Source organism: Seriola aureovittata, chromosome 18, assembly GCF_021018895.1.
Source record: "Seriola aureovittata isolate HTS-2021-v1 ecotype China chromosome 18, ASM2101889v1, whole genome shotgun sequence".
In the NCBI taxonomy this organism is placed as follows: Eukaryota; Metazoa; Chordata; class Actinopteri; order Carangiformes; family Carangidae; genus Seriola; species Seriola aureovittata.
The window spans coordinates 16,795,692-16,939,870 of record NC_079381.1 but is presented as its reverse complement, the minus strand read 5'-3'; the positions used below and the strand labels follow the sequence as shown (position 1 = coordinate 16,939,870).

Here is a 144,179-nt window from a genome sequence, read left to right as displayed (position 1 = left end):
GTTTAAACATTAATCTAAACTACTTTCACTGTTCTATGTTCTCTCTGCAATTAGGTGTTTATAACTGCAATAACAAGCTTTCCAACTTTAGCTTCTTTTTTTTTTTGCAAAGAAAAGCTTCCCCCTTCTTCTCCTGTGTTCTAGTCATATTATGATCACGTTCATGCATCAAGACAGTAGATAATCACCATGTTGACAGTTACCCTTCTCCATTTCTTTAAATCTTTAAGCGCTTGCTTTGAAAAATAACCCCAGGCTAATAATTTCAGCTAGCTTCGATGAGCTTGCCAATATCTTGATATCTAACATGTCCAAATAAAATTACAATATCACCTAAGGAAGTGCAAAGTCACTCAAATAATATGTTTTCATCTCTCATTTTTTCCACCCTCAACCGTAAACACGCATGTTTGAAGGGAGTTAAAAGGTGACTATGAATGTCACTGAACTCAAAGGTTTAATAATTTAGCTTCAGTTTCATTGCAAACGATATTTTGCAAAAACACTTTAGATTTTTTTATTTTCTGTAAAAAAAAAAAAATTCACACCTGTGGAGAATGAAGCAGGTCTCTCCATCCTGAATTTTTAATGAGTTAAAAAGGAGGGTGTGACCTACATAGTCTCACTGAGGCAAAACAGGGAATGTGACTGGTCACCTGATCACCCCCCCCCCCCCCCCCCCCCCCCCACCCTTACCATCCCCCCACCCCCACCCCCTGCTCCCCTCCAAAATCAGAGAGGCTCATTTCATCTAGACAGTGACAATGGATGAGGGCTGCTGTGAAAACAAGGGCACTTGGGTGCGGGTCAGTGAATTGCTGAGGTAACGCGCTGATGTGATGTGTGCCTGGGCTGCTAAAGGCTTGTTTGAGTATCCTGGCTGGCACCTTCTCATCTCTTATTACAGGACACGCAGAGTGTGACCCATGTACCTTGGAGACATTTAAGACTCTGGTACGGTTTCAGTCAGTGATGTGATATGGACGTGCTTGCCTGCTTGCCAATTGACATTCAGGTTGTTGTGATATGTGCCAAATGGACGACAGGAAGAAGTTGAGGACTTGGTGAAAGGCTGTGGGTCTGAGTTACAGTTTGCTAAATGTGAGTCAAAATTTATAGTGTCAGGAACAGTTCCACATTTTGGGGAATGTATTATTAGCAGGCAGTTAGCTTAGCATAGGTTAGCACAAAGAGTAGAAGCAATGGGAAATAGTTAGCCTGGCTCTGGCCAAACTTTGGTAAGAGGTGAACAAGACTGAAGGTGTGAAGCAAATTTTCTCCTTGCATCATTCGTCTAAAATTGATTGATGGATTGCGGTTTGTTTTTTATCCGTCCCCAACAGCCAATCAAACAACTTTTCTGTTATTTCCCTCCAGTCTTGCCCCATCTTGCCCCTTCTTTCCCCAGTCTCTTTACACTTATGAAGCAGATTTATAAAGCCCTAGGATATGTTAAATTTTGAACTCGCACCAACACGTCTAAAATTCACTACGTGTTCTGTCTGAGCACATAGTGAGAGTCTCGCTAGTGGCTTTATATTGGTGGTTAGGGCTAAATGCTAACATCAGCATGCTAACATGACAATGACAATTTTAACATGCTGATGTTCAGCAGGTCAAATGTTCATCTTGTATTATCATGAGCTAGTAGGCAGATTTTGTTACCATTGGACAGAGTTAGGCAAGCTCTTTCCTCTTGCTTCCAATTTTTATGCTAAGCTAAGCTAAATGCCTGCTGGCTATGGCTTCATATTTAACTAACATACACAAGAGTGGTATCGATCTAAATTAAGAGAGTGAAGATCTTCAGGGCTAACTTGTTCAATATGCAGTTGCTGGTGAAGATTTTCTTTTTACATATTACTTATAAAGCACAAATACATCAAAGTTACATTATTGTCATTTAACTAATTACTTATTTATCTGCCTATTAGATCCTCAGATTGGGCCCTTTCTGGTAGTTTCAAGCAAACATGATGAAGAATAAAGATGACCCTGCTTTTTACACCAGACTATCAGCACCACCAGCATCTCAAGTCAATGTAAAGTTATTGACCATTTTCCAGCTGCAGTATTAGGCCTTCTTGCTTTTCACTTTTAGCTTATTGTTTTATTAAATCCTCTTTTTCCACTCATGTACTGTTGTTTTCTAATGTTTCATTAGTTTATCAAATTCTACTTTAGTAAACTCTTGAAAACTCTTTATACAGAAGTTCTGTATTTATAACTCTTATACCATTTTAGTATTTTAATAAGACTGAGCAGGTGTTGGTGTCATGATAGCAAGCTTTTACCAACTTGCTCTTTAGTTGTAGTTCCCCTTGAATGGCCTGTGGAGAGAAAAGCTCGGGTGTGTCATGGGACTTAAGGAGGATTTAAGTGGCACTAGGTGGGAACCTGGTGAGACTGCTCTGATTAATAATGCAGCAGTGTCTGAAGGGGCAACACAATCTCCTCATACTACTGGGCCTTTCTGGAATGAATCAAAAGAGGACTCTAAAACACGTGTATCAGGTGCACCTGTTTAATTTATTTGCTTAGGTTTTTAGGGTTTTAAATTGTTTACTATTTATAAGTTTGGCTATAGAGATGGCAATGTAGGTCTATCAGTTAGTCCACCACATTGATCTTGACTGATATCTCAACAATTATACGATGGATTACTATGAAATTCATATGACATGAAATATGGAATTCATGGTCTCTAGAGGATGTATTCTACTGACTTGTGATAGATTCATTTTTAATTTAGCACCACTGGTATGTCAAAGTTTTCACCTATTCAGTAAAATATCTCAACATCACAAAATTTTCTACAGACATTCATGGTTTCCAGATGATGTATCCTCTTGAGTTTGGTGATCCACTGACTACAGGTCTACCACCACAAACAGGTTAACATTTCTGTCATTTTTTAAGTTTGGTACAGACATTTATGTTCCCCATAGGATGAATTATAAAGATTTCCTCTGATCTTTCATTTTGCTGCATTACTGCGACAAATTTTTAATCTGACCAAATACCTGCAAACCTAATGACATTCCCATCAGACTCTGTACTTTGTGTTCAGTGATAATTAGCAAATGTTAGCATTACACTAAACTAAGATGGTGTTAAAGATAAACATTTTAGCATCATCAGTGAGCATGTCAGTTAGTATTTAGCTTAACGCAACACTTTGCCTGCATTAAGAAGAGTCTCACAGAGGCTCTGGTGTGGCTTTAGACTCTTAGTCGTGTTACTTAACGATCGCATGGTTTACCAACCAACCACAGCTCACTCCAGCAGCAAGTCTGAGAGACATTTACATTGTCTTTCTGAAAAAAATTCATTAACTCAAGCATTGTAGATGGAAATCTCAGGCAAAAGACAGATAACACTTCAGTTGGTGGGAGACTATTATAAGCACTTAACAGACAGCATTGCTACTGTCAGGTGAGCCCAGTAATTAGATTATTGTCATGCCCAGTGTTAAAACTGAGTCATTGTGGTGAAACATGGGCCCCATGTGTTTTTCCGGCGTCTCACCTACAGCGCAGTCAGCAAAAACTTTTGTGTAGTAGCTCATTACCACGTAATATTAGATGCAGAGGTCTTACACTCTTTTCCAGTATTTTCTCAAATCAACTTGAATGCAACATCTCTTATACTGTAACATCTACAGTGCAGTGTGTTTATATTTGTGTTTTCCCACACAATACCATTCCATCTGCTATAATTTAATTTCCCCATATGGGTCATCAGACAAATCTCATCTGAAGAGTGATGTTCCTCTACCCCACCACTTTGGCTCTTGTAACACAGAGGCAGTCGCAACAGCGGATGTCAAATCAGATTTAGAATTCAGCCTATTAACTTGATATACAAAATATCATTTTATCCACATTTGTTTTCCCGGGGTTAAAGAGGACAACAGCATGAGCCATTGGGGACACAGCGCTGGAAGGAGAAGGACACAAAAAAAGTGTCTAATGTCTAAGCCAGAGCTGTGGGCCGCATCTCCACCAGGTGCCTAAAAAAACTTGCTGCTCTCAATGTGATTGAGATGCAGTCTGACATCCTCACCCATGTCATTAAACTGAGCCGCCAATCAGCAAGATAGTCTTTCTCACCATTTTCTAACAAGTCAATGAAATCCTGCATGCAGCTCACACACACAAAATATCCACTGATACTCAGTGTATCCCATTTTTTTGTTGTTTTTTAAAAATCCCCGTTATGATACGTCATCTCTGCCGTGTATGGAGCCGGAACTATAGTTGTCTAACATCTCTGGCTTACAAACGTTTCACAGCAGAGTGTCCGTCCATCCTTTGGCCTGCAGACAGTTCATCATCAATGGCCGGGGCTTTACCTCCTGTGGTTGGCAATGGGCATCAGCTCAGCGTCATACAGCCGAAGCTGGCCGGCTGCTCCCAGAGGTTGGAAGCCAACACAATACAACATAGCTTTCATTTTCAATGAGCTATTATGCAACAACATCTGGGCAAGGGACCTTGCAAGACCAGCCCATCTCTTTTATAAATCAGCTGTGATTACATCAACACCAGCTATCCCCCTCCCTTTCTTCCCCTTCGGGATCAAAACACGAAGGGCATTCCTATTTGCGTCGCTGATTCGAAGCCAGAAACAGGATTTTTTTTTCAACCGCCTCTCCCTCTCTCTCTTTTTTATTTGCTAATGATGTTGAAATCGGGAATCATTTTGTATTCTCAGTAATCATGAACATCTGGTGTATGCCATCTGGCCATGTTGTTTTCTGATGGGCTTGACCATGATTATAAGTCAAAAAAAGAGACATATAAATGTACAAGCTGGTTTAAGCAGAGCTATTTTTGCAAGATTAGTGATGTACAAATATTTCCAAGCACAGGAGGTGAGGTGTAATATAAATTAATACCACTTGTACTTTTGTTTGTTTGTTTGAACCTAAAAAAAAAAAAAAAAAAAATCTTGTTTGTTTGGCAGCAGAAATGAACAAGGCAATGCTTTGATCTGTCTCAGAATATTATGTGGTTCTGGCTCAGAGACACCTCCGAAATACATTTTCTGGGATTACACGAGCTCATATATCGCCACCATAGACAACGCTATGTTTACACACTGTACGGTCGGGACAGAGAGTTGGTGACACAGGAGAAAGGGAAGGGCAGTATGTGTTGGTTAGGGACCTAGTTAAGCTCCCTGTGAGCTTAAAATACCAAACAAAGTAGGCCTGTATCATTCAGTATAAACCCAGCACCTGGGATAATGCACTTGTAGCACAGTCTCACACTAGTATGTATGCATTCACACACATGTCTGTGCAAGTTCTCATTCGTCCAGGTCATAGTTATCTCGTTTAACGACTGTCGTTAAACGACTGTCGTTCACACGGGATAACAACAGGGTCACCTGACCCTAACGACGGTCGTCCACATGAGACCACAACAATGGTCAGGTGAAACCAGTACTTTCACAGGTACCTTGGTGGACCCACCCACAAGAGGTTAAATACCTGGGTCCTACTCCACTTTCTTGGTCAGACTAGTGCGGACTAGAGAGACCAATACATAAGAACTGATGAAGCCGCTTGGATAAGAGGCGAAACGTCTTCCACAGACAAATACAAGTCCAGTTGCCTTCGATTTAATCTGAGAAAGAGATTCACACACATTTATACACTCAACTGTCAAGCAACCCACTCCAGCTGCCAAACTGTGTCTGCAGGGTAATCACAAAGACCAAAATAACTGTGGAGCAACCGTTCTTGAAATTTATATTCTTGTATCTACACCATTCACCTCCCCTTCAGGTTTATTACCTAAAAGACATCTTCTATCTTGTCACTGAGAGAGCACGATATGATGCATGGTTTTTACATGCTGAGACCCAAAATCATCATACAACATAGCAGAGAAAGAAAAAAAACAAAAACAGTGTATCATGCAGAGTAGAGCTTCTTCAAGGTGCCAATGACACTGAAAGTATATGTTGGGGCAAAAAGGGACAATCAAGAGGAACAAAAAGCAAAAAGGAGAATTACCGCAGAACAAAACATGACAAAAATATGAATGAATATTGGAGGCTCTGACAGGGAGGAGGCAGCAGAGTGCTGCAATGCAGTCTGCATACGTGCAGACATACAGTACCTGTGCAGTATATTTAACAAACTGACAGAACATACTGCTTTTACTTCACTGCATGTAAATAACAGCCTGTGCTGTGCAAACATATCAGCCGCTCAGAATGTGGACTTGCACTACATGCCACAATAAAAAAATTGCTAATTGCAGTTCTTTCCAAATATCTATTCAACTAGGGGGTTTCAATATAATCACATTATACTTCAGTGTTAGTAGCTAGTCGGTTGGCCTTAAAACAAACAATGCATAGTTTGTAAAATTTATTAGGCTAATGGTTTGATGAAAAGCTGAAAAAAAAGACTGGTCTCATGCACACAGAAACATCTCAGGCAGATGAATGGGTCTCCAGTGAATGCTGGTGCATAGCGCACAAGTGGCTGCAGCACGGGGGCATTAGTCTGAAGAGCAGGAAAGAGCAGTGATGGTCAAGGGGGCTTGAGATGGGCTGCAGATTCACTTGAGTGTTCTGTTAATACAATACCAACCAAACAGTAACGGCACTGCTGTATGTATGTGTGCATGTGTGCATGTGAGTATAGAGCATGCATGTGCTTGAAAACATGTATGAGAATGTGGCGGGATTGAAAATTTCTCCACTCTTCAGATCCTGTTCACTCTGGTTTTGGAGAAAATAGACTAAATGCAGGCTGCAGTGTGGGTGGTGTAAGGGCGGGAGTAGCGTATATCAGGCCAGACACAAACCTTATGTATTGGATTACATCACTTTGTGAGAGTTTCTGTTAGGGATGGGGGGTTCGACTGCTGATTGCATTTACAGTCTCAGCTAAATTATTCCATTTTATTACTCCAGATCTGATCTTACACTATATGTTAGATACCCACGAAAATACAATTTGTTAACCTGACCTACATAAAAGTCCTTGTGTACAGTTGTGCTGACATCAAAGCCGTGAAGATTATATTTTAAGCAGGGTCGGTGATTTATCTTCAGCCTCTTGGTTAACTGTAATATTAATCATGCAGTGAACTGTGCCTCGTGTGGAATCTCAAACCTGCAAATACAACAAACTCTCCCCATGCCTGTGACGCTCTTGTTTATGTTCAGCGAGATAAAGAAAAAATACAGTGAAGAATTCTCACATTGCATGAGTGGGGATTTTATTACAGTATTATAGTTTACAGTGTATGTTACTGGAATTGTTCTAGGTACAGTTTGCTGCATTTATTTGACCCATGTGGTCATATAACGCTGTCTGGTCGAGAAAGTAGGTACTTGCTAAGGTTAATAATCCCAGAGATTTAGTCAGGTGGACTGTCCTTTCTCTGCACTTGAGGTGTCTGTGATCAACTCTTACACTGCAGTGCCGGTGTGAGTGTTGTGGGTACTGTTCTAGTGTTACCCACACAGTGTCAGGTGCCCCTGGGTGCACTTGTAAACACATCCCAGCTCGCGGACAGACAGAAGTGGCACCGAGAAACTTGAGAGTTTCTGCCCACCTTTCCAGAAAAATTGTAAACGATTTTACAGTAGCTCAAACTCATAGAGCTAAGCTCGCACACAATGACATGTACACACAGTTATTGTGTTATTCTGTCAAATATGGATTTAAACAGTATCCTGTGAATGTGCAATTTTATACTTGCATTCATGCTGAAATGTCACATTATGAATAGTAGACAATGAGAGCAGCTACTGGATACACAGATACAATATGTGCAACTGCAAACACATTTTAGCAAGTGTGCACACTCTTTCACACAAAGGTCCAGCAGTGTGTGTGAATGCAGCGAGTCCTCATTAGGAAACACTCGTGCCCATTGGCAACAGTAAAGTCTCCCTCATTCATCATTCAGAAGTAGTTTACAGAGCTGAAAAATTTCACGTCTGGGTAATAAGGTACAGCAGAACATTATTAATGAAAATGGGCAAATGTTCAACACATGCGCACATGAAACATACACTATTTGTCCAATCATGGAAATTCAAAATAACTAATTTACTATTTAGTTCATTTTGATGCCTAGAAACATCTTTGTCCTGGCTAATGGCAAATTACCATATGAATCTTATAAAAGTTCAGGATTTCAAACCACAATTTAACTTATCGTGGGTTTGTATATGTACCTTAACTGTACACATCTTACCACATAATGCCCATGTGTTTGTTTGATGGGTTCACAGAGTTACAGTATGTTGGAATGACGGCTGCCCTAATAAACATAAATCTCTGATAAGGAACTGCCTGGAATTGTGCATATATATACACACATTAGCCTTAAGCTGACCTCCCAGAATGAAGCAATGGTGTGTGTGTGTGTGTGTGTGTCTGTGCGTGTGTGTGTGTGTGTGTGTGTGTGTTTGCCAGCAGGTACGGAATACAACCTAAATACAATACTTTATCATTATGATTATTATGAGATGGTTTTGCCAATGACATGGAGTCAGGTGAGTGTACTCTGTTTAGATAAAAGCATTTATCTTAATAAATTCACTGTATGAAGAATACATCATAATATCATAATAACTGAATCACCTCTTTCATTGACACTGCCTTTTAAGAGACATTATAGAATAGAGAAGATTGTGTTCAAAGTTAGTAGTGGTAACAGGAATTAAAAACAAGCATCAAATCTACATCTTTCTTGGAAAAACCCTGAATGACCATGAAGCATATTTTTAGCTAGAAATTTAAAAGCAAAAGAATTGCATAATGAGATGAAACAAGGGGAATGGTACACAGCTGACCTCGGGGTAAGGATGCTGGCAGAGAGAAGGGGGGGGGGACTGATAGCTGTACCAGCTGGTAGCCGTACCAGCTGTTCACCACGTGTTACACTGGCTACATTATTAGTATGATGATGAAGTCAGATAATATATAGAGACAGGCTTTTTGTCTCGTTACGAAAGGGATTTTGTTTAGCCGCGCAACGATGGAAAGATGGCAAAAATATGGCACATGAAAAGAAAGCAGTAAGTGAAGGCAGTAAGTGAAGTGAAGAATGTTGAAGCAAATGAACGGGAGTGCTTGTGTATGGTGTTCATCCATGCATAAAGTATGTACAAATGTGCACATGTTTGTATGTCTCAAGCTGATATGCCTGGCTGGCACACTGTCTTCAATTAAGGCAATGTCTGGGCTTATCAATCACAATATAGCTCGTTCCCTGTGTGGCGGACGCTCAGTCACATGTCCCAGAAAGCTGCTGTTTACTTTTGCTGCTGTTGCTAGTGCGCTCTGCAGAACATTATGCTGGGGAGTTTTGGAGGACAGCAATTGACCTGGGGATCCAAATGCATGATTGTAAATGCACAAATTCAGTGGCACAGAGAAAAATACCCATCACCACACACATGCAACTTGTATCAGTCTTGATTAGCGAAACTTCAGACTGACCTTCAACTGAACTATCTCATGCGCAGAGTAACAAGGGCGGGGAAGAGGAAGGAACCCTGTGCCCTGATGTCCATAAAGGTGAAAAGTTGAGAGCAATCCATCAGTGACTGTATGTTCTGGCTCTGAAACCTCATTTTCTTGAAAGCTTCCTCATGGTTATAACATCAGTCAATGGCTGGATGCTGCCAGCGACAGTTTGTAACCACTCAGCTGGAGCCTTTCTGTATTAATTGATAGCTTTCTGTCAGTGGGGTTATAGCTGCAGAGCCAAAGGTTTTTCACGTGATGCATGACTGTGTGATATAAGTAGGTGGACTGACTCTGAATCATCCAAAAGTCTGAGCCAGCGACGCAGATTTATTGCAAGCTTGTAACAGAGAGCTATGGATAATAGAAAAAGGAGCATTCACTATCCCAGATACTATCACTATCTTCAACAAAGATCATGAAGATGTCTGTGAATGTATTTACAATTTATTTTTCACTCTCTGTAACTACTTTATGGAAGAACAGAATGTTCCAGCCCCATTAAAAATCGACAAAATCTAAAAAGTAGTGGCCAAAGTAATGTAAATGTCAACACATTTAAATTGTAGGCCTGTTAATATCATGATTACTGAAGTTTCTTTTCCACAACCTACAGACTTGCTCCAGAAGAGAGGAACAGATACTCTACTATCAGGTGCTCATTAGTGACTTGGAGCCTCGACTTCCCCTGAAGCCGGGCAGATTAATTATCAAAATGGCCGTTACTTTATACCAGTGAAAAGATTAAAGCAATTTCCATAATCCATCAAATGCATTAAACATAGAATAACAGCTTTGTTGCCAAGCCAGAGAAAAGTTAGCATCCACTTACAGAGTCAGACACTTTCTAAGCGAAACCACATGCAATACATTTGATAAAAACATTAATTTAGAAATGTGTCCGTTAAGCGTTGAGGACAAAGGTGTTGAGGTTTCTTCAAGAGCAGGTAAATACTTGTAAGACTGAAGGAGTCTAGTACAAAGTTGGAGGAGTATTTATGATATTAAAAGGAGCTATAAGTTTTTTCTGCTGTCAAATATAGTTTCTTCTAGACTGGTTAGTAAACGGCTGTTAATGCTAACGCTGGCTATGTAGTGATAGCCAAACTTACAAATAGCTCCTTTAGGACTGGGAGCACTAGTTTTTAAAGTTTATTGGTCCTGTAGAGAGGATACATACAGTCTGATTCCTGGGTAGAGGAGGGAGAGGTTTTGCATGTTGAGGCAGTGGATAAACCCCCTAAACAACTCTAAAACATACAGCACAGACTGGGCATTGTGTTGGAATCCTCTGTCTCGCTATCTGTCAAATATGAACTAAATATTTTCTCCCATTTTAGCCCCGGTTTTATCTGCCAAGTCCTGAGAAACAATAATCTCTTGCCTTGCTAGATGTTCTGCTATCTTCACCAGCCACTTGTTTACTTTGGCTCTCTGCCATCTTGTCCTGTCCAGGTAGTGTATAATCAGCTTGTATAAGCTCGAGGGCTGAGTGTTTCTGCCCACAGTTTTATGATTACTGTTTTGGTTTGCCAGAAACCAATATTTATAGTGTGACCTCTCGGTTAGGGGCTGGCAGCAACATCTCTAGAAGCAGCTTGGATTGATATTTTTCACAGTGCTGTATTCATTTGATCAGATACAGTACTGTGTTTGTTGCAGTCAGATATTTTGCTGCACACTGCAGTGGTGGAGGGTGATGCTACTCTACATCAGAAATACAGGAAAAGATAATTACTGACAATACAGTCAAGTTTGATAAATAATAACCACTTCAGCACTTTGGGAACCACCAGATAATCTCAGTAGGCCTTCTGCTGGAAGTAATGTGGCTTGCCAGATAATTGCAGAAGACTTAATCAATTAATGCTGACGATATCATATTATTTAAAATACTGTCTTCGCCAACATGTTTAATAGACTGTTATTGTGTTTTCTCTCCCTCTCTTTTCTCCAGATCACTTAAAAAGAGACACAAAGTTATGGTTCTCTCTTTTTTTTAAATTAAGGAATCAGATATAATCTTACATTAATTCTACCTGTATTACTGGATTACTCTAACACCTTAACAAGTCTGAATGAATAGAATAGAGTGAAAGAATAAATTCACATACTGTACAGAAATGAATATAAAGTCAACATTAAGGTCACCACACAGACACTGCTAAGCTTTAGGCTAAATCTGTATCTCTCTATTCAACATAGAAATTAATCTGATATTGATCTTTTCATCTATGTAGGAACTTTTCTTTCTTTTTTTTGCGCTATTTTCTCAGCAAAGCAACATCAAGAATCTCGCCTCAATATGTCTGTTAGCTCTGCACCCCTGTTTCCAGCAGCTCTCATGTCCTGCTGCCTGCTCCCCCAGCTGCATGCTGTTTCTTTATGAATCTGCTCATGTATATATATGTATGTGTATATATATATATATATATGAACTGCGACAACAGTCTAAGGTGGTGATACGAAGACATTATTCAGATCTAAGGAAGAATGTGGAGACTTAAAAACTGTCACTCTGCTGCACAACATGACAGACCAAAAAAGCTCAAGGCAGTAGCAAATTACACTCGGCTAATAAAGAGACATGTAACGGACTAGATAAATCCGCCCAGGCATTAAAATGCAGTAAAAACAAGATTAGGTCATTGAATATAACCTCCAGCCTGTTAAACCCTCGATATTTTAGGAGAAGAAGACAAGGAGGATAATAAAACAGTCACATCCTCCGGGGAAATAGGAGTTGCTGCAGACGAGACATAAGAGGAGTTTTGACACTTCAAGCTAACAGAGTCATGCTGAAGTGTTGTTGGTTAAATGTTGGGTCTACTGATGTCAAGCCTGATGAGCTAAGTGAGCCATTAGTGATAGATTCATTAGCTCGGAATCGAACAAGGGCACCTTGCCATTGTGGGCTTCTTAATTATTCATAAGGGAGAGCTCAAAGGACTTAAACCTGGATTTAAAGCTTTGTCCTGGGCCTCTTTTGGTGCTAATGAATATTAAAAGGATAGAGTTGCTGTGTAAACCAGTCATAATATGTCACCGTTAAAAGAAAATATCTGCATATTCATGTAGGCAAGCTAGGGTTAATGAGCATGATTGTTTTTTTCTCTGCAGCCCACGTCTTACTCAGGACTAAGCGTCTTGCTCAAAGGCACTTTGGTACAGTGGGGAAAAAGGAGAGGCAGTGATTCATGATTTTCAGTGGATGAAAGCTGCAACCTCGTGGCCCTCTAACCTCCACTGGGCCTCATTACAGAAAACTGTCTCCACAGAATTTATCTTCTAATCATCTTAAGCAAGTTATTAACAAATCAGATAAATCACCCGCCAAGACATGACATGTTTAATCAGGGGTGGCTGTTAAAGTGGACACGGCACACTTAAAAAAAAAAAACTTGATTCCCATTGGTCAATTAAACATTAAGGGATCGTGACAGCATGGCTGTGACCAGTGGGTTCTTATCTCACTTTCAGATCCTGGTAGAAAGAGAATGCAATGAATATTGCATCGTTTTAGGCTGCTGGCAATATAAACCAATGCAGATTCTGTATCACGTTAAACAGCAAATTAAAGACGTTTTAGCTGGAATAATTTGTACTCCTGCTAAACGATATTATCTGGAAGTTAATACTATAAATTTAATCATTGCTTTACAGCTAGAAAAGTAAATTGTTATGCAAGCAGACGGAGCACTTTCTGTATTAAGCATCTCAATGCACGCTGGTTTTCTCTTCAGCACCTGTGCCAGAAACGAAATGAAACTAAATTAATTCAAGTCATATTTCAATATAGAAGGCGGGCTGTGTGCCAGGTACAACATCTTGTTTACTCTACTCCTGATGGAGTTCATCATAAATACAAGGCAAGAAAGGTCACTTTTGCCAAGTGTCAAACCAGACGCTTTCAAGTCTGTGATTTGGTTTCCAGCGAAAATAGACAGGTTTAATTTGTAAAAACACACACACTAATGCTACGCTAACGTTGCTACACAGAGATTCAGACAAAAAGTGAGGGAGTGAGGGGGTAAAAATGTCCAACCATCACCCATGTTTTCAGTCCTGTTAATAATGTTATAAGTTATATGGTATGTTGATGCCTTGTTAATACAAAATAGAAGTGAGCCTGGAGCAGCATGCAGATAAACATAGAGTATATAATAAAACCCACCTGGGACTCTCAAATCAACAGCTCCTTCTCAAAGTTCGACTTTTCTGAGGCGATTCTTAATTACCCATGTTATCGTGTCTCCATCATGTTTCTGTCAGGAGCTGGCACCTTTACACATGGTTAACAGGCCGGTCTCACTCTGGACATTTTGACATGTCAGAGCAGGAAAAGCACAGGTGTAACTAACTGATGTGTCGCAGTAAGCCCTGCCAATCAGCCAGCTTGCACAACAGCAGGACCCCGGGACTGGCTCACACACCGGAACTAATGTTATTAGTCACTTCAGTGTTAACAAGTCAAAATGGCCACTGTGAGGAAGGTCTATAACTTGATCTTTACAGCAAAAATAATATTGTTACAGAATTATTTAATTGCAGAAACCGTCAGTGTTTGGAGGAATTCAGCCTCATTTTTGAATAAATCCAATAAGCTTTCTAAAAAAACATACTTTACATACTGAGCTTTTCATTTCCATGCTTTGGATTAAATAGTGGGAAGAATAAATTCTGCACCATTAGCAATTTAAAGGATGATTCAGTTTTCTTTTCTTTAATTTTGTCTATCTTAGTGCTGGAATTTTGAACCATTAAATATGATATTGTTCCCAGTAAGTAAGTAACCGACTGTTTCCTAAACCCATTGCCCAAACCGTGACTGTCCAGTGCAGCTTATTGTAGCAGCTATAACTGGACATGACAGGCAATATTTCTCAACATGCTGAGGTGGTCTGCATGGAGCTACAGAAAGAGGGATTATGTGAGGGTTGGTTTTTTTCTAGCCTTTCCAAAATCAGAGCTCCAACATAATGCAATGTGTACTGTATAATGCAATTGTTTGGCTATAGTTTACCACCCACAGTATTAATAGAGGACACAGTGAATATCATTAATTACCTGGGTTACATTAGTTTGGAGTAATATTAGCTACTCTGTCTGGCTTTTTATTGGATTTTGAGAACTACACTCCAGCCAGTTACCTGAGATAGTGTTACTTCTGCCAAACACATCAGTTAGTTCGCCTCCTAAAAGTCTTTCCCCTTGTAAAATTAAAAGAGAAAAACAAACTTAGGAAAGAGCTGTTTCTTCATTTACACGTATTCTACAAGGGTCATCAACAAGTGAAGATGCTGACTTTTTCTCTGAAAATGCAGCTTTAGCCTCAGCCTTTTAGCAAAATATGAACGCCATTGAGTGCATATTTCAGAAGCCTTTTACAGAGCTCTCGTTTTAATATGAGTCTGACATGGAGATATGGGGACAGGGTGGCATCGCTACGACAAAGTCCCAAAGGGAATAAACAAAGTCTGACAACCAGACAGGTTGTAAATCCTATAACTTAGCCATGTAATGATTTCTGACTGCTCATGTTCAGATTTCTTGCCACCACATTCACAGCTCTCAGAAGTTTACTTGGTGAATACAACGATGGCTAAAGCTATGAAAGTATGAAAGTCCCAAATTGTAATAAACCAGAGTTATCCTTTAAAAACTATGCAACATATGACCATGTATTACTGTATTCTAAAGAATAAAGCTGACAGTATATCTCATTTTCTCCCATGAAAAAAAATTAAAGCTATCAATTAATTTATCAAGCTTCAAAACCTTCATCATGGGACTTTCTTGTCACAAGTTGAGTGTCCCAGACAACACTGCGCCTGCTTACAAATCCTGATGTCTTCATGAGGATTTGCAGACCCTAAACATAATCATCTGATTGGTGGAGCTTGTTGGGGGCATCTCTGGGATTAAGCGCTCCCCGAGGGGCCGAATTCAAGACAAGAAAGTTCAGAGATTAAGAGACTCGCTCAATGTCAAATGACCCTGACTTTTCCTTGACACCTCTGAGCTGGACACATTCACTTTCATCACCTTAACGGCATTAAACTGAGGTTTGTGGCCTCCAGAGACATTTTTTTCTCTCTCAGTCGGAACAAAAGTGTACTGCATTGATTGAATTTTGAAATTGTAATCACACAAGGATATTCACCACGGTGCATGTATTTTTCAACCCTCTGTTTACTATTTTTGTATGTGAAATGTATAATCAAGCCTGCATGAACACTGTCAGTCTTTCAAGGTGAGGCCACCGTATGTGGTAATGGGTAAAGCTGCAGGGAGCCTCTTTCATTTGGGAGAATTAACCTTGCTGTGCCGCTGAGGCAGCAGACTAAAAACACCAGGAAGCCTTACCGCCATGACAGAACGGGAAAAATATGGGCTGAGTGATGGGTTAGGGTTTAGGGAGGACAGATGAAGAGGTACGAGGTAACAGGGGGATAAAAAGGTTTGGGAAAAAGGGAGGGTTAGTGTCACTTCTAAAATATGGGTTGAGAGGAATAGTCGACAGGGAGGCTCAGTGTTTGGACAGGAAGAAAGAGGGATAAGGCAGAGGATGGATGAGAGAAGAGGTGACGTCACAGGTTGCGTAGGTTTGCGCCGAGTTCTGTAGAGTAACCCTTCACTTCAATTCCCCAGCCTTGGACCACGAACACATCGTATCCTCTTACCCTAAAACGTTCAGAATTCATCTAAAGTAATTCCCTCCTCTTGTTCCCTGCCCCAAATGCAGACAGACACACACATACAAGCATGCACACACATAGACGCACACACTCGTCTGTCTGCAGCTGGCTGTGGTCTGCGCTGTCTGGGAGTTAGAGTACTTCAGATCACCATGGATTACTATGGGATTTTCCCAACAGCCTCTAAAATCTCTGGCTTTCAACGTTTAGGCGATTTGACTTTTTGGAGATATAATTAACATTTAGATTCCTCTCACACTCAGCCAGCTGTGACGTGGCCATTGTTTTCCTCTGGGGTTTCATCTTGCTCATTGCATTGCAGACATCTATACACGACACTTCTGACATGATAAGGTTTAAAATGGAACCACAGATTCAAGATAAATAGAGAACCATCATGGAGTTTGTACAGCTCAGTGTCCTCAAAACAGAGACAGCAGCCTCATCCACCTTGAGGTAAAATCACTACATGCGACAAGTGCCTCAGAGAGAAAAGACAGACACTCACACTATCTAACGCCCACACTGACTAACCCACACTAACACAGCAGATATTGGAAGTAATGATGCAGACGGAGAGGCAGCACTTAGACGTGACAGTCCCCATAATCTTGGTCTTATATCAATATTGTTTAAAGTAAAAGAAGATACTCCTTTAGCCCTAAACTACAAAGCGCTAGGTTTGGTAATAGAGAGAACAGAAAAGCTTTTTTTTTTCTCTTCCCTAATTGCGAGACGAAATTGGTTCCAAAGACTCAGAGAGGTGTAAAACACTCTGTCCTCTGAGGCACAAACACGAAAGTGTGATGGTACGAACCCAAGCAATTACTGATGCATTAGCAGGCGCACTCCGAAGACAGATCTGGTTTGAAATACAGCAGGTGGGTCAGTGCAGGCAATGCTTTAAAACTGTTTTGGAACATTGTAAAGGTGGAACGATGCGGTCTTGCTGATATCTTTGATGTGTAAGTCTAAATGACAGTTTCTATTCTTTTCAAAAGGTTATTTCCTAAGCGTCTTATTTCAGCTCAGCAGGTATCAGGGCATCAACCTGGCAACTGTCAAACCCTGTTCTAAAATCAGTTCAGTTTCCTGTAGTGCTGTGAACATTTGGAGCAGAAACGATGATGGGATGTGAAGATGGTGAGAGCAAACTCAGAAGAGGGAAGGGCAGTCCAACAAATCACCATTGCTGAGCACACACAGAATCTTCATAAGATTCTACTTCGGCTTTCATTACGATGAGATTGAGATAAAATGGCAGTCAGAAAAAAAACATTGCAACTTTCTTTCAACCTTCTCTATCTAGGGTTTACTTCATTATTCAAGCACTGGGGTTGAACCCGCAGGTAGACGGCTAAGCCTACACATCCCTGTGTGCACACACACACACGTGCATACTGATAAATACTTTGCTCAGCAAGCCTGGGACGGCTCACTCCTCCATGACTGTTCTGAAAGACGCCACCCATCAAGGGATCAACGGACGTCAGTAAATCCATTACTAAAAATACTTGCCAATCCTTTGGGATTACTACGCTTAGCAAGTGGACACTGTGTATGCCACAAATCTGGAATTAGGCAGTGAAAGGCTGTCAATGGTGCATCAACACCTGATCCACTGTCTAGGCATATGTGTTCACAAGGCAAAGGTGGCTATAACTGTGTCACTTCAAATGACCTGCAACCATATGTTCCATCCTTTTGTCAACTTTCTTGCCAATTAAAACCAGTTGAATTTCATGATGTATATAAATGCATGAAAGCATTGCCCATTCTTGTGCTACTGAATAGAAGTGTTGTAAGAGCTCAGCAAAATGCACATGTGTGGAGAGAAAATCCATTATAAAAGTAATAACATACACACACTGTTTATTGAAAATTCAACATGTAATAAAAGGTTGCAGTGTTTGCATTTTTGCCAGAGGACTTCGGGGCACAAGCTCAGAGGAGAGAGGCTGATTCTGTGCTGATCTGTGAATGTGCATATTGTACTGTAAACAGAAAGAGCAGTTACTGTACTTGTTCTTTTGGGAACATGCTACAGTGTTTTTCATTGGATCACATGTTCTTCTGTCATTAACAACGGTCACTGTAGTGTGAGGTACTTTGTAGGTCGTTTCATGAACTAGAGCAATTAAGGGATAAAACATGTCCTTTAAGAAAACCTCTAAAATAATTCACATGTAACAGCCGACAATGATCCGACCTGACCTTCCAGCTCATCAGGATCAGGTGTTGGGTCACTCTGTTGTCTAATGGAGCTGGGTTGCATCCAGGTTAGGCAGGCTGCCCAGTGCAGTGCAAGATAATTGGGGCTGTTTCTCAGTTCTATACTACATGATACTAATAATACCAAAGTGCTGTGAACAAATTTTCATGGTAAATTGTTTTGGAACAAGAAAACAGAAGGTGAATTTGCACATTAATTAACCTGCAGCCTTATCATATCACTGCCAATCAAATCTCACAAAGAGAAAGAAAAGGATTTTTTTCCTATTTACCTAATTATTTTCATTGAATCTATGTTATTTTTTTGCATTTGTGAGCATCTACTTCATTTCCTCCATGCATTGACACTCTGGGACAACAGCTTCTTTCACCTCCCAATGTTTTTCAGAAGAATTTATTTAATTTTTTTTCCTGTGCTTAATGCACCACATAGCCTACCTCAAAACCAGGTAGAATTAGCCTGTAGTGTGGAATTGGGGGAACACCACACCTACCATCAATTCATTATAACCATATGAATTCACCAGAGCTCATGCTGTGTTCATATTACATCAGAGTCACTGTAAATTCTAGTTACCAGTTTCTGACTTTCACAGTAAACTGCACTTATGTCAATATGAAAGCCTCGATTATGACAGAGAGACTTCTTCTGAAGGCTGCGATACATCCAACTTAGAGCTTGATAATATGTGAATTGCTAAAAGAACAAGTAAACACAGATGCCTCACATGAGCCAAGGTCTCTTCTTCACTGTAGTTAAAGCCCAAATTAATGGATATACAGTGATGCAATATTGTCATTCATCTTAACCCAACTTTGCAATCATACATATGTAGCTGTCCTGAGACGTTCAGTGACATGAACACTTGTAATATGTAAACAAGGGAGTTTTCTCACCTCTGCCATCCTTCCCCATATAACATAAATGCTGCATTAAATCCTGCACTAAGTAAGAGTTCAACAACAGTGTTTAAATTCAAGTCAGACGCCGTGGATTCATTTCTAATCGATTAGTTGATCAACAGAAAATTTACTTAGCAGCAATTATGATAATATATAAATAATTTGAGAAACTTTCGAGGCAAAATCCGCTTGTTCCTGCATCTCACATCCGCATTTTTTCTGGTTGTCTATGACAGGAAACTGAATATCTTTGGGTTCTAGACTGTTGGTGGGAATAAACAATACATTTAAATATGTCAGTGAACAACATTCCCCATGCACAGCCAATATTAATGATCAGGTGCAGGTTGGTCGCAGGAACAACTTAAGTTAAAATCAAAATTAACCACCGCAAAATGTTGGAAAATGTTTGCCTTTTAAAACATGTTTACTCCATAGCCTCTGTGATGTCACCCACAGATTTCTGAAGAGCGGTTTTGAAGCTCAGAGAGAGCTGCTCTGCCGCCATATTGGCAGTGCCTGACTCCAGGCTAATCCAAAGATGGGCAAAGAGGTTGGGGTTGTGTGGAGCAGAGACTTCGGTGCATGCTGGTTTGTGGCAAGCATACGCTCACCCACCTGTCACTCAACGCGGCACACCCTCAATTATGCTAAACTTTAAGCCTTAATAAAATTTAAACAGGTGATTTATAAAAGAATTCACCTCCCCTGTACGGTTGTCATTAAGGGGGAAATTAGCTGATAAGACCAAAACCGTTTTTTGCATGAGGCTGTAAACCTGTTTATTTCTGCTGTAAAGTTGGGCATTTTAAAATGGGAGTCTATGGGGTTCGACTCACTGTTGGAGCCAGCCTCAGGTGGCCATTCAAAGAAGTGCAGTTTTTAGCACTTCAGTGTTGGCTTCATTTTGAGTTTTTTCATTTTGAACACTTGTCAAATGACAAAGAGAAGACCATGATAATTGGTCATGTGACACATGCATTTGAATTTGTGAATGATCTTGTAAATCAACGTAGGGAACCTGAAGAAGTCACAGGTGAAACACGGTGTTCGCTCTTAATAAAAGTGAAAAGTGAAGTAAAAGTGAAGTAAAAGTGAAGTCATCTCAGTGTGCGGAGGTTAATTTTGATTTTAATCTTAATGTTTTCTCTGTGAAATGTAATTATATTTGTTCTGTTTTTTGTTTTTCTTAATATTTTCAGACATTTTATAGACCAAAAGGATTATTCAATTAATTGAGTAAATAATTACCAGATAAATCAATAATGAGAATAACTACTAGCTGCAGCCCTGAATACACCTACTGAATACCTTTGTGTGTGGGTGAGGCACCGGTCACCCTTCAGCCATTTTCCTATGAAACTCCAGCCACTGACAGGATTGTGTTAGAAAAGGGGACACAAAATCTCTCTCTTCTGTGTCATTGATAAGCAGCAGAATTCATGGATATGAGCTTAAAGGTTAAGTGCAGCTGCAGCCGAGTAACTGATAATCTGTGGAGGTTAAACAAGAGCTCAGCTGTGTGGATCTAATTATGATATGGTAATGCCAACTGTCACATTAACCCCACTAACATGTAACTGGGTTACTTATTTGATTGAAGCATTAAGTCCCACCTCACCATCCCGTTACAACATAACAGTACACGATGTTTAGGAAATGAGATGCTGTTCTATTCTAATTTTCAATTTAATAAAATATTTCATTGTGTTTTTATGTCGTGACAATGAACTCGTAGGGATTCCTCTAGAAGTGCATAGCTCACTGCTAAAGAAGAACAACAATGGGACGACGAGTTTCTGTATGTTCCATTATTTGGGGGCTCGCTGTGATGTTTACAAACATATACATCATGATTTTATGATAATCATCTTCTCGACTGAGCTTCCTAATGCTCTCATTTGTTTTTACCAGTCAGTTTGCTGATTAAGTCAACCTTGGCCTCAGCTGGTCCCCATCCAATGCCTCAGCCTCATCCCTGAGGTCCATGATACCCTGATAGTCTCAGCTGGAGACGGACCAAAGCTCGCAATCCTATTACAACACTACCATCTTCCCAGCCCCAATCACGGTTTAATTAAAGTAGTCAGTCATGGGACGAGAGTCCAAAGAGGACAAGTGAATTAGTAGACATGTCTGGCCCAGGAGGTGGAAGATTTGTATTTTTAATTTGTGTCGGTTATTGAGCTTGGTCTCTCCGATGTTTCGTTGACACTAAAATAGGTGATTTACAAGAGAAGAAATGTTTACTTACAAAATTTACTCTGCGATGGGTACTGGTAACACTTCTGATGCAATGGATACAGTAACAGAACAGATGAGAAAAAATAATAAAAAATAACAAAAAGCCTTTTTTCCCATTTTGCTGTCACTTTAAGATTTATTCTAAATGCTGCCTCCATATGTTGTGACCAGAAACAAAGCCTCTCGGATGGATAAACTGGCTATACATTGAATGACTTGCAGAAAATGAAAAGGGGCCAAGGGGGGCATTGTAACACAATGCTGCCATCCTGTAGCAAGCTGATTCTATTTGTGGCATAAGCAATGGCTGGCAGTGCGGGGCTTTGTAATGTTTCATGTCCAGATGAGGTATTGACTGTAAGCAGAGATGACTGGATGTAATCTTAGAGACACAATGCAATATCAGCAGGGCCAATGAGACCATCAGGAGAATCAGGAACACAGTTTATCGTGCAGGAAGCAGGATATTTGGCCCAACATTTTCTGGATATTCTGTATTATACTATAAGGCAGGATTAAGTCCCGCTGGAATCAGCTTAAACATGATGCAACATACAGTATATTGAACTATTTAATCTAAATTTACAAAATGTATAAAAGGTCAGAGGTCTCAGTTCTGGCATCTCCATCATTTTCTGCAATTTTCACAATAAGTTTGATGAAAAAATGTGTATAGAAAATTAATATTATAATAGTTCAGCCGTCTTGTTTTTGACATTTTTCCCACTCACTCTTTCCTGAACCTGCTACTGCTACATTGGAGGAGTTATCAGATGCATGACAACCCTTGGGAGCAGTGATGAGAATTGGCCGAACCAAAATAAATGTTTACCCCACATGAATCTATCTCCTTCTGTGATGTCCGTTCTCTACCCAGTAAATTTATTCTTGTTGTTATTTATTCCCTGACATGTGAATGGGCCATCTGGGATTTGCACTTTGTTCAATATCAGTATTACTTTAAGCCATAAATCTTATGCAACATTTTTTTCCCCCTCTCTCTCTCTCTCTCAGTACCCCTCCCTGCCCCATTAACTGTGTAACTGAAGTTACACAAGCGTTGTGTAGGGGAAACAGTTGGCATGCCAACTAATCCAACCCCCAACACAAACCCAGCTATGAGAAAAACGTATAAAAAAAAATCAAGGGATGTCTGTTTCAATTATGGTAACATTTGGATCATTACATAATAATCCACTACCAAACATGCAAAATATCTAAGCTAATGTCCTCTCTAGTTATGTACACAGCCAGCTGCAGTTTTGTGTGGCCATGAAAAGACTGAGTGCATGGGTTCAGTGTAATGCCACATTGTGGAAAGTGTTGCAGCCTTACTGACTGGTGCTCTCTTACTCAAGCATTAGAAGTAGTTCTAGGAAGTATTTCTGATTTTTTTTTCAGAGACCTCATAAAAGCCTGCTCTAAAAGGCACAACAAAATATAAAAACAAATAAAAGTCTAAAAAAAAAAATAAAGTCTTACAAAAAGTATCTGTCTAACTACAGCAGTGGTGGCGGGTAAAACACCTCAATAGATACTTACTCAAGTACAATTCAAAGTCCTGCATTTAAAATCTTACTCAAGTAAAAGCATCATCAGAAAAATTGACTTTAAATGTTATAAATAAAATTACTTATTATGCAGAATGACTGTTGCATTATTATAATCTTTATCACTAGATCATTAAACCTGTGTGTAAGCAGCAGTTTGCTATTTCAGGTTATCATGGTGAAGCTAATTTTAACTAATTGGGTTCATCATATTTTATTAAGTGATTATAAAATCTTAATCCGATAACTAATCTTGTAACTATATTTAAATTAATGTAGTGATACTTAATAATTATTCATTATAATTATGTATGTATGTATGTATGTATGTATATATACATGCATACATGCCTGATGTGATGTCTGTGCTCCATGTCCAGAGCAGATGGGTTTGTGTTGCATGTGGCACTGCAGTGATGCCATCATGGAGCAAACATAAGCTGGGTTATTCCTGTAGACAAACAGGACTGTGAGCTTCTCTTCATCCACTGTTCTAAGCCATTTATTATGGACTGCAACTAATGATTATTTTCATTATTAAATGTTATTTTGATTCATCGATTCATTGTTTGGGGTTAGGGTTGTTGTTGTTTGTCTACAAAATGTTAGAAAAAAGGGAAAAATTCCCATCATCACAACCAACATCCAATGATATCAAATTACTAAGACAAAAGTAAATAAAACCCCAAAGATATTGACTTTACAATGATGCTATGTGAGACTCTGTGCACCACTGCTTCCTTCATGATCAACTGGACATGACTCTCCTCACTTTCACTCAGTTTGTGGACTGCACCATCAGAGGGGTCTGGACCTGCTGCTAATGTTAAAGAGGCCTGGAGATTCCACCTTGCACATTACTTTTTGTACATTTGCAATTGTACATTTTTCACTTACTGTGTATTTATTACTATAGTTTATAGTCGTTTTTATTTGTTTACTTCCTCTTTCCTAACTGTTTGCTGAGCAACTTTAACAAAGCAATGTCCCTGCAGGGATCATTAAGGTTTTACTGATTCTGATTCGCATTCTGAGAGAGCGAAAAACAGCCAATCCTCATGTTGGAGAAGCTGGAACTATCAGGAATGACAAAATGAGGACATTGCAGTACAGTTTTACAGCAATACTGCACTACCCTAAGTTCTTGGGAAAGGCTTAAAAGTCTCACTGATATTATTCATAGTGGTGTTAAGTTGTTGAAGTCATAATCGCCAAGCCACCACTCAACAGTTTGTTTTTCACCATCCTCCAGCTGTCTCCATTCTCCATAATAATTGTCCTTCTCCATCACTTCACTCCTCTATTTTTTTTATACCAATTGCCAAATTCATCTCCTTTTAGATTTTCTTTAATCTTGTTCTGTGCCCCCCCCCCCCCCCTCTTTTTTTCAGTAGCTTATCATTTTATTTATTTGGACTGGTGCCCCAAATAAAACATGGTTCTCAAAATAACTATGAACCCCAGAATTTAATTATAAATGTCTGGTCAATCATCTTTGGAGCTGGTCATCCCAGTTTACAGAATATATCATAATGCATTCTGCAGATATAACCAAACTAACTGGTTTAAAATACACCAAGCAGATTTTATTTTGAAGCATATTATGTACTTGCAATACATGCAAAAGAGGGGGCTGTTTGAATAAGAGACAATGCAAACAAGTGCTTCCAGCTTGTGACTATAGACAGAACAGTGGAGCCAGTGCAGTCACACTCTAAATGTTGGATCAATATCTGCGACACCTTAAAAAGGCGTGATATCCACAAGATGTTCACCTAGTTCTCTCCTATGACCAGATCACACCGACATCACAATCTGTTGTCTTCTATTGCCACTGCTTGGTAGGAAGCAAACCTGCTGCCAGCCGAACCACAGGAAGCGCACACGCTGTTTCAAATGATTTCAAAAAATAAAATAAACATGTCTTCATTAACTTCATGACATTACATTCGCTCTGCTCCTACGATTTTGGCTCCCTCCTGTCATGTGTGGAGCTGATGGGGAGAGAGGAGACGGAGGGGGGCTATCATGAGCCACATTATGTAAATAAGGTGCAGGAGCATGTGCCAGTTAAACCGCAGTGCCGTGCGAAGTGAGACTAGGCAGAGGCTTTGGACGGTAGAAGCCGGGGCCGTCGGTAGATGGCGGTAACCCAAGAAACCTGATCCACCGGGCTCTCGGGCACTCTGTCTCAGTTTGCAGCACTCGCATTGAAGGCAGAGGAGCTGAACAGTTTGAAGGACATCAAAAGAAACAGGAGAGCTCACGGCGGGTCCTCTCGAGTTTTGCGCGCAGCCCTCCCGAGCAGGAGCCGGAACGCTTTGTCATAAAGAAAAACGGGAAAACTAAAAACACCATGGAAGACAAATCTAATTCGTTCTCCAGCAACAAGGAGGAGAAGGCGGATGGGAATAATGTTTTTCAGAGGCAAGACTCGATACAGAAAAATAACACGGGGAGCCAGAATATGAAGGACCATGGCAACTCAGTGGGCTTCAAGGGGGAGCGGGAAGAGGCCATGGTCGGTTTTGACGATCTAGAGGGGGCGTCCAGGCAACATGGTTTTATGCAGAGGCAATTTGGGGCCATGATGCAGCCCGGAGTCAATAAGTTCTCCTTGCGTATGTTCGGCAGTCAGAAAGCCGTGGAGAAAGAGCAAGAGAGGGTTCAAACGGCCGGATACTGGATTATTCATCCATATAGCGATTTTAGGTAAGGGCTGGAAAAAGACACCTGCTCACCCTCCCTCCTCCCTCTTTTTTTTATCCACCCCTCCCGTCACCCTAGGGTCTGCAAGCTATATACACTTTCACACATAACGCTCTGTCATCGGCACACGCACAGCCTGCCCCAAAGCGCATACGCTAATCTACCTCTCTATTTAGGCAATCAGGCTTCCGCTGGCTGAGGGCTTCGCTGTCAAAATGTGCTCAGTGAGCGTGTGTGTCTGTCTGTGTGTGAGTGAGTGTGTGTGTGTGTGTATGTGCGTTTCATTGCGGCATTTTTATTATAATAGAGAGGGGCGCATTATAAGGCTACAAAGGTGTATCAGTGAAATGTCCTTGGAAAAGGGTGGTGAATGTCATGATTTGAAAACGCGCACAAACGCAGCCTTTCCGATTTGTTCCACAGCAACAACACAGCGTTAGGTCCACATTGCGACAATATTCCGCTGGTGTAGGGGCGACAGTACCTGGACACAACGTGACAATGCCAATGCACCATCACAGGTTGTAAACATTTCATGGTAGGGGGAGGTGAGACGGCGGGCCTGTGCAAAAAGAAAAAAAAAAAAAAAAAAAAGCGCACAGAATGCGGTAAAAATATCGTGCAGGGGAACGATTAGAGGGAAAATGGCCGTTGTTTTGAATTAATTAGTTAAAACTGATCTTAGAATCTGATCCTGGAGTTGCAAACATCTGACAGCGCTGATGTATGAGTGATGTGTTTTTGCTGCTGCCCTGCTGAGGAAATGTGATGGAATGTGTTTGTCTGAAAGGAGCTGCAGGAGGATCATGCCACACTTCCCTCCCCTGGCATCCCCTAAATGCCACACTCACATGATTATTGGTATTGCTGTTTTTTCATTGGCTTGTCATTCTTTTAACTGAAAAGCCTACAGTCCGCTGTCCTATAGAGACAGCCTGTTAAAGTGAAAACTACATATTCAAACTGACGACGCAGCGACTCCCCATATCATCACACATTACAGAGTCACAGATGAGCCCCGTCAGTATGAGCTGCCTCTAACATCTCCAACACACTGCGTTCAAATGGTAAACAAATGAGATCAGGTTCAGGCAGGACTGGTTCTCCACAAGCTGCGTGTTTACAGTTCACCACTTCACCAATTAAGCATCTCATCTGGCCCAGGCTCTGCACCAGTGTCCCCTGGCACAGCTTGATGGTGACAATCATCCCCGTTTTCCGCTGTAGCATGTAACGTGCCAGGGCACGTTGTTTCCTCTGCCTTTAACACAGTGCTGTCCATGGTCCTGAACTCAGAGCAGGCCTGAGTATGCAGCACTCCTTTTACAGACTTCTGCTGCTGCTGATTCAGAGCTGCTGGAGTCTGCAAACGGAATTCAAACCCAAGGAATCCGTGCACTAAAAGTTGCAATTACTCTTTCACTAGTCTTTATGGCTGTGTAGCCTTGCTTTGTTCGAACTCACACAAAAGTAGAGTGTACTGATAGAGTTTAGTATAACAGTGAGATACAACACAATGTGCATATAATAGCTCTAAACTATGAGGCATTGTTTTTGTCCCCTGCACTTTCCATATAAGAATAAAGCTAACTAGGATATCCTGAACTCACCCACACAAAGACACAGACATATGCACATGCCCATGTGCGCACACAGATGTACAATGATGGTGGGCAAGGATTAGTAGCACAACACAACAGTCAATGAGCTTAGCAGTCTCTGAAAACAATTATGTAAGGAGATTGACCCTTCTAAAAGACGGCCAAAGGCTAGGACCTGAACAATTCAGTGATATGTGTACCTTTTTTCACATTATCAATTATTGTTTTAATTAATTGCCTCAGCCAAGGAGGTTATGTTTTCAATAGTGTTTGTTTATTTGTCAGCAGGATTACGCAAAAAGTAATGAACCGATTTGCACTGAACTCCGAGGAGGGATGGGGCATGGTCTGGGGAAGAACCCATTAAATTTTAGGACAGATCTGGATCATTTAATATGAATTTGAATTTTTGCCTGTGAAGTCTGGTGTATGTTGTTTGGCCTTGGTCGAGGTCTGAGCTCTCTGAGTGCCCCACTAGTTAGTTGTCTTGTGTAATAGGCTGTGTTTGTGTTTCTGTATGCTTTTTTTTTTAGGGCAAAGGGAAATTTAGGGCAAAAGGGCTGGAAAGGTAGTACACATATTTACAGCACAGTGTGTTTTAGAACATATTATGTCAAATAAAAGGCAGATTGGAGCATCAATGGGGTTTTTGCAATTTAATGTCTGCTCAAGCAGATTGACTATTATTTCTGCTGTATTAGAAAATAACTAACTCAGGTAGGTGAAGGCATCCTAAGGCTCCTTTCTAATGACATTTTGACAAGAGGTTCTCGTCCTCTAGCTGGAGTAGAGACACAACCCTTCCATGCTGGTGAGATAGCATCCTGGCTTCAAAGCGGTACTGTGAGGTTATATCCCAGTGCTTCAAGCTATCTATCATGCTGGTGCATAAATGATGGAGGTGCAAGGATACACTTTGCTTGGCAGGTCTCCTTGTACAGGAGCTTAAAAGCTAATCTGTTTCTCTACTGTGGGGCTTGACTTAACAACTTAATTGTTTTTGTTTGTTCGGTTTTTTTTTGTTTTTTTTCCAGGAGCGTGTATCACTAAAACACATAATTATATTAAAAATGTATTGTCCCGTATTCGTTTGGCAGAACATTATATGACCCAAAGAAGAAAACAAAAATACACTGTATGGTCTTTTACTGAAAAGTCTTACGCAAGTACAGTCCATGAATGACACCACTATTCACACGGGCTTTATATTGCTTTGTGGGAGTGTTTGAAACTCAATATCCAACATATTCTTTGTACACAGTGGCTGCTTAAAGATTAATGGCAGGTTAGTAATATTCATTATTCATGGATTTTTTGAGAGGCCTCATGCAAGGCCTCATACACCTCTGGTTATGCTAAGGAGAGGCCTTTGTCGTAGTCTAAAAGACTCTCAGTGATGTTTTCTTTCAGAGTCAGTTTTAAAGAGGGTGTCTCTAAAGACAGGACACATGGGTTTGTTGTAGCCATTACAAAGTCACATCTGGTCACAGGTAAATTTGCCATTGGTGCCTGAAGTTTATTGTGCAGAGAACTATGGGTAACTGGCATTCTCTGGCAATAACACTACTTTACTATTCCTACAAGAACTTATTCTATTTTAATATTTAAGGATGGAGAACAGCTCGTTTAGAGCATTTCTGCCAATAAAAGCAAATGTATTGCTCTCCAGATCTACAGGGAATAATGTGGGATATGGATATAGATAGTTCGGTCAACTATCTGTACCCATAGGTTGTGTTTTATTAACTTCGTCACCTATATATAAATTATACTTTATCTGAAGTCCATAGTTTTCTCACTGTATATGTATACTCCATGCAACACGTGACCTCTTGTGGCACAGTATACCCATTACATTGCAGATTGGATAGGATCGGTGCTGAGTAAGATCATGTGGGGTTCCCTCTGTTGCTTGGCAGGGGTGGTCTGGCATTGATTATGATGGAGCACTTGTTCAAGGGAGGAAACCTACAAGAAGAATATGAGCTGGCTTGATTTGGAGCAGGATTGTTCCAATAATGATTCATCTGCCTCAACTCAAGCTGACTCTGTCAACTTAAAGAGCTGAATTGTGTGGCTTTTTGGTTGATTTTGTTGTCTGAAAATTTTTTCCTATGATGTATTGGTTGAACATACGCTCATTTTTTGTCAGTTCCTACAGGGCGTATATATCAGAGAAACCAGTGCTGTCTCTGCAGTGATACTGCAGAGCCTACAGTGCTTGGGAACAGCGATCACATCTTCCACTTTACACAATCAGAACAGCAGCTTGTATTTACAAATTGAAGCAAGGCTCGGGATAAAAAATGGCTAGCAGAATGCAGAGGTCATCTTAAAGTGAAAGAATAGCTGGGACAGGACCTGAGGGCACAAATGAGCTGCGTGAACCGGAGCAGCAGGTGAATGTAGAGTACTGTAGGTATGCTGCAGGATTCTGAAGCAGGGATCAAACTGGGGACTGAATGTGGAGTTGGTGTTGGGAGCTGCACTTACAGTTGGGTGCACCGCTCTCGCTTACTGGTTTAACTGGGACTGGGTGCATTCTGAGAACTGGAGCACTGGAGCAAGACTCTGATACAATGATGTAGCAAGAGCTGGATACAGTGTTAGAGCTGCAGTGACACGCTTTTGACTTGCAGTTGCCTTAGATTTGCCGAACAATGAGAATTGTCACTGGACATTCAAGCATCTGAACTGCTCTTCATGTTCTTAGGAATTTCATATATTCTTTAAGTCTGTGCACAACTTCTAACTAGTGCAGAATAGTTTGAGGTCTGTTGCCTTATGATTTCTAATTCAAGAGGAGAACCATTATGTTTTATTCATTAAATAAGTGGGTGTCTTAGAGGCCATGTACAGTATAAATACCACCTACATGGGTCAAGAGAGAAATACAAATATGTTAGAGATGTGGGCACTCCGTGGGCTCTCATTTTTAATAATAATTAATGTGGAAAACATCCACCATTTCCATTACTTGAAACATAGCAATCTAACAGAAGCTGATATCTGTTATTATTGTAAATGTCATTTGTACATAGTTTTGAATATAAAACAAAAATGTATAGTTTTGATCAAAGCAGTACTTCTTCACATTCTATTTCATAAATTACTTTATTTCAGATCATCCACTTTCACTTTTTTTGAGGTCTTGTTTTTTTAAGTGTTTTTTTTTTTACGTTTCTCTTTTTTCAACCACTGACTAATTAAGCTATCTTAAGTAATTTGTGTTTTCTACAAATTAAAGGGTCCCTAAAAGTATCTTGATAATCACGGTTTCATCTTTACATTTGTTCGTGTTTCCTTCAAATATGAATAGTTCTCTTGTTGTGAAGCAGTTGAACATTTAATTGATGATTTATAGCAAATGTCTTCACTGCATCCTCTTATTAAACATTTAAATATAAATAACAAAAAGAATAACTCATGCCACACGCACATACTGTTTGCATATTATGTTAGGATGTTGGCTGAAGGGGCATTTGACGACAGTGCCGTATATTCTAAATGGTAGCTATGATTTCGGGTGCATGGTGTATTTGTAGCTAACGAAAACTCAAATGGAAGGAAAACCTGCAGTCTTGGTCCTCATGCTCATTGAAATTGTTTGCTGCTATCATGCAGACTTGAGGGGAATGAAGAGCACCAAAAAACCCCAAAATGCATCATGTTCTCTCCTCCGATGTCCCACTCAACGTGTTAAGTCAAGGCTCTCCTTATGGAGCGTCCACTCCACAGGCCCAAGTTCAATGCCTGCTGGTGTAAAAATACCTGTGGTGGATATTATGAACCACCTAGAAGACCGCTGTTTAGTTGAAGTGAAGACAATTATCGGACACATGATCCGTGGATATTTATAAAGCCAAGGCCCCTGCTTAATTTATTCAAACAGATCCATTACTGGGCGGCCAGTATGCCAGCCAGACAGGCAGCCTGCCAACCAGTCAACCAGTCCATTTCCATCTTCAACAACGGCAAAGGACGGGCGGCAAGACAGAGCAGATGCAGGCAGTCAGGCATCAGTAGGGATGGCGTCAGTGGAGAGTTTTTAGCATGAGATAGGATTCCTGAAAGCATCTATTTTCATTCATGGCTGCTCGGCCTTTATGGAGGCCCAGGACACTTTGTTAAAAGAGCAGGGTGCTGATGAATCACTTCTGGCTCTGTTCAACACAAAACAGAGGGCAGGGACATTAACACAGTCAGGGGGGATAAGAGGGTCTCATGCTAACAGGGCCCTGCACACATACAGTAAGTGCTTGATGTGTTTGAGTCATAGTGAACTTTTGGCGCTGACTGTCAAAAGGCTAATAAGAGTTTTCGTATCAACAGTAACAAGCACCATGAGTATGTACCTCAGTTACTGGCAGGATCGGTCAGTTGGTTTCATTGGAACAAATAATGAATGGAACGGTGTAAAAGTTTGTACAGACATTCATCTTCCCCAAGGGATGCATCCTACTGATACATCCTACTGGACTGTAATAACTTCAGTGATTCCTGACTTCTCAACCAGCGCCATTATTAGGTCAAACTTTCACTGGGTTTCTGACCAAATACCTGCTGCTGTAGTCTTTGTATATTCTTTATTTGCTTTTATTTTGTTGCTTTTGATGCTTTCTAGCCTCACTATAGCCTCTATAGCCTCTGTAGCCTCACACAAAACATGGAGGATTTTGATGAAAAACATTCTCTGGAACTGTGGCAAGGTCCATTTTTACATTTCGTTTTGATCATTTCTTTCAAACCCAGTTTTGCTCCAACTTGTTTAACTTGATTCTAATAGTTTCTGAAATTCTTCCCCCCTTTACTTTCTAATTAACTGTCTACAACAGGTTTTCTCACTTGCATCGCTGATTTGTGTGTGTGTTGCTCCGCAGGTTCTACTGGGACTTGATAATGCTCATCATGATGATGGGGAATCTAATCATCATTCCTGTGGGAATAACGTTCTTCTCAGAGCAGACTACCACCACCTGGCTGGTCTTCAACGTGGCCTCGGACACCATCTTCCTGGTGGACCTGGTCATGAACTTCAGGACGGGGATCGTCAACGAGGAGAGCTCCGAGATCATCCTCGATCCCAAGGTCATCAAGATGAATTACCTGAAGAGCTGGTTCGTTGTGGACTTCCTCTCCTCCATTCCAGTGGATTATATCTTTTTAATAGTGGAGAAAGGCTTTGACTCAGAGGTATATAAAACAGCCCGCGCCCTGCGAATCGTCCGCTTCACCAAGATCCTCAGTCTCCTGCGTCTGTTAAGACTGTCCCGACTCATCAGATACATACATCAGTGGGAGGAGGTGCGTATATGTTTGTGTCTGTGTACATCAGCGAGCAGAAAAAAAAATAGAAACGGATATTGACGTAAAAGCAGAGAGCAAGACAGTGACTCAGAGAGAGTTATGGTGTGTATGTTGTTGATGTATTGCGCTGCGTGGTGGGTCTGACTGTGGCTGGCTGCTTTTCCCAGCAGCATGGTAACAACCTTGAAAGGTTAATGCACAGTTATAATTGTGCACGTATAAAACTAATAGGTCCTGTCAATCAGCACTGGTCAGAAGGCTTATCTGTTGATGACAAGGGGTAATGTCAGTTTAAGCTCATTGATGGGTGAAATTAATTCAAAATCAGAAATCTGAAGGAATTGCCTCCAGTTTTTCAGAAAAAACTGCTTTCACTCCATGTAGTGGGTATATATGGATAGAGGGCATAATATAATGTAGTTAACATTTTTATCTAGAAATGAGTCTATATTCGAGGCTAAATGAACTGCTATCTTAATGTTATGCTGGTGTGGTTGTTCTAGATGACTGCGGTGCATTTTGTGTGAACATCCACAAGGTTAAACCCCACTGGACATAACCGAGAGTGATACATTATTACCCTCCATCGAGTCATTGCACTCCCTGACTCAGACTATTTAACCAAGCTCGAGTGTTCTCCTTCTCCTGGTAACGATTCCATTACACTTGACTGATCTACAGATTGTGCTCCTCCATATCACACCTGAACCATTTCAGCAGGTGGATACGTTTTAGACGTCATGGCCCAAAGCACTGACATTACATTAGACCTGAACTGTAGCTTAGTTAAAATGTAAAATAGGTGACCAAAACACAGTTATGTATAATAATGAGCCAGCATCGTCCTCATCCTGAATGTCCTTGCCCTAACGCTCCCTGTCTGTCTCCCTCCCTTGTTGTTACTGCTGCTGTTATCCGTGCTGTTTGTTGCACCGGTCGAGGCAAATTGTGTTGTTGTCGGGGCTCGACCTGAGTGCACATATTGTATGATTCGATGATACATGAGTAACAATGGCGGTGCAAAAAAAAAAAAAAAAAAAAAAAAACTCACTGTATAAATCATGCATTTGAAAACTTAAAGGTCATGAACCTGTAAACAGGAGCTTTGCTAAACACACATTTATATGTATGAGCAGAATCCAGCCATGACTTAGTGTAAACAGTACAATTCTGCAGCGTGTCCAATTCCCTGCTGCCTTGCTATGGATCAGTGAACATTTACGGAGCAGGGAACAATCATCTTTGTTTTCAAGTACCGATGGGGCATCAGACTTTAATAGTGTTTATGGTAGCGGATGTGTTTCTGTCAGTATATGTTTTAAAACTGTTTTATATTATCTTTACTGCACAATGTGGCATTTGAAAAACAAAAACATTATTCATGCTTCAGCAAAGCATTATTCAAGCTTTGCCAAATACGGTTTTGGATTAGGGATCCACACACACACACACACACACATGTTATTATCCTGGCATGCACACTATGTGGGAACGTTGATTATAGAATTCAGACAGGCCAGTATATATATTGCTGTATAGGTTGCAGAGCTGTATGCAGTGGGAGGATGAGACGGTATGGACCAGGTTAGAAACACAAATAGACGGTGCCGCAAGGTTAATGAAACTCTGCAGTGAGCATGCAGGGAGTCAGTGCAGTATATAGGGATGTGTCATAATGCTTGGATACAACAGCCCTGCTCTCTCAGTTCCTCTCTCTCATGCTCATTCCTTTTTGTCTGTGTCTCTCTCTCTCTCTCTCTCTCTCTCTCTCTCTCTCTCTCTCTCTCTCTCTCTCTCTCTCTCTCTCTCTCTCTCTCTCTCTCTCTCTCTCTCTCTCTCTCTCTCTCTCTCTCTCTCTCTCTCTCTCTCTCTCTCTCTCTCTCTCTCTCTCTCTCTCTCTCTCTCTCTCTCTCTCATCCTCCCTTAGCACTCTGTCTCTCTGGATCTTGTTGCGTCTCTAACCTCAATATGCTTTAAAACATACAGATCGCGTAGTATAGAAATTGAATATTACTTAGGTGTGACCGCATTAAACAGACACGCTGAATAATAAAACAACAGCGAATCAGACTCATCCACAGGAGACGTGAGGAGAGAGAAAAGGCACTCGGTGGAAAAACTCCAAGCTGTCGTAAGATGTTAGGTGTGGGATGCAGGATTAGTGCTTTAATGGAGGGACAAATGCAGTCTCCAGCCATCATAATGGGCTTCAAGCAGTGAACCATCATTACATCAGCCTTGGGATGGACTCCGTTAGTTATTCAGTCAATTTCTACAATAAGTCATCCTCCAGCCTGTATGCCCGTCATTCCCTCAGCCGTCGTGTGCGGTCTGTCCCCCCCCCTCCCCTCCCCTCCCTTCTCCACTTTGTCACCATTTCTTCCCTCCATCTGTGAAGTAAAGCGCCGGCTGGACAGTCAGAACTAAGCTCAGTCAGATTGTTTTTTGTCAATACTCTCTATTATTAGACCTTAATGAGCGATGGCCTGAAGAAGATGAGACAATTACCTGATAGTTTGTCTCAATTTTCTCAGTAAATACTCGGGTTTCCTTTTGTAATGAGCTGAACCAGGAACCTCTCACAGGCAGGACTGCTGGGAAGTGGCTGCTGGGTCTTATAGTCTAAGTAAAACAGCTGAATGGCTACAGTATTAGTATCCACAGAGGAACTGATGCATATTATTTAAGCAACTCACACTCATTAAAAGGAGCAGTAGATGACACCATCTGGCTGTGCTAATTAGTCAGAAAAATAATTATGACAAATAAATAAAATATATATTGATGCATTAATACCATTTCTTTGAGATTTTGGGATTGCATATCACACAAGCTCTGACCCCAGCCTTTGGTGCTGATGCTGCTAGACATTGCCATTTCTATGTGTATATGTGATTTTCCATTGTGTTTGTTCAATAATTCGTCCATTTGTTTGCTCACACATAATTATTGCAATGTGCAGTGCTTAGGGAAATTGCAGCCAACAGCATGAAGGTCATGCAGAGCAGCAAATACACTGTGTGCTCAAACACCGCAGTTTAAACAAGCGCTGACCAAATGGAGGCTGGTGCGCTGTTTACACATCTGGAGGATACTCAGAATACGTAAACTACTTACTCAAACTAAATATTTGAAGTCGTTCTAAGTGAAAATCAACGCGTTTACACAGACGTGTAGAACCCGCATCCTATTCTGAGAAAGTCTTTGAGGCACTTTGTGCGATAGAAGAAGCCAATGGGTCAAATATAATATGAAGAGTGTGGCTTGTGGTGAACCCATGGAGACTTATCATCCAACTCTGCATTTTCCCTCCTTGATGTACTTTAGCACCTTTCAGCTCAATGTTTTGGTTTTACAGGCACAACTTTACTGTTTTGGTTTGAGAATCAATAAATGCTGCAGAAACGAATGTGACGAAATTAACCGCTTCTACGGAGCAATCTTTCCCACCCAGACAGGAAAAAAAAAAATCCCCCAGTCATAGGTTCCTACCACTCACCAACAGTGATACCCCTGGGAATCATTTTTAATGGCTGAGTATTTAACAATTCAGTGAAATAATGAGAATAGTCATCAAGGGCATTTTTTGCCCTTTCATCTTTAATTTCAGAGGCAGTTCGGGATCTTTTAAGGGCACTATTGCCCCCTGCTCCGATTCATTTCTAACTCTACCTCACTTATGTTTCGCTTATTATTTCATGCCCTGTCGGATGCAGAGCTAATTATCCCAATGACCTTACAGACAGTTTTTTTGCCCTAAACTTCTGCTGTTACCTTCGGATATATACTCTAACGTTGGAGAGATCCTTATGATTTATGTTACCCATGATAGTTTTAGATACGACCCCATCCACTGCTGATTTTGGTTCATTTTGTTTAATAAAAGAAATACAAAAGCATACTACGGGGATAACATTTTTAAACCGCGGTAGAGAATCCCCACAGCTCCCAGTGCCACATCTGGCTCATCACAGCCACCAGGCCTCCCGCCAGATCCCAACTCCAGCATAAGGGCTCAGGTTGAGCTTGTGGCAGGATACCAGCCCCCCAGGGGTGGCACTACCCTTTCCTAAGCCCCAGGCGGCATCTGTCTTTTACTCCTCCATGGGTTAAAACTTAACGATAACAAATCAGTAAACATGAGCACTGCATTTTGTTTCTGAATTACTCAACATACATTTTGTCTCACTGTAAATAATGGCATGCAATGTAGTACTTCTCAAAGGTATACTGACCATGATTGAGAATAAAGATAAATCAACAAACCTGCCTACACTAAAAAGAGGAACCTCTAACCTTAAGGCTAAAGCTTTTGAGATCTTTGTGGTAATAATCTGGACATAGAAAACAATATATGGGCTAAGTATTCTGGTTAAGTCTAAATATTCTGAATTTAGTTTCTATTTTTAACTGTAAAAAATACAAACCTCACTTTTAATGAGCTACTTAACCATTTGTTGTATTTTTAATGTCTATTCTCTGCAGAAAAGCCATCAATGATTGCCTTGTAAGACATCTGCTGGGACCTAATTATTGTTTCTCTCTGTGATGGTGTGTTGAAATTTTTAATGAATACATTGCCATAACATTTTGAAAGCCAATTCAGAAAACTGCATAACTAGAGAACTGACAATCTAAGCTTTTATATAGTCTCTATAGTTGAGGTAAATAAATGATATGTGGTGTGTGTGCGTTAAAATTTTCCCTCCAAGTTAGGTGTTGTTTTCCTCTGTAGTTAAACTGATATTGTGCTGTATCACAGTACATGTTGTCCTCGGTCATGTTGCAGTCTGCTGTATTTCGATACTGTGGTGATACATTGCTACACCTGCCGAGTTACACAATGATTAACAACCCTATACTCAGTATAAACACACTACAGTAGCAGGACATGAGGTGATGTTACCAGTTTCACCTCCTGATAATTCACCTGGATTGCTGCAACTTTACTTTAATCTTATTTATTCTCAGTCCCATGCAAATGAACAGACAGAATAATTCCTGATTGCTGATTTCTTTCTTTGCATCCTAGTTTTCCAATTTCCTTTTTATCTTTCTGTACGGTTGATCCTGGTGATGAAACTGTGTCATCATCTTATACCATCATGTCATCACCTGATTTGCATTTGTGATATAAAGACGTCCTGAAGCGTCATTTTTCATGAGCTTCTACCGACCATAGACACAATACACATTCTTGATGTCGGATGGGCTCTTCCCTGAATCAGTGAGGTTGATTTATCTTTTAAACTCTGGCATGCAATAACAACTATATTCATATTTTATAGGGAAATAAACTGAAAGTGTGCAATGCGCTTGGCAGATGCTTGTAAGAAGTGGCAGCTATGCCAGCCCCGAAGTGCATCTCCACTTTGTCAGCATCAGAATCATTGAGCTGTCATGCAAAAGTACAACCTGTTTCCGTGAACATCTCTGTTACAGAGTTGATGCTCTAGATCAGATTGTTGTTGATATTTTGCTTTTTTAGCCAGCTATATTTATAAGGGATGGGCAGTGTCTGCTCCAGCTGACAGCAGAGCATGAGGCAAGTGATCTGTTTAATTAGAGTGTGTCTGTGGGGATGTGTCGACCTATGCAAAAGGTGCGCGGTTGATTCACAGCTCGCTTGGTAAATTGATCTGAAAGGGGGAAAATGTGAGCCAACTGACCTGGGTATCTAGTTCGCTGCGTGGGAACAGTCGAGGAGATTTTAACTACATTACACTGGCTAAATGTGGTCCCCACTGACATAACCCATACTATTGTGTGACAGTCTGACAGCAGGCCTTTTTTTACTCTTCTATCTTTAGACACAGCATGCCAACAGACTGACAGGAGGAGATGTGAATGTTTTTTCTGCACCTTTTCACAAATCTTTTTTTTTTTTTCTTATTTTTAGGTGTAATCAATATGTTAAACTAAAGCCAGGGCAGAATTTCAAAGGCTCAAAAACGAACAACAACAAAAAAAAAACCTATAGAATTTCTAATCTGTACCGCACACACACAAAGAAACAGAAATTTCAAGTCAAGGTTTAAGACAGAGAAGGTTGAAAATAAGTCTCCAAATGTTCATCAACTTCTTTGAATTATCAGAAAACAGTAGTAGAAAAAAAAGGCCATTGCACCTTATAAAGCCCAAGATGACATCTTCTAGTAGCTTGTTTTGTCCAACAAACACTGCAAAACTCTTCATTCATATCTTACACTGATGTAAAGAGAGGAAAAAGAGGGAAAAAACAGCAAATCCTCACATCTGAGAAACAGGAAACAACCAATGATCAACTAAACGATTAATCAGCTAACTGTTCTAGCGTCAGTTAGACAAAGCATGACGCAGGCTCCCAGAGGTGAAAAGGGATCAAGATGAAGCCAGTGGCGTGCTTTAATTTGCCACCTCAGCGACAGATAGTTTGATGCCAGAGGAGATTAGTCTGCTTTTGGTTTATTGAGTCCTGTGGACTTGATTCACCTGTCTCAGAACAGGCCATTCCAACTGCGTGGTGCCTTGAGGCCACCACCCCGGTCTCATGCAAGGACACAGGTGCATAATCACATACACACAGAGACAGACAGACGGAGGGTGTGTGTTGAATTAGGAAGTGCTGCGTCATGTGTGAGGCCCGGAGAGAGAGCAAGGGAGACAGAAAGAGAGGAAACAAAGGATGAAGGCTTTGTGTGTTACATTTTGTTTCCCACAGTGGCAACTGTGATTCCTCTAATATGTTCCCCTGATTGATTTTCTATTGTGTTGACCCTGCTTCCTTCTGTAATTACAGCTTGTAGAATGATGCTAAACAAAGTGGGAACAAAGGTTTTTTTTTTAATTATTATTATTTTTTAATGTGAACATTTGTGTTTTAGTACATGCAATCCACCTGTGCTGGTTTTCAGCTGCACCTACATGCAATTTATCACGGCGACTGCAGCGCTGCCTTAAACAAAGACAAGCTGAATCCATAAAGAAAGTATACAATCCATTTATCACACAGAACAGCAAATGACATTTATAGGAGGATAATTAAAAGGAGCCTGGCCTCATTACCATGTTCTCTCAAATGGCATTTAGTTGTAGGACACACATACAGTAGTGAGGAGCAGAGATGTGACTGGCTGCAGGACTCTCCTCTGTGAAAGAGCTGTGTTTGAGCGGAGCCTCGGGCTGATGACTGTATACAACTGTTTCCTGTTACGGGACGTGATTTGATGTGAACTGATGTGATGTGTGGGGCTAAGGATTATTGTGGGGACTGTGTCATGTCTATGTGTTTGTATGTGTGTGCATCTGGATATATCAGACCCTGTAGCCTAGAGGTGGCATATGATAACTTGTTTTTTTTGTTCGTTTTTTTATTCCTAAAATATATTGTATTCTCACAGGCCAATACTTTGTAAATGTCAATCTGCCAACACTATGTATGGCTTCACCACGGCAAAGACAAATACGAGAAATAATGTCACAAAATGAGTGTTTGAAGGCTTCAAAGTAAAACTTTTAAGCAAATCGTAATCAGATCTTTATCAGTCGAATTAAAAGGTGCTTGAAAAGAAATCACACAGCGCTGAAGGAGATCTACAGTAACTCTGACTGGGGATGCAGAGCTGGTCATTTCTATTTAATGTCCCAACAAGAACTTGGCACATGGGGCATTGTTTGGCAAAGCACAGAAAGGTCTGATTTCACTTAAAGGTATGTTGAGGACACTGAAGCACTACTTTCCTGTGCCTGGAGATGTACATGTCATTTATCAAAAACAGCAGCAGTAGCCTAGAAGTGCAGTTAGTGTGTCCTTAGTAGTTTACCCTTCTGTTTTTATGCACTAAAATAGAAGTCTGGGTGAAGGTCCAGATGAAAATGCAGGTTTGAGTGGAAATTTCCACATCTAAAGAGAAAGTGCAGCTGTTGCAGATGTAGTGCACATGATGCCCAGTGCACCATGGTGATTACACCATGACATTTTAATAGCATAGCATTTGGATACGGTTACATGTCAGTGTTGGGTAACAGCAAGCATATCAGTGCCTCTCCTCCACTGGATGGCATAAATTGTGTTTTGTTTTGTTTTGTCTTTTTCATTTATAAAATCTTTGAGTGTTTGTTTTGCATTTTAAAATTTTATAATGATTTATGGGAAAGAAAAAGAAATCCAGTATTTGTAGGTGAACAGTTTAAATGTAATCAGTAAAATTTAGTGCACTTGTCACTAAAGCATGTGCAGAAGCAAATTTTGCTGTCCAGTGCTACTATGCACTCGGCTACGGAACCGTGAATTCACTGTTCCTTCCTCTTCACTCTTGCATTTTTCATCAGTGTTCAAGCTCCGCAGTGATGTGTGTGCATGCTTTTTGGTTCAGCAAGTCAGCTCTTATTTTATTTTTTAAATGGGGAAAAGCTAACAAATTAGCATTTTCATGTTAACAGTGACCATGTTTTTATTCAGCTTTGACTCTGTGATAGGACAGCCTGTAAATTTGAATATATCCAAATCAGAACGTGCTCTGCTTTGCTTGAGCCCGTGTTTCGCTGTTGGAGGAACCAAACAGCTGTTGCAGCATTTTGGTGGTCATCAGATTAATCACATTTGGGAACCCCACCCATTTTACAGTAGTGCATGGCATGGCCAGGCAGGCTGTTGGGGGCGAAGCAGACCTTTGTTGTCTTGTGTGCATGTGTGTGTGTGTGTGTGGGAGTTGCAGCCTGCGGGGGGGCTAAATAGCTCTGTCACATGTCTTTATGTGCGACAATCTGACTGTCACACATTTGACATGTCGTGAGGAGAGGGACCTCTCCCTGTTTACCTAAGAGGCACCCACACTGTCATGGCAGTACTCACTAGTATAAATGTTAAATACACTGGATGACAATGTTATTTTGTCTTAACAATTATTTGTCCTAAATTTACATGAATGTTGTAGACTTGATTCATTTGATGAGATCAGATCAGATTCTGCTCCATTAAATACATTAAGACAGTTATTATCTTTCTCCCTAAGATATTAGTCGCGCTAAATTTAGTTCAACGAAACAGTGCTCACATTTTTTTCAGGGGAGGAGGGGGGGTACAGATCTTTCTTTGGGTGCTGCAAAACATACATACATTATCTCTCTCACTTTCCCTCCTCTTTGTCCATTTCTCTCGCTTCACCCTCTCTCTCAAACACACACACACACACACACACACACACACACACACACACACACACACACACACACACACACACACACGCCTAATGGACTCCTCCAGTCCAATTTTGTCAAGCAGACAAAAATGAAGAACAATGCTTTTTCCCTCTCATGCTGTATGCATTCTTGTCCTCTCTGTTTTAAGACACGGCTCTCTGACGATGAACATAACGTGCCTCGAATCATGTTCTTGCTCAGCTCACTGAGGGATGCTCACTCTTGGCCCACAGGCTGGAAAATCCCAGACATCCACTGCCTGAAAGAAAGAGTTTCTCTCCTCATCCCCTGTAGATGGAACCCATTTTCCCATGCCAAGTCACTGAGTGCTCCTTCTGTTGCTAGTTGGTCTTGTTAACTGCAGTAGAGAGTGTTAATTGCTTGACCATATGGTTTAGAGTACAGAGTTAATTGTGACACCGGTGGTGTTAAAGTAGAGAGAAAAGTATAGCTTTAAGCACACTAATTATAGTGCCGCAACTCCACTTTGTTTCTGAGTTAAATAGAAGAACATAGTTTTATACACAGGTCTATTAAAATTAGCATGTAAGCAGAGATGCCCGCACGACGACTCTGATCCATGATCTTATTCAAACACATCGGTTAAATTAGTATGGGTGTGGATTGGAGGTGATGTGTAGGCGTTGCTTTTAATATATCAAATATTGAAAGTGCCACAGATAAAAGTACGTCTTCTAGATGCTTTCACAAATAGAACAGGAAGAGGGCTTGAATGCGTGAGATGAAAAATAGGTTAAAAATAGGACAGATCATCATGAAAACATGTCCTCTTTCTATATTGTGCTAAACTCTACTATGGCATCTTTATTTCTTATTAAATATTTTTTCTGTCAGCTGAGGCAATTGGATGAATTTATGTGATTTCAAAAAATTGCTACAGCTAGCAACAGCTAAACTTTACAGGAAGTTTACTTCCCATGGAAGCTGATGTATGACATTTCAAATGCTGTACACTCCTCCACTGGGAGTACCTCTATTTATCTCTCTCCCTCTGTCTCTTTCTTTTCCTCTCTTACTGTCGCTGTCAGTCTGTCTCTCAGTTCGGCCCTTTATTTGATGTAAGATATAAACAGACATGTCTGCACAGTAAAGACAGTGAGACAGAGAGGCAGTGACACCGAGAGGCAAGAGGCTGAGAAAAAGAGAAGGAACTGTTTGTCCAGAAAGGAAGCTAAATCTAAATGCAATATAAAACAGCAGTTTTAATCTTTTTTTTTCTTTTTCGAAAGATTAAAAAGGAAGCAGGTTTTATGATATACGAATTACTGAATTAGAGAAGTAAGTGATACACGCTGTGCCTTGAAACCACTGCCGTCTTCAGTTATTGAGCCTGGGGTATAACAGTTTCATCAGCCCCACAGCAGTCAAACTAAATAAACATCTGCTCTTCCTTCCAACATCTGCTGCTTATTTTTGGCATAATTTTGTTTTTCAGCTCGTGTCACATTTTGATATTCAGCAAAAATGTTTTCTCCTTGATTTGTATTAACCCCCTCCAGAGTTTTGAGTATGGGAAACAGTCAGTGGAAGCAGTTTTGATCTTCTGTCCATCGCCATGGGGTATCCCCCCCTGTGAACACAAGTTTCCCTCTGCATGGTGTGCACAGTACAGTAAGCAGACAGATGACAGATATAGTCTTGGGAGGGGACTAAAGTGATAAGTGTGGAGATTAGGCTAATCTCGGCTATTTTTGTTCACTGGGCTGTTGTTGGTGGTTGCTGTGTGTGAGCAGAGGGTATGCTGGGGGTATGTGGGACGGGGGTCACACCGAAGGAAACATGCATTGGTGATCCCTGGTTGTCAGCCAGGAAAAGCTCATGATCTGTGCACTACAGACCGCCCATAGCAAACGGTTATTTTCATGATTGATCAATCTGCCAGTACTTTTCTAGTTTAATCATTTAGTCAATAAAACAATATCGAAAAATGCACATTCCAGCTTGCCAGTGTCAAAGGCGACTTCTTGTTTACACTAAAAGTCTAAAGCCCAAAGACATCACAAAATTCACTACAATACAGGATGATTTTACACAGTGGAACCATTACATTTTTAGCCAATTTTGCTTGAAAAATTATAAATTTATTATTAGAACAGTTGCCCATTAATTTTCTGTCAATGGACTGATCAGTTGACTAATCCTCACAGCCCCACATACGTGACTGATTGATTCTCCATGAGGCACATAATGATCCCTTGGTTATTTAGAGGGGGGGGGGGGGGGGGGGGGGGGGGGGGGCAACACTACTCATGGAAGACATCCTGTAATGATGCCTTGTGCAAATGAATTAATTAGCAACTACTGAAGCATTTCTTCTACTTTCACTTCCCAAGAGTTAATGTTGTGGTGGATAGATTAAGTGAAGCGCCCCTCATCCATCTATCATGACCACAGCTGGGTTGTAACAGTTTATATTGTCTTGTATAGGGGCATCATTATGGCAATGCACTATTATTACTCCATAGATAAGTATTGTTATGGTGTGACTACGGTACAGATTAGATTATGTTGCATTATCAGGTGTAGTCATGATGCTACAGCCAACACAGTGAGAGGTATGTGAGACTAGATGATGTGCTCTTGCTCCACTGCGGATCATATGACTGATTATAATATATAACCCCCTTTGTGCTGTGTATTTACTATTGTAGTAGTGTTGTATTTAATGTGTATCCTCTTTCTACTACAGTCTGTATCTCTTTTCTGCATCATGCTGTTTGAGCTTCAGGAAGGATCGATCGCAGCTTCAAGTATAGTCTAAAATCATACTGCGAGGCCGTCTCCACCCGCCCGCAGACACTGGGAAGGGTGTGTCCTTACTGTGGTAGGAAGGGTCCATCTTGCTGATGTTTACATGAGCACAGCAGGTCACCCTGTGCAATCCAGTCAAATCCTTCCTGCTCTCACATGGGCACTAATCTTCCCCCGACTGCCTTCTTAGCACAACCACAACCCGGGCTACAACACACATGGCCTTCCTTCTCTTTCACTCCTCCGTGACATTTAAAAAACAAACAAAAAAAAAAAAACCTTTTTCCTCCCTCTGTCTCTGTCTTTATCTGTCGGCATGCTGGCCTGCCTTGCTGGAATACACTGTGTGCTCGTAAATTAAGTGTGGTTAAAATTCAAATAATAAATGCCTACAAGATGTACAAACATTACAATTTTGATACTTGAACTCTTCAAAGTTCAAAATTGAGTGTCAAGTTGAAAACAATTCAGTTTTGTTGGATTGGAAAATATATTCAATAACGTCTTGGTGTCAGTAAGCTAAGGAGATTGATACCAGTCTCATGCCTGTGTGTTTACTATGGAGAGGTGAAAGTTGATTAGCTTAGCTTAACATAAAGACTGGGGGAAGGGGGAGCAGCTACCTTGGCTTTGCTTACCACATACACAAACAGAAATGTAAAGTGGCAAGTTGTGTTTTCTTCTTAGCAACAAAGGTAAACTTTGGAGGTGCTGGTCCACATATTTTGGTACATTATAGAGAAACAGGCTCGCCGTTCCCTCTGCCCCAGTCTTTATGCTATGCTAAGGTATAGCATAGGCTCCAGCTTTTCTCAAAATGACAAACTATTCCTTTAAAGAAATTCCTTTTTTTTCCCCAACATCATTTTACACTAGAAGACTGTGGAGTCTCAAGAAATAAAATTCTTCCCAAGGTTTTTGCCAAAGCTTTTAACATTTCAAATTTTGAGATCAATGTTAAAACCTGTAGCGTAAATGTTAACATATGAAAGTAACTCCTAACTCAAACAGAACACAGCCCCTAAAACCAACTGTATGAGAAAATCATGTCATAATATATCTGTGCCAGACAAATAATGCTAACTGAAATCAGACATATTTAGACAATATTATTGTGGGATCCTTGTTGCTTGACCTACTTACTAATCCATGAGGTGTCATATTTATCCTAGTTCTTGAGCAGATGTTGCATGCCTCTCTGTTACATCCCTGTTATATATCAGTTCTTCCTCTCTTTCCTTCTCTCTTCCATCAACCCTCCATCACAGACTGACTGACTGACTGACTGAGGACGCTGATTTAATTCCTGAAATGATGTTGTCAAACTGTCATGCTGAAACAGACTTGCATAACTAGACGATTGGTGGGAAAATGGGTCACATGGGAAAACAGTAGAGCTTATGTTTTTGAACAATATGTCCGTGTTCACTTGTTTTCTCATTGCAGTGACGAGCGGCACAGGTGTTGCTGTCTGATACTGGGTATGTTTGGAGACGTCAGTCATGTGTGCATGTTTTCTTTAGAGCTGAGCCGATGTTGTTATTTTGTTACCACGGCTCAGGTTACAGGTACAAATCAATAGAACATTCAACCTCCTCCTCATCCATAAATACATTTGCTTGTTCACCGGGTGCACTGAGCCTTTTTCCCTGCATATAGACTTTTATAAACCTTGACAGAAATTTCTAAAAGAGCATGCATAAATTAACTGCATACATTAATCCCCACAGGCTCTGAGAATAATGTCCACATAGGGACAAGACGGAGGCTTGGCAGACTGTGTGGGTCACGATATATTGAAGCACTGACAGAAGAGGTACAGGGTTTTTATATAACATTTCAGCTTCAGTCTTAAACGGTATGCTCCCTACACAATCCACAAATGAATTCCATGCAGAACACATCATAAACGTGACCCCTGTGGCTGTGCGATCTTCTGCCCCAGAGGATGCTGCCTCTGCCAACGCAGCTCTGAATGGTAGAGCACAGATTAAGGCAGAACAGAAGTGTCGAGGTTATCACGCTCACACGACCAAAATAGACGCAGAGCGGGTGAGACAGCGGGCAAGGCAGCTCGGCTCGCGGTATAGTGTGATGTGCTTAGCGGAGGAACAAGAGAATACTGCTGACGGACACAGAAATGATGGAAAACAGAGAAGATGAACGGCGATGCTCCCATAGGAAACAGCTACCCGGGCAGAAAGACTCTTTATTTTAACTCGTGACTGATGCATTGCCAAGGGATGACTCATCCAATTAAATGAATGCATTGATTAATGGATGCTATAGGCTGATCCAGTTAAAAAAAAACAAAAAACAAAACAGCATAACCCCATATACTATGACATCTACCATCTAATTTTATCCTACGCTCAAACACCTATATTTGAGTCCTTAATGTTAGCAGTTGTATTTGATGATGCATCGACTGAGGCCATGAGGCTACATTCAAACATTCGGAGATTAAATGTATTATCAAATTTATATCAAAGTAGCTGCACAAAATAAAAACAAGAGGAAAATTACGACTCGCAGCTATTGCCTGCAAACTGCAGGTATTACTACAGTGTGTTTCAGTGTGTTGCTCATTAGTGGCCGAACATGATATTTTTAAGACTTGCCTCAGTGGTACAAATATTTGATTCTTTTTATGTGAAATACTCAGGATAACATAACAGGATTCATACAAAACAAAATCAGCTCATAAAATATAAAGCCATGTTATACTGCAGATGTATCTATGCAGCAGTGTATAAAGTAGTTCAAATCAACCCCAGCTCGACCAGCTATAACAAATAAATGTATTAATAATTATAAGTCAATAATATAAACACACATAATAATGTCACACTCTGAAAGTGGCCATTCTGCATTAAGTGAACTTTGATGCTACTTTGATAGATTTGATGATTTAAGTATATTCTATTGGTAATACTAATGTGTTTTTATTTACTGCTTGTAAGTACTGCTTTGTTGGGCGTGTAAGGCAGAGGTGCATGCAATAGAGAAATAATGATCTCCTCTTTAAGGCGTTCTCTGTTACATTAATAGATCACTACTTGTTTTCTGCCTGTGTAAAGATCCCATCGATCTCCACCTGCCTTTTAATTAAGTCTCTGACTACAAATTACTGCTGGGCCTCATTATCTAAATGCACTGCCTCTGTGCTACAGAGTCAGAGCCTTTTAATGCAGGGAAACAATTGCTCTGCAGTTTTCTATTTTACACAGCTTTGACATGTTACATGTATGACACTGCTCTTCCTGTGTCTAGTCTATTCTAGTCAGTGTTGTACACAGATTTGCAGACTGATTAGCTTCTCAGAGCATACACTGTGCTGCCTGAAGCTCTGAAATAATGCCAAGTCTATTTATGTTTATTTATTTCTGAACTTTACATATATCAACATGATTACACATAGTGCATTACAGTCACGTGAATTGTAATTACTTCCAGCAAGCTGCTTTTCTTTGGGGGAAGAGAAACGGCACTTCAGTGTGTATGAAATATTCTACTTTCAGCTTTATCTGCTCAGACATACATTGTCTTTAGGAGGGTTTTGGTTGCTTTTTAAAAAATATAAAATAAACAGAGTTTAATGCCCAATTACTATTTTCTAGTATACAGACCAAGAGACACAGAAGAAGAAAACACGAGACTAGCTAAATCCCAGTGAATTCCCATTACATGATAATATGATTTTTCAAATCCAAGTTCAACTGTAATTTTGTGATTAAGCAAAACCAAGAGAGATCCAAAAGGAGATTTACAAGACGATGTTAAGCGGTAGAATTCCAGATTTTCCTGGAAGCAGTTTTGTCATCCTTCAATGTAATAGCCAGTGGTGGATTTAATCCCCTCAAATTAGTCCCTCGCTAATCCTCACTAACCTCAAACAGAGGTCACTCATGTCCAATTTGAAGATGCATAAAGAACACTTTGTAATTGCGTGTTCAAGGCCCACAGCTCGACGATGAGTAATTCTCCTGCGTGCTCTTTTCTCTGCACATCAGATTCAAAATGTCAGCCTACAGTAAACACATCAACCTGACCGGCTGCTGCGGTGTAAACCATTTTGAAGTTGATGTAAAACATATGTTGGATCACCTCTGTGATTTTTATACAAACACTGTTCACACGGGCTCTGACGTAACAATTCATTGCTTGACATTTTATCACTTTTTCTCATAGAAGTTTATTCGCATATTTACTTCCCAGGTTTACATCCATAACCCTATCTGCTCTACTCTACCATACTGTGGCAATGAATGGATGGGGAAGGGCCAAATGTGAATGAGCGCCGGGCGTGCTGGCTGGACGCAACCGGCGTGTGACCTTGTGTCGCTATCATATCACATCTTGGCTGTTTGTCTCTTCTGTATTAGAGGATTATGCTGACCTCTGCCCCTGTCCTCGGTCAAATTTAAGCTTGATGCACTTAATTCTAAGCCTATATTTTGCCAATGCCAGCTGAGAGTATTGGCGGTGCTTTTGGCTCTCTCTCAGTGCCACCTATTTCCTTTAGTCATGCAGTTTATGAGAGCTTACGGTGGCAGAGAGGGCACTCCGAGAACAAATTCAGATCTTGGAATGCTTGGTTGATTGCTTTGTTGTGTCTAACATTTGGGACAATGTCCTGAAATGTCCACTTAATCTCGCCGCCTTGCTCTCCTGTGTGTTTGTAATGTGAGCAGGTGATTCAACAATTTCTACACGGCCCCTTTCAACCCGAGACGCACAGTCATGCAAATGCACAAACACTGCACCGAGCAGATATTTTGCATTCAGTGGACAGGTCACCCTTTGGAAACTACATGGAGTAACACAAACAGATGGTCACAGTCACAAAAATCAAATCAATATGTCGATGAAGGAGCAGCACAACAACACATCAGACCACAGAGCACATCAGAGCTGCAAAAAGAGGCAGGGTCTTGCACGACATTACACAGTGTAAGCTTATACTGATGCTGCTTTTGCACAGCAGCTCTGCAAACAAAAACATGCAAGAGAGGCAACCAAACTCAGAAAGTACTACAGGCTGGTACTGCAACCAATCAGAAGCTCTGATTCCTATTGGGGGAAAAAAGCACTTGCTCACATATTAAAATATCAATGGACGACCTTTACGCCATCATTTTTGCTCATCTTTCAAACCAGGGTTTTGATGCTCCCAACAGAGATACCTCTTCAGTCTCTCACTGGCCATGCTGCTTACAAATGGTTTCAGAAAATCTGATGAAAGTATTCTGCACTGTATTTCCACTGCACTGCTAGCTTACTGAACTCCGAAGTAACTTAAACATAATGGCGTCTCTTTTACTATTATCAGCGCGGTGGCGCTTTTTACTTTTTCTGATCGGTTTGATTTCCCTCACTGTACGTGTTGAACAAGCCTATAGTTGAAATCGCTCCTCTCCATCAACATCATGTGCCGCACAGACTCACAACCGTCTCCCTCCCTCTCTGTGGCCTCGGTGCAACTCATTAACGCTCTGTCACAGAAAGTTGCTGAGTGACGATCCAGTATGAGCATGTTCGCAAGTTGTGGAAACTGAAAACCGTCACACGTAGCCTGAGCATGACATAACATCCCTGCTTTCCGCTACGTGCATATGGACTTGTTTATTAGCATAGGAAAGAGGAAGGTTGCACAAATACATTATATTCTTTGTATTATTACAAAGAAAGCGGATTTGTGATATTGAAAGATTGTTTCAGTCCCAATAGAACAATGGCAACAACTGCAACACCTCACTTCAAATGGTTAAAATTCATCCTAATACATTCCTACATCATGAAGGTTATCCTGTATAATCCTCTGACCAGACCAGCGATCTACACCTGGAGCTTCTATTATTAAGGACTCTAATAATAGACCACTACCTTGTGGCTAACCTGCTGCCTCTAGCAGACTTTTCAAACTGAAATACAAACCCAAACAAACCCCGCATTGTGTTAATGAGTTTCTACATCATTCCTCTCTGGCCTCAGTGACTCAGCGTGACCCAAAGTTCACACAGGCCTCCCAGCAAAGTGAAATGATCCCTGGGAATTAGCAAAATCCTCTCTGCAACCTTCACACACTTGCTATCCCCACAAAAACCCGCTCGCCTCTTTTCTGAGCCCCTTTTGTTGTGTTTTTCGATTACGCATTAGTTGAAGGAGGGAAAGTGCAGACAAGCAGTCGACCCTTTTCTATTTCTGCCTGGTGTGAGTCATTTGCAATTCAAAGAGGGACCAAAGTGCTACTTCCTGTTTTCCACTCCTATTGTAATCCTCCAGGAATATGTACCTTTATTAGTTACCTTCATTTCTTTCTTCTTTCTGTCTTTATTTTTTGTCTTTCTCTGTCTGTCTTGCCCTGTGTGTGTTTTTCTTTCCCATCATGTCATCAAACTGTGATGAATGTGGACACACACACACACACACACACTCACACACACACACACACACACACACACAGACAGAGGGAGAGAAAGTTCTGCTAAATTAAGAATAAAGATGTAGGCAGCAGAAGAGATACTGGGTGCATTGAGACAGCCATCCTGTAAGCTAGTGGCTAATTTTAGCCTTTCAGGGCAGTGCACTGTATCTCCCTGTGGATGAGTTGAACCATAGAGGGATCTGAGCATCAGCTCAGCCTCTTGTTCTCTCCTCTGTTTTGTGTGTGGACACTGTCCTTTGTGCAGAAAGGTTACAGGACAGTCACAATGGGCCGCGGTGGAGAGATGTGGATTCAAAGAGCTTTTAAAACACCTGGGGTTTAGTGGCGTTGTAATGGTAGATTTTGAATACCCATGGCGAAACTGGTTCAGAATTATGCCAAAATACATGAGGTCAGTACTCATGCTCTATATCTTTTCTGGAGTTATTGCACTCTATGAGATGAGGGAGTGACTGGCCTTGGTGAAAAATGGTCGGGATTTTTTCTAAATACTCAGGTATGTGAGCCAGAAGGTGCAAAAAAAGAACTGAGGAGAAAGATGAAAGGCAAGTAATCTCAAAATTCAGACCGTATCTAGGGTTTAATACAGAGTATATAGACTGTTAAATATATATAGTATATAGACTGTTAGAAAATAAAAATGTTCAATGTAAAAATAGTGCTGCTGATCTTTCAATAGATTGTAACTGAATGTACTTCACAAATACACTTATTGTGTAATTTAAACTCTCTATACATCACTTTTCTGTTATCATTTTCATCTATTGATTATTTCCAGAAACAGATTTTGTTGATTATTTGCATTTTTTTTCAACTTTGAAACTCCAATCACCTGTGTAGAAAAACTTGAGACAAAAAGGTCATTTTTTTTCTTATGGCAGTGTGGTGCACTATACTCCAGTCATTACACGTATGATAAGTAGAATGGGCAATTTACAGGGGATGGAAAACCATCAACTTAAAAATAGATAATTACCTGAAATCTTTCATTCAACAAATTGGCAAACGGGACAGGTTTATTATGCAAAACCCACCAATCTTATTATTTTTTTTCATATTGAATTTTTTTTTTTTTTTAAATAAAGGAGGAGAAATTGAGCTTCAGTGTGAGGATGATTGTGGAATAACTAACCTGGAAAGAAGTAATGGGTTTCACATGCTAATGAAAAGCTCTGAATTAGTGCCCCAGCCAACCGGCCGTGAGTCAATTCTCTTTGCCCAGATCCAAAGTAAATGAAACCGCTTCTCATTGCAGATGTGGTTACTCACCCTGCTGATGACTTTCTATTCTGAAACTTCCTGCCCTGATTTAATAGCCACACCAGCAGTCACACTTGCCCCGGCTCCTGGCGTTTCTGCGCTCCCTCTTCATCCTTCAGCGTTTCATTCAGCTCATTCTCTCTCTGCATTACCTACTCTGTGCTGTATGTGCATTTCCTCCACTGGTCTGTTTGTTTTGGAAAGCAGCCATGTTGAATTATGAACAGTTCAACATCTGTGAGTGCAAAGATGCGCACGCACGCACGCACGCACGCACGCACGCACGCACGCACGCACACACACACACACACACACACACACACACACACACACACACACACACACACACACACACACACACACACACACACACACACACACACACACACACTCTGTCTGGCGACAACCAAATTCTCTGGTGGCCAAACAGACAAACCATGCCTCCACTTCAAAGGTGACTTTGTACTTTTGTTTTTTTTTTGTTTTTTTTATATAAATAATCTTTATGTGCCTCCAAAATACCAGTGCATGATGTTTAAGAGACACTAACAGATCCAAATTCAAACCAGTGTGCATCCGTGATGACGGCTCGAGCTTGTATCACTTCATCACACTGAACTGAAGAGCTCTAACCGAGGTCTCTCTGTCTCCCTCTCTTTCTTTTCGGCAGATCTTCCATATGACCTATGACCTGGCTAGTGCAGTGGTAAGAATATTTAATTTGATAGGGATGATGCTACTTCTGTGTCACTGGGATGGCTGTCTCCAGTACCTGGTGCCTCTCCTCCAAGACTTCCCCCCTGACTGCTGGGTGTCCCTAAACGGTATGGTTGTAAGTATTACACACTTTTCTCTTTTGTTTGTTATTTTGGCATTTCGTATAGGCTATAAAAACTGTGTGTGTGTCTGTGCCACTGAACACAGCAGTCTGTCAATTGACCATTCACTAAGTCGCACTACCCACTTTGTGTTGCCTTGCCTGCCAAGTTTACAGTGGTATCAGTGGTAGATTTACTGCTTGAAATTTGTAGTAATTTTAGAAACTGCACAAGATTTTAGACGGAGGTAGACAAAAACAGGCGTCTCACTTTCAGCAGGCAATTGTTGTGTTTGTCAGCTGAAATGACAGCTGTGTTTATATACCTTACTTTATTTACTTTATCGGTTGTAGCTAACTAGCCAATCAAGTCCATGAGTCGGTTGTAAACACCATGTCCAGTTGACTTTAAATATTTCTGGCTGACTCATTTTAAAACAAGTATGTTGTAAAAAATTAAATATGCACTTGACGGCTTTGTACATGATATTGTGTTAGAAGACTGAGGCTAAATCTGCATGATCACCGGTTGTGACCAGTGTAGCAAACATGGAAATGAAGAAAGGGCATTGTTCTTGTACTTATTGTGTCTGTGTTTGTACTGCAGTGTAGAGCTCAGTCCTATCATTATAGTATAGGCCTACAGTATATGCTGAAGAAAACATGAGATCAGGCTATTTGGGTCCAATACAACCCTGTCTGATGCTTCACTTCCTCACGTTTGTATTTTCAAACAGTATGTTTTCACTTACAAGAGAAAATCTTTCAGGACTAATCGATGTGTTTGGCAAAGAAAACACTTTTTCTTGCAATGCTGGCTGGGACAGAATCCAGAACTGGCTTGTGCACAGTAGGGAATATTTATTTATTTATTTTTTTTTTTTACAAATCATATAACTCCACAAAATAATTAAATTTAACCTAGTTAATTAATAATATAAATACATCCCCTTAGCCTTGGAATTAAAGCTTTGTAACTGCCGGAGGTAGTAAAGTAGTTTGAAACACACAATTGAATCTATTCCTGTCACCTTCACAGTTCTGTTTTTGGTTTTGGAAAGGCATTAACAAAAAAGCAAAGTATTGCTCTTATCTAGAGCCTCATGTACATGTTTCGGCATGCAAAGAAGTCCGAAGCTTGACAGGCTTGTTATACCTTCTTTCCTAAGCTACAATTGGACAGTCACTGTGTGTGGGTGGGGTTTAGTGAATGGTCAATTTCTGTGTGTGTGTGTGTGTGTGTGTGTGTGTGTGTATATATATATATATATATATATATATATATAGCTTCAGTGTTGAAAACTAGCGTGACTGGATTAACAACCTTTGAACCAGATCAGGCTGGTACCGCCTCCTGTTCTACTAAGATTAGACACCAGTAGAGGTGTAGAGGTACTGAACTGTGAGTCTTGTGGGTAAAAGGTGAGATTTCACATGTAGGTTATTGTAGAGTTCAGTCTGGGGAGGCTGCTCTGCACAGTTTACTGGACTATAATGTAAATGTGCAGAGACTGTGTAAAACATACACTTTCTTATAATGATATTACAAGTATATTAATTAAGGTATATTCATTTTAAAAAAATTAAGTTATAATGAGTATCTTCAACAACAAAAAGGTATCTACAGATAAAAAGCAGGAACCACTGAGTGAGATGACGGTGTGGATACAGGCCTGGTGCTGTATTCTCCTGGTGTTTTGTTTTGATATAGTATCTAATTTGGAGCGAGAGTCTGTCTATAAATAAGAAATGCAGGCACATTTCATCAGGGACGGTGTTGCAGGTACTTTATTGCTCTGCCAACCTACAAAGAAACAGCCTAATGAGACAGTGAGCCAGTTTTTTTTAACCAAAGTGTACTTTGGTGCATGCACCGTAAATCATTTTAAGTTTCTTCAGCTTAGAAACGCAAGTTCCTCTGCTGCCTTAAAAAAAGGAGTTAACTGAACTTCGGCTAAATAGTTAGTTCGACATCGAGTGTTGAAAATGGAAAACAAAGGTGTTGGGATTGAAGTCAATACAAACTTTCAGCATTGTCACATACCTTCACATGTATTTAAGACACACAGCAAGTTCACATCATGTCTGTTTTCTTTAAACTACAGAAAAAGGAGAGTCTCTGGAGGGTTTTGACTCACAAGCAATGTATGCTAGGAACTGGGTTAATATGCTAGTTTTATATATATATATATATATATATATATATATATAATATATATATATATATATATACACACACACACACATACACACTTAATCCAATAAGGTGAGTGAACTCTCAGCAGTTCATTTATGCAACTCATCATTTCAAAGTCAAAAGTTCTGAAGTCTGAAATTTTAAACAAGACTCTAAGTCTAAGACTCTAAACTCACATATTTACATTACAACAACTAAGAAGATCAGTTGATTCCTCTAAGTTCCTGATTGATTGATTGATGTTTGTTGTATTACAGTAGAGTAGGAAAAATAAAAACTTTCACAGCTAGTGTCAAACCCTGATTAACATTTGCAGCTATTTTCTCCGTTTTCTTGATTTGGTAACATTTAGACTAACAAATTCAACACGTGTATCTTATTTATTCATTTATTTCCTCATGTCTGGTGTCTCCAAAACTACAGAAATTTGCTTAGTTTGAGGCGTTTGTAGACTCTGTTCTTTTCCTTTCACTGTGTTTTTCCATGCCTTTCTGCCTCCCTCTCTCTTTCTCTGAGTTGGGGTCAAATGGACTGTGGTTGCTCCTCTGAGAGCAATGTGATGGTGTAGAAGTGTGTGCAGGCGTCCTGGGTAATGCTGATTGTAAATGCTCGCCCGGGGAACTCTTCCGCCTTCTCATCTCCCTCTCTCCCACAAACATTTCTGCACTCCACATGCACGCTGACTGCTCAGAGGCATCAGACTGGAGGTGCAAATGTCAGCCTCCCTCAACATCACAGCTCTATATCCCACTCTTATCTTTACTTCGAGGCAATGAGTTGCCCAAGGGAGACCACCACCAACTAGCATGTGTTATTCATCCAAACAGACACGATCCATCTCTGTTTGCTCGAAAATAAATTTGCAGTGATATAATTTCCCACTTAACTGTCACAATTCATCCATGCTAATAGTCATGTACACAAAACTGGGCAAACTGATTTTAACTTTCCTTTGACGCTCTGGGTCCACATTTACTTGTAATCACCAGACTTAATGATGAACAGCTTCTCTTGCTCAGATATTTCCCCTCTTCTATGCAAATCAATATGCAATGGGAATCATGTAAAAGGCTAATTTGCTGCCCCCTGTGTGGCAGGATCATTTGTGCTATGGAAAGCTACAGCCGCAGCCAGAGACTGTGTAAGATAAGTGCCTCTGAAACAAAGAGCTAACTTAAGATACGTGCATGCTGGAAGCTTATAGAAGAATTACAACAGCTGTGATGACTGATTAATCTACACTCTCTCTCCTCTGTAAGATCGAACCGCAGAACCATTTGTATAGACATTTGCAGTACTTAAGGACTTGCTGTTTTCTATCACTGTAAATTGAATATTCTTGGACGTTTGGTCAGACAAAACAATCATTTTGAATAGTTACTTTTGATGGGAATTTTACACTACTGACATTTTATAAATGATAACTCAATACTTTAGAGGAGGAGTACTGCACTCACAACACAATGCCACAGCCGAAGGAATATGGAGAGAAATTAGACTCAATACTGTTGCTGTGAGAGACGCATGTTTTGTGATCCATACAATAAAACAAGATTTACAAATGTGTTTTACCATTTCTGAGCATAAGATACAAAATATTATTAGTTGAAGCCGTACATGAGACATATGGGAGTTAAAACCTGTGCAGATATGATAGTAACAAAGTGTTACTGACTGTGATGTGGTAGAATGAGCAATTTGTGGAAAACACCACCCTGTGGATCCGTGCAGAAGTAGAGGCCAGTGTGCTGACTGCGGCCTGGTAAATTCAAAGTGAAAAGCCCAACCCACATGTGGGATCCCTCTTCTCACACCATCCCGATGCATTAGTGTTCATAAGCTAAAAATCTTGATAAGATATACCCCCCTTCCATTTACTGCAGGTATAAATACATAATGTGAGATTAATGGCCTGTCAGGAGAGCGACTGTCAGGTGAACATTGCCTTCAAAAAGATCACGTCTCTCAGCTGGGTTTGCTCAAGAGTGACGACTTTGAGTTCGGATTGCGTCATGTTTTTTTTTTTTTTTTTTTCCCTGTTGTTGGCTCCGGTACTTTCTGTCTCCAGCTGTGAGAAGAAGAGGACTGTAGATACTGCTGAGTGGTGCAGTGCAGGGTGTAGGGCTGTTATCTTCTTGACTAATGGCCTGAGAGTAGCTTCTTACTCTTTAGAGGCTGCATTTACTTAATCACCAGACAAGATAATGCTCGCTGTCACTGTGTTGGCTCGGGTGAGAGGGTGATGGGCTGTTGTGTGTGTCTGCAGGTACAGTATGAAGATATGTGTGTTGGAGCATGTGTGTTTTGTGTAATGCATGTGTGCGCACTGCTTCTGTCCGAGCTCATATTAAGAGGCAGACAGCTGAGCAGTAGTCTGCTGAGGATTCACGTCTCAGAGAGAGTTAGAGGCAGACAGATACTGTAGGCGCACACACACACACACACACACACACACACACAAAGTGAAAAGCGTGGCTAACCATGCATAACCGCCTTCAGCATCAGTCACTCTTTTCTGCCTTTTTTTATTCCCTCGACCACCGACTACCATCCCGTCTTAGTTCCCAAGCCACTAAATGAGTCACTTCAGTCCATAGTTATGAATTAATCAAACTTTTTTTTCCAACCTCTCTCCTCTCGTTCAACAAAAGGGATGCAATGGTTTCATGTCAGTAAAATTCAAGGCCGCTTTTGTCCAGTCGTGTTGTTGTATTGCTGTTCCCTCGGTTAATTATTGGGTGGAGAGTACTTTTGGTTGGTTCGTCATAGAGGTATTCACAGGTGCACTTGGACCCAATGACCCGAGGCCAAACTGGTCCGGTTCAGGTCCTGTTCTACTGCTGCTGGCCCCGGGTCTGATTAACATTATGTGTGATACTGGATTGGATCCCAAAAGTCGGGCTGTGATCAGACGGCACTAATCATGGATGAATTTTACCAACTTTCTCAATAAGGATGTTGGATTATACGCATCACAGCCAGGCATAGGAGAGAAGGCTATTAACTTTATGTGTAAATTAAAATTAAATTGTTAATAGCAACCAGTTTTGAAATCTGTGCCAATCGGGTTTGTGTCTCACGGCCTAGGTTCGGGTCCGACATTTCTTTATTCTTTCAAAAAAATAGAGTGGTCTGGTTCGGTTCCAGGTAGTAGATTTCTGGGTCTGAATTCTTGGACCTTTAATCGTTTGGTTGAAGACACTGTTAATTGTTCTTTGCCGAGTCTGTTATTCACCCCTCAGCCTTGGATAGTCCTCACTGATAACAGAAGGGTTTGATAAGAGTTGTTGAGTCTTGGTTTATTCAGAAATGCGGGAGTATTTCCTCCAGAATGGTTGAGATGTCAAGCACAGCTGCTAAGGTGGAACTCAGTTTTGAAGGACTGTGGCAGGACATTTTCAAATGAGTTTTGCTGCTGAAACAATTCTGACGGACAGACAGATCACTCTTGGTATACAAGGAGGCTATTGTGTCCTGGAGAATTCAGGCAATTGCTCATTTCAAAACATGGGACTTCTGTGCTGAGTTTAACCTTTCTGATTGAGGGTGTGCTAATCAGGGAAAGTGGCTGCTCCACATGATTGAGAAAAAGGAAAGTCACCTCTCCTCTCAGAAAGTCATTCTTGATTTATTCATAACCCTTCAGAGAGAGAGAGAGAGAGAGAGAGTTAAAAGAAGGGGCATACCAAGGTTGAAAAGTTAAGAAAATACAGGGAAGTAAACACATGACAAAGCAGAGAATAACACGATGGAGATTAATAGCCTTACATAACCTGCTGCCTCACCCACACCAACGAAAAAAAGCTGATAATTAGTCAATTAAACAATTAGTCTACCAACTGAAAATGAATCAGAAACAATTTTTTTTATAAAGGACTCATAGTTTTAATCAAGGTTAAGGCAAAAATGTCAAACATTCATTAGTTCAAGCTAAAAAAGTGTGAGAACCATTTTTCTTCGACTTCTGTGAAGCAAAATTAAATGTCTTTTAGTTTTGGACTGTTGGTTGAAAAAAAAAAAAAACAAGAAATTCAAAGATGTTACCCAAAACATAATGAGCATTTTCACTATTTTTGTGATATTTAATATAAATCTGCAGCCCTACAACACTCCAAAGCTTTGGCAACCCCAAGAGGAATCCCTCATCAGGACAGCTGAGCTGACACTAAGCATTAAAACGTATGAGACAAGGGGGAACCCACAAACTTCCCACTGAGATACATGACTGTGTGCTTCACTTGCCAACTTACTGTTTGGTTCTCGTGCACGCCTGTAAATCCCCTCACTTCCTCGCTCATGTGTTCAAAGACTGTTGTGCCTTCTGTGCCCTCCCAGGGAGAACAGCTTGTAGTTTGATTATGTAATTGAAAAATGAAAATTGTGCGTCACATTTTTTTATTTTTTTTATTTGCCCGTGCATGGGACAGCTTGCCGGGTTTTAGAGAGTTATATGATTGAGTAATTAAACCTGTCAGTTAATGCGGATGTTTTGCTCATTCAGTAGCATTCTTTTTAAACTGGAATAAAAAAAATTAAAAAAATGAACAAAGCTTTTACTATAATGAGAATAAAAGCAAAATATGACATAATTTGGATCCAAAATATATTGAAAATGTTAAATCTACATATGCACACACACTACTCTCTAAAGTGTTACTTCCATAAGAAAAGGAATGCAAATGCATTTTCTTTCACTGTTAAGTAATGCTGCAGTGAAACTAGGGCAGCTAATGAATCAGCGTGTATCTGTGGGGGTACAGATATGAACTCACTGCGATTTTTGCCCTTTGCCCTGTGAGTGCTGCTGCTGTTGAGGGGTCGAATCGTGTCCCACCAGGCACTACATCCCATTAGTCTCATTGTTATGTGTCGGTATCAACAACAACAACCGACGCCTCTGGGTCACTCTCAGCCCTGGGACGCTGGTGAATCATCGATCGCCTTCCCCGGTCACATAACCGCTTACGTCTTGTGTGAGAAGACAGTTGGAGGCACGATGTTGTGACGTTGTGATGTTGTGATTAATGAATTGAAATACTGGCAAGTTGTTAAATGCACAAGCAGTCAAAGGCCTGGCTCAGGCTAATTACAGAAAGTTGTGAGTTGTTGATTGGAATACTTTCACAGTGTGTGGGATGAGATTAGTTTTAATACATGTAATAATGACGTCTGTGAATTCACTTTACTGTTGTACTTACAAAACAAAGGCAGAGCCGCTGACAGATGAATATGCAGCATCTGATGCCACTTGTTTTGCTGCATCCAGTGCTTAATTATATTTAGAGCAACTCTGGAGGAAGTGAATACATCTGCTGGGTCAGCCACATTTATTAAAGTCAAGGGAATTGTATAGGAATGAGTATGGAGTATAGGAAAAAATAAAATGCATTTTCTGGGGAAAAACTGTTAATACTGCAATGACTCACTCTTCACAGAAGGTTATACAGCAAGAAACAACCGTGGTGGTTCTTAACACTTTGAACGTGTTTATGTCTGCCCTTTGATTACAACTGTAAACAGACAACAAAAAAATCTGATATGCAAGGGTGTGATTGGCTGTTACAATCATAACGCACTGCACCAGACCTACTGCGAGTCGGCGATGGCACAGGGACGAAAACTGAATCACGGAGGAACAGTGATGTGAACAATAACACTAGTTACTGCATCACTGGCGTTCTGGCTTGTGTCATGGTTTTTTGGTGTTCCATGGAGAGTTCCTGTGAATTCATTTCACACGCTTTGCTGCTGAAATGTTCTTTGTTAACAAGTGTTCCTCTTTCTCACTGCGGCAAATAAAACTAGTCTTCTAAAATTTCAGACATTTTGCACCTCTGCATCTCCCCAAACCTTCACAGACACAATTGCTTCTGCCACAGTGATGAAATGGCAACGACACATATTGACACAGTTTCAGCTACAATTTGTGTGAGTTTCTATTCCCTGCTCCCTCCATCCACTACAACAGGCTATGTAACCTGTTGCATTACCTCAAGCATGCAACTTTTACTGGTGCTGCTTCTTTTCTCATTTTGACATCTGATTTTTTACTGTAGCATCTGACAACAGATGGAAGTCTTAATCACAGCTTAAGGAAGTGCTACAGTTTGTAATCCTAAAACCTGGAACATTAGCTGTGCTTAAACAGGAGACTTTTAATGCCTCCTTGCTGGTAACAGCTGTGACTGGGGGCATTATGTTTTTAGGTTGTCTGTCTTTACGTATGTAAGTCACAGTCTCGTGAACGCTGCAATATCTCAGGAACACCTTGAATTGAAGTTGGCACAAATGTCCACTTGCACTCAGGGATGAACCGATTATATTTTTGGTCGTCAAACGTCAAAAGGTCAAGGTCACCGTGACCTCACAAAACACGTTTTTGGCCATAACTCAAACATTCATATGTTAATTATGACACAATTTAACACAAATGTCTAATAGGGTGACATTTAACATCCAAATGGTCAGAGGTAAAATTCACTGTGGCATCACAATGTTCTGTAAAAACACTTCTGGCCATTATCCAATGCTGTAACTCAAGAAGGGAGATTGTGGCCTTATTTCTTGCAACTTGACTGGTTGGCAGAAACATACAACTACAAGGCAGTAATTCTAGTTCTTTTTTATATATATATATATATATATATATATCTGTGGTTTGGACTGCAGGCCGGGCAGTTGTAATAAACATTTTTCACTACTGTCCAATATTTTATAGACCAAACTATTAATCGAGAAAATAATCAGCAGAATAATTAGCAAAGCCCTTGAGCAGCCAATCCCTGTTACATCTACTTATCTGTGCACTGAACACATGTAAGGACGAATAGCAAAAGGTGTGGTGAGTCACACTAGCTTGTCTAATATCATCTAGCAAAACTATATTTCTCTGCTTTTCCATGCATACAAATATGTCGACACAAACACTCCGTTTGGTATTGCTCATCCACCATCTCAACCACACATGCAAAATGTACAAATGTGAAAGGACACCTTAGGTTCATGACTTCACAAATGGCATTTGTTCCACCGACATGGTTGGGTGCGTTTGTTCTCCGTGCATGTAAACAGATTATTCAGTCTATGTGTTGTGTGCCACAGAAAAATATTACATATTTCTTCACATACAGCAGCTCCAAACATTTCCATTACAGGGAATGTTATGGAAAGAATTATGGCTATATGTGGCACTTAAAGACAGTATTTTGTCAGCTTAACTCTTTGCATAAAAAAAATTAAAAAATAATTGAAACTGCCAAGGCAAACAAACTGGACTCTATTTGTTATTAAAACTGGCAAATGAAATTATCACACATTTTCTAATCAGTCTCTGGAATAAACAACTAATCAGCATGGAGATGAGAACTGATGAGTCATCCAGGGCAGATGATTAGCTGTAAATTCACTCATTTACTAAACCTCGGTTGATGAACGGCGTGGAGTCGAGCAGAACGGAGAATGGCGTGACAAAAGGAGACACCAGTGCGTCGTGTGGCGTTTGGAAAAGACAGAGAAGAACGATATTTTCTAGAGGTTTCATATTTCTTTCATTAGTTATTCTGTTTTGGGTGAGGTAGGTATTCTGTATGGAGCGCTTCCTCAGCACTTCTTCAAAGGAGGTGAAGCTATTGGAGGAGTCAGCAACTTGGCTACGGCTAAGAGGCCCGCACCGGAGAGCTGCCGCATTTGTCTCCTCATAGGGACGTACTGGGTCTTCACAGATGCAGCACCCCCCCCCCCCCCCCCCCCCCCCCCCCCCGTTCAGTTGCTCACTAGAGATTTTGCACGTCCCCGGGGAAAAAGGCACACTTTCACATTTGACATTGTACTGTATTAATGATGAGTCTAATCCAAAGGCTGACACCAACAAAAAGCAAAAAGTAGAGAAAAAGAAAAAGAAATCTGTAGTTGAAATGGCAGCACATTTTCAAGCACTCTATGGTGATTCTTTGTAGGAAACGATTTCTTACTGCATAATAAATGGGCAAAAAGTCGTTTTAAAACAGTGATAGAATGTGCTGGAAACACACTAATTCACACAATGTGAGACATGTGACCACGTCTGAAGGCCAACGTGCTTACAGCTGCTCTGAACTACCAGAACCGCATGTTGTAAAATACTAATGATAGACGCAGGGAGTCATAGAAGCTGATCTTGAGTGGCAGAATTACAATTCTGACTGGCTGCATCTCTGCTTGTTTCCCAGTCTGCAGCAACATAATCAGGTTCTCCTCAAACAACTTAATCTGAGTAATGACAGGTCAGCAATGAAATGGTCTCTCATGAAACCCAGCTGGACACGTTATTGGATAACAGGGGCCTCACAAACGAGATACTCGAGATATTATCGTTACGTAGTGGAAAGAGCAAGAGACGACGTCACTTTGTGAGGAGAACACACACTGAGAAGAACGACTCTCAACCCAGAGCAAATCACTTCCCTCCGTGTGAAACACTGAGCTGTTCAAAGAGTCGCTGGTGGCTGACTGACTAAATTTTCATAAGGGAAGATTCTCATACAGTGGAGCTGATGTGTTACATGACTGTCAGCTCTGAATCCCCTGCATGTGTGTGGGGACTGAAGCTCTGCATTTCTGTTCCTGCCTCTAACACACTGAATCCCATTACAACACTCTCAAACCAGAGAGAGAGAGAGAGAGCGAGAGAGAGAATACACAGCCAAGTCCCCCCCATCCTTTCGCTGTGCCCCGCGCTGTGAAAGATGCCCTGGGCATCAAGGGAAACGATGCCTCAGACTCCTGTAAATATTGCAAGTTTGGGTGTTTGGGTTTTTTAAGCACTTGCGAACATGAACTGTTTTCAACCCTTTGGCAAGTAGGATAAATGAATAAGGGCAGGTACATCCAGACAGGGCAAGAACAGGGAGGGAAAAATATCATGAAGTGTTGAAAAGACTGAGCGAAGGAGGAGAAAGAAAAAGAGAAAAGGTAGAAAGTTCAGTCTCTCAGTGAGGGCATTAGGCTTCGAGGCATGAAGAGTATGTTGGCAGAATGTCTGGTAGAGGTTCAGTGATCCATCAAAGCAAAGCCTGTCTTTCCATCCTGCCTGCTGGAGAGCCTTCCATCTCTTGCCTTGCAGTAACTCCCCCCCACCCACTCTCTGTCTCTCCGTTACTCTCTTTCTCTCTCCCTCTCTCTCTCCACCTTTACAGAACGTCTCCTGGGGTAAGCAGTACTCTTATGCCCTCTTCAAAGCCATGAGCCACATGCTGTGCATCGGGTATGGTGCCCGGGCACCCGTCAGCATGTCTGACCTGTGGATCACCATGCTGAGCATGATTGTAGGCGCCACGTGCTACGCCATGTTTGTGGGTCATGCTACAGCTCTGATCCAATCACTGGACTCCTCACGCAGGCAATACCAAGAGAAGGTAAGAACCCAACAGTGACACATTGTAATAGTTACACCTGAGACTGAAACAAAAGATGAGGTTTATATGATTATCATGATACTTGATGTTAGTAAATTTTAAGTAATCCTTTAAGAAGGGAACTGCATGGTGTGATGTACAACTCATTCATGTTTTGTTGTTTCAAGGTAATTAATGCTAATTACCACTGGGATGGTCTTAAAGTATTAATCTGAGGGTTTTGCTCTTTCAGTCTGCATAAAATCCTGCTCATTGCAACTCGACTTAAATAAATGAGGTATTCTCTCAGTGGCCCTGTGGACCAATGGGTTGAGCTCTCATAGATCACAATATCCGGGGCGGTGACTAGGAAAGAGGATTTTCTCCCCCCAAGCAGATCACACAAGGCCAATGGGGTGAGGAGGTCCATGAGATGGACCGACCAGCCACCTCACTGTCTGTATGATGCCAGTGAACATTTTATTCTTCCATTTCATTTCAGTCCCTATTACATTTTTTTTTTTTTTTTTTTTTTTTTTTTTTGCATAGAGGGTGATTATCCAGCATTTCAGCCGAGCCACCATCTGTGATCCTGCTAAGGGGCCTGGGCAATTCCCAGAACACACGGCCATGACTGATGCGCTGTGTGCCCGCACGCAAGAACCTGAGTTTAACTCCCAAACTTTTCCTGCACTTGTGCTGCAGACCATGTACATACGCCATTGTAGGGCAGGGGTTTATAGTTCTCTGTGGCATGTCTTCATCCACTTCAGAACTACGGTCGTGTATAAAATGAAGAGATGACCTTTAACTTATACAGTAACAAAGATGATGTAAGCTTGGATATGCTGATTATGTATTTACAATTTTTTGTCAGATTTTTCTTGTCAGAGGAAACAGTTTGATCATGTCTTATGGCTTTTGCAGTCATATTAAATTCAAATTTGCAATGTGTAACAGAGCTGACACAATGAGTCAATTATTAGAAAATGAATCTGCAATAATTGTAATGACATATAGTTATGGTATAATTGTTTAAGTCACTTTTCAAACATTCTTTGTTTCCAGGTTTTAAATTGTGACTTTTCTGTCTGTGATAGTAAACCGAATAAGAGCTGCAACAATTAGTTGATTAATCAATTAGTTCATTGCCAGAAAAATTGATCTGCAACTACTTTGATATTCAATTAATCATCTAAGTCTTGCTGCCTTTGTCTATGTTTTAAATCCTTGTAAACTGGATGTCTGGCTTTTGGACTGCTGATCAAACAAAACAAGTCATTTAATAATGTAACATAGGATTACATTAGACATTTCTCAATATTGTCTGACATTTCACAAATGAAAAACAATGAACAGATAAATATATTATACAAAATTATTGTTAGCTGCAGCCCTTCACTGAATTGCTTTGGGTTTTGGGTAATCAGGCGCACTGAACAAGAACTTTGATGAGTCGAGGAAAATTAAGGCTGCAACTATTTTCATTATCAATTTACCTGCCGATTATTTTTTCAGTCAATCATTTTGTCTGTAAAATGAGAAAATACTGGAAACCATTATAATTGCCGCGAGTTTTGTTTGACCATACACAAAAAAAATCCCCATAAATGGCACAGAACAGCATCTTCATATCTAAACAGGTTGAACCACTGAATGTTCAGCACATATGCTGAAAAATTAATGAAATTATTATTTTTGTCAGTTAACTAATTGATTAATTTACCGATCATTTCAGCTCTACAGCAAATAAATGCATAATAAAAACGATCGTAGTTGCAGCCCAACTATCTATATGCACATACAAAAACCCACACACCCACACACAGTAAGGCACAAAGCACACATCAGTTATCCTGCTGGAGGCTGTTGCCATAACTCTTATTGGAGCATCAGTGGAGTCACCTTGGCTGTGACTATAACAGCTCATGCTAAAATACCACTTCATTCGTTTACACCTTGCGTATAAAAGCATTTAGCTGCTATCAATTCATTCTACAGTGAAACGATGGCCTGACCTTGCCAGCCTCTCCCATGGTCAATGTGATCTAGAGAAACCATCCCTCTGTAGTTTTGGCACAGTGCTGGTACTTAAAACTCATCATTTAACGCAATCTGTTTGCAGTACAACTACAACAACTACAACGAAGTACAACTACTATAATATTGTACATCACTGGACCAAGTCATCCACAACTCACAATTTAAAAAAGCCTCAATCATGTAAGGAATGTAGTCAACTAAAGACGCTGGTGTCAGTGGGATGCCTGGAATACTAACCATTCAATTTCACTCTCGTCTCTCCCTGACAGACTTCATTTCATCTTCACACCAATTATCAGCAGGTTCACTCAGTGACTCAAGTGTTGATTTACACCAAACCAGAAAAAGTCAATGCACTGCAGGACAAAAAGATGCCGATGGGGTGGGATAGAGAAAGCTCAGTGAAAGACCTTTCAGTCTGAGGGGATAAAAATAATCACTGCCAGGTACACACAGGTATTTAATTAACAGTATGGAGGTCATTTCTGCACGAGCAGGTTTTCATCATAATAGAAAATATAATTTTTCACCATCAATCGCAAACAGACGCAACAGCACATTCCACCAAAAATTAATGACAGCAGGTCGCCCACAGCAAACAAGTCAGCCGTTCGAAGTCACTGTTTGAATTAGTGACATGTCTCTTGCTCAGTATGTGATGTACATCTGCTTCACAGCAAATCTGCTTAATCTACATCCCACTTTATCCTTTCAACATCCCCCCAGGCATTGAACTGACAGCTTTGAGGCTGTGAATGCCATGTTCATGGTAACAGAGCCCCAGTGTGGAGCCAGATTCAGCTCAGGCTGATTTGCTGCATGGCTGTGCATATCAGCAGAGCAGGCTGAGGAGCAGCAGGGATGGGTTCAGGGTGCTCAGCCTCTAGTCATTACATCTATCTCTGCCGCAGCTGGGGGGCTGGAAACACGGATGGATGTGGGTGTGAGGTTAGAAGTTAGCTAAGGACAGAGAATGTTTATTAGAAGGACCGAAGATGAGAAAGGAGGAGAAAGATTTATTCTTGTCAATAAACTCTACTTAGATTCCAAAAACTTATCCTGAAACAACTTATTATCACACAGTTTTCATGTTTGGTTATGTTCAGAGCAACAGAAACATGATTCAAGAGAGAACGTTCACGATTCAAAGAGATGGAAAGAAACGCACAAAGAGAAAGATATAGAGGAAGAGAGGAATCAGAGAAATAGTAAAGAGTGGGAGGGAGGAAATGAGGGTGTAAAGCATGTATGATCACTGCCTGCTGCGATGCCCTGGTGCTGAATCACTGTCAGCCAGCTGCATGTCATTCAGTAGCCCAAAGGGTTATTCTTTAAAGACGTGTCCAAGATGTGCCTCATTTCATATACATGGCTTAGAGTCCAATGTAAACCTAACTTCACTGCTGCTGTACCCTGGAATAGTGTACTGGTTAAATGAAGGTAGAAGAAAAGACTCAACACCAGTCAGTAAATATCAACTGTGATAGTAGCACATTGACTCATCATCTACATTTTGAGGCATCCAAATATATTTTTGACCTATAGATGATACGAGCAGCCATGGTAAATAATACAGTACTTATTCGCTTTCTTTCCAAGAGTTACATGAAGAGCAGAATAACACTCTCAGGTCTGTGACGATCTAAATGCGAAGCTATGCTAGCAGCTGGTTAGCTTGGTTTAAAATAAAGACAGCTCACAAATTAACACATTATGCCTTGTTTGTTCCATCTGTACAAAATCAAAAGTCACTGCACAGAAATAGTCCAGCACAGAAACCCATGCATTTTTACATTACTTTTGGAAAGAGACAGGCTAACTGCTTTGTGCTAAGCTAAGCTAACAGTGTCTTGGAGGGGAGCTTCATATTGTCTGCACATAGGAGAGTGGTATCAGACTTCTCATCCACCTCTTGGAAAAAAGTGAATAAGCATGCTTCCGAATATATCAAACAAAATGGCTCTTGTAGATGACACAGACAGGTGTCAAATCACACAAAAATAGAAGTGATACTGTTTCTAAAAAATATGGTGGAAGGGAAGATTTTGAAATTTCATCATGCAGAGGGAGAAAAATCGGGGAAATTGAAACTCCAGGAGAAGAGAGAGGAGGGAGGCAGGAAAATCAAAATCACCCACTGAAGAGATGAGAACGGAAGAGGGATGTGTGTTGAGTGTGGTGGCGGGGCTGTGGGGTGACATTACTTCCTGATTTGTTGAATGAGTATCTCGATGGCATCAGCTGGAAGGAACGCCAGGCTGTGGGCGCAGGAAAAATGAGCTCACTTCACTTTAATTTAAGTATGAAACTGCCAATCATATTTATTTACTCATTAATTAAAGACATCAAAACGCCATTCCGGATGGTTCCAACCCACTTTAACCCGTCAGACCTGAAGTATCAAGAATGTCATGTCATGCTCAGTGCCACGTTTGCATCCCTGGTAAAAATAACCTAGCTGAGCCACTGCTGACGCTCTCCAACTTCTCAAAATAAATCAATTTCCCGCAAACAAAACCCTGGCCTCTTATCACCTTTCTGCAGCCGGGAGGGGAATCAATGAGGGAGGCATTGTTACTCAAGTGTCTTCTCGCTCGCTGACAAATTTCATTTTGAGGGCCCTGCCTGCGTCACACTGGCCATAGAGCCTGCCACTGGACCGGGTTTCCAACCTCACAGCTGCTGTTGGCTCTCACCTACTGCTCCACTGTGATTACAAGAGGCAGCGTGAGAGACAGTGTTTATTTTCAGGTGTCAGGGCCTTGGACTGGCCGGGAAGATCGTGTTCACCGGCCGGTCTGCAGCAAAACTCAGTGAGGAAACAGAGACTGATCAAAATAGAGGAGCCAAAGTGTTTCCCCTCTCCCTTTCCCTCTGCTTTGGATCAATAACTTCCTTCAGGTTAATGCAGACAGAATTTTCTTCTCTCTCTAAGATTCAACTAATTACCACACACAGGACATTTCTCACCTCTTCGTCACTGGCAGTATTGCACAAGTGGAAAAGTCCTGCATCCAACCATGAGTGCACAGGCACACGCCATCTGGTTCTCTCACAGGGAGACCACAAAACTTTTCATCCTCTCTTCTACTCTATATATTTTCTAAAATATTTCTAATTTTCTAAAATCAATGGTTTGTATTTGTTCCAAATTCCCAGCCTCTCTTTGGGATTTACAGTATGTCCCTCTAAACCCAGGGACCTGAAATATAATTTTCTTGTTGTACTTTGTATGTAAAGTGCAACAAGCAACTGATTAACTATTTAATTATTTCACCAATGATTTAAATTACAGCAAATATAACCAACTTAGACTTCAGTTGTGTAGTAACTAGTAACAGTAGATATATCCAACGAAATTTGGCAGAATTATTAAAGTAAAGATAATTTCATACAAAATGGTGCATCTGATATGTTTCCTTTCAGTATGAATTAAAATAGCAAAGTTGTATGTGTCCTTTATATAAAAACGAAAAAGGATATAAATATAAAAACAAAATAATTTTGATGTGTAACACAATTTTTAATTTTATTCCACCATTTTTAATAACAACAAAATACTAAATACTAAATTATTTTGAAATTCTACATTATGATTCTTAAATGTATTTATTTATAGTATTATCTTTTGCTACTTAATGTGTCCTGAATGTGAAGTTAGTTTAAAAAAATGTCTGATCATTAAACTATAATGATAATATATTATCACTTTTTTATCAATTCATACACTTGAGCAGTTACATACATTTCAATATTAACCACAGGAAATAAAAACAAGAAAATCAGAGACAAGGGACACAAGAGTTAGAGAATCCCTTTGACATCACCTTGGATTCTTGGCAGACTGTATTAATCAATACTGTCCTCAATACTATTCATGTTCTCTGAATGAGAGAAACCACAACAAAATATTCAAGAGAAATTATGCAAATAATTACCACTTTGACAGTCATGCAATCCCCTACCATCTGTTTCGTAGTCTCTGCAGCTCTGAAATCTCTCCAGGATATCAGGTTTACCTTGCTAGTTCACATTAGATCATAGCTCGGTTGCCTATTAGAACTGGGCTTCCTGCACGGCTGAGATAATCAGAACTGCTACCTTGGCCTGACATAGCCCCGGGCTTGTACTTGTTCCTACTTTCCTTCACCACCTGCCTCCCTCGTTCTGCCTCTCCCTCCCCACACACTGAACCAGGACATGGCACTGTGACTATGTGAGAACACGGCTTGTCCTCAATACAGAGACGCAAATACACAGACTGTGAAGACCACGTTTTTTTTAATGCAGATTTGTTGTTTATTCAAGGTGGACTCTGAAAGCCGCTGCTCATTTCCATTAATTATAAACACTGTCATTAGAATATTATTTGGTGTTTTACATATTGATGCAGCGACTCTTCACTGAACTGCTGTCCATCTGCTTTTCTTTGCCTTCCCAGTACAAGCAAGTGGAGCAATACATGTCTTTCCACAAGCTTCCAGCAGACATGCGACAGAAAATTCATGACTACTACGAACATCGCTACCAAGGCAAAATCTTTGATGAGGACAACATCCTGAGTGAACTCAACGACCCGCTCAAAGAGGTGAGACAACTTCTCTCGCAAGACCCTAAACAGAATTTAGGCATTTGCTCTTTCAGAAGCTTCTTCTTCTTCTTTTGAAGGCTTTAGTTTTATTTTTGGAACAGATAAAAAGCACACATATCAAAAATCTAAAAAAAAAAAAAAAAAGAAAAAAAAAAGTTCCTGACAGGTAAGCTGTCACACTGTGGTTTTAGTTTTAGAACATGAATGAGTTTATTCCCTGAAGATGAGGAGTGCATCTTCATTTGGCACCTTTAAATGTGCAGTACGTGAAACTGAAATCCAGCACCTGTCATCTCATCTTACAAGGTCAAGGAGAAAAAAAAAAAAACAACAAAACAGATTCTCCTCAGCATCCTGGGTGAACCCAGACTGAGCATCCGTCAAGATATGAAAATGATTTGTGCAGAAACAAACCTCCGCTCCAGAGCTGCTGAACGATTGCTGGTGAGCAGTGTAGCACAGATAAACAGCCGCACTACTGCAGGATCAACCGAGCATACTGTATATTATTCACAAAGAGAGGTAATGAGAGGGAATACTGAAGTGACCAGTTTTTAACTTCTCATATCAGCACATTACATGGGTGTTTACGCACAGGGATATGGGAAAGGAGAGGAATAAAAAGCACAAGCAAGCATAGAGATCGTGACCATCTCTCATGTAACCCCATTAAGTCACCTCGTCGAGTCGAACACGGAGGCGTGGGGAGTTGCTGTACGGTCCCAGACACTCACAGGGAGGTGCAGGGATTTAAAAGTATGAATTACAACAGAGAAAATCCTACAGGCTTAGTTCACCGTGCACAGCAAGCAAAGTTAAAATCTGCATGAAGCGAGTGTCGCACAATGAAAGCTATGCCCATGGGACCGATGGGTAAAAACAAACTGAGTTGCACCGGAGCAAAACAGGACACATGAACCAGCTTACGTCACCAGTTTGCTGTACAACAGTTCTCAGGATGTGTCAGTTATGGATTATTCAACAGTCTCTTCCTCGCAGAGAAGGTAAATTCATACCTTTCATGCCAAGGACCATACATATAAAAGCACCCCTGGTTTCTGGATGAAATCATACAGAAACCAGATCCTGTAGTTTTGCTACATTCCCTCCAGGTTTCAGGCCACTTTTTTCACTTTGTCGGATCAGCCTTTTTGCACAGGAAGAGCTAGTTTCTTTCCCATCTGATGACAGTGGTGGAAAAAAATATTCAGTTACTTAAAACTACTAATACAAGAGTATTTAAATCAAGTCAAAAAAAAAAATCTAACTTATTATCAGCAAAATATAGGCTACTCAAAGTATCAAACATATTCATTCCACAGAAACGTGACCCCTATGATTGATGATTTATTATATATGACATTATTAGATCATTAATACCGAAGCATCATATAGCATTTCACTGCCGTAGCTCAAGTCAGGTCAAGTAGTACTTTATTCATTTGTCATTGTTAAAAACAACAAGACAGAGAAGCAACTCCCAGAGCACATGATACAAAAGTACAAAAACAGTGCTAATAATAATAATTAGATATTATAAAATAGATATACTAAAAAACTGTTTAAAGTCCAGGTTATGGCATGCAAGGTAATGCATGTAGTGCAATCATGATGTATGGTTAATATGAGGCTGGTGGCGAAATGAATTAAGAAAACACTTCACTCGTCACTGTTTAGCTGCTGTAAAGTTAACGTGAAAGAAAGCAACTGTTGTTATTGCTAGAATTCATATTGATCATTTTCTGTATTAGACTGATCCCACCCCTCACTCCTTTCTTCCTTAGACCACCATTTTAAAAAGCTGATGACTCATTCCAAACCTTCAATGCCACGCTGCTAAATGAGCTCGTTTTTGACAACTCCTATTAGAATAATGTTAGACTCAAAAGGAACCATTTACAAAGAGAAAACTAAAGCTTACTCACATCTTGATTCGTCAGTGTGGCACGACTAATGGCACTTAATGGCCTATTTGGCTTGTGGAGTAAACCGAGTGGTGATATTTCTTTTTTTAAGTCTCTACCCATAGTCTGTATCTTCGGCCCCAGAAAACAATTTCTGCAGCTTCAATCCGACCCATTCCAGGTAGAGTGACTGAGACAGAAGCACTGTAGCTGAGTCGGACTGATTGCTGCTGAGTGGCAGCACGTGGTGCTCCGGCACAATTTTTGGGGGTTGCCAAGTTATAGGTCATTTTGGGATCAGAATCAGCTCCACTCAGCAGCACTCAGACTCGCTTTGGGACAGAGGAGGACCATGAAATCAGCCCAAGTATCTTGCTGGCTGATTCAGGCATGTCGTTTATCACAAGATTTAGGCAGCTATTGGCTCAAGCAGTTATTACTACGTGGGATTTGCATGACAACCCTGTTTCAGTTTACAAAACAACTTTGGCTTCACATTTTCAGGGGAGGGTGGGTTAAAATGTAATGATTAAAGATATCAGTAACCACAGATAACATTCAAATAAAACTGAAGACCTGTTGTGACTGGACATCTCTTCTTAGTAAAAATATCATATTGTATTTTTTAATATACTTTAGGCAACCTCTAAAAAATCCTCTCCAAGAGCCCTTTACTTGTTTGTATTCATTCTGCTTTGGAACTTGCAGGGAATTCAAATGTATTTGAGGCCAGTAATCCATCAAACTGAACAGTTTGTTGCTGGTATGCAGCTGTGGTCAGAAACCACTTTAAAAACTCTCCGTGGTGTTGAATTCAAGGACGCTCTGACATCCAACAATTGATAGTTGGCTGAAGTTCTGGTCTAGGAAAATCTTTTGTGCAAAGACACACAAGCAAACATGAACACCATGGAAAGGAAAATTTGGTTGTTTGTTGCATTAAAAGTTTTGCTGTACAGTGGCCATTTCTTCAATTTCAGATTTCCCACTAATGCACTTTAATGCATTTTCCCAAACTGCACTTGCTTGCAACTGTACGACAACACAATGACGGTGACTTTGATGAAAAATAATAAACTAAGAGACAAAACACACATCATGATGGATTGCCTTGTCTCAGGCAAGTTTCTATAAAGTTGATTTTCAAAGTAAAATAAATAAAGAGAAAATATAAAATATATATCAATATAATAATGTGTAATCAGCTAAAAGCCAGACTGTTTTGCTGCTCTCCGTCCATCCAACCCCCCCCCCCCCCCCAACCTTTCCTCTGTCTCGCTGCCTCTTATTCTCCACCATATGACAAATCTTTAAATAGGCATAGCCAAAGATTGTTTCCCCAAGAGGACTCCTGGCTGGGCATGAAAACTGCTTACTATCTAATTCATTAGTTCTGGTGCATGATTGAGGTCAGAGCCCCGTGGCATTAGCTGACACCGGCATCTGAGGCTGAGCTAACATCTCTTTGCGTCGCCCTCATCTAGCTAGCAAGCAGAGATTGGTTATCTCTCTGTTAATGTCCTGTTGTCACTGGAGGAGAGCTATCCCTCATGGGAGGGGGTCAACAACAACACACCGCCGCAGATGCCAAGTGCCCCGGCTTTCCATCTGCACAGCAACAGAGATGTGTGGGTAAACAGACAACAAGCTCCTAATCTCCTGCTGGGTCTGAGGGGACAGGATGAGACCAGAGAGATGGCCTGCAGCCGGCACCAGAGGGCAAACTCATCAGGATCTGACTCGTGTGCCAAAAAGTTTCTTCTCAGGAGTGATGGGAAGTGCTTTAGAAGTATTAGGGATAAAGCAGTAATATGCATCCAATTCATTTATGCTTGCAGATAACAGCAGCAGAGATGAAGGATTTGTGGTGGCATTTTGTGTCTGAGTACCTCACTGATGTTCATTTCTCATGTTGTAGGTGGAAATAAAAGAGTTATTAAGATCTCACCCGTTTCCTTTTTTTTTTTTTACCCTTCTACTAGGAAATTGTCAACTTCAATTGCCGTAAGCTTGTGGCCACCATGCCTCTGTTTGCCAATGCGGACCCCAACTTTGTGACGGGGATGCTGAGCAAGTTGAAGTTTGAGGTCTTTCAACCCAACGACTACATCATCCGAGAAGGCACAGTCGGGAAGAAGATGTACTTCATTCAACACGGTGTTGCAAGCGTCATTACCAAGTTCAATAAGGAGATGAAGCTGACTGATGGATCATATTTTGGAGGTAAGAACAAATATGCAACAATCTGAAATGAAATGAAGTTTTGATTGATTTTTGTTTTTGCCTTTGATTCATTTTCAAAATGCAAATCATGAATTAAGGGTTTCTGCTGCCGTGCAAGAGCACTGCAATCTCAGCCACACACACATTCCGAAAGTATGTTCATACAGTTATATATTGAGACATGAGTCTAGCCTGAGGTCTTGCGTTTGATGCTGTTTGAAGTTAAGTTATTGTAGATGTAGATTCTCATTAACCAGTGTTGGACATTAGTCAGCTTCCGCAGTTACATAACCTCTCATCTGGTTGTTGGAGGAGGCCAAGGCATAGATCAGGCATCCCTTAGGACACACAGAGGTTCCTCCCCCACTCTTACCCTCACACACACACACACACACACACACACACACACACACACACACACACACACACACACACTCATATACATGCATGAAGTCTGCTCCCCCTCCACACGTTCCCGCTGCATATACTTGGCAATAACAAGAGCAGCTACTGTAGATGTTCACATTGTGTAAAGTCAGAAGATATTCCCTCATTCTGTTCTCTGCTGTTCTCCATCTTCCTCTCTCTTTCTTCTTAGCACGGGTCCCATTCTGTCTCCGAAACATTATGGATATCATTAATTTTTAAAATGTCAAATGTAATTTCATTGCACGTTGTTTACTCGGACAAAATCCGCAGGCAGACATTGTCGTGTCTGTGTGAAGGCAAAGCAAAGTTTCCTATTTTAGAGGCTTTTGCATATTTTATCTCATGAGTTCATCCCCACTATGGAGGGAGACTGAGGAATCTAAGAATACCTTCACTTTGGTGTGTCTGCTGCATGCAGTTCATGTCTAACAGGCGAGCCAAGGAAGACAGTGAATCAAGAAAAAGAAACGATTCATCTTTTTTTTTTTTTCTTTCCATGCTTGTTCAAACCACAAGATTGCTGTCATACACCCTCACATCACGCCACTCAGTTTGTAGAGCTACTTGCTTTAAATATGGGACTAACAGAGGACCCAGGGCATCTTAAATTCAGCATAGAGTGGACATGTCATACAGTGAGATATGTGGCAGTTGCAGTGCAGCAGTACATCTCATTCAAACAATTCATCCTCTGGTCTGTAGCTCAGAGATATTCTGCTAAAGAATCATTGTCTGGATAAAACCTTCGGCCAATGAGGCTCTGACAAATGGATCTTACTGGCAGGGAGTGTGGGCGCATTTATCAAACAGTTTGAGATGAAAAAGAAAAGAAACCAGCAGCAGTTTAACTGGCTATCGTTTCCATTTAGAGGAGGAAAAGTAATATTGGAAGTCAGTGGTGAGTAATTCTGAGTTTTGATAGTTTGAAGCTCGACTAACAGAGAGTCAACTTTCTCTTCTGTAATAACCACACTGTCGATTAACACTTTTGACAGTGTAAATACAGGAAAGATTAATCCCTTTACGAAGCTTAAACTTCTTATGTATCTCCTGACGGCCTTTCTGGTGCCTCTAACTTCTAATTAAGGGGAGTAAAGCTTCAACCAACTGTTATTTTCTTTATTGATTAACATGTGGATGATTTTCTTGATGAAATGATGCAGTGTTTTGACCAAAAAATGTCTGAATATAGTGAAATATGCCTTTCACTTTTCCCCAAACCCTAGCAGACATCTCAAGCTGTATTGTCTAAACAATAGTGTAAAAATGCACATTAACTTACTATCTTATACAATAATTTAAAGCAGAAAATCCTCATATTTTAGAAGCTGTAAACAACAAATGTTTGCAGTTTTGACTCAAACGATTAAGTGATTATTAAATAGTTGCCAGCTGAATGACTAACTGATTCACTGAGCAATCGTTTCATCTTTAGACTGGAGTATAATGGAGGCATGTAGAGCGAATGGGCATACTGCTAGGCTTCCTGCAGGAGCTAAAGTGCTCGACTATTCACTAACGGGAGTCTCAATGAACTGCTCAGCTGAAAACTGACCTCTAGGGACCAAATTTAGAAATCCAGGAAATGTGTTGAGGTGGCCAGACGGTTACTGCTTTTCAGGGATTTTTGGATTATCTGTTTTTGAGCTTTATCTAAAACATTTTGAAGGTTATACCACAGAACTAGAATTTTTTTTTTTTTTAAATGTGTGTATGTTTGCTGATTGGTGTGTTCTCATTCAGTGCAGATTCCCAGATAACAGCTCTGTCCTTATTGATTTAGCCGAATACTAAAGAGTTCATAAGGGCAATTAATAGAGCAAGTAGAGTTTACAGCGGAGGATCATATCAGCATCTAAAATCATGGAGAACATACAGTACATGTCCCCATTTAATGAACAGTTTAATCTTTTAATTAAGAGATATGTTGTATCTGTCCAAATAATAAAGGATGCGCTGCTCATTTTGCTGTGTTCTGTCGGTGCCTGGCCACCTGCTGTTGTCTTCTGCCCAGCTGGAATTTCTACCCGTTTGTACGGCATTTGTAGATGTGCCCTGAGTTGGGAGCAGCTGGCTGTGCCGGGCACCCCACTCTTCCCCCTTTTCTTCTGATGATTCACACTCCCCTTACAACCAGGCCAAACCAAGGCCAGAATGAGAAATCAGTGAAGGGGACTGAGACAGAGAGGGAGGAAGGGAGGGCGAGTCACAAAACCAGAGCCCAGGAACAGGAAACTATTAGCATAGTAATGAGCAGGACATCTATGAGGACAGTAGGTCACAAAGCACCTCCGACCATGGTCAATGCCACACCTGCATACCAAAAAGGTATCAGAGCGATGACTCCTGGGCCTCCCTCCGTGAATAGGATTACATACTGGTACCACAGCTCCACAGTGAAGTCACTCTGAGGCCCAGGGACTAAGAGAGTATAATGCTAGGACAATGACAGACAGCGTATGAAAGTCCCTATTGGGCTTGAATGTCTTACTCATATGGGACTGCTCATCCCAGTCATGGAGGGGGGAAGGGGAAGGGGAGCTGGTTGCCATGAGAGTCTATGACACATGAAGTGATTGAATATTATCTGCAAAGCTCCTGGGGTCAGCGGTAATGCTTCGTGACAAGGCAACAGACACGTGTCAAACCGCATCATGTGAAGTGTTAACAGGGCCTTGCCTTACACCCACACCAACACACCTTGAAATACACACCTACACACAAAGGTCTTCCAGGTGACAGTGCTAATGTTCCCCTGAGAGAGAGCTGTAAATGTCGGTCCATTCCCAGACTGAAATCCTGTCAATTTGGTCACGTAACGATGGGGAGAACGGTAAAGTAGGCAAAGTCTTAAATGATCTACGATGCCTCCATACATGGATATGAATATACAGATGTAAACACCGTCTAAAAACACAGCCACTAACGCCACTATTCTGCTGCTGGTTAAAAATCAGTTATGGGTTGGTGTGGCTACCTGACAACACAATCACAGCAGAGATAATAAATAGGCTCTGAGTAAAAAAATATGTTCGACCACAGACGCAGAGACCTGCATTTGGATTTCCATTATTCCCAGAAAATGTCTCTCCTGCTGAGTTTTCCAAAGTTCAACAAATTGTTCACTTTTTCTTCAGAGAAGATAGATACTGTCGATCTGTCCGGACGCCAAATACAGAGCTAGAAATATATAGTTAGCTTAGCTTAGCTAGCTTTCCTGGCTTTAATTTTATATTTAAGATACAGAGAATTGTATTAATATTCTCATCTAAGTCTCCACAAGAAAAGCTAATAAGCATATTTTCCTGAACGCTGAAATCTTTGTTTTCCACATTGTGCAGCATCCTAACAACCTCTGCAGGGATTTCAGTTTACACTGGTTCTACTTGTCAGTTACAATTAGATCCAGAGAGAACTGCAAATTCAACACAGTAGCTTACCTCGGCACTGCGTTCTAACTAATAATCTAATTGTGCTGGGTACGTCTGTATTAGGGAACAGTTTTCAATATGAACTGAAATGGCAAAACAGTAATTAGAAGCCTCTGGTGCTTGAGGGAGAAGAAGTTCATTTTAACTATAAAACGCTTCAAAACTGTACATGGCACCAGTCCAGATTCAGTGCCATGGCATGCAGTCATTTGTTGTTTTCAGCTCACCCACTCAGCCAATTTAGCCTCTGCAGCCCCTAACCACCGGCCGCTCACTGCCATGCGATGCATTTACCTCTTGATGTGGCCACACAGGATGTCATGCGCGCATACTGGGAGTACAGTTTGATTTTCACCAACACAGAACAACCGCTCACTGTCCATCTTTCTATCTTATTTCTGCCCCTTTGTGAAATTACATTTAACAAGACACATGTTTTTCTTTCTCTCCGTCTCTCTTTTTTCCTCGGTGTGTCTTCTTGTGTTAAGAGAGGTACCACTTAGAGGGAGCTTTTCCATTATAACAGCACTCACACCTTATTCACACCCACAGATTGAGAGTGTTGCTCTCACATCCTGCACAGTCTGTGCTCTATTTTCATGACAGCCCGTGTCATAGCCAAGAAAGATCGCACCACAAGTTAACATTTAAAGATTTAATTAAGATGGAAGTTCTGCTGTAGATTGGACAGAAGTGCAAACGTGGGTGGAGGCTGAGTGTGTTGGTGGCTGAACAGGAGCTATAACTCAAGTGTAGTACTTCTTGTACATTTTATTCTAGATTTTTTAATCATATTATTATTATCTCCTCTACATTTGTGTATGTTATGGGCACAGTGACTGAGGAGGAGTGCAGGAATGCTATGTAACCATACCCCCAGTTTCGTTATACGTTGCATTCGAGAACTGATGTAGTGATGCGGTGATGCCTGACAGGGTTGTTTTTGTAAAGCTGACTACTGTATCATATTATGGGACCATTAGCTCTCTGCAGGATGATGAATTATCTTAGTTTAATGCAAGTGACAGCAGCGCTGATGGGCTTCACATTTTATTTACATTCACATTATGCTTCTGCTTCTGTACCTTTTCCCGCTCAAGGTTCATCTATATGGTAATCTGTACTGTAATTACTGGGATGATTTCCTTTGTGACCCTCTGCAGTCTCCACTAACGGTCGGTTACTGTCTCTTCATGTGTCTAACTCTCACTCTTTGTTTCTCTTTGTGCTCCTGCCACACAGAGATCTGTCTGCTCACCAAGGGCAGACGAACAGCGAGCGTGCGTGCAGACACCTACTGCCGACTCTTCTCTCTCTCTGTTGACCATTTCAATGAGGTGCTGGAAGAGTACCCCATGATGCGACGTGCTTTTGAAACTGTCGCCATTGACCGATTGGACCGCATTGGTAAGACCTGCCTACATCTAATGTTGATTGGTCGAATCTCTTGCCTGTCATCGTGCCTTGTTGTCTTGTCTTTAATCAGTATTCGTTTGCCTTCTTTCTTCATAAAAGCATTGTGTCTGCCATCTTGTGCTGCATGACCTGTATGCTATCTGTTTTATTTCTTACTTCCGTCTCTTTTTTGTCTTAAATAACATTTAAAAAAAAAAAGAAAAAAAAAAAAGAAAAAGTTGTTGTAACCAGCATTAATCCTTCTAAAGAACCAAGTAGCGTTTTGTGGTTGGATTAACTGGAAGGCAGTGCATGTAGCTGTCCGGGAGGGAGTCAGGTCGCCCCCTCGTTGGTTTGGTGTTGACCCCCCCACTGGATGCCAGCGAGTGGATGGAAGCTAACCTCACATGCATGTGTGTCTGGCCCTCTTTCCACTCATCTGCACTCCTGGGTATGAGCAGCACCCCACCCCGTATAAGAGATGTCAAAAAAAATCAACCAGACACAAACTCCCATAAAAAGAAACAAAGAGCAGGGCCAGGTGACATCAGGGAGATATTCCCACATCCACCAGGTCCAGCCCAGTTTGCAAACAGGAGGCAGGACCCAGCTATACCCACATCATCAACAGTACTTCCTGATTCTCACTGTCTGAGAGATCAACATTTATAGAAGCACTTGGCCATGACAGATTATAGTTGAAATAAGTGATAAGTCACACATTTATTTGTTACGTTTAAAAAGGGGCACATGTATGTAACACAAACAGGGCAATAATTGGTTGCATAATTGGTCCTCTCCTCTCTGTAGATGTGTTCGGTCTGATACTTTGATTGGAGCTGACACACTGATAAATTAAACATGTAGAAGATTATTTAATAACATGAGAAGAAGTAGCACGTACTGTATGTCTCTGTCTTTGCTTATATTTTGCTTCATTATAAACATGTATCTTTTTGAAATGATAATGTTCTCCTTTTTATAACCCTTTTATTTATAAATAACTTGACAATAATAATTCGGCATTTTTCACAGAGAGTAAATTCAGGCCACTGTTGCTCCTGCATTTCATGCGTCAGAGTCACACTCAAGTAGTAAAAAGTATTTAGTGAATATACTGCAAGTGTGAACATAATGATGATTGTTTTCACACTTTGTCTCAGATACTGTAGTTATTTATTCAGTCAGTCAGTCAGTCAGTCAGTCAGTCAGTCAGTCAGTCAGTCAGTCAGTCTTCTCAACCCGTTTAATCAGGAAATAAAATGACAATTCTCCTGAACCTGAAAGAGGCAGGTCGAGATTCAAGGCGCACTGTATCGTATGAACAACCTGTGAATAGCACGTAGTCAGTTAGTCTTTCTTTGCAGCTCAGCTATTGTATGCTTTGAATAAGGCGGTAACAGAATGCCGCAAAGTATGTGGCGACCCCTAATGCGGCGTGCTATGAAATATTCTGAGAAGTCCGACCTGTGCACCTGCGCCTCTGACAACTTGCAAACAAAAATCCCCTCCTTTATTCGACAGATCACTCAGACCGAGTTGGCAAAACACCAACATAGAAAAAAGTCAGGAGGATGCGTTCTCATGCATAGTTATATTATCCAGATCATTATATCAAGTGTATCATCTTTAATATAATTATTCTATTTATTTCTTTTTTATTCCTATTATTTATTCCTCGGTTGTAATACAGAAACAAAAATCTATAATGAATTTCACCTAATTTTTATTCCTCGTGCAGACAGATATCAAATTCATTAAATGAGCCACTTCAAAAATGATTCATGGTTCATATCATTAGCTTATATGGCTGCTAAACATATAAATTAGCCACAACTTATCAGCACCTTCTTGTTCACAAACGTTTGTGCCTGGCAATAACGCTAGAGCACATAATGTTTAGGTATTTCATTTGGTTCCGTACTATATTAACTACAAAACAATAACATCACCTGTATAGGAAACTAAAGTTGAATCTGCATAATGACAGTGTGCCAATGTTGTCTCATATCAGTGGTTAAGCTTTCAGTCTGTATCTACTTTTCTATCTGTTATTGTTGTTTTTTTTCCTCCTTTGTCATGGCTTTGTATTTGTGTTTTATTTTGCCTGACACAGGCACGTCAGTATTGAATTGCTTTGCAACCCAAGTGTTGACTCAACATTGAAATAACTGCAGTGTCAGGCAAGTCAGCAACAAGCAGTGAACAAAAGATTTGGAACAAGACCTCTCCAAGTCAATCAGAATCCCAACAGCAGACGTGTGTCAGTGTTGAGGCAGCCTTTTCTCCTCAGAATTACGATCATATGCAAAGAGGTTTTCGGGGGGACATCACGTAGCCTTGAAGACGGGATTATATGAAAATATCTGACAACACATTTCAAAATGTTCGCACCAAAATTCACACTAACCACGTCAGTTTGTTTACAATATCTGCTCATGCCAACTAAGCCTTGGTTATGGTTCGGTTAGTGTTAGACAAAAGAGAACTAAACCTGCAGTTTACAAATTCACTAATTTCTAGTTTAATATGGAACACTGGCTTCATTCTTCCATTCAACCAGATCTCAACACCAACTGTTCCCCGTGTTCTACAAATGCCACACAACTTCTTGCATTGGAACTGAATGACAATGAAATTATCTGCCTATGAACATAATTCACAGGAGACAAGGTTGCATATTTTTGGACTAACATAATATCTTTAAAAAAAATAAAAGACACATGATCTGTATTTGCCCTGTAGTGAAGTGTATGAATTTGTCCTTCGCAACATACCGTTTGCCCTTTGACCTCAACAGTCCTAATCTACATTTGCCCTTTTTATGAGAGCTACCAGCTGAGTTAGCTTTTCACCATAGCTGTTCACTCTGACTGACACCTCTCAGAGTGACATAGATTGGATCCATCCTTTCAGACTAACCATGAAGGGGGTTTTGTCTCATACGAGGGAAGATACTTGTCATGATCCGTGCTGGTTGTATCGTTTCTATATATGAACTGCATTTGGTTACATGCTTGTCTTGCTCTAAAAAGGAAAGAAAAAAAAGTAACCATGCTTTGAAACCAATAACGTGTTGCACATTTGACATTATCTTTTATCTATCTAAAAATTATTTGACCAGGAGTCCGTCTTGAGACGAGCACATCTCGTTTTCAAGAGTGTCCTGGCCGACGAGTAGGCATCAGGTAAACACTTTATTCCAATTCCAGTATTCGAACAGGGACAAACTGACCTATAGAGGCTTGCTAAATGGATCCGGTCTCAAAGTCATCCTCCAGGAGTTTGACCTCTTGCTGAAGGTTACATTAACTGTTTAATTCCTGCATCAGTGACACATACCTCAAGTCACCCACACTAGTCCTGCAGATGTTTTGATGGACACATTCAAAATGTCGACAACTAAGACAATCAAGGAAACAAAGAGTTCTCATTCAGTGTCACATGCCATGTTTATTTTGGAACTGATTTTTTCACAGCTGGATTGTGAACACATGCTCAGCTCTATTGGTGTGACATTTTTATTTCAATCTTTGAATCCTTTGTTCAAAGTGTATTCACAAATGAAACCATGTCTGCAGATTAGTAAAGACTTTACTAATGCAATGCCACATACAGTCTCCGTTACATGCAGAAATCCCATTTCATTTTTATTCATGTTTTCACCAATAGAAAAAAAAAATATATTTGTTTCTGATTGTCTGACATGAAATATAAATTCACTCTTTTCTGTGTTTTCTGTAAATTATTTGGGAAAAGACAATAATGACACTACTGACATTAATCAGAAAAAAAGTCACTAATTTTTTGGCTTTGACTGTATTTAGACACAGTTACAGTGATGTCATGTTGAACATATGTGGAGGGAAAAAGTTTATGTAAATCAATTAAGAATAATTTTTTTCACACACATTTACACCAGTTGTCCTCTCTAAAAGCTTCTTTTGTGCTGGTGTAGTAAATAAGCCTCAACAAGAATAAACTGAAATCATATCCTAAAGTGATTTGTAAAATTAAAATGAATTACAGATTATTGGTGAATGATATATCAAACTGCATTATGAGTCAAAATGAAAATTGTGTACTTTCTTTGTGAAGCCTTGAATGCATCTCAAAATGTGTCTTTTTTGTTTTGATCAGCCTTCATTATTTATATATGATGCTTGTTAACATTATGATATTTGTGATTTGATTTTTTATTTGTTTGGTGTGTTTGTTTGGCTTTCAGGCTGTTTCACAAGATTTTTTTTTCAGATATGGGTTAATTACTGTATTTTTTTTTTTTTAAATCATATTGATGGGTGAATTTTGTATATTGAACTAATCTCACTGGTTCTATTGTGCCAGGAAAAACAAATTAATAATACAGTGCTGTAATTGTATTATTTCCAAATGCTGATTCAACCCATATCTGATCGATTTTTATTTCAATAGAATATAAGTTTTGTATCTAAAAAACAAACATTTCTTTACCCATGAGTGGCGTTTACATTGTGTTCATGTTTTTGTTTGTTTGTTTTCATTTTTTTTTTTTCTTGTTTTTTTTTTTTTTTAAGTCAGATTTCCCTCCAAAATTTATAGATCAGTTATTTTATGTTCTGACCACTGGCATACACTGGTAAAGCAGTCCAGAATAATTTGCGCAGAAAATAACAGTGTAAATCAGGTTTTGAAAAGTTCAAAATGTGTATTTGCCTCTCACTCAATAGAGTGCCACAGGAATGAGTTCTAACACTTGGAAATGATTTAACATTTTAGCACTTCTGGTTCCTTCGTCCCAAAGTCTATGGGTGTTTTGAATGGGTTTTTGGTTAGGTGAGTGATATAACGTCTGTGGTTAACACCAGCTCAAGATGTTTTCATGTTTTATTCTACGACATATAATACATCAGTTTCATTAAGCTTTTATGTCTTAAAAATAGGTGGTTGCTAACAAGTGGCTAAATGAGACTACAGAGGTAGCTTTTTACTACTGCTGATTGTATATAGGCTTAAAAAGAAAAAAAGAGCCCATTGGCTTTTTGTCGAGGGAACCAGGGTGATGCTAAAATCTGGGTTGGCCTACAAAAATACATCAGCCCTGAGGCACTCCATTACAAGTTTTTTTTGCACTGTAAAAAAAAAGTGAGGGGTAAGTTCAATGTAGTGGTCAGAACAGGGCAGTAATTATACAAGAAAAAGGTGTGTATCAGGACCCAAGTTAAACTCTTGTTACAGGAGGTGTGTGTACATATTTCAGAGGGGATCTCTCACATTTACTGTGATGTAGTTTAAGTGGTACTAAAATATTTCCCGCCTGGCAGTTGGTTAGATAGTCTGTGAGGTACTTCACTTTTGTTTGGGCTGTTGAACATCGTTTGAAAGTGAACTGAATTTTTACAGCTCCTATACCTATACATTTTACCAATGCACAAGAGGCATTCACAGGCATTTTCTGACAGAAAAACTATGTCCATCAAGCAGGGGGGGGGGAACGTATAACAACTTTATAGGAGAAGATGCAATGTGCTATTTGCTCAAAATAACTAGATATAATAACTACTGCTTAGAATAACTTAAATGTAAGTGTGCCTATAGCCCTTAAAGTTAAAGATAAATTCTTTGATAAGTGTCTATTTATCAGACACAGAGAGATTAGCAGAGGACAGAAATAAGAAGAGGCCAGAGAAGAATCTAGAAGGGCAACATCACTGAGAGCCTGTAACAGTGCAATTCGTATGAGCTGTTATTTCTTCTGTTTGATTCTGATTTAAATTAACTAAACACATTAAAGTGAATGACAATTATACACTTACAAAAATGATTAAAATTCACACACTGACTGGCGCCTGTTGCCCTGAACCCAACGAAAACCTTCTGTGTAACTACCTTGGTGATGTACTCAGAAATTGCCATCAAACCAGCAAGAGTTCACATCCTCACAGGTTCTGTTTGGGGAAAAAATAAATAAATGTGTTGTCCTTCCAATCTACAGAGTTTAACCCTGTCACCTTCAAAAGTGCAATGAAAGAGGCCTTGTAAGTTAACAGTAGTCTTACGTGGTGCTAGTTTTAGGTCTTTACTACCCGACCCTGTAGTGACTGCTGCAGTAAAAGTGAACGTCAAAATGGAAAACTCGATTCGAAGAAATTGTCTGTGACAAAAAGCAACATCAAACTATTTTTCAGCCGCTGAATGCACGGCTCCTCTGCAGCCTTGAGGAGAAATTTCCTGTCCTCAAGGACAGGCCTTAATGATTGAGTGACTGTGGCTAAAGCCTTCAGCACACTGGAAGTTCACTCTGTCTTCTTTACCGAGAAATAATGCTTCACAGCCTGTCGATACACAAGGTCGACAGTAATTACAGGAAACGCGTCTTCTAAATAAATTTGGACACAGTCATTCAAAGTGAAGATGTTAAATGGATCTTTATTATTATCACTACTGGCAAATGTGGCAGTTCCCTCATCGAACAATAATAAATTTAAAAAAGCGGTTTTAGGATGTCTTTCGTGCCTTTAGTACCACTTAGCATTTTACCACAGTTTTGCTCCCAAACTCCCAAAGCCAAAAAAGTGGTTGGTGTTTAAAGAAGCCATCTGTCAAGCATTTATTTATTATCACGGTTCATGACTTATGACAGGCTGGTGAAGACTTCCAGGCCTCTGGGCTTTAAACGCCCTTTATAGTGCACAACTGAAGCAAAACCAATGTGTTTACTACATTAAGACAGCAATGTATTATTATTATTATCATTATTATATTTATTATTATAGAATTCTGCAGACAAATTGGTGAACACTTTTCTTACATAAATGCTAATCTCCTCAAATTTCAATGATAAAGATAATAAATAATCACATTCTGTGGTAAAATGTGTACAGCTTAGTTTTATTTAATATATATTAACATTTACCATCTGTACTCAGTTCTGGTGAGGTACAGTAGTTTGTTAGGAATAGATCCTTGTGGGTTTGTTTTGTTTTGTTGTTTTTATCTAACCTTGTTTCAAAACTATAAAAGGTTATTCTAACTGTCCTTGTGATGTGTTTTAGCCGAGGTGTCATTGTGATTTAAATAGGATGTGACTTTAAATTTATTCTTAGATCTTAGACTCTTTGTCTTTTCTTCTGAAAACTGTCCAGTAACGTGTGATGTGTGGGTACAACTCATCTGTATTCTTCTGTGTTTCATTGTCCACATCAGCACTCTCACAGTCTCCGCTATCACGTCACACTTTAAGTAATCTTTGTCTCCTTATGTGTCCTTCACTCCTCTGTATACTTCCCATAGTCATTACCATTCAATGTCCTTCACACTTTATATTCAATATGACAAACCTTAGTGGACATGAAAAGATGCAGCTTGTAAGATTTTTTTTTTTTTTTTTAAAAGTGAAATTAATGGAGTGAATTTATGAATTGAGAAGATGGATCTTCTCTATTGAAAGTTTGGTGTCTATAATGTGCTGAGGTCTTCTTACTGAAATGTACAAGCTGCATCTTTATTAATACTGTCCTGAATCCTGTCCTTTTCCTGTGGTTTAGTGCAACCAAAGTTTGCCATGACTGTATGTGCTCACCTCTCCTGACTGCATCCCAACAGGGAAGAAGAACTCTTTGCTGCTGCAGAAGTTCCAGAAGGATCTGAACGCCGGCGTTTTCAACACACAGGAGAACGAGATATTGAAGCAGATTATTCGTCAGGACAGGGAGATGGTGATGATGGTGGACCGCAAACAGTCAGTCACCGGGATGAACTCAACACCAATGTCAGGAAACTCCATCATTAACTCACCAGCCCAGCCACCCTTCTCCACTGCCTTCGGCACCAATCAGCTTCAGCAGTCCTCTGTACCCCTGACCTACAGCGCTTCAGCTATTGCCAATGCCTCTGCTGCCCGCATGCTGCCAGCTGCTGCCGCTGCTGCTGCTGCAGCGCAGGGAGTTTACCCTGCTCCCAGTGTTTCCCATGGCAACCTGCATTCTTCCTCAATCAACCCACAGACCCCACTCCAGCAGCAGGGAGCAATCATGTCGCCCTGCTCCTTCACGGCTGCCATGTGCAGTCCGCCCGTGCAGACCCCTCTGGCCAGCCGGAGCTTCCAGTACGGCTCGCCCACAGCCTCCCAGCTGTCACTTATCCAGCAGCCCATTGCCCAACCATCTCTAGCTGCACAGCAACAGCTTGCTCAGCAGCCTGCTGTGTCAACTGCAGCTGGAACCTCTGCCACACAGCAGCCGTCACCTCAGCAGCAGCAGGTCCCCTCACCTCAACGGGGAGACATCCACAAGAGCACACAGGCTCTTCAGTCAGGCAGCTTGAGTCGAGATGTCCGACACTTATCGGCCTCCCAACCATCACTGCCACATGACACATCTCTGGGGCCCAGAGCGCACCCAACCTCAGGAGACTCTCTGGCCTCCATCGTGCCACCAACGGCGGCAGCGATCCAGGGAATGAGTCTGCAGAGTGGCATCCGCACCACGGTGCCCCAGCGGGTCAATTTATTCCGGCAGATGTCGTCAGGAGCTTTGCCCCCGGTTCGCTCAGCCACGGCAGCAGCGGCGGCGGCAGCAGCAGCAGCAGCATCATCATCCTCAGCCCAGCACAGGGAATCCCCCGGATCTAGGAGAGATTCTGTCCTGAGCAGTACAGAAACTGAGCAAGACAAAATGCGTTTTGCATCAAATTTATGATCCCATTTTTCCCTTTTGATTTTTTAAACTTAAATATGTTTCAATTGAATTTTAAAAATGGAGATACAGCAAAAGAGATAAAAATGAGGAACTTCAGCATTTTTGTTTCTCTCCAGTTTTCTTCTAAAATAACCCCATAGAAATCCTGTACATACAAGCCCTTGTATTATATTTTAGACACATTGTCTCCCTAAACTTAAGAATGTATATTATACAGACACATCTCTCCTTTTCTTTTACGCCATATTAATCATATTACACACACACACACACCATATATATATATATATATATATATATATATATATATATATATATATATATATATATGTATTTGTATGGATGGATGTGTGGAAGAGTCAGTGTGTGTGCGTGCATGTGACCGCGTGTGTAAAATCCAACTACAATATTTGGCAATGGCAATTTAAAAGCTGTAGTATAAACATGAGTCTTCCTTTCTGAGAAATATAAAGAATTATATACAGTGTATGAGGGGTTTTCTTAATTTCTTTTTTTTCTTTTTTAAACTGGAATGCATTGTGGATTCTGACAATGACTATTTCTTTCCTTTTTTTTTTTTTTTTTTTTTACTATTGAGGAAGAGGAAATTTATCTTCTCCGATTAAGCAGCTTTAGGCACCACTGTGGAATAAATGCAAGCAACTCTGACAAATAATCTCAAAAAGCACACTCAAAGTGAATCTCATACTGATTTTCCTGAACCCTCATTTCAGAAACCAACACAAATACTGTAACAAAGTGTTACGTTGCCCTCAGCAACGAAAGTAGTCTGCTGAACCACTATATCCCCACAGCGGCTCACATACCGATCCCGACAGTGTTATGGGTCCAAAGGGAATAGATAATAGAAATGCTGCTTTCTTTGTTTATTTTCAAGGAGAATGGAGTTTGGAGAAAGATATGGGTGGATGCTATTGTTTTCTATTTCTGATTTCAGATGGCTGAGATGTTACGTAATGTTGCTTAAAAATTCTGTGTATATTTATAATATTTATAAACTAAAGATTATCACCATTATGCAATAGACTGTGACATAAAGATTACCTATATGTGTGCTGTAAATAGTTTTGTAGATCTAGTATTTACAGATACTGTGTGGTGCATTCTCTATCATAACAATGTCTTACTTCTATCAGGAACCTGGATATCATCTATATGCGACAAAGGTTAAGTGACAAAATACATATGTTTCATAAGAGATAAACAAACCTTAATGCAATAGCTAGCACTACTTGATGCTGAGAAATGCCTGATTGGAGGACATTTATGACACCCCCCCCCCCTCTGTATACTATTCCTAGTCCTATTATAGTTTTCGATTTCACATCAAGTGAACGTATACAATATTTACCTACAATTCAAAGTCGTCCTATTGAAAGTAAATGCGTCTTTTCTATTGCCTCATTCCCCAAAATCTGCTTAGGATCATTTTCAGAATGATTCTCTAGTTTATATTAAAAGTTCAAACTGATTATTTTATGAAATGCATTGTTTAAGGAAAGAAATGAGGCTCATGTTTTTGATTCATTACACCTTTTTTTCTTTTCTTTTCTTTTTCAAAACCACAATTTATATCTAGTGCTTGCTCATGTGCTTCTTGAGTAAAACTGTACTGTTTGCTGTCATATCACAATTGCTGTAGTTGAAGAGCCTGGCACGACATTTTCAACACATGTTTTCGGTTAAAAATGTCAGGTATCCAGTTACTCAAGTGTGCAGGGGGACAATTTCACTGAGAGGTTTCTCTTTTTTTTGCTGCTGCATGTGTGGGGGGAAAAAAATGCTGGTTTGCATTAAGGTTTCTGTCTCATGTAAATCCACTATTTGGGCTTAGGCACTCTAAACTGGCCTGGACTGATGTTGGAGGGAAGGAAGGTCAAACCAGAATATTGTGACTCTATAAAAAGGGATAAAAGCTATTTTGACTATTTTAATCCTATCACAACTAAAGTATTTGATGACTCTACTAAAATAAGTCAGCCATTATTATGGCTTGCAGGTCATTTCTCTGCACATACTGTTGACTGCAACGTTGTGCTCAAAGACTTCCTGTGGTCTTCTTATTCAAATATGTTCTACTCTGTATTTTTATTTAGAGTCACAGTTTTCATGGCACCAAATATCCCATCGGTTCAGAGCGACTAAGCCCCCGGAGACACTGTTTTAAAAAGATTACAAGTCTTCGCTACAGATTGTGTCGATAGTGTACCAATACAGTCAACCCACCGATGTCATGAAAGCATGCACTGTCACAAATACTTAAAAAGATACTATCTCAAAAATGTTGACGTTAAATGTAATGTTAGATTATGTTTTGTTCATTGTCTGTCTGCCTAGACGTTATCTGTGTGTGAACAGAAGCATTGACTTTTCACATGGACATTCTTAAGTATTTGTGCCTAAACTATAGCCATGTTCCATCCTTTGTTAAAGAGTGTGAGCTCGTGCGTATGGGGGAGGGGGAGGGTGGGGTGGGGGGGCACTTCTGCACACAACTGCGCATTCATCCTTACTATACTCTATGTGTTCTATGTCTCAGTGTTTTTTAGACGGGAAGGGAGTAAGCAATGATGATGACGGCCAAAATGTCTCAGTTTATCCAATTGGTATCTTTACTTACAATGTGAACTTCTAGAGGCAGGTTTTTTTCTAACATTCTCAGTCAAAGCTGTTTAGAATATTTAATGGAGAAGTCATGTACAGATTAAAAGAGAAGTGCAATCTTTAGACTTGCGGTAAATAATATCACACTCGATGAGACATTGTACAAATTTGGAGAACCTTTATACCTTTCTTTGTAGCTATAGCCACTGATGTTTAGGTGGAATATTGATGTGTGGAAGGAAACTGGCCAAAGCAAAACATTCTAAGTCATTGTCTTTGTTTTAAATTGCACTTTCTGATTTACTAATAAAAAAGGGTACAGATTCTTTCAGCTAGGTTAGATGTTGAATGAGAAATTAGAAAGGGAGCAATATCCCTGAGAGTTTGTGCTGCCCTGGTCCTGTAAGAGGTTTTAATGAGGGGAGGGGGGAGATGTTCTATTTACAACGGAGAGCGCTTAAATCGTGAATATGCCATAGTGTATAGGAACTATAGTACACAGTCGAGATGGACAGCAGCACTGTTGGTTTGTGCTGTTTTTGATACTTGCCTTTGGAGGGAGAGCTTCCCAACTATGTGCTTTTTTCACTATACCAATCACAACTAACATACTGGAATGGGCATTAATGGTGACGTTAAACACAAACTAATGAGCTTACATATTAGCAGTATAGAGACTCTCAACAAACCAGCACATATATTTGTATATTTCTTTTTGTTTGTTTTGTTGGTTTGAGGAAAAAAAAAAAAAAAAAAAAAAAAAATATGACATGCAAAAAGAACTGAAAATAATGCCCAGAGAGGACAAACCAAATGTTGATTTGGTTTTGATGACAACAGGTTTCATATGTTTACTGATGATGTGCGCAGTGGAGAGAGAGGCAGAGGCTACATCAAGCTGCTCTGTCCTCTTAAACCCCGCTCACATGGTCATTGTTCAGCTCATTCATGTAATCCAAGGCTTAGAGAAAACGAACTATTAGTTGGTTACTTGATACAGATGAAAGAAAGATAAATGTAAACTTTCTTACAACAATATGCAGACAAACAGTGTTTGTCAAAAAATCTTTTTGATTTTTTTTTTGTTTTGTTTATTTTGTTTGTAAATAATAAACCTTTAAAATATAGAAAATAAACGACATATTGTCATTTAAAAGCAAGTGTGTGTCATTCTGTTGTCGACCAGCGTGTGCTTTGACGGAGCTCTTACTCATTTGCACTTTGATCGAGGGAGAAAATGGAGAAGTGAAATCAGAGATGAGGCAGTGATGGAGAGGGTAAGAGAGGATTCAGGAATAGTCTCTGTCAGCAGTCACAGGCGAGGTGAGAAAGCCGTCTCTGCGGGCCAGCGGGGATTTCCATTCATTACCTACAAATCCAGCTATCAGTCATAAAGTCATCTCACAAAAGACAGATTTCTCTGTATGAGCATGTACTCGTATACTGGAGTTACTAAATACAGGCTAATCTGTGGCCTTTTTATAATATTAAAACTATGTTAATTTTTGATTGCATGTGCAACACTTAGTTGATCAACAGAAAATTAATCAGCATTCTGATAATTGAATGTTTTTTACTTTGTTTTTGTTTTTTTTTTACACTATTTTCTCATATTTAATAAACCAAACAGTTAGTTGATTAACAAATAAAATAATATTCGGATTAATCAATAATATTTATTTGCATCTCTAATGTCTCAACACTATCACATTTATAAATACATGTGAGTTCTAACACTTTTGATGTAATCTGGCAGGATAAGCTCTGAGTACTTTACACTACAAGGGTGTCCATTTTCTCCCTCCCAGTTCCAAACAGAAGACGAGCACAGCTCAAATTGCAGAGGTGGTTTGCAGTCACCTTGTGAGAGCCGGGCTCACAGGGGTTACGCCAGGGTGACGCATGCCTCAGCTGATCCGTAGCTCCATTATCAGAGGAACGCTGCCCTCGATTAGGCATTTATGTGTCATTAAATGTGTGTAATTGTATTCAGGGGAAATCATTTTTTTAGCATGTGTTTGTGAGATATGACTGAAGATATGACACCCATAGCTTGTCTACAGAGCCGTTATCACAGGAGCATCTTCACATAATGCCACATAATGATTCACAGTGATGTAATATTAATAGATATGAGAATATATACATTAAAAAAAAAAAATATATATATATATATATATATATATACCGCACACACTTATATTTTTCAACTGCATCTAATGGTCTTCTGCAACTGGATTTCTTTCAGTTGTCATGGAGTTGACTCAGTTGTCATCACTGACAGAAGTATAAAGCTTCAGTCTCACACTAAACAAGGTGGACGATCTGATGATGATGTGGTTGAAAGCTCTGGAAAAAGCCAATAAGTAGAATTTGAGTTAAGATTATTTCGTCAAACCTCAGTTTCCAAGGTTCATTTGCGCTCAATCTACTTGTATCATTCTCTACGATGCAGCAGCACAGGATACGTCTTTCCAAAACTGTGTTACTGTTCTATTAGTTACAGTGCGAACAAGAACAAGACACATCATCAATTCATCTCCCATTCAGCTGGTAAAACTGCTTAACTATTGTTCAATTATATGGTCGGGTTTAATGAAGCCTGAATGGCCTGATTAGCACGCTTTAACAATGGCAATTGCACTCCAGCCAGTAATATTAGTTCTTATGAAAGAAAAACAACCTGACCCAGAGTTCCTATAGTGCAACCCTATCAGAATTATCTTTTGTGCCATGGACATGATTTACAGAGTATCCTATGAGTATGTGTTTAAGTCTTTTAATTTGTCTGCTCAGTGCACACCTGTAGAAAAGCTCTTGCTATTCTTGAGGTCTCTATGAATACGCAAATGTACCATGAAACTAAATTATTGTCTTTCAGACATGGTCAGGGCTGTAAACTAACGGTCGCCACTCGCCAAATGCGACTAAAATATTCCCCTGGTGACTTAATTTTGGAGGGCTACATGCCATGGGGCAGGTAAGTGTTTGTCACAATATAGCAAAACATTGCTGCGATAAAATGCCTAAACATTTTTGGAGGTGCACGTTGACGGACGCAGAGGCTCTGTGTCGGGGGTTCACGTCGACGCAGAGGCTCTGCGTCGTGACGGCGTCGACTTGACGCAGTAGTATAAATCAGCCTCCACGCGTCACCACCAGCCCGCGCAGTGTTGTTCCGGCGCAGCAATGTGGAGGCACATACCCGGTGTGAGTGACCCAAAAAGAAAGAGTATAGAGGAGAAAGCAGCGTACCAATTAATTTGTGGTTGGCAATAAAACGATGAAACTCGAGACCATCCGAGAGCACGAAGGAAGAAAAATGTCACGCTGTTTGCAAATCAGTGTCTCGGGCTCAGTCCGAGCATCTCTTCACTCAACCTGCCGTGACTGCTCTGACGTCTTTATCAGAAGAGACCAAAGATCATGCACTGATCCACTTTGTTCTGTTCTATTTTTTTTTTTTATTTTCCTTGAATTTTGTTATTATCATTTGTTATCAGAACAGGAGGTTAACTGGTACTGGCACTGCCCATGTTCGCAATGTTTTGAATATTCAAAATATTAAAAATGTATTTTGAATAATATTTTGGTCTCTTTCCTAATATATATATCGCTATATAATACTGTTATCTCAATGAAAAGTACTGAAACAGATGTATATGTAACAAAAAGAGGCAATTTATTACTTGGCCGGTAAAAAATTTACTTGGCCGGTAGATTTTTTCATCTACCGGTCCCCTTGGCAGGTGAGCCAAAAAGTTAGTTTACAGCCCTGGACATGGTTATAGTTTAAACTGGAGATACTATAATGCAGCACTTTAAGTTGCAGACTGTCCAAATTTGAAGACATACAAGCTAAAAATACAGCCAGGCTACAACTAACTCATCTCAATGGCAACATTCTACTTCCTGTTTACATCAGCCGAAGTATAATGAATACCCTGGTGTGGATGTTTCAAAAGATACTGCACACTCCCTGGGCACTTTATTAGGTACACCTATACTCTCTAATGCAATCCAACACAACAGCTCTGCCACATATTCTAGCTTTATGAAGAGGTCTTAAGTGAAGTGTATGTCTATTGCTCTGGTCATAGCCAGTGATGACGTTTGCATTATATAGAAATGTATTTCTAATATTCCTCCCCCCCTCATGTTAATGCAGTCCAGTTCGACTTACCACGGCAAACTACAACCTCAATAACAAACATATTTAGTTGAACACCTCTCTGACAGCGGCAAACTAAACTGATCTTTGTAAAAGGTCAAACCACTACAAGCTACAACAACGCAAGCTACCCCAGCCAACCCAAAAAGAAGAGAAGGGTGCGTGACACTGGCCTTTATTTTCTACGTATTATTACAAGCTGGTTATAACTCGAAAAGAGAGACAATAGTCAAAGTAATTATCATTCATTTCTGTCTATATCTTTAGCCAAGTCTACCTATTTTCTTTTTAAAATAATTACTCTAATACAATATGTATGGTAACAAAATGTTAAGCATTTATTTCAGGTGACGTTGCACATAGAACCATGGAAGATACTACTTTCACTTGATGAGATGTCATACCAGGTCATCGTGAATAGGTCTAACTCCCAGGTTGCATCTGTCATCATTGCTAAAATAAAACGTCTTTCATCCCACGTTCCTTAGTCCGTCCCTCCCTTTCATACATACTAGTTAGGCTTTGTCCGCCCCTCCGGGCCTGCATGTCTATGGTTAGGATTAGCGGGTGTTATCTCCTTTGAAATAAGACTAAAATAAGGTTACAGGCTTAGGCTTGACCCTCACTGATCCAGCGGTAACTCAAGGTTGTCAGACATGTTTGAGAGAAACCAAAGGCATTATATCAGTAGTCGATATTATTATCAGTAGTTGAAGATGTTATATGTCTTAAAAGTAACCACCACTTGGACGTCCCACGTTTCACTTTATCCAGAAATGTTAGATCTATAAGTCATTATCTCATTATCTGTGCAATGTAGTCATACACTCCGCATTACTGCTTCTTTGTTCTGCGGTAATCATGAAGACATTCTTGTGTACAATATTTACTGATTAAGTTTACCTGAATTGACGCTTTGTTGAAATGTACTCGCTCAGGGAGAGTTTGAGGTCCTTGCATAACACCCATCTGTGTGGAGGTTCTGTGATATTGTAGTTTTGGTATTACATTGAGAGAACATGCGCCTTAACCTTGGTCTGACCATGAAATGATTTGTGACCTACAGCTACATTTGCTTGTCCTTTAGGATGATGTTATCCTATAGATTCAATTTACTTAAAGTTGCATATCGGAGTGTTTTATTTGACCTGCAGCACTGGGGTCGACAATCACAGCTAAATTATACCAAGGACAGTGCAGTGCATTATACTGTAGGGTAAAGACCACACAAGAAGTGTGTGGTAAGGCATTTCACTGGTGACCAACAGTCGTGGTCTTAGTTTGAAATGAATGACATGCTGTAGAGTTCTACTGAGAAGTAATGGATTTGAAATTTAATTTCTTTCCCATTCAGATATATTCTAATGAATCTGAGGCACAAGTGGTCATAAATTATGACTTACCATTCATCCAGAGCTTAATGAGCTACTCTGCTTACCCCATCACACCAAGTACTTAAATGGGTTTGATGACATCTCAGGGTTTAAATCCACTGCTGTGCTCTAGGACACTATTTTCTGATTCCGAAACACAATCTTTTAGAGAAAATGACGTGCTTTCCAAAAACAATGTAACAAGCCTTGCAATTCCACAAGTAGAGAAGTATAACTCACATACAGCAGTAACAGCTGTTGTAATAATTGCTGGAAGAGACAGTTGAATTTGTGTTGCTGTGACTTTGCTGATTATAAATGTAACACTCCAAACACTGATGCTTTCTTTATCCCTGTCTGAAACATGCAATTAATTACTGCATGTCTGTTTACAAAAACAGACAGACAGACAGACCCTCCCCCCCCATTGTGTGTCCTGTTTGTCCCTGTGATCGAATTTCATCAGGCCAGTCAACTCAATGTCAGCTTAAATTCCTTCCCTCCATCGCATTTCATTTTAAACAATCACCTCAAGACATTTGAATCATTAGAAACTGAGTGACCGTCCTCAGGTGTTCAAGTAAGGTCACACCCACCAGGAGGGACCATAGTAATCCACTAGGCAATTTTTAGAGGCTCTGATCTGAAAGGAGCCATATTTATGTGGCTTTTCATTTCAACAACAGTCCAGAGACTGATTGTATACTCGTTTTAGCAGAGTCACCTAATCTTCCGTGCGTCCCACAATGCCCTGCTGCCTTTCACATCTAATACTTCACCACTGTTCTGAGCCAGACTCATCTACCTCAGTGTGCATGTGCCAGTGCATTCAGAAAGTATTCAGACCCCTTCACTTTTTTTCACATATTGTTATGTTGCATCAATCTTAAGTCAATACCCGACAATGACAAAGCGAAAACAGAATTTTAAAGATTTTTTGCAAATTTGTTAAATGTGAAAAACTGAATACTTTCTGAATGCACTGTATTTGTATCTGTGGAAGCGCTGATGACACACACAATGTCCTGGACTGTAAGGTGAGGGTGAGAGCTTCCTGCGAGCCAAAACACAGGACTCTGATTAGAATGCAAGAGCTGCCCTGCTGCTGTTTGGCCTCATCCACTGCTGCTTTGTCTCCGTCTGTGTCTGCACGCCCTATTTGTCTACAGATCACACACACACACACACAAACACACACACACACACACACACACACACACACACACACACACACACACACACACACACACGGTCTGTTTTGTGTTTCATTTCTTTTGTCCTTTGCTCTCTGGTGCAAATTTTCAGAAAGAAAATGAGATAAAACATTAAATAACTCCTATAATTAGAGTTTATATATGCAAATCAAACAAAAACAACCTAAAAAAATGTGTTAATATCCTGACCACAAAGCTAATTACTCATTTGACCTCAGGGTAATGTAATACAATACAGAGGAATACAAATTCCTTCCCATGTCACACTGGTAGTTAACCTGCCAGTGGCCTCTTACAAACATGCTCTCTTTATGAGGTGCTTCTTGTCTGTTGGTTTATAAACACATCTCAATACGTAAACTGTGATATCAATAAATAGCTCTCAGGAAATACTTCATTAAAACAACAACACCAGCTTCACACATTCTTATCTAAAGAGAGTACTGTGCTAGATTTAGTTAGGGCTGGGTCGTTTACATGCACTAATATGGACGGCAAAAAGGTCAGAGGTCATTAAGCATTGCAGTGGAAATGGAGTCATCTTTCTACACATCTTCTTCAAAGAAGACACGGCAGGAGAGCTGCCTCTGTGATCTGAGCTCAATACTGAAGTCTGCAGCAACAGAGAAGTCGATCAAGATTAGCTCTGTGAGGTCTCTGCCCTTCACAGGAGGCCGTTTTCAATGTAGGACGTTGAAGGTATTGTGGTAGCAAAAAATTCATTGTAGCCACACAGAAATGTAGATTTCTAGTGTTGCTTTCCGTGCGTTTGTTTTAGAAATCCTTCATCCTGATTACTGTGGTAAGCCACATGAATTTAAACAAAGAAACATTCATCCTCACTCTGCTGCATAAAAGTTTCCTCTGGTGAAACCCAAGTTTATTTTAGTTCTCTCTTTTTTTGTTCTGTTTTTGCCTGCGATTAAACAGGTTCAGTTGATAGCAACAATCAACTTCACACAAGGCAACAGCTAAGCTACACGGCCACAATAACAACACTGGTGGATCACCTCACTGTTTACATCTCACAGCAGCCAACGCTCTTTGAAAATCCATGAAAAAGCACTTTGCAACCAGTCAAATGTGAAAACATGTTCTTATAAATAGATGCTTACAGTCCACAAAAGGTGCACAGGTGCTGACACCAGCAGGCACGAAGTCTATAGCCTCTGATGACAAGTAGATTCGCTGTATGATTAAAAACTCTGTTGGTTTTCAACAGCCTCAGTCTCTGTGGAATTTATGACTGTAGACTATAATCATAGAAGCGGTCAAGGCTACAGAGCTTTCTGTCAGTGGGTGTGGGCTGGCTTCTCCCCTGTTCACTGACACATCATCTTCCCATAACAGACAGAGGCTGATATGAGAGTGGCTCTTCTCAAATTCAGGGCTTGAATCTCAAAGATAAATCCGGTGCTTTTGTAGTACAAAACTTTACTGAAATTAGGTTTCATGACACAAGAGATTTGAATACTTTTGTTGTGATCATGTCACCATCATGTTTTTTTACATCTCCCAGCCATTTAGTTGTGACTCACTCACTTATGTCTACTCTGACTTTTTTTGTCCATTAAAAATGGACAAATCTGGCTGAGCTGGATCTTTTTATTGTAGTCTATCATGCCAGATATAAAGATATATGTCATGTAACCAGAGCCCAAAGTTTCTTCTATTTGTTTTTTATGCACATTTTCAATTTGCACATAAAAACTGGATGGGAATGCTGGAAATAAAACATCATCACTAAAAGTGATTACTAAAAGTAATCTGTGTGGATGATGAGATGAAGAGACTATAAATCTCCTAAAATTGAGCGAAAATGCCACATTTACATCACGTTTACTACATGCTTTATATCATTTGAGGTTTGACTGGCAATCTTTTAATTATGTCATCTCATTGCCCTCTGCAGTGGTTTAATGGCGCCTCACTAGAGAATTATCGCCACCAACTGTTTCTCGATTACCCAATTCCTAACATTTGTACAACAGAAGTGGATGGAAACCTGCAGTAATTTGCATTTTCTGGAAATTTGTTCTAAATTTATGCAACATTTAGATGAAAACATGACTAATGACATGAAACAGAGAAAGGTGCAAATCCTCCTCACATGTAAGAAAATGCACAGCAAATGATTAGTAATTAATTGATCACAAAACCTGCCATTGTTGGAACAATTGATCCTTTCAGCACCCTTACATGAACTTATACCGCGCGGACTGCATGTAAGCAGCTTTCCTCTCCTCCCACAGGGGTCACACTGAAGACATTTCAGCAGACATTTCCTCTGTCTAGCAGAAAACTGTTTTTCTTTTTTTTGTTTTGTTGCTTGCGTGTGGTACCCAGATGTGCTGTGAGTCACTTTAACCTTTCCCAAGCACCTCGCCTCACATAGCATTTAACCTCAAATATGACTGCTGGACGTTTCCACCGACCTCACGGTAGAGGTTGGAAGCTTCTTGTTATTTTGTCTCACACACACACACACACACACACACACACACACACACACACACACACACAGTTTCTCCCTGAGCAAAAGCCTCCCTATCTCCTGTATTAGCAAGGGCTGAATCCTGATTATCAGCAAAACCGTTTTGAGGAGACAGCAGAGAGGGGCGAGCACAAAGAAATGAAAGATAAACTGAGCTGCATGAGAGTGACATGAGGCTAAATTAAATGTGAATATTATTGTATCAGCCCCCTCGGTTCTTTATCTACCGGCCCTTCATGTTGCTGATGCTGCCTTGCCCCCAGTGCTCAAACACCTATTGATGAACTGTCAGCAGATGGTGTTCGTCATCTCCTTCATGGAAAACATCTTTCCATCAATTACACCTAGAAGAATGTTCTGCTCCGAAGCCCGCTCCTGCATCTTTATTCTCCTCTCGTCCTCCCTGCAGCCCCAAAAATCTGCTGTCAACACAGAGTCAAAGAGAGGAAATAACAGCCCGTGTCTATGGAGACAAGAAGCTTTTATGAGTGGGAGTGAGTCTATTGATGACAAGGACTGCCAGGCCATAACAAACTGCATTAACTTTTTCAGAAAGTCAGAGACCAAATAATGTGATAATCTCAGTGGGACAAGTTAAATGAAAATATATACATTTTCAAATATTTTTAATCAGTAGAATCTATCACTCTGCATTCCTATACACTACAGCATATACAACAAGGTTAAAATTCCCCCAACATCATCACAATGTAAAGACTATCAGTACACACCCAGAGGGGGACTAAAATAATTAGAAAGGCACAGAGCACCACAGGTTTGTCTCAATCCAATCTAGAGATAATAACTGCACAAACTACTGCCTAACTGCAGGGAGACCAATATCTGATTATGGGGAGGGGTTTTATTAAATTCATTGAAAAAGTTTATTTTGTGACCTTTCCAATAATCATTTATCTTCATTTGCATGCACAAATGCAATTTAGAAATCGTCCTCTCTCAGGTTTTGACAAGGATTAATTTGTCACTGTGGGTAAACACGACAAATGTTGTCGATATTATCCAAAGAATCTTGTCTTTGTGCTTCATTTAATATGATATGAAATGAATGACGTGCACGCAACTGTGGATGAATGAGTCGTCCCACGAGAAGCTCCATATCTTCAGTCTCTCATCTGAATCCCTCTGTCTGACTGAGTGCACGGCTTTGATCCCACACACATGCAGCAGGGGTCCTCTTAACGGGTCTCGATCAGCAGATTATCTTATAACTGCATCAAGGACGGCATACAATATCCCTTTACCAGACCCGCTCTTCTGCTCTCCAACATTAATCTGTCTGAACAAGCCAGGATTAATACTTTCCCAGAAATACCAGCCCACAATATGAACAAGTTATAGGGCAAAGGGAAACCTGACATCCTCCCACTGATCCATCTAAGGTCAAGGACTCGCACACAACAACAGATAGTGTTGACAAATGTACTGCACCGAGCCTGAAGCAGCTTTACATTGAACTGATCCACAAGATTTTATATGAATCAAAACACAAGATTGCAAAGAGGATATTACCAGGACTGCAATTATTTTCATCAATTAATTGACGGATAGTTTTTCTTGATTCATCACTCAGTCTATGAAACATCTGAAAACATTCATCACAATTTCCTGGAGCCCATGGTGACATCATTAACTGTTGGTCTGACTAACCTGACTGTTAGTCAGACCAACAGTTCAGGCGCCACGTCATTCGCATGTGGCCAAACCACTGGTTCCGACCAATGACTGTCCTACTAGCAGCTACGGGCGTGTCTTAGACGTGACAATAGCGAGAAACATGGCGGCTCCTAAAGAGGTTAGCATAGATGCAGTTATATCAGAACTGGAGAGTATTTCTTTATTGAAGCCTCAGAGCAAAAGAACTGCACTGAGGCTTTTCTCAGTAGAAAATATGTTTTCTCTCTAAGGAGAAGAGTGAAAGAGCAAGAGTTTGATTTACTAACTGGCTCCTCTGGTAGTGAAAAAAAGGGAAGGATGTAGAATCTGATTGGTTGAAGTTAGCTTGTGACAGACGGTGACGGACAGATGGCTCATCCAATCGCCTGCCAAGTATTTTTTGAAATCGCCTGCACTTTTCCAAACAGTGTCCACAGAGCCTTCCCACATGGTTCTGTGTAACAAACCTGTGTAACAAACCATCTGGTGCGTCAGGCTGTTACAATGCAGTTTGAATGCAAAAATGTGTCTTTGTGTCTTATTGTGCATTTGATAATATTGGTAAAATAAAAATTTGTCCCTAATGTACTGTAGGTGTTTATTGGTCCTGAGTGGTCACATGTCTACTCTGTTTGTGAGTGCACATGCAGCTTTTATAGTTTTTTTAATCTACAATACAAGGGATCAGGAGTGACAACAAAGACAGAGAGAAAACATGATCTCAGATATCCAACATCAAAACAAGGAAACATTTAAGAAAGACTAAGAGTCTGTAGCCATAATGGCTCTGGTAGGCACAACAGTGCACTGAGCTAAATGCCAGGACAAGCATGCTAAAAAGCTAATGTTTAGCAGGTATAATATTTACCATGTTCAACATCTCAGTTTAGTGTGTAGAATTCTAACAGTTGCTAATTAGAATTAGAATTAATCCTGAGGGGGACATAAATGTGTCAACTAATTTTCTTGACAACTCATCCAGTAGTTATCGAGATATTTCACTCAAAACCACACATGCGAACATAATGGTGGTGCTAGATGAAAAGTCAGGGAAAGTTTAAGGACATCCAGATAAATAGTAAAAGTGGCATTAAATACACTGCTGTTTGGTTTTTGGTTGGGTGATGTGCTGCTATAGTTTTGGTTCACCCCAAATATCAAAAGCAGGTTAAAGCATAACAAATTATCAGTCTTTCTAAACTCTAAAAAGCAACAATTTGCTTTAATCAGCGATATTTCATCAGGTCAGCCCAAAAATATTTTACTGCATGTGCAGTGTCAAAACAGATGAAGTAATGTTTCAACATACAAAAAGGCAGACAAACTAGGTGACACAATACTCATACTAATCATACTGTACCTGCCAGGCTGAGAACAGCATGTGGTGCAATAAGCTACAATGTCCCTGACATTGTTGTGATGTGACACACAACACTCACCACTCTCTCCATCTACAACATCAGAAATTTTGTCATGTAATGAGGTTCCACTTAACTGTGGAGAGGATATGTGTAATAATTAATTTCTGGACTCCCCATTAGAATGATGGAGCACCACACACATAGAAGGTTACTGACAATTTAAAAAGATGAATGGTCATTCTGGCTAGATTGAAAAAGTGGTAATCAATTTATACTGAGTGGATTATCTGGGATGATTTATATTAGAGAACTATTAAGCTTGCGTTGCAAACTAAATTAGTAAATGAGATTGTGGGTGCACGCATATACACAATAATTAATTCCCTCATCTCTTGGCATGTACAATATGTGTAAAAATAATGTTGCATACTATTTAATATAATAATAATAATCAATCTGAGTTTAAACAATCTGAGTTTGAATATTATAGCAGGAAAGCTGCATTGCTCATTTCCATTTTTAAACTGTTTTAATGGCAATTTAATCAGTGTCAGAAAATATTTTTCAGTAACACCGCCGCTTCCTGCAGAACACTTTCTACTGATGAAAAGCATGTATGAAAATTTGCAAATTTAAAAACTACCTAATTTCTTTCTTTCTGTTGTTAACAATTAGTATGAGTGTTTAAAAGCCATTAATGCATTTCTGGAGATTTTCACAACCCTGAATATCACATTTAAGTAGATGTAGGCCTAGAACAAACTGAATACTTTCTATAACGTCACTATTTCCTGGTGCTGAAGCATTTGCTGGAATAAAAATGAGAAATTACCAAACTACCTTGTAACCTTTAGCATTGTTATAATGCACAAAGACAGAACAGAAGAAGAAACATAAGGCTGCATAAAAGCAGTTCTGACAGGATAGTCAAAATTATGTGTCTGTCACACCATTAACAAAACAAGTCAGAAACCACCGCTCCCCTTATTCTTTGTATGTAGAACAGCCTTTACTTTCTTAGTTCAGAAGATTTCACACATCACATTCCCTCATTTATTCTGCTACACCTGCTTTCATATTTAATGGAGTGTCGATTACAATGTGCATATCTAATCATTCCAGGATGTTGCATCAATTATTGACCATGATCATACACAGTACATACTGTAATTGTGTAATTAATAAAAGCCATATGATAAGCACATTAACACCAACTAAACATGTAGAACATAACCTTAATTGAATGCACATAAGGCTGTATGTCACAAGCAACTTTCATTTGCAGGGAGAACAGAGTTGACAGGACAAATGTCACAGTACTTCATCTTTCTTTTCTTTTAACTTCTCAGGTGCATCTTCATGTGCAGTCATTGGCCTCCGAGTGTGATGTAACGTGACCAAACAAATTAGTGTGCAGAATTAAAAGCCCCAGATACTAATCCTGGCCAAAGTGACAAATCACCACCTTTCTGCACTGACAGGGAGCTTGGCTGCTCTGGTTTGGTTGGTTACAGATCGATTTTTTAATTAGTGTGTGATTAGCTATTGGTTAAATGTATAACTGCAAAGTCATACATTTAGGCGAGGTCGTTTATCAGCAAAGTGGCTATATTTACTTTAGGCTAATTGTTAATCCAAACAGATGAAAAAAAAAAAAAAAAAAAAAAAAAACCTGTTGGGACTATCACATAGAAAAATAAGTAACAGACTGATGCTTATTTTTTATTGCAATCTCACAGTATGCATGTGATGACTGTCTGACTTAAATGGTCTCCTTTTTATACATTTTAGAAATGCTTGTGGAAGAAATTAGTTTTCTCAATTCATTTAAAAAAAAAAAAAAAAAAAAACTTTACCATGGAAACAAGCTTTAAAGTAGCTATAATCAGTATTTTTAGATTAACAATGTATCAAATGACAATGTGGAAAAAACTTGACATTGTGAAAAGCCATTTGGTTCACTATCACTGCTCTCATAGCGTTGTTTTTGGCTGCAGAAGCACTACCTGCTCAGCACCCAACAGCAGAGAGACACAGTCAAAGACACAGTCAGAGACAACACAGTGAACACAGTGGAGCATTTAGCAGCTGAAGAGCCAGAGATATCCCTCACAAGTTGGTAGAGACCAAAAGCAGAGCTAAAAATAAAGTGAACTTTGGACCAGAGACACGACTATACATTAATGTTACAGGTGCTCCATAACTTCTGGACGTTTCTGCTGCCTCCAAATGGCTGAAAAGAAATCACTTATTGGAGGTTTTAAAGTCTTAACTCACCGGAGCCAGTCTACTGACTTTGCTGAATCCATCTCATCTCAACTCTCAACAGACCACATACCTTTAAATTATGTTGTGTTGTTTTGAGGGCAAATAAAACCGTACAGTAGCTGGTACCTCTCCTCATCTGAAAATGTCTTGATGATGGATGAAGGACAACGTATTTCTGTCAGCCAGTTCACACAGAATGGATCTATTATATGACTAGAGAGAATATAGACTTGATATCTGCCATCTAGGCTCTGACACTGCCAGCAAAAATACACCAGACTCAGTTTGCCCCTCCTCGGTGGGACTTCAGAGCATGAGCGAAAAGTACAATGTGGTGATCATCTGCCATATGACCATCCTGCATCGAAGCACCTCCAGCTAATAGTTACAGCATTTAGTGAATTGAGATGATAAACCTGAACCCAGCAATAGAGAGGCAGTTGAAGTTACATGATAATGATATTTCTACACTTTGGCACAGATCATCTCCTGTTCTTGAAATAAGTAGCACATGCAATATATGGATATATAAGCTGATGCCAAAATGTGCTGAATAGTAAGTGCAAGCATAAAAATGTGAACACCCCAATCATGAGTGTCACCAGTTTCAGATACAGGGAAATAATGTTGATGCAAGAAAACAGCCAGACCCCCAGTTTGCATTGAACTCCCCCAAACACCGCAATCTTTGAAGAAATATGCCACAAAACCAGCTCAGCTCATACCACTCACAGCACTCAGAGATGAGCTGGCCCATTCACATTTCACCACTGTGTAAATGAATAGTATGAAAGCATCATTATGCACAACCACCAGCGGAGAACTGACCTCTGCCACAACATCTAATGAATATTAATCCACAATTAAAGACAGTTCAAATACTCCATGTAGTCAGGAGATCATAATCAGCAGAGAGCAAGCAAGCAGCCAGCAGGAGGTCTGCAGCCTCACGAAGCAGTCAACAAACAAACACGACGTAACACAGCCAAAAAGTTAACTTAGGATGCGCATGCTAGCACAAGCGGATAGTAAACAAACTCTTAACTTACCTTGAGAACCTCGTCCTCTCTTGGGAAAGTGGCAGCAGGCCCAGGCTTGAAGACAGCGGGAACACCCCAAAAAACACGTCTTCTAACTTTAAGTTAAAGTTTGTGCCTGAAACGGGAACATTTGGGGGAAAAAAAAAAAAAGTGATACGGTCAACAACGGTGGAGCACGCATATATCCCTCCAAAGATCCTGCAGTCACATGACTGAGCTGTTAGCAGGTGTGCTAGCTTGATAACGAGAAGCAGAAAAGCAGCAGAGGTAGAAGCAGGTGTTCACCATTAGCGAAGTTATTTAGTAAATGAGGACTGACAGCTTCTATAACCGAACAGATCTGCTTTTTAGGGTTGACTGGACCTACCACTCAGTTGCCAGTTTATTAGATACACCTAGCTAAAACTAATGGAGTCTAACAGTCCTGCAATAAATCCATGAAGGTTATCAAGTTCACTTAGTGTTGAAATTGAGGTGTTGGTTCAACTTTATGGAGGCTGTAGTTTGTGGTGCTGTTAAATTGTATTGCATTATGTTGACAGGTGTTTCTATTATTTTGTCCACTCCATTTGTATCAATGAGGAAAGGATAATAAGTAACATGCAGTAGACCTATAACAACGCAGTGTGTAAGCATTAGTTTGGGCTAACTGTACCTAATAAACTGACAACTTAGTTCATATCATAGCGAGTTAAGTCTCTCTCCATCCTACTCCAACTATCCTACTCTAACTCCTTCATAGCTGGCATCTTGTTTTCCACTTAAATACAATATAAAATATTAAATGTATCAGTATCAAAAGCAGAAGAACTGCTGTTCACATGATGCTGGTTATTTTCAGCATGAAGTTGGAGGACGTTTACATTTTTACCTTCATCACTTTACCCAATCACTCAACTATCTATCTTTTGCTCTGGCTACTGTCAATTCAGCAATGAATGTGAATTTGGCTGCATCCGTCCTGTGCTATATTCAGTAACATTAAACACAATTCCCCTGAGCCCAAGATATCCTCTGGCCAGCAGTGGTGGAAGAAGCACTTAGCTATGGTTTAATAAAACAAAGTACAGTTGCTGAAGCATAGTTTTGAGCTACTTGTGCTTTGAGTATTGCTATTTTATGCTACTTTATGCTTCTATTTCACATGGGAAATACTAAATTTTTTATCTGAAAGATACTGTATAGTTAGTAGTTACAACATATGATAAGCTAACAAAATAAAACAAATTTCTAAAGATTAAACCAATGTGTCCCAACCCAATGGTTTCTGAATAGAAATGAAAATACTCAAGTACAAATAGCTCAGAATAGTACTGAAAACACATATTGTTTATTAATATCATCTTGATAAATGACTGGAATGATGAACTGATGATCCAAATCGTTGCACATTAATATATTTAGTCAATTAACTAATCATTTCAGCTGTAGACTACCATTTGCCATAAGCATACAATTAATTATTTGGGTCATGTGTGAAATAATTTCTCTCCAAGCTCAAATTATGTCACGCTATGAACAGCTGTGCAAGCAAGTGACTTGTCCCACAGTGGTATTCAAGTAGAAATATGATAACAACCATGGAAGTAAAAGTCCTGCACTAAAACTTTTTCTTAAGTAAAAGAAAATGAGTATTATTAGGCAAAAGTAAAAGTACTCATTATGACCCATTCTATAGTGTTATATTAAGTTGTTTTAAAAACACTGTTTGCTGTATAATATAGAACAATGCATCATATTTTATTTGATGATCATATACTAAAACCTTAATCTGCATAGCAGCTGATGTTTACATTTTACCAGCATGTGATGATGAGTATTGGATTGTAATGTAGTGAAAGGAAATGACATATGATTACATAATTGCACCACATATCATCACATTGCATGGGTTACATCATCAGTTTACAAAGGAAAAGAGCAGCCAGTTGTTGAGGTCTTTGTGGAAGAATGTTTTTTGTCAGAGAACCGCTCACAACGAACAACAACAGCAGTACATTATTGTTGGATTGTGTTTGATCTGAGGAAATGACGTCTGCATTGTTTTCAAGCATGAATGAACTAAATCTGGTCTGACAATCTGCCACACGTGAAGGCATCCGGTTTCAACACCATATGCCAATGAAAGGTCACAGTGTGAAATAAAATACATGTACGTGTGTATGTTGAATGGTAATTATTACTTGCCACTAGTGTTGTCACCTTCACACATTTCCCCCCTCTTTCCTGGTGTGACCTTTGTTTTGTGGCAGTTGTTTTGTGGTACACAAAGTATCAAAAATTGTATTTGAAACATTCAACAACAGCGTCTCTTCCAAAATATAATAACACAGTTACTCACAATTTCCTACAGACCTTATTGTGGACATTTTGTTCCACAGAAGTATGCTGAACTGCCTGGCTATTTCCATTCAGATGGCTGTGTTATTATGTGGCAAAGAGATGTTACATTAGGAAACGTGAATTGGAAATGTGAGCATTTTGTACCTGGCATGGCTGCCCAGTATGAAATATTGGGTTTGCAGGAACATTGTGTTTTTTGAATTTTGTTACACAGTGAGTGGGACTGAAATCCTGGCCATTCAGTATTAGTTAGTCATCACTAAAGTAAACTGTAATCTGGTCAGTTGGAGGGCAAATAGATGTCAGAGGTTTCCCTCTGATGTAGAGCCCTATCCCTATCCTAGACTCCATGGACATGTGACACCTAAAGCCTCCTGCGTAACAGTAAATAATCCTGCCATCGTTAAACCCACCCAGATTAAAGCAAATCCCTTATGAATTGACTTTTTGTTGTAGTTTCCATAACCATATTAATGATAATATTATGATTCTCCCCTCGTTTTTCTCTTCTGTGTATCATCAGGACAAGGATGTGAACAGATTGCAGAACTGATGTGGCCAGTACACACAGAGTAGAGTCAGGCACCAAAGGAAAACTGCAGTGGATGGAAGTGCGACTGACTGGCATAGCACATTCAAATGTACAAAACATGTATTTATAATTTAATGGATTGAGAAGTGAGTGACCTCTGCAGCTGGTTAAGTCTAAGCTGTGGGATCCTGAACCGTCTGTTAGACGACCTAAGCTTTTATTTTATTTTTTTCCCAAATAAACTATGAAAGGGATTTGATGTAATTCTATTATGATACTGATACTGCTGCTAGTTACTCTGTTAGTGTTATTACTATTGCCTCAACTACTTCTAATATCATGAAACCCATACTGCAGCTACATACTGGAATGTTGTGGTGTATGTTTATTAAGAAACTGACTGTGATCTCAAGAAAATGCGTTTTTATACTGGTCTGAACACTCTCTGGCATTCATAGATGATATCCAAAATGTACTGATGAGCAGGATATGCTGTGAATGTGGTGATAATGAAATATTGTGATAGTTTCTGAAACTCACAGGAAAACTCTCCTTCTTCCCCTGACCCAGGTAGGTCAGACTCCAACACTGCTGCAGAGGTGGACGTACTGTACGGGACCATTAATATACTGCGACCTTAAAGCATGAGTTCAGTGTCATACATGGGTGGAACTGTGGGCAACTGTTCATTGTACAGTTTTTAGTTTTAGTTTTAATGATGGTTTTGAAATCATCACGCATATAAACATTCTTCAATACAACATCATCAGAAAATGAACTGACAATAACATCCAGTGCTTTTTTTTTTTTTTTTTAACTCCGTTCTAGCATGTCAAACTCTCTCTTTCCACTTTTTGAGGTCAGCAGATTAAGTTTCTCATCTGTGACACTCACAAGTCATATTGTGCAGTTTACTCAGCTCCTTGCATGACAGATGTCTGATGCAATCCTGATATAATCTGGCATTAAGGTTGGACCAATAGAGACTTTGTGATTTCTTTCTCTTTTGTTATTTTTATTCATTTATTTATTTATTTGTTTTCCAAAAAATGAGTGCCGTCATAGTTTCTTAAGTAGCAGACATTTGTGGCCTCTTTCACATCCGAGCCCTAGATTCTGAGAAATGTTGTTGTGGTGCAGATTTGTGTCTGAATTTGTCATATGGCCTGAACTGAACACTAATACAACTATTACGTAAGTTGAACTATTGTTAAGGACAGTCAACAGTATTTTTCAAGGATACATTTCATATATTTGTGTATACAGAGTTCAGTAAATTACTGGGTCACATATTGTCACGTATGATTGAAAGAAAGAGATTTCTCTACATGAAGATGCTGCAGTCTTCTAGAGTCCTGTGTACTGGCCACTGAGCAGCATTTTATGTATTCATGAGATTCATGATCAAATCTAACAGACCAAAAAGGAAAGAGGTGAAATATTGGTGACAAAAATATAATTTAATTTTTGAGAAAAACATGAATATAATAGAAATAAGATTGAAGCTTCACTCAGAACACAAAAGCCTTTTAAGGGCAAACATATTAATATGTTCATTAAAAAAGCCATCTGCGTGACCTGACATCCCCTCTCATGTTGCAAGACCGGCCCTCGCTGCTCTGACAGAAGCTATGTGATAATCAAATGGCTTCCTGATTCATCAGGAGGAAGTATTACATCACAGAATGAATGGACATGTACAGATGTGGTGTAAAAGTAGCCAACCACACACTGATGGTCAGCCTGAAGTAATAATAGGCACACTCAGTTGCCATGTGCTTGTTACGCAGTCAGTCAAGCCACAATGGAAAAGCTGGACAATCTGTAACCACACGTTTGACCCCAAAAGTGCATTAACCAATACATAAAGCAGTTTGCACTCATGAACTACAGTATGATTACTATCTGTAATCTAAAGAGTGCTGTGACAGTGTCTTTGCAGACTGCAATCAGCAGTCACAATGGCAATTGCAATCCATCCAATATCTCAACAACTGCTGGAAGTATTGCTAAACAATTTTCTATGGGAATTCATGGTCCTCAGTGGTTGAATCCTGCTGACTTTGATGAGCCCCTCTTTTTTCCATGTTGCACCACTGTAATGTTTACCTTTTCGGTTTATTGCCACTTATAAGGAGTACCTGTTGGTTTGATCAAGACTGAGATATATCTCAAAAACTATTAGAAGTATTACTTTGAAATTTCGTACAGACATTCATGATCCCCAGAGGATGAGTCCTAGTGATGTTGGTGATCCCTTTGTTTTTCCTGGAGCACTGCTATGAGGTTGATATTTGTGGTTTTGAGGGAAATATCTCAACAACTATTGGATTGATTGCCATTAAATTTGGTACAGACATTCATGTCCACCATTGGATGAATTGTAATAACTTTGGCGATCCTCTGATGTTTCCTCTAGTGACATCGCCAGGTCAAAGTTTTGTGCCTGCTAATAAGCGAATGTTAGCATTCTAACACATTTAACCATGGTTAGCATAGGAAATACTATACAATCTGAAGCATGTTAGCACTGTCATTGTGAGCACATTGCTGTTCTGAAATTAGCTTAAAACTTCTGAGCTCTTACAGATTTGCTATCAAGGCTGTAGAGTTGAAAAGTAATGTAAAGCCTTGTTGTGAAGTGCCTTGTTCAGCCCCACAACACATGCACTACATATAAATATTCTAAAAGATCTTCTCTTTAGACTTTTTAAGTTTCAAATCAGCAGAAAAAAATCAATCTCTTTATTTCTCATGAGGCAACCTTCTCCTTCCTTATAAATTCAAGCGTTTTAAGTAGAAATTCTATAAAGTAAAAAGGCAGATTAACCCATCAAAGAAAGTGCTCCAGAGCTTCTCTAGCTTCTGAGGTGGAAACCCTGAGCCCTCGCCTATGTGTGATCAAATTCACACCCTGTCCATTGATATGCAGCCGAGTGTGCACTGATGATTTACGTAGCTGACACGTGCCGCCATAAATCAGGTATTTGCTCATGGCTGGGAGAGGTGATAAGACCAGTGGCTGAGGATGAATGCTACTGGGGGGATGAAAACGGATTGTTTTGCTTTTTTTTTGCTTTTTTTTTACCCCTTTACAGTACATTTGTCATATTGATTCAATCAATTTACATAACAAAGAATCCAGGTGAGCGCTCTCTCGCTCTCTCCCTCTCTCCCTCTCTCTCTGCTCTGTGCTCAGATGTTGCTGTGGAAAGTTTCTCTTTGTCATCCTGACACTGGAGGAGGAAAGCTATTTCTGGATCACTGTTTGCTTTTGACTCTGATGTAGCATCCCAGAGGTTTATTGACAAGAGGGAAACTGCTGGGCTACTTGACGTACACCGAATCTCAGATGACCTAAACACAGTGACCACAGAGGAAAAAAATCAATGATTATTTTTAGATGTGAAAGTCTTCTGTGGATGCCAAATTCTTACTTTTAAGTAGGTAAACTATTTATCATATATTTTCTCATTACGCTTATAAACCACCAACTGAGATTGCAATCGTTAGTCTTCTGGAGGCTGACCTTACTGTGGATACTGCACATATCAAACGGCCCCACTCCAATCACTAACAATCAGGCCTTTTGTTGATTCTCTCTCTCAAAAATGGCTACTTCACTCGTACAATTCTCACTTCACTTTCAGATCTTCATTTTGCCACAAAAGGAATTTCTTTTTGCAGCAAGGCAGCATAAGAAATAAGCAAATAAGACATAAAACAATTAAAGACATGTGCTGGTACTAGACCCTAATTTTTCTTTTAATGACATTTTAGTTTTTGTTGCGTCTCGTTTCAAATAAGCATAAATACAGGTTTAACTTTGCCATCAGGCTTTATATCCCTGCCAACAGAGCATGGAGAAAATCAGTAGTAACTGGCTGGTGATTCATCCACAGGTGGATGGCAGCAGGCTGGTGCGATGTGATTGCACAGAAAGTGGAAGCAGCACAAATCGAGCAACTTCATTTGACAGTTTAATAGACTTTTCCGTTGGTAATGACACTGCACAATTTCAGCCAAGACATCAGCAGGTCAGAACACAGCACCGCTTAAGTTGTCAGGCTGAGGATGCTCTGCAGGCTTGTTTCATTTCAGCACTTAAATGCTCCATCTTGATGTTTCCGAGCACTGTTCAGTCACGCCGAACACCGTAGGCATAATATTTGAAGCACCCAACCCAGAGATGTCATGCTGGGTCAATGTTACTCCGACTAAAAGGTGCAATAAGTGTGCCAATCTAAAAAAAGAAAAAAAGAAAAGAAGAGGCGAACCAGGCCATGGATTCAATACTGTCTTCAGTATTTTGCATTTACCGCTGTGAATTCAGCAATTTCCCATATGTGACTAAAATGCAACAGCAAATACGTGCAAATAGGTTACGTTTTCTATTAACATAATGAGGATGTTATTAATGTTTGTATTTGTAACATATCAGTAAAATGTTCAGCCAAAATATCTAGTGACTACAGCATTATTTTTATATATTATTTTTATGGTTATGTTTAGGCACCCACCACCACCAAGGTCAACATGAGGGAAAGGTTGTGGTTCGGTTTAATACAGAGAAACTCTTTTTTTATGTTTAACAAAACCATGATCTTGTACGAACTGAAACCAAAGTGCTTTTGATGCTTAAGCCTGACCACAGACTGGACTGTGGATGTAAACCCTGATCTGTGGTGTGATAGTTGTGTCACCTCAATCACCTTCTTGTGGCTCCGCTGTCGTTAATAAATGTAGCATTTTAATTATTAATTCCAAATAAATTGCCGCTGAAAATAATCCAGCCAGTGACATACTTGCTGTTGCATTTTAGTGTATGTAAACATCATTTCTAGGAGACGGTTTTTTAAAGAAAAGGAACAGGCTCAAATCAAAGTCTTCGAATCTCTTATGTGAATTTTAAATGTCAGTAAATTTAGATTTAATAAATTATTTCAAATCTGTTTTAATTATTAATATTTTTGTATGTTCAGTCAAGAGAATCTTTTCTATATTCTGCAGATTCATCCCTATCATGCTATCATAATAGTAAGAATACTCAATTCAACCTGAAAGCTCTGAACCATAAAGCCTTGTACTTCATGCATCCATCATCCATAGTGCCTTGAGGACAGCATGTGCCCTTAGTACAGCCACGCCATAAGTCAACTTGTGATGCCAAATGGAGTTTTGATGAACAGATGAAAAGAGTTGGGGTTTTTCTGCTGACCTGGTGAAAGTCATTCATGCATTCGTCATCTAACGGTTGATTTACTGCAACTCTCTCTACCATTGCCTCAGTCAAAAGGAAGCTGCACGCTTGTGGTTTGTGCAAAATGCTGCAGCAAGACTTTGTAGGTTAGGCTGAGGATACAGTATGGAAGCAAATCACCCCTCGATTGTACTTGAACTATTCATCCTAACTTTAACAACACTATAGCAAATGTTGTGAAAAGTTGTGAAAGATTGAAAACTCACTCACTCTCTCCTCTCTTGGAGTGCAACCCCTCCTATATCTTTCTCCTCTCCAGCTCTTTCTATCATGCTCTGAATTGCAAACATGTCACCACCACCCTCCGTCCTTGAGCCCGACTCCCTGGTAATTAAATTAGCAGGATGAAATGTGAAGGCGCTTTGTCCAATTCATATATTTCCAAAGTTAACAGCCCTCCAGTTGACCGACAGTGTTTGCTAATCAACTTTGTGCAGGGCCCAGAACGTGCACAGCCCCACATGACTACCTGGTGGAGCTAGATACGTGAGATAGAATAAAAAAGGGTCCTAAGTCCTATTTCTGGACCATCAGTGCAAGTAAACAAAACATTGCAGATTCGACAATATTGACGGATAATCATTTTTTTAACAGTTTGGTTCATAACATCAGAATAGAATATATATGCTAGCTGCGCACTGGATATGTTTTGTTTTTTTTGTTATGTGAAATGACCTGTCTCTTACAGCCTATTTCACTATATACTTAGGCCTCTGGATTGTTAAATTACCCCTTTTATGTGTAGTGGAGGAAAGAAAACACATAACCGCTCCAAAATTCAGTTAGGTCCATTTCCTGGTCCATTTCACAATTTTCAGCATATTACCTGAATTATCGCCGTCTTATACGGAGCACAGCAAATTATGCCACTGAAAGAAGCATTAATAAATGTTAAAGCAGCATCCGTGAGCATCAGTGTTATGCAATCGTAGTGAATCATGCAAAGTGAGAGTGAGTGAGATGACCATGAGGCTGAGGTGAGAGAGGGAGCGAAGTGGCAAAGACTCCAGCTACAGAGACGCGTGAGATTTATCCATATTGATGCTGTATTTACCACCTCCCCGCCTTCTACCTGAAAGTTACTGTTCAATGCATTTTTAAAAGGACTTGAGGGCTTCAAGTGTTCTGAACAATATATAGAGTATGACAAGAGTTTGATGCTTCAGCGGCATCCAGTGAATATACATATATATATATGCTTCTAAGCATATTTAGTGCCTAGGAAACACTAGTAGTTTCAAAGGCGCTCAAGAAGCAGAATGTAGGGAGTGAAAAACACTTGAAACAGTTTGCACTTCCCGCTGCTGCACTAAACAAGTATCCACGGAGAACTATGTGTGAAGTGCGTGAAAATAGTTTGAGATTGTTGTTCATGTGCATCAATTAATCAGCCGGCTGGATAACAATGCGCTGTGCCTCGATACTGATGGTGCTAAAGTCTCCTAAGGAGCACAATACATCGTTACACATCACAGTTCAAAAGGCAGACAGACATACAGAATTTCTGCGACACAAAAATAACCTTTGCTTGTTTGTTTTTTTTAGCCATGCTGTAGGAATAGCAATGTCAGTCAGTTTGGCTGTTGTTCAGTCGGGTCACCACTTTGGTCCACGCTTAAATATTTCAAGAACTACTGGATGGCTTAACATGAAATTTTGTGCAGACTTTGGAGGTCACCTGACTTCTCCTCTAGTGCCACCAGCAGTTTGACATTTTTGGATATTAGAGAAATGTCAACTTTTGGATGGATTGTCATTTAATTTGACACAGATATCAAATGTTTACAGACACTGTATCCTGATGATCCTTTGACTTTATCTATGTTTGCAAAACTAATGACACTCCCATCAGACTCAGCTGTACTTTGTGTTTAGTATTAACATGCAGATGTTAGCATGCTAATACGTCATCAACATGTTAGCATTGTTATTGTGAACATGTTAGCATCTCGATTTTAACATTTAATCAATTTATCCCTGTTGTGCCTACAGCCTCACAGAGTCAATCCTTTATTTATTTATTGTTTGTTTGTTGTTGTTGTTGTTGTTGTTTTGGCTTTCCTATAATCTTGGCTTTTTTCTTTGCTTCAGACTTTTAATAGTCCGTAAAAAAGAAGGGGGGAAATCACTCATTGGACTATTTGGACTTTGGATTTCTGGTGACAAGCGCTGCAGGTAGACTCTATTTCAATTTTAGGGGTCACAAACCAAAAAGTTTGTAAGCCACTTCTATAGGAGAAGGTGACACACCATCTTTTCCCATATAACAACATCCCACAAAGCTATGTTGCACTTTGCTTGCTATTATTGTGAAAGAATCAACAATATGGGAAAATAGGAGGCTTGTTTGTGAGAATTTAAATTTAAGGAAAACTTGCAATGCATTTACATTTGAGGGCCAAGACAGAATAACGTTGAATTCTTAGATTCCTGGAAATTTCAAGATGCCAGTTGTAAAAATGTATTCACAAATCCAGGCCATTTTTCAAGTGTTAAGAAAATAATGAGTAAGTAAAAAGGAGAAAGTGATTTTAAGGACAGAAATCAGTGTGAGTGGAAGCAATTTGTACTTTTGTTTTCATTTTGTTTCTTGTCTATCGTGACACAGCTGGCTTAGGGGCTGCATGTCATAACTGATCACCATCAGATTGCTGTGAATTGGTACTAAAATATCAGTGCAGTGACTCTGTATGTAGATGCAAGACATTAGTTAGATGTCTTCAAGGATGAACATTTCCTGTCCCACAGGACTGAGAGTGCTGTGGCTGCAGAGGTATATGGAGAGCAGGTCGAGAATCTTCATCACAAATTTTGAATGTGGACTATTTGCAACAATGAAAACAACACTTGTATATGATGGAAAATGAGGGCTGAACACCTGAGGATGCTTCCTACTTGAATCTGAACAGCATTTGTCCTGATTGTGAGCTCTCCAAGACTCTGGCACAGCTGGACGAGGACCCACGATGTGAAACCCACAGCAGTTTTGACGAGTGTCCGCCACCTACACAGCCAGCTTGACTTTCTGTTTACTTCTCTCCCAACTGTTGCCACCAAACTGACATTTAAAATGTATGACTAACCAATCAGTGACATGTCTGAAGGGTAAATCAATCAGAAGAAGAAAACGGTGAGGGCTTTGGCTGGTTGCAGCTGTATGATTGACACCTTGGCCAGCGCACATGAAATTCAATTAGCTGATACAATCGGCTGATGACCTCTTAGACAGGTCAGTTGGACCGTGTAGCAGCGAGCTGCATGACATGAACTACTGAAGGATGTTTTATTAGGTCCGATGAGAAAGACTGAACAAGAAGAATAATACATGATGCGCAGATGTTGCGAAGTGTAACCTGTCACAGGTTCTGGCAGTAATTACCTATTATTAGGGATTTGTTGTGTTATTGATGAAAGCTGCCAGTCACTGCTCTAAAGCTGCTCAGATTTCATGCTTTTCTGTACCGGCAGTCCAGTGACGTTTTTTACTTTTTACTTTTACTAACATCTCCCTACAAACATTAGATGACAAAAAGAAGAAAACACTATGAAGGAAACATATATTATGTCAAGATATGTAAGCACCTCAGCAATAAAGCCTAAAAGCAAGGCAAGCGGACATACTGTATTGTGCTGTAGCATTGTAAAGGCAGAAGATGCTTAACACTCAGAAAATGAAGACTCATGTGAAGCTGCCTTTGTATTTCTTAGACATTTGGCAACTAATGTAGTTGGCTAGCACCCATACAACCATTAGCCTGCGTCTGAGGCACAGTGGGCCAACAGACAAAAGCTATGTCAGGCTACCCTAACATTAGGGAAAGGCAAGATATACCTCCAGCAACAAAGTGAAATTAAATCCTGCCAAAACCAACTTCTAATTCCCTTTATATAACATCATGGAGAATTCCCTTCACTGACTGCTCCCTCAGTCAAATATAAAGGGTAACAGCACTGATTTTACACATTAGAATCTGTTTAGAGGTTTTCTGTAAACTCTGGTGTGGAGGTCTAGAGTAAGAAAGAAGTGGCTTTCCCAGACCTCTGAAGCCCACTCCTCATCTCTGCTTGAGGCTAGCAGCACAGTAGCCACTACTATCGTAAGATCCCCAAATCTCAGACTAAACTGTCGTCAGTCGAGTTGTATGCATGCACGCAGTGTAAGCAACAACAGAAGAAGAATGCACAAAAACAGCATCTCTTCGTTTCTTCACATCCATTTTGATTGTTTGTTATAACTGCCATTCATTGCTATGGGAGTGCAATGCTTAATCGGTTATTTGATAACCAACAATCTTCCAATATATTTTAGTAGTTGCATTTTTTGTCAAGAATGCAAATCCCAAGTCATCACTTTATACAATAAACAATTTCTATTAAAATAAACTAGCGATAGTGACTAATCTCCATAAATGTTCATGCCGGGACAAACACAGACTCAAAACACTCTTTTGCACTCAAAGTATGGGACACTCCTGTACAATACACAATGCAATAGATAGAAGTAATTGCATGCATAACAGAAAATATTTAAAAAAAAAATCAAATAACCCCACTGGCAGTATAGCCTACAATAAGCGGGGGAATGTTTTCCTACAGTAGGTGTCGGGTTTAGTAGAGGCAGTGTATGGCAGATAAAGACAGACAGGGAAGTAACCCATCCAGAGGCGATAGCTTCACCTTTGTGTTTACAGCTTGCCAGGAATGATCACTGTTGCAGTGAAAGGTGCACCTCTGCACTGTGAGTTCACGTGGAACTGTGCATGTCCAGTTCAACTTGAGACCAACCTCACACTGTTGTGGACAAATGAAAACAATATAGTGTGTTAATTCTGTTCACATGAAACCATCGGAATTTAATCTTAAAGTAACGTCTCTGCTGCAACTCCAGATATCCAGTGACACTGAAAAGAAAATGAAAGGGTATGATGATCGCTTCTCTGCTAAACAATATGGCTTGGTGTACTGGTGCATGTTGCCACAACTGCACCATAAATTCACTGATAACCAGGGCCAATTCTGCCTAATGCTTCAGAACTAATTGAAATGATGATGAGCCATATTACCACCAGACCTGTGCTAGTCCTGATCACCATACCCCCCAGGACTCATCATTTTAAGATAGGGAGAATTGAGAAAAGCAGGGCAGGAGAAAAGAGTGGAAGAGAAAAGAGTGGAAGAGGATGGAGGGAAGAAAGTCAAGTTTTTATAGCAAAATAGAAGCATAACGGTTCTGTTTTCTTATTGATTATATTTTGGTGAAACCTTAATACATTATTTTAGATCTGTGAAGTGTCATGTTAGTACAAAGGGTCTGCTGGAAGAAAAAAAAATTCCCTCTTATTCGTGTTTTTCCCGCATGGGTTGCCACATTAGAACCATCTGCTCGCTGGCTCTGTATTTAAGTGCATCGAGATCAAAAAAATATGCAGCACACTCTCCATGTCTAAAGAAATTAAACCATCCATCTGATGTAGGAACTGCCAACAGTCCTGCCAGGCAAATCGGCAATGTCCACTTCACTCATAACTTATTTTATTACTTGTTTTTTTTCTCTTCTTATTAACGCCACATCAAACTACTCCAGACCTCTTCACACGCACACAAAGAGCAGGGGAAACAGACCAATACGTTCCTCTATCAACAAGTAGAGGAAGGATGAATTCAAGGAGGGAAGCAATGGACTGTGTGTGTGTGTGTGTGTGTGTGTGTGTGTGTGTGTGTGTGTGTGTGTGTGTGTGTGTGTGTGTGTGTGTGTGTGTGTGTGTGTGTGTGTGTGTGTTAAGGTAGGGTGATAAAAATGAGCCAGGGAGGTCCAGAGGAGGGGGAGAGACATAATGGCAGGGAGGGGCGGTGAAATATGGCCATCCCAAGGACACTGCACTGAGGTTATATTTATTGATCACAGCACCGTTGAGGGGACACGTGCAGAGACATGAACTGTAGCAGAAGTAAATTCCAATCTCACAGTAACTGTTATTACTTTTTGTATGGTTATCAGCGGAGGGGTAGTGCTTCAAATCGGCTTAGTCCAGATTTTGATTGTTACCACAGAGAATCTGAAAGATTGAACTTGTAGGATTTTGACAAATATAAATAAATAAAATGTACTACTTTGGACGTATTATTGAAGTCATGCTCTTTTGCCTAAGGACGACTATCATATTCCATCACAAGGGCATCTCGTTACACCTTATGTGACTCACAAGTGACCCTTTGAACAGCTGGGGCAAGTGAAGAAAGAGAGAGAGAGGGAGGGTCAGAGTTTCAACGACATGTCGTGGGGGAAATCGTTCTCACTGAGATGACAGGAGGAAAAACTCCATATTAACCTGCTGCCACATCATTGGAGGGGTCCAAGCCAAAGCGATGGTGGTTACGCTTCAGTTGCTCTGCTTTGCCTTCCTGATTGGATTGCTGCGTTATCATCTCCCCGTGATATTCATCCCTCTATATCCACTTGATTTGTTTAGACTCAGACTGCTGAAGCCTCACACTGGCTTTGGCTGAACTGAACAAAACAAGGACTATGTAGATTTTGTGACCCCCATTTCTTATTTTGGCAGTGTATTAGGAAAGGTTCTCTCCGTGGTCGATACGCAGAGGAGAAACACTCACAGCAACCAAAAACTGTTTCAGTGTACTTAAGAGCATCTGGATGTTGTTTTAAGCCTGACGTGAAAAAATGCAAACCTATCCTCAAAGACCATTTGCAGACTATTTCTCTTCCACTTGGCCTCCACTCCATTCTAGTTGATGCATCACAAAATAACGCCAAAAAAGAAATATATCTTCCCTGTGTTACTGCCTTGTTTTTTTCCTTGATTTTCCAATCCTACCCTTTATTTTTACCTTTTCACCATCTGAGCTTCTTTGATGTCCTCTCTCCTGTTATTCTCCCGTTTATTTCATCTTTTAGGCGAGTTATGAATCACAATGTGTATGCTCTTTGATTACATCACTGGTCTATTTTCGTTGCAACTCCTGTAATAGAGCAAAAATAAATAATAGTCTATTGTCCTGTCTGAATGGAGTAAAACATGCAACCACCAAAAATTCCCTCGATGAAAAACCTGGCCACTGGAGTTACTAAGCCACCAGACTGTATGAAAATCAGACAAATAGCTAAATATATTCTCTGATTACATTTGAAATGGTTTGATATTAAAGCAACGGGGGCTGTTTGATAAAATATACATATATGTTGCATAAAATAAGAAAGAACCATGCTGAGATCTAAGCCGGTAAAAAAGATCATTAACATAAGAGAGTATGGAGCTTTATAAACAGAGTTAAACACAGCAGTGAGCTAAAACACTGTAGTAATGAACGCAATGAAAAATGAATTAGTGTAATGAAAAGAATCGACATTATTGAATAAGGAGAGGTAGAGTGATACTGTATGTTAAAAGCTGCGCTGACTGTGTTCAATCTGCACTGAGCAGTTTGTGGGAGGCAACGTGACCTTGAGACAAAAGAAAGCCCTGTAAAGAGAAAACCCCTGGTTCGATTCTTATACAGCAAGCGTGTCCCCATTAGTGACAGTTCAAAATGTCATAGAGGAATTGATAATTCCAGTCGCCCTGAATAAGAGTTTTGCTCCTGGTGCAGACACAGCGTGCAGTGGGAGTGCACGAAGGTGTCTGTGATGCAGGCTGTTAATATATCTAGTGAGCTCAAACTTGTTGTGGCTCTCTCCCAGTCTGTCTGGGCATGTGCAGAGAAGCACTGCAGTGCTGCACTGTGAAGAGAGAGAGAGGGAGAGAGACAGACAGAGAGAGAGAAAGAGACACGAGTTTTGACAGTGGGGTGCTCATTCATTCTCTGCAATATTCTTGCTGCCATCCCATGTGTGAGGGAGCATTTAGAGGATAAAAGACTATGTTTGTGTACAGTCCTCTGCTGCAGCCCGGCATTATGAAGCATCCATTAAGCACAAAAAGGTTTATTTCAATACCAGCCACCTACAAGGCACTGAATCCATCTTGCATTGAGCATATTCTCATTAGAGAGTATTCTCATCAGTGTGCTTGTATTAGAACCTGTGCCTCCTGATTTTCTCTTTCCAAACAACCTAAGTGAGTCTATTTGGTGCAATACAACCTCTAAAAGAATCAAATCTTAGAGTGGCAGTCTACTTGTGCTCCACATTTCTCCAGCTCAACTCCAGCTGTTTCAGGATCTTATAGGGATCTCAAAGACAGATCCTTAATCAAGAGAAACAACCAAGTCCAATTGCAGACAAGGTTTAGTCTTTATTGGCTTTTGTTTGTTCCAATGCAAAGCTGTGATAACTGTGTCCTTTCTCTTTAGATCACTTTTCTTTCATTTGATTTCATTTGGTCTGTTTGTTCTCCTAATGGTGCAGATTCTCTCCCCGTCCAGGCAGCAAAGGTAGAGGAGTTTCACTTGATGCGCCGCTGTTAACTGGAAAGAAAGTCCACCAGTGCTGTTACCAAGGCCTCTATGTCAGGAAACACCAAGCTCAGATCAGCAACACTGATACTGATTTGGTTTAACAGTGAGAACAGGAAATAGACTGTGAGACCACTCAGTGTCGTGGCTCAACCAGTCATTCAGTTTCGAGAATGGCAACCAGATGGACACACACTCAGTTCTGAATAAAGCAACTACACCAACTATATAACAGTAATTAGTAGCTAGTTAATTAAAGCTACTGCTAGTTATGTAACAACACATGAAGACACATTTGTTTAAAAGGGACAATAAAGCACATCAACAGAGTAAAGGGGGGAAAAGCTTCCTTTGTTGCTCTGTGTTGTTTTCTGAAAAATGATGACATGGCAAAAGAGTCACAGTTAATTATTTCATATCTCTAAGGCAGAAGAGGTTGTGAGTGTGGTCATTAGCCCTGTAGCTTTGATACAGCATCAGCCTGCAACATTAATTGGCTACTTGTGCTGTCGCAGGCTTGATCATTCTCTGCCTCTTGGGCTGCTGAGGCATCAAAACAGGTGGAACATAAATGGCACAGCATGTGCACCTCGGAGTCGTGACGCACCCTGGTATTTCTAAAAGCTGTCATCCATTTTGTGGGCAATGATGACGTTAGTGGCAAAAAAAAAAAAAAAAAAAAATAGGGGGGTGGGGGGGTGGGGGCGAGATCTCTTGGCTGAAAGGGCCATCAAGTGGCCAGAAGCTGAACTGCACCTTCGGCCAGTTGCTGAGACACAGAGGCTGTGCTGAAATGAAGCAAGCAGACCGGTGAAACACTTGCTTTCCCTTGAATTGAAATGGTCATGCTTGAGCAGGCCCTTTGAAGCAGGCTCAAGGTGTCATTTTCTGCTAAATGATGCTGGAAAGGGCACGATTCCCAGTCTTTAATAAAAGAAAACATGACTGTAAGAAGAAATCTTGTATTAAATTTCTCCAGGATAGACATTCTGACGAATGTCATACTCCAAATAATGTTGAATTATACCTAACAGATTTCAAAAGCTAGTATAGTGGCTGTAAGCGACACCGCAGTCCTCTTGTTTCCCTGGGATATCCTTTACAGGCTCCTCGGTGGCTCTGCTATCCAGCTCCCTGTAATGCCACACTGCATTCCTGAGAAACTGAAGAACTCTCGGGTTGTGCAGGTGCCAGTGAACAGCGTTTGTGCTCAGGTCTGCAGGTAGAGGTCACGCAGACGTCAGGGTCATTCAGAAGGAAGGTCAGCATCATATTAGGGTAGGGTTTCTCATTGACTCCCTTTCATTACTTGACCCAAAGAATGAGCAAGACAGTGAGGTGGGTTTGAATGAATAGAGCATGAAAGTTTCAACTTGCTGACTGCTTAAGATGATTGCTTTACATAATGGTAAAATACCATTCAAAATAAAAACTTTTTTTTTTTTTAATTCACTATAATGATCTGTTGTAGTGAATGTAGTTATTCTACCAGGCAGCAGAGAGACAAATGATTAGCAATTTGTTGTGGCTACACATTCAGTTATGGTTGAACATGATATAAACTGTACCACTGGGCTCCAGGCTATAAATATGTAATGTTTGTCCTACAATCCTGTAGTTGATTTTCTTTATTTTCTAGATGCTTACTTAATTCACAAACTCTGCTTTTCACTTTCAACATGCTGCTCAGCTTTGTCTGTGATGATTTAGCTGAGATCGTGCAGCATAAGTCCCCAGTGTTGTGACACAGTTAATAGAGACTGAATTTGCTTTGCTTATACAGTCTTCCCTTAAAAAGCTGCGCTTCGGGTTCTGCAATTACAGTGTAATCAGTTGCATCAAATGTGACAAAAGACTTGAGGCGGTAGCCTGAGTTGTGTAAATGTAAGTAAATGCTGCACTAACTTATTCTCTTTGTTGAGATCATGCTAATGACTAAACGTTTGTTGCGCTGAGATGAAAATCTGGATTATTCTTGTCTTTTTATGCCACATCACAAGTTGAAAATATCATCATCAGTCAAGAGATGTTTTTGAAATTATTTTGAAATATTTTGTGATGTTAACATATTTCAAAAGCCTATTAGATTTTCATCATTTGATTTGGTAGAATTATTATGAATATATATTATTTGGTATTGTACTTCCATAAAGAGCATGTGAGAGACAGATTGAAACAACAGTGGCCACGATATTTATTTTTCGTTAAACTTGCAGAAACCAAACTGAGCTTCATCTGTAATATATCTGTGGAAGACCCCTTTAATATTTTAGGAAATCTCATTAAATCAATGTATGGATAATTAATGCTTACAACTTCAAATGGAGGTAGAATAAACAAATTACCTGAAATGTATTTGTGCTCATATTGCTGATGCATTTTAATATGTTGATTTTATGAGCATCCTGTCAGATTTCCATTTAAATCAAAAGCACAAATGAATAGAATTTTTGATGATGAACTCACATCACAGTCTTTGCAATACAACAGGAGAGTGGTTGTCCAGATGTGCAATTCTCTGTGGCTATCATAATTATGGCAAAACGTTTTGATGAGGCGTCATTTATAAAGATTTCATAAGATGTAGTTGATTATTTTATGAATGATAAATAAATCATTTAGTAATGCTTTATAGATGAGTTATGAGCCATTAAAAAGGACAACTTCTAGGTTGCCAGGTTGCGGAAAATCCTCCTCCAGCATGACTTTGCTTGTCTTTTAATCACTTTAATTCATTAGGGAGACCCCTCTTGACCAACTAGCTTCTGGAAAAGTACTGCAAACGTCACCAGTTATAAATGTTAAGAAACGATTTTTACAGAAGAAGGATGATTTCATTTTTAAACAAACTGCTTATATTTGGATTTTACTCCAGATGTCCTGCAACCTTTTTTCCCGGAAAGTGCGTGGTTAAAAATTCCAAAGGAGCTGGCTCCCTAAGAAATTAAGAACTAAATTGAACATTTTTATGGTGGAGTCGGTTTTTTTTGGCAACCCAAAAGTTGTTCTTATTTATGGCTTACAGCTGATCTAGAAATGTTTAGAAAATGATGTAACAATTAAGAAAGCTACTGATTACATCTTACAAATCCTTTATAAAATCAGACAATTATTTATATATATATATTATATTTACTAATTATTGAGCAGTTGTTTCATTACCAGCCACGCGGTGGTAGTAAAGGTGCAGCCTACTCATCATGACATAGCCCACCTAGCGCGTGCTGCGTGTGCGCGCCTAAACGTGCTTTCTTGTGATCAATTTTAAGGGTTTCACCAAAAAGAAACAAAAAAAAAAAAAAAAAAAAGAAAAGTTAATGTGTCGGTAAACACCTCCTTCGAAACATTTTAATGATTCAAAAGTTAAAAAATATTCCGGCTGTTAAGTTTTCTTTAACCTGTTAAAGTGGAGAAAGTTCAGCTCGCCTCTCCCACAGACTAACAGCACTTCATTCAGCAGCTGCTGCGGAGCAGTGGGAGAGTGGGAGGGTCTGTCGGTGAGCCTGCACCACTTTACGCTGTGAAGTTGTAGCAGCGGGGAGGTTATCACCATCAGTGTGGATTACTGACAGCACCCAGGTGACTGGACCGATGAGATGATACTGACACACAACAGGAGCCCTCTTCTGCTCACCGTCACCTGCATGTGCTTCTCAGGAGGTCTGCTGTGGTCCTACCAAGAGGAGGATGCCAGTGACGGGTAAATCTAAGGACATGACAGCATCTAATAACACGAGGAGCACTTGTATTAGATAAAGGGAAATGCTTACTTTGCTTCAAAATGTTTTCTTCCACAGTGGAGAGTGCTCTGAAAATAACATCTCTACAACAAAGTACCCCTGCGTGAAGTCGACTGGAGAAGTTACGACGTGTTACAGGTAGTGTGAATGTGATTCATAGAGTTGGACGCTGTTGTCAGACTGGAAGGATGAAAATAGGGTGAAATGATCAAGATGCAGTCCAGTTGGCGGTGTGTCCCTGTGAAAATGATTTCAAAATGTAGCTCTGGATTATGTAAAACTTGACTTGTCATTTATCACTCAGCAAAAATGCTGCTCAGATGCTGCTTGTTGAAATGTTAGTGAAGTGGAAAATAGCTGAGACACTGGGCACAGCTCTGCGTTATTAAGCACTGAATGATAAATGTAAGTGAAAGTCACATAAAATCTTATTGCCTGAGGCCGCCAATGGCATTAAAATAAAAATCAATAGGCTGTTAAACATCCTTATTTTTATTTTGTTCTGTTAAACTTTTTTTTTTTTTTTTTTATCATGCATGTGACTTCATATTTTCAATGAATCAGCTGTTGGTCAGATGTTTAAATGAGTTGTAAAATGTCAAGCTGTTTTAAGTTAGTTGTATCTAATATATTGAAATTAAGGGATCTATATCTAAATATCCACAAGTGCCAAGATTGGCCCGTTCTGCTCTGACACTGGCTTTAATTATGACAGTTCCCAGACACTGTGGTCACAGCGTTGCCTCTCAGCAAAAACTCCTGTCAGAGGCTACGGATTAAGTTGTTACAACCTAATCTGTCTGCATTGCAAGGGGCCGCCTCATAGGCTTAATAGAAAAAGATATGTAACTACACTTTTAAGAGCTAGTTTTGTCAAAATTTTTTTAATAAAATCACTCAAATATAAACTAATTTTGATTGATTTACACATCAGAAAGTTGTGACAACGGATGCAAGTAAGTCTAACAGAAATTTGTATCATTTCATTAAAAAAGAGCTGCTTTTACTATACACTATTGGGAATCAGTTGAACAGCTGTTAAATGTTCAAACACCACTATTGGGGAATGCAGTTCTCTTTTTTCCAGGCTCACTGTGACTGATGAGATGTGCAGTAGATTTGGAAATAAAAATCATGCAACTTATTCAGGGAACTCATTTCAAACATTTTGTCAATGATCTTGATTTACAGCAAATCTATTTCTGTGTGCGCTTTGCTGGGAAAAAAGCATTGAGAACGAAAGAAATGCCAGACTTGAATATCTCTTGTGAGAAATCTTCCAAATGTCGACTTTGTGAGGTTTCATCTCTGCATCACTTGACAAACTGCTGGTTATGGTTCAAGCACACAGTGACATCCCGTTTGATCTTCAAATCTCAACACACTCTTAACATAATTATGTTGTTTTATGGTTATTGGCTGCGGCCACAGTTGTTTCCCACAATGTTTATTTAAAGAAGAAAAACGGTTTCAGCCAAGACCCATATAATGTGCCCTGGGTGCATTTCAGTTCACCTGCACAGTGTGAGCTGGTGACTGCACATCAGCCCTGTAATTGTTTGTAGAGAAGTTTTATTCTGGTGCCAGAAATTCAGATTAATGATCTGAATTTGATAAGATGAATATGGCATTTGCATTCTACAATTTTTTCTCCCCAAAACGCAGGCACATACCAGCGCAATTACACCTTGGCATGACTGAGATGGAGTTCAAAGGGAACCAAGTGCGATTTAAGTTGGCAAGATTCAGTTGCCAAAGGAAAGTATAGGCTTATGGCATTCATTAGGCACTCTGTGGAGTATCATTGTGCCTGCACATCTCAGAACATTTCATTGCTGTAATAAATTTTTCTTTTTTAAAACACTGTCAGAAAAGCTGTTTGCGTAAAACTTGCTGCCTGTACAGACAGGTGTGCTCTACTTTGATGCTTTGACATGGGCCCCAAATGGTCCAAGGGCCCCACATTTTTCTTTTTTTCCTTTTTTGCAATACATCGGTCTTAAATTTGGTGCTAATTAGTGAGCATCAGAGGTGCTGGCAGTTGGATTTTGTTACCCTTTGGACAGAGCCAAGGTAGCTGACTAAACTAAGCCAACGGGCTTGTGTTTGTAGCTGTATATATTAGACACAGTGGTGTCAAGAAAGCTGGTAAGCATATTTCCCGAAATGTCAAACTAGACTTTCAAATAAGGCTTAATGGTTACTTTTAAATTTTCTTTTAACATGTTTGAGGCGTTGAAATTCAAGCCTTCCCTATCGGCCCAGTGGGACAAGAGAGGCCCTGATGATGGGATTTTGAAACAGACCCCCTCCTTTGGTCAAGGCATGCCACTGGGTGCACAGCGTAACACTCATCCTTGAAGCATTCATCATATTGTGAAACAGCACCAGTGGAGACGCCAGAGACCCGGAGAGCATATGTCACAGTACAAGAGAGGTACCAGGGCCTCAGCTGACTCTGACCATATCTGTCTCACTGTCAGTGCAGGCACATTCTTCTCTCACTGCCTCTCTGGGTTGTTTCAAGCAGAGATTGTCATATTTGGGTGAAAGGCCTAGTGTGTTGGGATGCAGCGTGTTCAGGCTTCACAACAATACGTGCTCATATTTGTGTTTCTACAGGCTGTGGAGTGAAGGATGCTTGGCTCACAATGAGGCTGTGCAGAGTTGTTTTTTCGAGGAGTCGCAGTTCAATCATGAAGGCCTGTGATTGTAGCAGAAATGCTTCACTAAAATCCAAAGTAGGGTTTGATTAAAATGATAAGGTTTGAGCTGTTTGTTTGAATTTTCTGGTTACTGCTGTTGCTTTTCTGCAATGTACCTCACAGAGATCAGTTTATAATCAGTATAACCAGCAGTATTTCTGGTCTTTGTAAGGTTGTTGTTTCTGTTGATGGCTATCCTTCTTTAGCTGCTTTGGCTATGGTGGTTATTGCTGGCCATGCTAACTCTGCTCTTTTTTCCTATAGTGTTTTTTTTTTTCTAAACCACTGCTGAGAACATTAATCCATCACTTTCTTTGTCCAGAAAACCTTCTTTAATGTGGCTTCTATCACAAAGCAGGATTACTGAATAAAGCTGGACGAGTATAACCCAGGAGAGGTTTTTATTTGAGTCCATGTTGCAGATTTGAAATGCCTCCAGGTTTTTACTCAGCAGTTATCCAGCTAACTTCATAATCCTGCTTTGTGAGACAGACCCTCCCAGAAAAAAAAAATACCTGACAGCAGCTGTTAGCAAACAGCAAATCTTTGAGCTTTCATGATTTCTTTTAGGCTAAGTCGCTTTTATCAGCTGGCAATAGCAATCTCACACAGTTGTAGATGGGTTTTTTTTTCTGCCTCTGAGATGAAGTATCATATGACATCTCTGAAAATCCAAGATGAGAGCCAGATCCGATGTGTTCACCATCATAACATCGAGACACATTAATAGTCTCTGTTTATAACTTTTCTTAGGTGACGAAGGGGACATGAAGCAGTGATTACACTGGTTTGATTTATTGCATACGTGCGATGTCGGCCTTACCTTACCCTGTAAAGGGAATGCTTCTTTGGAAAAGAAGCAGAGCACAAGTGGAGCGAGAGTCTTTTCCACTCTACAGCTGTAACAGTTACGCATAATTGATGTGTGGCATGTGTAATTGTTGCTTTGTTATTTTACCAAATAATTCTGGTGGTAAGACGCAGTTTGTTGTGTTCTTCGGCCCCTTTCTCTGCCGCTCCCTCCTCCTCGGCTCTGGAGTTTACACAGTAAGGAAACTGAGGATAACATTTCTTCTCCCCTCCTTGTGAGACATGATACTGAAGCCACAATACTTCACATGCACTTGGCTGCTACAAGCAGCATTGTTTGGGTCTCGTAAACATCTCCATCACCTCATTCCAATGAAATGCATTGGAATCATTTTATAGGGTTTTCCCTTTATCTCTCATTTTCACTTACTTAGAATTACATAGATTTTCCATTGACAGCAAAACAATAATTGATTTACACTGCAACTCCCAGTTACATTTAAACTCGGGGGGGCTGAAGACTCTCTTGTTTCCTCAGTTTTCTAATCTGTTTTTCACATCATATTTGAATGTATTCTGCGCCTTGGAATAATCCTCTCAGCTGAACTTGTGCTCCTTCTCCCAATTCAAACAGCTTTCAACACGAGAAATACACTTGAGGGATCTTCGTTGCCATATTGTCGGCCCTCCAGTGATCGGCGCTCCATGAAGGATATATTGTGGCACAGCTTAAGGAGTTCAGCAGGCCTTTCTTTTGGGCTACTATGTTTCTGATACAACTGAAAATACTCTGGAACCAAAAAATAGAACAAGCCTAGATTTATGGAGAACATATGAGTAGCATCTTTCAGGAGGTGGAAGATTTGTCATCCAGGAAAGCCCCCATGTCATGATATTGTGACATTAATATCAACTGACCCATGGGCACACATCCACTATTTTAAAATAGATGTTTAATTGGTTAGAGTCCTTTAATAAGATGCCAAACTTAGATTTTCCATCCGTTTTAAATACCTGTTCATACTCTGGTTCCAGCTGAAATTACACATACACTGATTCAGTATAATTAGGTGATTATTCCAGGATAAAAGAATGAAAACCGTCTGCTGGGGAACTGATGACTGCACATGAGTGAGATGGAAAACATTAGGCAAATTAAAATGATTGAAGTCTCCGGCATTCTCTATAGGTGTGTTTTTTAGTACTTACAAACCCAATGATCAGCCACCTGATGTATGCTACACGTCAGAGAACCAGCAGGCTTTAGTCTTGTCTACTTTTTTATAGACCAAAGAAAAAAAACAGCAGTATAAGTTGTTGAAAGATTCCTAGTGTTGAAGCACTATAGCAAACCATTACACCTCTGTAGCTTGTTGTGAACAATGTTGTTATAGTTTCCATTTAAGTTGGAAGCAGGCGTGGTTTTTTACTCATTAAAACCAAATTTGTATTTACTAAAAAAACATCTTTAGATTAAGTTCAAGCCACAAATTATTTTTAGGAAATAACAACATTATAAGCTGTTGCAGCTTAGTATCTGAGGAGACAAAAATGCATCATGATAAAGTAAATAAGTTGTCTGAGGAAGGATCATGGAATAAGTCCAAGCTGTTTCTCAACATCCCTTTGAGTGAAACAGGGTTTACTGGAATTAACCTCAGTAGATGCAGAATGAGATAATGCTCCTGAAAATCATGCCAATCAAAAATGCCTGAAATGATTTACTATACCTGGCATGGTTTCAAAGCGCTGTGATACTGTACACTGTAGAGTAGAAGAGAAAAAAAGCTGCTGTCCTAATGAACGCCATTACATTCCACAAGCAGCTCTATTACTAAAATGCCATAAACTTGCTTTTACAAACTGCTCAAAACATGTGCTAAATATCCGACACAACCGTGACACTTTATTTAAGATTTATCCCATAATTCATCACATCCCAAATGTCCTGTCAAGAAAAAGACATCAACATCTGTTTCCTATCGCTATTCAGAGAGAGGATATGAAGCCTGTTATCTGAAGTGGACTGCTGTATCGCAGACACTGTGCCGTGGGTTCAAGGAGTTAACATGAACATTTGGTGTTACCCTGACAGCTCCCACACAGCTGAAAGTTAAAAGGACCTAAAGGCACAGAGGGGAGGTCAGCTGCCATGTTAAGCTAATGAGCCTAGTTTGTCAGATTTGAAGCCTGACAGGGATCAAGTGAGGATGTCCAGCGAAACACTTATCATAACGTGTTTATTCGATTTTTTTCTTTTTTCTTTGGTGAATTCATAAACATGTCAGGAACTTTACCCTTAGACTCGACCTGGTGCAAAGCCTTCCTGCGCACAGTGCTAACTGTCAGCGATGAAATGATTCACCCAAATGGGCAGAAAAAAATGAACTTAGAGTCAGTGGAGTTAAAGTGTTTACTGTTTCCTCTCATCTCTTAAAATAAATGCAAAAATTAAAGGACAAAATATGTTTGTAACTGCACCCCAGAAACAACTTATATAAGCGTTTTCTGATTTGGCGCCTTTATCGGCAGGACACCAGACACCAATTGTCAGTGTCTTACCTTCCAAAAAAGAATTAGACAACATGGCTAAGATTTGGAGCTTTTTCAAGCATATTATCTTCTCAGTAGGTCGGAAAACAATTTAAATCAATGAATGAAATTCAAATCTGCCGGTCCTCTAGACTTTGAGATCAGCTCTGTGTATCAGGCTGTATGAAGGCCCTATAATTGGAGGCCCATATGAGCACCAAGTTTAGTTTCATCAAATGCATCTGGAGCTTTTCAACTTGAAAATAAACAGGTTGTATTTAGTGTAATTTCTCGTAAGCAGCTTTCAGCTGTTCAGCATCTGTGCAGCAGTAACCGTCCTCCATGTGTTTGACTGAAGAAGAGGGCAATATGCTTTTACTTCCTGTTGCACATAGACATTGACTTGTGCTTTATCTCCTCTACCACCTCGACTGTATAAATCAGAGGTTTTTCTTGTTTTCATGTGCTTATTAGAGACATTGCCACAAGACAGAACTGCACCTACTTTCCCCTACAAAGTGAATTATAACAATCAGGTTATTGTGTGCATTACGCAATTGTTTTGTTAGTTTTTCTCATTCACAATTTTGATAAATGATCTGCTTGTTTGCTCATATGCATATCCCACTTCAGTAAACAGCCTGCACAAGAGGAATTACTTACACCTGCCTGTGCAGTTCTGAGCTTACAAACCTCAATGTAAATACATAATTACTTGTTCATCATTTATTTCCTGTTTAAAACTGAGGTAACTGTTTCTGTAGTGATGGGATGCGTCAAATACAATGAAGAGATGATGAAGTTCAAGTTTGATCTGAAGATGCAAAATAAAAATATACCTTTTACCTTTGAAAATATACCAAGAAACGTATGTTTCTGTCGTGCAAAGAGAAGAGTTCAAACTGGGGAAGGCAGATATCTATAAAAAGATTTAAAAAAAAATTTAAAATTTAATAGTAAAATATAATAGTAAATCTACCTACACAACCAACTAAATCTACCTACACAACCAACTACTACGACACATTTAGATATTACAGGAAAATGAAGTCAGCAACTGGTTTCCTGCATGTCCAGGAGAAGTACAACAAGTTCTCTTTGTCTCTGAAACGCTTCATTGGTATTGACACGTCCATCTGAATTGACGTGCACACATCTGCATTTGTAGAACAAATAATAAAGTTCTCCCTGGCTCTCTGAAAAGACCTGTGATTGGCCAAAGTCTCCCATTACAGGCTAGATTTTCAGAGACAAGAGAAGGTGCAGACGTCTAGTTTGCTCTCACACAGCTTGAATTACAATATGCTGAAAGGTGTTTATGGAATTTTTGCACATTGATGCCAAAAAATGATTGCCTACCTCAGCTATTATTTTCATACATCAACTTTATTTATGATTATCACTTGCTTTTTGTCACTTTTGTCTGTTTTCATGTCCTATAGAAATATTATGTTTGTTGACGTTAATAATTCATAGCACATATGCCCCAGAGCGTGTGTCACATTAATGGTGTCGCCCTTTGCACCATATTTTGAGTAATATTGTTATAGAAGTCGAGCCAATTGGCTGTGTGCAATTTCTGCAGGTCTTGTCATTAATGCATTAGTGTGCTTTTGGAAATTCTCAGTCTGTGGCGTGAGCAGGGGGTGGGGGTCGGGGTGGGCAGGTTTTTTCAAGTTTGATTTACAGTCGTCGTTCACCTTTGCTCCCATAGAGGGTGATATTTTACAAAGCATTTTAATAGCATACGCTATCTTTATTATTTTATTTGAGATGAAATGTGAAGTAGCTGTTTATCCAGTCTCGTCAACAATTCATCTGATATGCCCTATTAGGTAATGGATGAATGCCCATCCTGTTCCATAGAAGCACCGGGGAAGACGCAGCGGAGTGTAAGTGATCATGGTGATAGCAGGGGAGGACATGTTAGTGTTAAGGAGCATTCCTTAGTGACGAATGTAGAGCACAAGCAGCAGCAAACATCCTCTCCCTCCTCTGTTATTTCTTCGGTGCATTGCACATAATTCTTTTTTTTTTTCTTTTTTATCTTTTTTTTTTTTTTTACAAATCAACAAACATGGACCTTTCTCACTCACAAATAAGAAATGAAAGACTTCCTTTTTTCTCTTTATCTGCCATTTTTCTTTAACTTATCAATTTTTCTTTCTTTGAATAATCAGAAATTGGATTCAGACTTATAATTTGAACATTTTCAGCATTATTGGATATTGGAGTCAGATTAGACTATTGGAGTCTAACTTGATTTGGTTAAATGCATTTTACCATCTGTTTTCACTTGAAAGATGACTAATGCAAAACATGCCTTTACCGGAAAGACCATGACTTTGAGAGTTCAAATACTTTGTAATGTGTCCTAAAGCCTGGAGTTGTTGTATCTGAATGATTTGACATCTGCTGTTTGGATGATTCTGACCTGTTGCCCATCGTAACACTACACAGTCGTTACCAAACAGTAAGTTTAAAGTACAGAACTGGCTGAATATCGAAATTAGAAACAGGGACTGAACGTGAAAAGAAATGGCTGTGAATCAAATATATGACTAGAGGACATCCTTAAAATCAGAGTGAAGTCAATTGTGTTAACATAGGAACAGGTATAGGAAATTGGCATCTGTGTTAACTGATAAGTGCTGCAACATTGACAAACACACTAAAAGGTGGTACATCCTACATGAAATGAATTGTAAGATTGATTTGGTGCCTGGTGATCTTTGAGACCTTGTGGGGTCTGCTTCTCATTCAACAATATTTTCAGATCGCAGGCATTTTTCCTTCTGTAAACCATGTTTCGCTGAGTTTTTTGTGACATTTTGATTTCTTAAAATCCCACTCTTGTTTCTTTTGGCTGATGCTCGTTCACCCATCTGTTTCTTTCTGTGGAGAACTGTAGTGTGGTCACGCTTTGGTCATGCTGTGGTTTTGCAATGGTTAAGAGATGTGGTGATATGTAAAGCACAGGTTGTGGTTTTTCTGCCTCCACGCCTCTGCTCTGTACATTCAAGACAGTGCTCTAGTTGTATTTAACATATAATTACATTCTACCCAGAAAAAAAGATATATTTAAATCATAATTATATAGCAGCACTTTGCAGAAAAAAATGTATTTATGCATCCGTTACTGTCAAACAGGAACTTCCTGACAAGTTAATCAGCTAATTTATAGCAACTGGGCGTTTTTTAACTCTGTGTGTATTCTTTTCTATAGCTGATTGTTATTCATCACTTGAAGCACTTGAAGCCTTCATTTATTCTCCTATTAGTGAAAAGAATAAGCTGCTAATTTATCAGTCTTGAAGGACAGCAGCTAGCCAAAGGAAATGTTCGACTGCACCAGTGAGCACACAGCCGTATACCAGTCATATTAAATTGTAAACAGCTGCAGCATTTAAAGTTAATAATACACATTGGAAAAGGGGCTTCATGTTTGGTAGCACAGATGTAGCCCCCTCCATTGAGAATTTTGCTTGTATGCTGATGAATGTCAGTATTTGTTGTCAGTTGTAATTCAGTTTAACGATATTCACCACCACCACCATCATCAGTGTGTTTGTCCAAATGTCAAGACCATTATTATACTGCAGTTGTAGAGCTACATCATGCCAGTCTGCTTAAGTTACTCATTTGTCTTCCTGCTTGCCCTCAACAAGGCCAAGTATGTTTTATATGTAAGGAAATGTGCACATTTATAAGACTGCAATCTCAGTTAGCCAATGCTGGCTAATTTTTATGTGCAGTCCCCGGACAGAATATTAAGTTTCACTACATGTAAGTATTAAAATAACATGAAAACCACAAAGCCTCAAATGGGCTAACATATGTCACATACCACACATCTCAGTTACCTTACACACGGCGTGTCAGGAGAACATGTGAAACAGGTAAAAGGAGAAATATAATACAGTAACCATATCACATCGAGTGATTATCATCTCCAGCTGTGACACAACCTCAGGACAGATATCCTGCATTTAATGCATATCTGGTCTCCTGACAGTGAACGACTAGCAAAAGATAGGCCACACTGCTTAAACCAGAACAGAACAACAGGAGGCTGTGAGGGTGTACGGTCAAGTGTGTAAGCATGCTAACAGCTACTTATTAGCACTAAACACAAGTACAGCTGAGGCTGATGGGAATGTTACATTAATTTGCAGGTATTTGATCAGAAACCAAAGTTAAATTGTCTAAAAATTAGACAAATTAAAATTTTGACCTGATGATAGCACTAGAGGAAAAGTCAGAGGATCAATAAAGTTATTAGGGTTCATCCTGAGGGGAACATGAATGTCTGTACAATATTTCATGGCAGCTGTTTAGACCAAAGTCTGGAGTCTGGACCAAAGCGGTGGACCGACTGACATTTCCATTCCTAGAGCCATATCGCAATCATGAGTAAAAACAGTGGATGTAGAAACTGGAAACCAGCACATATTTATGAGTCAAACTCACAAAAAAGTTCTACTCATCCAGTCCTCTAAACACAAAGTGCCGCCTGTCACTTCTCATAGCTTTATAACACTTCATTTAATTCTCCCAAGTGTGATTGCTGAGAAGCCATTAGGAGCTCTGAAGTAAATGAAGTGTTTGGATTTCTCACTCACGTACTGGTGTTCGGTCTCATTGTCATGAAGCTTGAATTGATCGAAGACTGATTGAGGGCTCTTTTTCAATTTAAGCCACTTTTCCATTGTAGTTTTGATATTTCTTTTTAAATCATCCGGAGGCGGTAGTGACACGGCAGAACAACTCTGACTACTGGAAGGTCTTTGCTGAGAAACAAAGAACATCTGCTTTTTACATTCAAGTATTTATGGATATTGTTGGAGTCAATCTTACATTTCTGCTCTGGGATGAAAGATATTCCATTTTAAAGGCAAATAATCTGTTATAAACTACTGTTGATTTTAGTTCACCTGTCAGGAGGCCAGGTCTTTAGGGACCAGTTTTCTTTAAATCCATTTTTACATCTGATTTTTTTTTGCATCATTTGCTTCGCAGGGCTAACCGTGTTGCAGTTTGTCTTTTTTTAGCAGATTTTTCCACACTGTTTACGTAATGAGCTGTTGAATCTGTGAATAAAAACAAAGGAATTAAATTACAAATAATCCCTTTGAGATTTTCTTTTTAGTATTTCCCGCAAGTGGAAGTTGCACGCTTTCACAGTAACTTCAGTGTTTGAAGGGGATTGGTAATATCTGGCTTATGTCCAGCAGAATGGTTTGAGTTAGAAACACATGGAAGGGCTGATGATGGCTTACTGTAACAGGCCACAGACACAGTGCTCTATATAATTTCCTGAGGTGTCAGGATCAGAAACATCACCCATACTCCTGCACTTGCCCTCTGCTTTTTAAATGAAAGTTTATATACATGAAAAATTGAGTTTCTTTACTCTCAATGTGACACAAAAGCAGATAGATTTCATTATGGATTACTTCACATCGTACAGCATGTGGTCAGAGTCAAATCCGATTTGTATGAGGCGGGTACACCACTGAGGAAAAGCAACATAGAGAGGCAGACACTCGGATTGCCTCTGTTACAGCCGACTAGTAGTGTTTTGGCTCCAGCTGTCCGCCAAAGCTGAGCAGAGCTCAAGTGCCTTTGCTGCAGTGGGTTTCACTGAAAAACTGACAGTTTTGTTGGATTATGTTGGAAATGGCAGCACAACAGGCTGTACATGGAGAGAGGTCCTTATTTCAAGTGACCCTTTTCAGCCATGCTATTGTTCAGTTGCCATGTATTATAACAATTATTCATTTCCTAAATGGCAGCGTATTGGTCAGACAGACAGGAATACTTCTTTTCTGTTTTTGATTTGGCCTGGTTCTGTGGGCTCACTGTTGCGAACCTCACACCCAACTCATTCTGGTCCATGAAGTCACTTTTTGAGTCTTTTTGAGCAGGAAACACAGATTCACAGATGAATATTCAGGAGAAGGTATTTGTTGTTTTAAAGGAATAGTTCTACATTTTATGAAACACATTAATTTGCTTTATTGCTGAGCATTAGATGAAAAGATCCCTCATGGATGTATGACAAATATGGTACAAAGCTGGTTAGCTTAGCTTGGCATAAGGACTGGCAACAGGGGGAAACACCTAACCAAGTGCTGTCCAAAAGTTAAAGACGGTGCAAAAACTGAAATTTAATTTTTTTTATACTTTTGTTTTTGCACAGATTAAACAAACAATATATAAGATTAATTATTAATGAGCTTTAGAGGTATTGTTAGACAGATTTTGTTACCTTTGGACAGAGCCAGGGTACTTGTGCCCCCGTTTCCAGTATTGATGCTAAGCTAAGCTAAGTGAACATACAGACGTGACAGTGGTATCAATCTTCTAAATATATTCTCAGCAAGAAAGTAAAGAAGTGTATCCCTCAAAATTTGAAGTATCATTTAATAGACTGCAGTAACCATAATGACAGACATTTGTGTAACCAGCAAAAACAGTTCCCTTTAACTTGTGTCTGTATTGTGCTGCTACACACTGTGACAGCATATTTTCCTACCTTTTTCACATTTACCAGGCCACCCTGTTGACGTTGTGTCACTAGAGAGAAAATGAAAACAAAAGGGCAAGAATTAAAAGCTGAGTTTTGAATTAGGGACGTTAAATTGAGCGATGCATTTGCAGAGTCTTCAAACCAGACTGCTTGTTTGTTTTAAATGTGGGGCCTGACCAGAGGGGGGTTTTGTATCAAAGCTGTGCGACTGTTGCGGGCGGTGAGCTCTGAGTTCAAACAGTCATTAACCAATAGGTTATGTTAATGTACCATGGTAGTGATCAAATGAGGCGCCATTATTTCTCTGGGCAGACGTATACGCACTCACCCTGGATACAGATAGAAACAGCATTGCAGATACCCGTTCATTTTAAATGGAAGAAAGACCTGCTGGGTTGTTTTATACTATACCATATTTCTGTCCATTCAGCAGCGTTTCGTTTTTAAAGTGACCTCCTTGGATGTTCAGGACGTCAGCAGAGTTGAGCCATGCGTTAAGAACAATTTGATTTGCAACAGGGCCATGGTGTGCTCAATGTGCCCTTTAAGCTCCATTAAGGTATTAATATTCAGTCAGATGACTACATGTAATGTGAAAAGGAGTTGCTTGCAGTGAAGAAACCACAGGAGGTTATCTCTTGTGCAGCTCTACTGAGCCTTTTAGCCCCATTAAGCTCACAGTTTTGGTTTTATGGATTCCAGTGGGTTGATAATATTTCTACGTGTCTGGTGGATGTGGAAGTTTACTATTGTTTTCTAACATTAGCGTTAACTGTGTGATAAGGTGATAATATGTCAGGGCTGTGTGTCTGGCAGCTTGTCTTGGAGCTCTTCTGTTCCTTATTTGCCAGTTCCTTATTAATGCAGCTGGAAAATGTCTGTTTTTTTTTCAAGTAAATCTTCTAACAGCAACAGGTGGAGACACTCAAAGTTGCTTACAAGCCATGTTGTAAGGTATATTGGTTTAAGTAGGGAACACTATGCTCTGCAATAACTGCTTTTGCACATTCTTCCTAATTCAGATATTCTATCTGATGCCATCTTAGTTCAACACCAGACACCATTAAACATTTAACATTTTATTTGTGTAGTAGAGGGATCGTGCCAGGAACAGCTAGCCTGATCCATCCTTTCTTATAAAGTTCAGTGTGTACATGAAGCACTTGAACAGCTGAGTTGTTGTTGGAACATGTGATCTGTGTAATGTCCCTTTAGTCTTCACACTGCATTATACTGCTAAGTGCTTTGGGGTTATAATGCTGTAAGTGTCATTGTCTGAAATGGCCTGCCTCCAACAGACAGATATCAGCTTATGGAAAAACATATTCCTCCAACAGCATTTACCTTTTATGGCATCTCCAAACAATCAACGTTTATTACATTGTAATTAGTCACAATTACAGGACATAATATAGCATAGCTGTATTATGTCAGCAACGCATTTAAAAGAGGAATGTCAGTGAATTATGAACCATCACGACTTCCTTTTCTGAGTCTAGTATTTTTCCCATGATAAATGACCTTTACAAGAGTGTTTTGTTTTTTCAGTCTGGAGAGTTGGAAAACACAAAGGTATCCAGGCACTCTGAAAACACACTCTCTGTATTTTGTATTTTTATGTGTTCCTATAAACCCATTCTCCTGAGGGGGTTATTTCTTTTGGATACAGCACTGGCAGAAGTAACTGTCCTTCCTAATGGGCCACACTGTAGTTTTGTCTAGCTCTGGAATCCCTGATGTGTTGCTAAACTTGATCTCCTTTTCGTCATTTCGTCAGTGTGTGCTTATAGAAGTATAGGACACATTTTGACATGTTGTGCATTTTATTTCTAAATGACATAATGTGAATCTCCAGAACAAACGTCAAAACCGGGAGGAATTACAAACTGCAGTGCACCTTTGTTCAGCTGTTTATATTACACTGTGGTGACCCTGAAGCTGCAGAGGGAGGCTGTGTGCGTGTGTGTGTGTGTGTGTGTGTGTGTGTATGTGTGTGTGTGTTTCTAAGCATGACTGAGAGAGTTTATATGAAAATGACAGCATTTAAATAGTCTTTAATATCCTATGAATCCATGTTATTTATGGTGTGTATGTAGTACAGTAATAGAATCAGGAATCCATGAGGATTATAAAATGAGGAGACAAATCATTTTGGTTAATCTAGTTTCTGGTTTAAGTTTGACCTCCTGTTTGACTTTTTTGTTCCCTACTGATTATTTTTGCTTTGACAATATTCATCAGTCAGAAGAACATATTTAGATAGGGGTGTTTTAACTTGTCTACATTAGTTACACAGTGTTGGATACACATTGGAATACAAAACTGCAGACATACAAAGGCACAGCTAAGTACATGAAGATATTCCCAGCATTATATTATGTTATTCTAGAGCAGCCACCGACAATTATTTACATTATTTCTTATTCTGGCAACTATTGTCGGGATTATTAAAATACTCATTCAGTCCAATGACTATATTTGTAGATGGATGAAGTGTCTCCGCTTCCGTCCACTCTACAAAAATGATGCCAAACTATCGTGGATACAGGGGCTGCCATCTTGAAGCAGTGACATTATATATGGAGCGATAGTCAGTGCAGCAGTGAATGGGTGGTGGAGCCGCAGTATCCAGGTCCCACCCGTACAACCGCCCAACCCAATCACAAGTCAATCACAGCTGTCAATCAATCCTTTTTAAAGCATTAAATAACTAATTAAAAACAAAAATGAAAACTTGAACACACATCAGAACTACCTAAAACATCCGCTAACATGGAGCAGGCAGGGTTTATGACCTATAATGCAGCCTGTCATCAGGGGGCGATCAAGATGTTTTGACTGTAACTTTGCCATGCAAATGGAGATCAGGTGTAAAAGTCATTAAAAAGCTTTTTATTTTCGCGGAAAGAGTTGCGTGAATTAAATTTTTCCTCAAAGGACCAATATTTATCCATATTCATTGAACGACCAATAACCTTAAAACGCTGCCTCTCTCATTTGAGTGCAAGTTTTCTGATAACTGAAAATGGGGACATCATTACCTGCTGAGAGAAAGTTACAAGTAGAAGCAACAACTCGATCCACTCCACTCCACAAGAAATATGATTCGGGGGTGATTATCCTTTAAGTCATTATTTCCCTGATTGCTAATTTACCAGTATTATTATTCTTTTCAGATGCTGCCAGCGCTCATTCTCCAAAAGAAGTACTAAACATGAGGATGTCGGATCATTACAAGTTGGACAAGAACATCAATTTAATGTAGGCCTATCTGTGACACGCTTAATAACTGAAAGTGCTAGAAAATCAGACTTTGAGTCTACAGCAGAGGACAATGAGTGATCCTGCTATGCAGCGTTGAGAGTGAGTGAAGCATTGACCCTGCTAGTCAAGAGTACAGGACGCCAAGTAGTCTGTATACATGCAGAATACAGGGAAAGATGATCAGTTGTGTTGCTGATTAAGTCAAAGGTTTTGGATTTAGCAGCTAAAAAGAGGGAGAACTGAAGGAACTGGAGGCTGGCGAGGAGGGAAGTGCTTCAGTCCAGACCATAGACTGAACCTGAGTTACTGTTGATGAGGAAACGTCTGATTTAACAGAT

General features: G+C 39.9%; 2 protein-coding genes across 2 annotated transcripts in view; both read left to right on the top strand.

Moving 5' to 3' along the window:
* The first annotated feature begins 25,240 nt into the window (after window positions 1-25,240).
* On the top strand, window positions 25,241-93,272 carry LOC130186340 (potassium/sodium hyperpolarization-activated cyclic nucleotide-gated channel 1). Its single transcript, XM_056403396.1, has 8 exons — window positions 25,241-25,847; window positions 32,326-32,749; window positions 53,083-53,244; window positions 64,600-64,818; window positions 71,282-71,428; window positions 75,318-75,558; window positions 80,661-80,825; window positions 88,398-93,272. The coding sequence occupies exons 1-8, from the start codon at window positions 25,492-25,494 to the stop codon at window positions 89,489-89,491; spliced, it is 2,808 nt and encodes a 935-aa protein (XP_056259371.1). The 5' UTR covers window positions 25,241-25,491; the 3' UTR covers window positions 89,492-93,272.
* A 34,339-nt stretch (window positions 93,273-127,611) lies between these two features.
* The window catches only part of ccbe1 (collagen and calcium binding EGF domains 1), a 32,636-nt gene continuing 16,068 nt past the window's right edge, over window positions 127,612-144,179 (top strand). The window contains exons 1-2 of the mRNA XM_056404235.1: window positions 127,612-127,958; window positions 128,056-128,136. Of these exons, the coding sequence (XP_056260210.1) occupies window positions 127,855-127,958; window positions 128,056-128,136 (185 nt within the window). The 5' untranslated portion in view covers window positions 127,612-127,854. The remainder of the gene's footprint in view (window positions 127,959-128,055; window positions 128,137-144,179) is intronic.

What these genes read in the sequence shown, in the direction of transcription:
- LOC130186340 (XM_056403396.1), top strand. Translation starts at nt 25,492, where the DNA reads ATGGAAGACAAATCTAATTCGTTCTCCAGCAACAAGGAGGAGAAGGCG. An exon ending in ACATACATCAGTGGGAGGAG is followed by an intron (nt 32,750 to 53,082) that starts GTGCGTATATGT and finishes TCTTTTCGGCAG; the next exon opens with ATCTTCCATATGACCTATGA. An exon ending in GCAGGCAATACCAAGAGAAG is followed by an intron (nt 64,819 to 71,281) that starts GTAAGAACCCAA and finishes TTGCCTTCCCAG; the next exon opens with TACAAGCAAGTGGAGCAATA.